This window comes from Pseudochaenichthys georgianus, chromosome 22 (genome assembly GCF_902827115.2).
Source record: "Pseudochaenichthys georgianus chromosome 22, fPseGeo1.2, whole genome shotgun sequence".
In the NCBI taxonomy this organism is placed as follows: domain Eukaryota; kingdom Metazoa; phylum Chordata; class Actinopteri; order Perciformes; family Channichthyidae; genus Pseudochaenichthys; species Pseudochaenichthys georgianus.
This window is the reverse complement of record NC_047524.1, coordinates 32208429-32352607: the sequence shown is the minus strand read 5'-3', so window position 1 is coordinate 32352607 and position 144179 is coordinate 32208429. Positions and strand designations below refer to the sequence as shown.

General features: G+C 42.8%; 4 protein-coding genes across 5 annotated transcripts; 3 read left to right on the top strand and 1 right to left on the bottom strand.

Moving 5' to 3' along the window:
• The first annotated feature begins 27666 nt into the window (after positions 1–27666).
• enpep (glutamyl aminopeptidase) lies at positions 27667–74558 on the top strand. The gene is made up of 21 exons (XM_034110784.2): positions 27667–27780; positions 32293–33028; positions 34986–35127; positions 35878–36012; positions 36111–36231; positions 36776–36930; positions 47382–47495; positions 47582–47716; positions 47813–47878; positions 48009–48074; positions 48257–48417; positions 48835–48917; positions 49089–49225; positions 54171–54226; positions 54305–54452; positions 55074–55147; positions 55339–55443; positions 61831–62004; positions 62186–62326; positions 63272–63353; positions 73337–74558. The coding sequence occupies exons 2-21, from the start codon at positions 32406–32408 to the stop codon at positions 73481–73483; spliced, it is 2865 nt and encodes a 954-aa protein (XP_033966675.1). The 5' UTR covers positions 27667–27780; positions 32293–32405; the 3' UTR covers positions 73484–74558.
• Positions 74559–75054: 496 nt separating this feature from the next.
• rrh (retinal pigment epithelium-derived rhodopsin homolog) lies at positions 75055–125928 on the bottom strand. The gene is made up of 7 exons (XM_034111873.2): positions 125817–125928; positions 123991–124181; positions 118789–118888; positions 99837–99990; positions 91923–92091; positions 90482–90660; positions 75055–75294 (listed from the first exon to the last, which is right to left on the bottom strand). The coding sequence occupies exons 1-7, from the start codon at positions 125926–125928 to the stop codon at positions 75189–75191; spliced, it is 1011 nt and encodes a 336-aa protein (XP_033967764.1). The 3' UTR covers positions 75055–75188.
• A 1377-nt stretch (positions 125929–127305) lies between these two features.
• Positions 127306–132575, top strand: cox8a (cytochrome c oxidase subunit 8A). Its single transcript, XM_034110773.2, has 2 exons — positions 127306–127532; positions 132264–132575. The coding sequence occupies exons 1-2, from the start codon at positions 127416–127418 to the stop codon at positions 132357–132359; spliced, it is 213 nt and encodes a 70-aa protein (XP_033966664.1). The 5' UTR covers positions 127306–127415; the 3' UTR covers positions 132360–132575.
• A 1311-nt stretch (positions 132576–133886) lies between these two features.
• LOC117467873 (glucosamine-6-phosphate isomerase 2) lies at positions 133887–141337 on the top strand. Of its 2 annotated transcripts, none has more exons than XM_034111767.1 (7): positions 133887–133992; positions 134666–134801; positions 134878–134979; positions 135370–135552; positions 136232–136416; positions 139414–139588; positions 140282–141337. In XM_034111767.1, the coding sequence occupies exons 2-7, from the start codon at positions 134678–134680 to the stop codon at positions 140338–140340; spliced, it is 828 nt and encodes a 275-aa protein (XP_033967658.1). In that variant the 5' UTR covers positions 133887–133992; positions 134666–134677; the 3' UTR covers positions 140341–141337. The 2 variants fall into 2 exon arrangements, with proteins under 2 accessions (XP_033967658.1, XP_033967659.1); XM_034111768.2 differs by having other exon boundaries at positions 133889–133992; positions 134670–134801.
• Positions 141338–144179: the final 2842 nt, after the last annotated feature.

Here is a 144179-nt window from a genome sequence, read left to right as displayed (position 1 = left end):
CAGATGTTTGTGTTTCCTTTTCTTTTGCTGCTTTTGGTTGTGAATGTCACCAACCTGTGCTTTTGCACCCTCTCTGTTTCTGGGTAATACACCAGATAAGCTGGGCTGTTTTTATCATAGCCAATGAAAAGCCCTTGCTCACATCTAGAGTCTAGCTTCCCTTTTTCTTGTTTGTGAGCAAAACATGTTGTACCAAATGTTTGCAGTTTGGATACATTTGGTTCTTTGCCTGTGAACAACTCGTATGGCGTTTTCTTTGTGCGCCTGCTGGAGCACCTGTTTCTTACAAAAGCTGCAGTCTGCATAGCGTAGTTCCAACCCAGTCTCACAAAAAAACGTGTAATAACTACGTTGGTCCACAACGTAGGACGTAGTATTTCTACAAAAACGCCTCTGAAATTGTAGGATCCCTACGTTTTTTTTCACCATTCATTCCAATGGCTGGCTTCTATGTCACGTGATCTTCACATTTCTTCGTTTTATTCTTGGTGTAAAATGCCTATTTAAAGTTACTTTGGCCATTAAAATGCATTTTGATGTCATTTGATGCGAGAAGTTGTTATTTCAGATTATGTGTGCAGTGGATGTACATGATCTTTAGTTTGCTAGTTATTACGAAGATTACTTCAGGAAATGGTGTCTATGCAACGTTTTCATTGTTACCAAGGTGGTTGTGTCACAAGTTAGACACTTTTATTATTGTTTGTTTGATTGCCTCATCTAAACTCTCCTGTCATTTCAGATCCCGCTTTCCTCCAGGCCCTTGTAATCAGCTCACTCCCCTCACCTGGTCTCCTCAGCCCTTCCCCTCACCTGTTACTCATTCCCTCATCACTCCACAGTATTTATACCACCTCATTATCAGTTGTCCTTTGCCAGATTGTCTTGTCGTTTCCACCAAGCTCTCCAGTGAGTGTTGTGCTCTAGTCCCGAGTTTTGTCCTGCCCAGTTTTTGATTCCTGCCTGTCTGACGGATTTACTGGTTTTGACCCTGCCTGTCCTTGACCTGGAATAAACTGAACATTACTATAGTGGTTGTATCTGAGTCGTGCTATTGGGTTCTGATCTGTACCTGTGATCGTGACAGTACAATCTGGCCAAACATGAATCCAGCCGACTCAGCGACAGAACCGCCTTCGCACGATATCGTGTTACAACGCCACGAGCAGCAGCTTACCTTCATGGCTGAAGCGATACAGGAGATGGCCGCTCGCTACGAACGGACCTTTGTGAATCTCCGTGATCATCTTCAGACCCGTCCTGCAACGGTCCATGGCCCGGAACTAACTCCAGCTTCCGCTGTTGGAATCCAGAGTCCTCCGGCATCGGATGCACGCCTGCCTCCTCCGGAACGCTACTCTGGAGCTCCAGGTTCGTGCAGACCATTCCTGGTCCAATGTTCCCTCGCCTTCGAGCTTCAGCCTTCCGCCTTCCCAACAGAAAGATCCCGGGTGGCGTATATTGTCTCTCTTCTCACGGGCAAAGCTAAAGACTGGGGTACCGCCGAATGGGAAAGACAATCCTCTGCCTGCTCGTCTGTAAGCGTATTCTCCGCTGAACTGCGTAAAGTTTTTGATCACGCTACACCCGGAAGAGAGGTAGCTCGGGGACTGTTTAACCTGGTGCAAGGAGGGAGATCTGTGTCCGATTACTCCATCGAGTTTCGTACCATAGCCGCCGAAAGTAACTGGAATGCTTCTTCACTTCTCGATGCCTTCTACAACGGTCTGTCGGATCGCCTTAAAGACGAGCTGGCAGCTAGGGACCTTCCTGCTAATTTAGATGAGCTGGTGGCTCTCTCCATCCGCATTGACTGCCGTCTGCGGGAGCGGAGGAGAGAGAGGGTTTTCTCCGTCGCCCCTCAGGCTCCGCCTCTCCCGTCAGCGCATGCTACTGAACAGGTGAGAGGAAGATTTTCTAACTCGTCTGAACCAATGCAGCTGGGGCGGACCCGGCTCTCCGAGGCAGAACGACAGTGCCGCCTGCGGGACAACTGCTGTCTTTACTGCGGCCAGCAGGGTCATCTTGCTTTCTCTTGTCCTGTAAAAGACAGGGCTCACCAGTCATCCAGAGGGCGCTGGTGAGCCGTATGATGAATTTAGAAATGCCCTCTCGACCCCTAACCCATGCCCAGCTGAGCTGCTTGGGGAAAATGCACACGGTGGCAGTTCTTATTGACTCTGGTGCTGATGCCAGTCTTTTGGACATAACATTGGCCTTTCAAATGGGACTTGGTCGGGAGGCTTTGGAGAAGCCCATCAATGCTACAGCTCTAGATGGTCGTCTTCTCTGCAGAGTGACATACCGTTCAACTCCAGTTCAAATGAGCATGTCAGGTAATCACAGCGAAACACTCTCTTTTCACCTTATCCATGCACCACATCAGCCTGTCATTTTGGGGTTTCCTTGGTTAAGGAGGCATAATCCTCATATAGGTTGGGCTTCAGGGACTATTAGAGAGTGGAGTGCTCATTGTCATGCTGTCTGCTTAAGATCTAGTTCCTCAATTGATTCCAGTCAGCCGAGGATCTCTGAGTGTGAAGACCTTTCCGGTGTTCCCAAGGATTACTGGGACCTTAAAGAGGCCTTTAACAAAGTTCGGGCCACCTCACTCCCGCCTCATCGCGCTAATGACTGTCCTATTGACCTGTTACCTGGTACTTCTCCTCCTAGAGGTCGACTTTTTTCTTTATCGGCTCCTGAAACTAAGTCAATGGAGAAGTATATCAATGACTCTTTGGATGCAGGGCTTATCCGGCCTTCATCATCTCCTGCTGGTGCAGGTTTTTTCTTCGTGGGTAAGAAGGATAAGACTCTGTGCCCATGCATTGACTACAGAGGACTCAATAACATCACTGTCAAGAACAGGTACCCCCTTCCACTTGTTTCCTCTGCATTTGAACTGTTACAAGGCGCTACTATTTTTACCAAGCTGGACCTACGTAATGCGTACCATTTGGTGAGAATCAGGGAGGGGGACGAGTGGAAGACGGGATTTAACACTCCTAGTGGACATTATGAGTATTTAGTCATGCCTTTTGGACTCACCAATGCACCTGCAGTTTTCCAGGGGTTGGTGAATGATGTTCTGCGGGATCTTCTCAATATCTGTGTTTTTGTATACCTGGATGACATTTTGATTTTTTCCAAGTCTAAACAGGAGCATGTGGTCCATGTTCGCCTAGTCCTCCAGAGGCTCTTGGAGAACCACCTCTTTGACAAGGCAGAGAAGTGTGTGTTCCACACCACAGAAGTCCCTTTCCTGGGATTTGTGGTCTCCACCGGAAACATCAAGATGGATCCTGAAAAGACCAAGGCGGTCACTGACTGGCCACGCCCTTCAACACGCAAGGAGCTCCAACGCTTTCTGGGTTTTGCCAACTTCTACCGGAGGTTTATTCGAAACTACAGTTTGGTGGCAACCCCTCTCACAGCTCTCACCTCTCAGAACATTCCCTTCCGGTGGTCCTCGGTGGCCGAAGGGGCTTTTGGTGAGTTAAAGTCACGCTTCACCTCTGCTCCCATTTAGATTTTTCCAGACTCTACTCGGCAGTTTACTGTAGAGGTAGATGCGTCGGACACTGGAGTTGGGGCAGTTCTTTCTCAACGGTCGGCCGAGGATCAGAAGATGCACCCGTGTGCCTTCTTCTCCCGGAAGCTGTCTCCAGCAGAAAGAAATTACGACATTGGAAATCGAGAACTGTTGGCAGTGAAACTTGCCCTGGAAGAATGGAGACACTGGTTGGAGGGAGCAGAGCAGCCTTTTGTGGTCTGGACGGATCACAAAAATTTGGAGTACATCCGTTCAGCTAAGCGGCTGAACTCTCGTCAAGCCAGGTGGGCTCTGTTTTTCACACGCTTTGATTTTTCTCTTTCATACAGACCTGGTTCTAAGAACATCAAACCTGACGCCCTGTCTCACCAGTTCCAGCCAGAGAGCTCTCCATCTCATTCTGAGAATATCATCGCTTCTACATGTGTCATTGGTCTGGTGACCTGGGAGGTGGAGGATAAGGTCAAGCGCTCTCATGCTGAACACCCAGCCCCAAGTGCCTGTCCTGTTAACCGTCTGTTTGTTCCTGCCACTCTCCGTACCCAGGTTCTCCAGTGGGGTCATAACTCCCGCCTGGCTTGTCACTCAGGAGTGAGACGGTCCCTAGCCCTGATTCGACAGCGATTTTGGTGGTCTTCCATGGAGAAGGATGCCAAGGAATTCATTGCTGCTTGCCTAGTCTGCTCCCAAAATAAGACCTCACGCCAAGCTTCCTCCGGTCTTCTTCATCCCTTGCCTATCCCTCATCGTCCCTGGTCCCACATCGCCTTGGATTTTGTCACCGGACTACCACCCTCAGACGGTAACACAGTCATACTCACAGTCATAGACCGGTTTTCCAAGTCTGCCCGGCTTATTCCATTAACCAAATTACCTACTGCCAAGGAAACGGCTGAAATCATGCTACAACATGTGTTCAAGCTGCATGGTCTCCCCAGTGACGTTGTGTCTGATCGGGGACCACAATTTACTTCTCGTTTTTGGTCCGAGTTTTGCAGGCTGCTGGGAGCCAGTGTCAGTCTCTCGTCCGGATTCCATCCCCAGTCCAATGGTCAAGCAGAGCGAATGAACCAGGAGATGGAGACTGCCTTACGCTGTCTAGCTTCCTCCACTCCCTCCTCCTGGTCGAGGCAGCTTCTATGGGTTGAGTATGCCCACAACACCCTTCCTAGTTCTGCTACTGGTCTTTCTCCATTCCAATGCTCCCGCGGATACCAGCCGCCCCTTTTCCCGGCACAGGAACGGGAGGCCAGCGTCCCATCTGCACAGGTGTTTGTAAGCCGATGTCGACGCATGAGGTTAAAGGCCCGCTCCGCGCTCCTGCGCTCTTCCGACCGTTATCAACGGACCGCCAATCGCCGTCGCAAGCCAGCTCCACAGTACTCCCCAGGGCACCGTGTCTGGCTCTCCACACGGGATCTCCCTCTCAGAGTTGAGTCAAAGAAGTTGTCTCCCCGTTTTGTAGGGCCATTTCCCATAGCTAGAATTATCAATCCTGCAGCTGTCCGCCTGCGTCTGCCCCCTTCTATGAGGATTCATCCTACCTTCCACGTGTCCAAGATCAAACCAGTTAATGTGAGCCCTCTTCAGCCCCCCTCTACACCCCCACCACCACCCCGGACTATCGACGGGGAGACTGTTTACACTGTCCGTCGCCTCATCAAGTCCCGGCGACGTGGTAGAGGGTTGCAGTACCTGGTACACTGGGAGGGTTATGGTCCTGAAGAGCGGTCATGGGTGCCCGCTCGCAGTATCTATGACCCATCTCTCATTACTGACTTTCACCAGGCCCATCCCGATCAACCTCGTAGGACGTCAGGAGCCGTCCATAGAGGGGGGGGTTCTGTCACAAGTTAGACACTTTTATTATTGTTTGTTTGATGCCTCATCTAAACTCTCCTGTCATTTCAGATCCCGCTTTCCTCCAGGCCCTTGTAATCAGCTCATTTCCCTCACCTGGTCTCCTCAGCCCTTCCCCTCACCTGTTACTCATTCCCTCATCACTCCACAGTATTTATACCACCTCATTATCAGTTGTCCTTTGCCAGATTGTCTTGTCGTTTCCGCCAAGCTCTCCAGTGAGTGTTGTGCTCTAGTCCCGAGTTTTGTCCTGCCCAGTTTTTGATTCCTGCCTGCCTGTCTGACGGATTTACTGGTTTTGACCCTGCCTGTCCTTGACCTGAAATAAACTGAACATTACTATATACTGGTTGTATCTGAGTCGTGCTATTGGGTTCTGATCTGTACCTGTGATCGTGACAGGTTGCTAGGGACGCTGCTATCGATATTAGTTATGCTATGTTGTGTAACTGTTTGATGGTGTAATCTTTATTGCTACCCCCTTCCCCGTCAAAGTATAGTATTGTTCCACAGCGAAAACGTATTAGTTTAACAAAATCCGCATCTAAAGATACGTTATTTTCCCCTGTGCAATTCCAGTCTCACATCTCACAGCACATCGTCATTAACAAATACCGGAAACAGACCGAAAACACTTTATTCCGAGTGTGCTTGCTTTTCTCTTTGAAAGTCATCACATAACGGCATTGTAATACACGGTTCGGCTGCATTAAATATTACATATCTGCCGTAGTTCTGTATTTATAGAGCCCTGATGAGAAGACTTCTAGACAAACATGAGGAACTGAAAACGTGACGTGGATCATAAATATATCAGCCATTAAACAACATCTTACATTTCTTTTCACACAATACGTCTCCTTGCAGTATCAACACTAATTCGGCTGACTTTTATATTTGATCCAATTGGTAGATAGGCTGTATTTACACGATAAAGGTGCACAGCTGATATAAAGGGACACCTGGTGGTTAAAGCATGTTATTGAATTTCATTATTTTTATTATTAGATATTAATAGAATCCATATAAAGTATGTTTATTACTCGTTATTCTCTACTAATAGTTCATTAAAGACTGTATATAATGACTATTTCGCACATCCCGTTCAAGATTTCAAGATTTTCTAAGGTTTATTGACATATCATTTTCACAAACGGTGAAGTTATGCAATGAATGTAAAACTTTGTGTATACCTCCATCAATGTTAACTATGTTGAAGCACTTATTTTAACTGATATTATACATATATATTATACTCTTATAAGATGTATGTAGATAGAATAAGAAATGTGCAGAATATGACAATTTAATGGTGGAGGTACACATATTGATAGATGTCTTGTAATGCACTGTTGAGGAACCTGTGACCAAAGTTTTTCATCTCCGGCCTTGTCAGGTATTGAACAATCAATAAATAAAGAACACAGAATTGTTGAATATAAAACACAGAATTTGTGTGATTATACTAAATGATTTACAAATAAACACCACTGCATATTTACAACTATACACATGCTGATGTAACGCAAATGTTTCCAACTTGGGATCAATAAAGTATATCTTATCTTAAGCTGATCGATGGCTACTGCCATATTTGCACAATGTGCCTCTGAACCTTGACAAGTGCATGTTTCAGGCTCATCAATGAACAACAGGAGGGGTCACAGACATAAGCCCAGCTGTTAAATAAAGCTCTTCTGACCTTAGCTGTCGTGTGTATATATATTAATGCTGCCCATTATGGGCACAAGCAATTTTCACCCATTTATTAATTATATGTTTTAAATGTGAGTGTTTCCTGTCCCCTAAACCTCCAGGGATGTACACAGTTTAATACTGGAAACTTCTTATTATGGGAAATATGAAAACGTCTTTTAAAACTACAACTCCCAGTAGAGACGTGCCATAGATAGAGAACATGTTGCAAAACACAATAGCCAGCATGTGTAGTTCTGGGGACAGGGTGGGGGAGGGGGGACGCGGTGGACCCGTTCAAATCCAGTTTTGGACAGTCTGCTGTGGTTCCATCCCATTTCAAGTGCTGTTCGACGCTCTGCACACTCTCCAATCACAGAGCTTGAGGACTATCACGGGGTTTGTCAAGCGAAGCGGAGAGAATACTTATTTCCGGGTGTAATATTCTGTAAAGCAAATGACGGACTCCAACTTGTGTTTATTAATCAAACAAATAAATAAACACAAGGATAATTATGTGTTATTGTTGAGTACATGGAGAATTGCACAGGGGAAAATAACGTATCTATTGTGGTGATTGACATTATTCACCCGCGGATCTATGGGTTAGGGTATTGTTCTGCGAGCCGGACTTCCTGTCTCCGCCGGTCTTCGCTTCCCGGGCATGAAGCTGTTTAGTGTTTACATGTGTTTTGAGATGCTAAATAAAAGTCTAGCTTGTACCTTTGATACCCCGCCTCCGACTCCCATCTCTCGGCACCACACTATGCCACAATTTTAGATGCGGATTTTGTTAAACTAATACGTTTGCGCTGTGGACCAACACTATACATTGACGGGGAAGGGGGTAGCAATAAAGATAACACCATTAAACAGTTACACAACATAACAGAAATAATATTGATAGCAGCGTCCCAAGCAACCACCTTGGTAACAATGAAAACGTTGTATAGACACAATTTCTTGAAGTAATCTTCGTAATAACTAGCAAACTAAAGATCATGTACATCCACTACACACATAATCTGAAATAACAACTCATATTTCTCACATCAAATGACATCAAAAGGCATTTTAATGGCCAAACTAACCTTAAAATAGGCATTTTACACCGAGAATAAAACGAATGTCGGCCAAGTTTTTTTTTTCTGCAGGGAGAAATGTGAAGATCACGTGACATCGACGCCAGCCATTGGAATAAATGGTGAAAAAAAATGTAGGTATCTTACAATTTCAGAGGCGTTTTTGTAGAAATACTACGTCCTACGTTGTGGACCAACGTAGTTATTACACGTTTTTTTATGAGACTGGGTTGGTAGTTCCATAGCTTGTCTGGTAACCCACTCTCTATCAGTAAGCATCTGCTCATATCATAGAGAGTTCGCCAGCTTCTCTCTGCTGTACCATTTTGGTGTGGTGAATAGGGTGCAGACGTTTCATGTCTAATCCTATTTTTAGTTAATAAACCCATTAGCCCCGTTATAACGCCTCATGTGGGCAGCACTGCACACACCTCCATCCATCCCCTGAGCGTTTACGCGCCTCATGATGAGAGTCGGTGTAGGTGCCATAACACTACTTAGCTCAAGTTCATTATTTGTATTATCATTATTATTTACGTCACCTTTATTTGCTTGTTGAGCACTTCCGGTAATTGTCACATGGGTGTGGTTTGGTTATATAAGTCACCTGTTTGATGTCGAGTGCACATGACAGAGGGTGAGCTTGTGCTTTCATTTTTTCTGTTGACCGTTTTTGTCCATAGTTACTATGTTTCGATTTTGTTTATTAAATATCCTTACAACTATATTGCTTCAACATGGACTTTCTTTTCGAAAACGCGTCACAGTTTAAAGCCAAGTTTAGCCTCTCGGCGACTCAAATGTAACTGGGTATTGAGCAGCCACATTAAGTCAACAGAAAAAACGCCGGTGATTCCCATCAGAGACCGAACTGGACGGACCGGCTGGTTTCCTAAGCTTACGGATCGCTTGGATGCTTCGGATAACGGACTTAACATTTTGTAGCCTACCTTTGGAACCTTCGGATAGTTTTCCCTGATCGATATGGATTGGAGTAGCCACGAGGACTCACTTATGGACACTCATTGACTGCAGCGCACAACAAGCTAAAAGCGGTAGGCACGATTATTTCCTTTCTTGTGTATTTTTGCTGGACACATTTTGGGAAGCGTGACCGTTTGTGTATTGGGGACTTTGGCTTTTGTTGTGTGTGCTTGTTATGCCGTGAGCGGCGGAAGTTTTGTTATGTGTTGTGCTGTGAGTGGCGGTTGTGCGTGCTTGTTATGCCATGAGCGGCGGAAGTTTTCGAATTGTTTGTTTTGCTGTGGCGGCCGGGCCCCGCTGGTTTAAGTTTCATACCAGTGAACACTGTCGTGTTACTTGAAATGCTAAGGCACCACACATATTGCATCAAATATGAGTGACACAAACGGTGAAATGGGAAAAAGGGCTGTCAAGCTTACTAGTAAAGCCTTGGCTTGCAAAATCGAACAACTACAAAAAGAATGTCAGTCAAACGTGCAGAAGATTAAAGGACGCACACAGGAAATCAAACATCTAATGAAAAATGATGAAAATGCAACGGATGTTAGACTCAAACTGGACAAATTAATTCATCAATATGAAAATGCAAAAACAGCACATGAATCAGTTATTATGTTGCTTTCCGAAGACGTCCTGGAAATACAAAATAACTGGTTTCAACAAATAACAAAACATAACAATGATTTTATGGAGGATGTACAACAATGGCTCTTGGAAACAGGGAGGAGGCCCTTTCTGCAAACGGGTCACGTGACTGTCAATGAACCAATCGCTCCTAACTCTGGTCTGTACTAACCAGAGTTAGGAAAAGGGACCACATTACTCCTGTTCTGGCTGCCTTACACTGGCTCCCTATAGAACACAGGATAGAATTTAAAATTCTTCTTCTCGCCTACAAAGCCCTTAATGGGCAGGCGCCATCTTACCTTAAAGAACTCATTATACCCTACTGTCCTACTAGGGCATTGCGTTCCAAGAATGCAGGGTTGTTGGTTGTTCCTCGAGTCTCTAAAAGTACAATGGGAGCCAGAGCCTTTTCTTATCAAGCTCCACATTTGTGGAATCAGCTTCCAGTTTGTGTTCGGGCGGCAGACACCCTATCCGTTTTTAAGAGTGCGCTTAAGACCTTCCTTTTTGATAAAGCTTATAGTTAGGGCTGATTAGATTCAGCCCCTAGTTTTGCTGATATAGGCTTAGTTTGTCGGGGGACATCTTACTTCTTCCTTCTCTCTGTCTATACCCGTGTACACTCATGTTCCGATTAACCCAGCTTCCCCAAATGTCTTTCTTTTTGGTGTCTATATACGCCGGGATCCGGAGTCATGGATGATCCTGCGGTCCTGTGTCCTGGATAGCGAGCCCTGGATCGCGAGTCGTGGCTGTGGTCCTGGATCATCGGTCCTGGATGGATATCCTCGTGGATTCATCTTCCTATTATACACACATGCATTTACAAACATTTGGACTACCTATGTTGCAAATGTATTGTCTTTTCAATTTACACACGGCATCTATTGCACGTCTGTCCGTCGTGGGAGAGGGATCCCTCCTCTGTTGCTCTGCCTGAGGTTTCTCCCATTTTTCCCTTTAATCTGTGGGTTTTCTTCGGAAGTTTTTCCTTGTACGATGTGAGGGTCTAAGGACAGAGGGTGTCGTATTGTCATACTGATATTCTGTACACACTGTGAAGACCACTGAGACAAATGTAACATTTGTGATATTGGGCTATATAAATAAACATTGATTGATTGATTGATCGCTGCAAACACAGATATTCCTCTCATTCTACCAGACAAGGCACCCGCCGATGTAAAGGAGCAATTCGAACACACTGAGGCTCAGCAGGACCTTCTCTTTCCCCCGTCAAACATGAAGGCTACAGCATGCACACAAGATGATATACAACCTGGTGACAGCATATCAAACATTGGTAGCAGAAAAAGCAGGCAAAGCTCAAGCTCAAAAGTTTCCAGCACCGCATCTGCACACATAAAAGCTGAGGCCGAAGTGGCAGCCATGAAAGTACTCCAAAAACTCCTAAAGGACAAACATGTCCTGGAAGCACAGGAGCAGGAGTTGAGGAGGAAAAAGGAGCAAATGAAATTAGAAGGAAACATTGCTGCCACCATTGCAAAAATGAAAGTGTTAGCAGCCCCCAGGGGATCAGCTAATTGTTCTATATCATCCAATGGCATGTCGTCATATTTTGAAACGGGACAAAGGGAAATACAGTTTGTACCATTAAAACAACCAATCATAACCACCACAGACAGAGCTGTCACTAACATTGATACAGCTCCCCTAACACCCAATGCAGGCATCAGGAATCTAGATGAACATTTACATGTAGCATCTCCAGATCCAGTAACTGCCACAAGCAACAGTGACAAGTGCAATATATTTTCAGTCATGGAAAAACAAAATGAAATAACCGCTTTATTAATCCAGCAACAATGTCTATCATCCATGCCCAAGAAAGACATTCCAGTGTTTATTGGTGACCCACTTCAGTACCAAACATTTGTGAGATCTTTCGAATTTAATATTGAAAACAAAAACAATAACCCCAGAGACTGCCTCTACTACCTGGAGCAATATACAACAGGACTGCCCAGAGACCTTGTTGTTGCCAACATATGGCATCAGACAGTGGATTCAGCAAGGCCAAACGGTTACTGCAACAGAACTTTGGCAATGAACATAAAATTGCTCCAGCATACATGGAAAGAGCTCTTTCATGGCCATTAATAAGGGCTGAGGACACAAGGGCTCTACAGGCATACACGGTCTACCTTAGAGGATGTTGCAATGCGATGGAAGATGTAAACTACATGTTTGAGCTCAACATTCCATCAAACATGCTAGCCATTTTAAAGAAACTTCCATATAGGCTGAGGGATTTATGGAGAACTGTAGCATGTGACATCCAGGAAAAACAACACCAAAGAGCTGCCTTCAAGGATATTGTGGAATTCCTTAAAAGGCAAGTAAAATTGCTACAGATCCCATATTTGGGGACATTAAAGACCCCCCTCCCGTAAGCAAAGACATAAGAAGGCCACAGCCTCATCCAAGAGGAAGCGTCTTTGCAACCAATGTGAAAGTTACAGAAAATAAATACGACAGAAGCACTGTAGAAAAAGGGATTTTGTCTGCTGTGAAAAACTGCTTGTATTGTAGATGTGAACATGCTCTGGAGATGTGTCCACAGTTAGGAAGGACGACACATCATGAAAAAAATCACATTTCTTAAAGAACATGGTCTTTGTTTTGGCTGCCTGTGTAAAGGACACATAAGTAGAGACTGCAAGAAACGAATGAGGTGCAACATATGCAATCTAAATCATCCCAGAATGCACATCTACCAACAAAGGAAGGAAATGGAAAATGAGCAGGAGGAAATGGAAGAAGCATCTGCAAACACTGCTGACGCCTCAATTCAGACAGGTGGCCTTACTGGGGCCGGTGAAGATGGGTGCAAACTCTGCATAGTACCAGTCCAAGTTAAAGCCAAAAATGGAAACACAACATAGCATACCTATGCATTTCTTGACCCAGGCAGCACTGCTTCGTTTTGCACATTAGGGCTTATGAACAAACTTAACCTCCAAGGAAGAAGGTCAAACATTCTGCTGAGAACTATGGGTCAAAGGAAGGTCATTGAAACCAGCATTGTGTCAGGCCTCGAGGTTGCTGGACTGGATAACAGCGACTTTTGTGATCTACCCGGCACATACACTCAGAAGACTATGCCCGTTCACAAAGGAAACATTCCACGTCAAAACGACATCAACCTTTGAGGGATGTTTGTCTACCTGAAATTGATGCTGAAATTGAGTTGCTGATTGGTTCAGATGTTCCAAAAGCCCTTGAACCAATTGAGGTAATCAGGAGTGTGGGGGATGGACCTTATGCCGTAAAAACCATGCTCGGATGGACAGTTAGTGGACCATTAGGAGGATGTCCTGATGATACTCAGGACAAAACTTCAATAAGTGTAAACAGAACATCAGTTGTGCAACTTGACAAGCTGTGGGAACAGCAATTTAAGACTGACTTTCCCGAATGTGGGAGATGTGAGGAAATATTTTGTTTATGTGTTTGTACCAAAAAGCATTTTGTGTTTCACATAGGTCTGCCATAACTTAGAGCAGGGGTTTAAAGGTTTAAAGGTTAAAGGGTTAAAGGTTCCGCTTTCCTGTTGGGGGACTGTGACTAACTGCCAGAGGACTTTAACAGACTGTCTTTGTCTCTGAATCCAGGTGTTTGTAATTATCGATCAGAAGACGCGCGAAATAGAGGCTCCTCCTTGATTATCTGTGTAGATTTGCGCTGTGTTTCTGTGTAATCTTCAGTGTTGGCTGGGGAATCACATGATGAAGTCGTGTGAGAACCCTGCCAATGCTCCCGGCCGTGGCTCTCAATAAACTCAGGTGTTTGATATAAAGCGGACTCCAGCCTCCATTTCTTCCATCAACATTGCTGAGCAGGAAGTTTCTCTCACAGGAGAGACAACCAGGAACCTTCCAGGGAAGACCAACAGTTCTTGGATCTGGTTTCAAAATCTGCCCACCTAGTCAATGGACATTATTCTATTGGATTACCATTTAGAGAAAAGGAAATATGCATGCCCGACAATAAAGGTGTTGCTGAGCAACGCACTCTGAACCTTAAAAGAAGATTTAAGAGAGATCCTTCCTTTCATTCTGATTATACCAACTTCATGTCTGAGATGATATCTAAAGGCCACGCAGAGAAAGTACCGGATCATGTCTTGGAACGTAGAGACGGCAAAAAATGGTATCTACCACATCACGGAGTTTTGCATCGACAAAAGAACAAACTTCGAGTAGTGTTTGACTGTGGAGCAACATTTCAGGGAGTTTCACTAAATGCTCAGCTCTTCCAGGGGCCGGATCTGACTAGTACCTTGCTGGGAGTTTTGTCAAGATTCCGTAAAGATCCTGTTGTCATCACTGCAGACATCGAAGCCATGTTTCACCAAGTGAAAGTTCCAAGTGAAGTCCGTGACTTGTTACGGTTCCTCTGGTGGCCTGATGGAGACTGCAGTCAGAACCTGGTGGAATATAGAATGACCGTGCATCTCTTCGGAGCAACCTCATCCCCAAGCTGTGCACATTTTGCCCTTAGGAAATGCGCTGAAGACAATCTAGAACAGTTCAGCCCTCAAGCCATAAATGCAATTATGAATAACTTTTACGTAGACGACTGCCTCACTTCAACAGCTTCAGAAGAAGAGGCAACAGCCCTTTATCATGAATTACGAGCCATTTGTTCCAAGGGAGGCTTTCTACTAACAAAATGGATAAGTAACAGTCGGCATGTGTTGGCTGCAATACCTGAAATGGAAAGAGCAAAGCAAATAAAAAATCTGGATTTGGACCATGACAATCTTCCAGTGGAGAGAGTGCTGGGTGTACAATGGTGCGTTCAGTCTGACGTCTTCAAGTTCAAAATCATCTTCACTCACAAGAAGGGGGACTCTCTCAAGCGTCAGTTCAGTGTATGATCCCCTTGGAATATTGGCACCAGTTGTCCTCACTGCAAAAAAGATCCTGCAAGATTTGTGTAGGAGAAAGCTTGGCTGGGATGACAAATTACCAGAATCTATCTCACAGGAGTGGATGAGTTGGACCCAAGACCTTCATAAGCTGGAAGACTTCAAGGTTGACAGAAGCTTCAAACCTACCGACTTTGGATCGGTGTCATCTGCTCAAATGCATCATTTCGCTGAAGCTTGCGAAGAGGGTTATGGAACTGTAAGTTACTTGTTTCTGCAGAACAACTCTGGCCATTCACATTGTGGATTCGTAATGGGAAAAGCAAGAGTGGCTCCGTTAAAACCAGCCACTATCCCTCGCATGGAGCTGACTGCTGCTACTATGGTAAGCCGAATAGACACCATGTTAAGAAGGGAGCTACAGATGGAACTATCAGATTCTGTATTTTGGACAGACAGCACTTCCGTACTCAAATACATCAACAACAACACCTCAAGGTTCAGAACTTTTGTGGCCAATAGAGTTTCGGAAATTGCCAAAGTATCAAATGCACTACAGTGGAGATATGTTAACACCATAGACAATCCAGCAGACATGGCTTCACGAGGTTCGACTGTAAAATATTTTCTGAAGAAAGAAAACTGGTTGTCCGGACCTCAGTTTTTATTTCGAACTCAAGATGAGTGGCCCCAAAACCCTGATGGATTGAAAGTAATCTCCCTAAAGGACTCTGAAGTCAGGAGCATAACCGTTAACACTACTCAGATCATGTTCGAGGAAATGGATCCTGTCAACCAATTAATCCACCACTTTTCCTCTTGGAATGGTTTGAAAAGGGCAGTAGCATGGATGCTCAGACTTAAAAGACTGCTTTTGAATCGCAGCAGAAAGAGAAACCAAACAAGTGTTGTTCTTCCTCAACTAATTCCAGATAACATACATCAAAGAGGTCTATCACAAAAGGAGAGAGGGAATCTCAACAGGCAAGAAAACAATGGTCTCACAGTTGAAGAACTGGCAAACGCTGAAATAGAGGTAATCTGTTTTTGCCAAAGAAAGAGGTATGCCGATGAAATCTCAAATCTGAGAAAAGGAATAAACGTCAAGAAAACCAGCCACCTTCATAAACTCAAACTGGAAAAGAATGTGTTACGGGTTGGTGGACGACTTAGCCGGGCAGCAATGCCGGAGGATATGAAACATCCTGTCATAGTGGCTAAAGACTTTCACATTGCCGATCTTATTCTGCGAAATGTTCATGAAGAAGTGGATCATGGTGGTCGCAACCATATGTTATCCCGACTACGCCAACAATATTGGATTCCTGGAGCTACCGTAGCAATAAGAAGAACGTTGTTGAAATGCGTAGTCTGCCGGCGTATAAATGCTACTCCTGGACAACAACAGATGGCGGATTTGCCCCTGGATAGAGTCTCTCCTGATGAACCTCCATTCACATATGTTGGAGTTGATTATTTCGGACCCTTTGGAGTGAAGCGTGGAAGGAGCATTGTGAAACGTTATGGCGTCATTTTCACATGCTTAGCAATAAGAGCAATTCACCTTGAAATGGCATCATCTCTTGACACTGATTCATTCATCAATGCGCTACGGTGCTTTATAGCTAGACGTGGTCAAGTCAAAGAACTCAGATCTGACAATGGCACTAATTTTGTAGGATCCGAACGCGAGTTGAAGGAGGCAATTGAAAGTTGGAATCAAGGTCAGATCCACAATACACTTCTCCAGAAAGGAATTCATTGGATCTTCCATCCCCCAGCTGGCTCACATCATGGAGGTGTTTGGGAAAGATTAATCAGATCAGTACGAAAGGTTCTCAACTCCACTCTGAATGTACAAAGTCTCGACGAAGAGGGACTTAACACAGTCTTATGTGAAGCAGAAGCTATTCTCAATAGCCGTCCAATCACCAAAGCTTCCACAGATCTGAACGACCTAGAAGCACTGACACCGAATCATCTTTTGCTCCTTAAGACAAGACCATCCCTGCCACCAGGACAGTTTCAAAAGGAAGACATTTACGCTCGCCGCAGGTGGAGACAAGTTCAGTATATGTCAGATTTATTCTGGAAAAGGTGGATTAAAGAAAATCTTCCCCTACTTCAAGAACGACAGAAATGGTCAAAAATCAGACGCAACTTCACCCCAGGAGACATCGTGATCCTTATGGATGACTCAGCGCCTCGGAACTCCTGGCTTACTGGAAAAGTTGCTGAGACCATGGTTGACAAAAAAGGACTCGTGCGTATGCTTCGGATCAGACTGGTTTCTTGAGCAGACCAATTAACAAAGTTAGCCTTCTTCAGGAGTCAGAGGACTTTTGTCATGTCTAAATGGACTATTTTTGCCTATTTTATTTTTTGTCTCCTACCCCCTGCACACACACAAACCTAATCATTTTTATTGATACTGATTAGTGAGAAGAGATGATCACTTTTCCAAAAAGACTGCAACATATAAACTCTGAAAAAATAATCCAAGAAAGAGATCTGAACGTATATTTTGTGTGTATTGTCATTTATTATAGTAATTATAATTTTGCGAAATGATAATTAGGGGCCGGAATTGTAGGTGCCATAACACTACTTAGCTCAAGTTCATTATTTGTATTATCATTATTATTTACGTCACCTTTATTTGCTTGTTGAACACTTCCGGTAATTGTCACATGGGTGTGGTTTGGTTTATAAGTCACCTGTTTGATGTTGAGTGCACATGACAGAGGGTGAGCTTGTGCTGTCATTTTTTCTGTTGACCGAGCTGTCCTCTTCCCTCTCAGACAAACGTTTATCTGGAGTGGAATTAAACTCAGCCAGCAGAGCGCGGCTCTCGCGGCAGCGAGTGGAGGAACTGACAGCTCTCCTCCAGCATGTCACAACCCACACAGCCCTCTCCGGGACGCAGGTGCTCGGCGTTGGCGTCAGCTGGTCACGTGATGATCCCCCGGGGTCTCTTCCAACAGGGGGACACACCAGAGGTGGTTCATTCGCTGCAGAAGCCTGCTGTGTTAACCTATTGGTTTATAAACTGCAGAGCTCACGGCATTCCTCTGTCCCAGATATGCCTCCTACACACGGTCATAATAAATCCAAGAGCACCGTTATAACGCCTCGTGTGGACAGCATACACACACCTCTCATCCTCTGGGCGTGTATGCGCCTCATGACGAGAGACAGAGTGAAATGCAGCGTGTGGAAACTCCCTCGCAGCCCTTTTGCCTCACGGGCAGCGGCGGCAATGGCGTGGCTCGTCATAATGACGACCATTACGGCACATCACAGAGAAGCCTCTCCCCCCAGCAGTTCCATGGGATACAAGAAACACTCCTGTCATCCCAGGAACAGTGTCTTGCGCGGTTTTTACCCCCGCTATTTTTCTAAATCTCCGAAAAGAACGGGGGAGTTGCACAGACAACAGGCCACGGCCTGCAAGGTGAATACAGAATAACTGGTTACAAAATAAATAAACTACCGAGTGTTTGAAAGCGTAACAGTTTTATCAGAGGCGGCGCTAGGGGGTGGCTACTTGGGCTCAAGCCCCGGATGTTTTCTGAAAAGCCCCGGATGTTTCACTTAAAAAAAAAAAAAAAATTGTTTTGAAAATGTCTCGGGAGTAATGTGCAGTACCGGAGTCCACCAGAGAGGCAGCCGCTGCGGGACATTAGCCTGCGTACTGCGTAGCCTTCCCTGCCCTGAAGAAAAAGTGATCCTTCCTAGTGCCTGACGAGTTTTAAGCTAATAGCCTATAAAGTTATGGATATTAGAAAGTTATTTTCATCGAAGCAGGCGCCACAAGCTGCAGCAGCAGCAGCAGCAGCAGCAGCAGCAGCAGCAGCAGCAGCAGTATCAGCAGCTGACAACAATGTCATCACCAGCAGTGAAGAAATGGATGATGTTTCAGGTTTGTGAATCTAATGGTGATATCTGCACTCTGGCTGACTGAGTAAGAAGTGAAAAAGAGTGATGTACTGTAACGTTAATCTTATAGCTAGTAAACATGGAGTAACCAAGGCAAGGCAAGTTTATTTATATAGTACCTTTCAACACAAGGCAATTCAAGGTGCTTTACAAAAATGAAAGACATTCAGACAAAGGCATTTTAAAAACAGTAAAAGATAATAAAAGAAACATTAAAAGAAAAAAGACATGAATAAAAAGTTACAGTGCAGTTTAAGATATGAATAGTTCACACAGAAGTTCCACTTTACTGATGAACACAACAGCTCAGTTTAAATTAAAAGCAGCGACAAAAAGATAAACCACACTAAGTCAATACCCTTATATGTTAGTATGTATACAGAACATGACTACAAATTATTCTAAGATGTAACGTTAACCCTTCATACCTCAGTCTACTTTTAAGACACTAAAATAACGTATTCCAATTTTTATTTTGTTTTCGCGCGTGGAATTATACCGGCTCTCGTTTCAGTACACATAACAACGGAACCATAGAAACGGAACTGACAGGCAACACTCTGAATCCGATTGGCTGTGACTGCATCCACTCAGAGTGCCCGATTCAGAAACGTGACTCTTACACTCTTTACGTCACAAACAAAGATGGTGGATGAGAATAGATCTATAAAACGATAAGCAATTTTGCGCAGTGGATCGGAAGAGGACGGTGTGTCGGCGTTGTTCGATAGCGGTGCGGTATGCTAATGGCAACACACGCCAAACATGCTAAATCACATCAGAAGGCATCACCCAGATTTGCCAATCACCGGAGCCCGGCAAAAGACAACAGCAGTTCAACAGCTGATCCCGGCTGTTTTTAAGAAGCCAAGAGACATGAGAGCCGAGAGACCAAAATAAATAACGGAAGCTTTTGGCATATTTTTTCAACGACTTGAAACACTTTCTTATTATTTATGATGTCATATTTTCAAGACATTCTTTTTAGTTTTACAGCTTAATGAAACCTTTTTGTTTGACATCAGCCATTATAGATAATATGGCCATCTGAGTGTGTGGTACTGTTTGTGGTTTGTTTTTAACTGTTTAATACAGTTAATTATTCAAAATGTCAGAGTTCCTTATTTTTAAACTGAAACTTGCACTACTGTTCCAAAGTAAATAACAACAAACCTGGAATTATGCATTTGGGACTTTTTTTTGCTTTTTCTTGTTGTACCGAACCGTACCGAACCGTGACCCCCAAACCGAGGTACGAACCGAACCGTGACTTCTGTGAACCGTTACACCCCTAGTCCCCGGTGTTCCAGGGAACTCACCAAGTGTCCGAAAACACAACCCTCTCTCTTTTCCTCCATACCCAAATCTCTAAAAACGGGGCTGCAACGGATCTGATACAGACTGATCTTGAATTATTTTCTACGTCACAGAAGTGGTGCTCCGCTTATTGGTCAATTCTCCACCTATCAGGGGAATGTGGGGTTGGGCCACGGCCGGCCATTGCGCTGGAGACGCTGTCGTACATATGCCAGGCCTGTAAGTGGCGCTGTAGTCTGCCACAAAAGCAGCGAAGAAGACTTCCCGCGCATGGTAGCCCTTCTGTTTATACTCTGCTCTGGCTCTTTCTCTCCCTCCCCGAGGCAAGAGTTTGCTCCCGCTGCTGTAATTCAATGCAATCCCTCCCTCGCTGTAATTCTCTCCGGTAGTCCACCAGCAGATGACAAACACCCTCCTCTCCGGCTCTTCCAAGGAACGAGGGGACCGTGCGGCAGTTTCAGTTGGATTTTTATTTCGCCGGTCAACATGTCCGTTAAAGTTTAAATCTTCCGGACAAAATTAGAAAAGTGCCGGTCAAAGGTCTTCTTTGTTATTTATTGAGCTTTAAAACAAATGAATAACGACTGTATATAATAATATAAGAATAAAACACGGAGGACGGAGATCTCTTTTTCTTCCCCTCTTCTCCCCGCTGCAGCCCAGCAGCTGATCTCAGAGCACGCGCCCCTCTCCTGCAGGGGGGCGTGGTGCAGCTCACAGAATCAGCCCTTGCAAAAACAGCGCTTGAAAGAGCAAATAGAGCGAAATGAGGCATGGCTAAAATGCAGGATCTGTTTGGCATTTTGAAAGAAAAACTATTTATATACTTTATATAGGTATGGCCCTACAATATATTGTTCAAATATAGCATGATATGTCCCCTTTAAGGTATTATTAAGGTAGGGTTAATGTTGCTCTCAAAGTGCACCCGATTGATGCTTTTAACTTCAATATTTAAAAAAAATTCCCCCCGGACCCCCCTAGAGGAGGCGACGATGGATGTTTGGTCCACCTCCCACTTGTAAAAAAAATAGCACTTTACCCCTGCACCCCCCCCCCCCCCCCCCCAACAACTCCTGGGCTAAGCCCCGGATCTCCTACAATCCTAAATCCGCCTCTGAGTTTTATGATATCACTGCCCCATCTAAGACACGAGTGGATCTGACTTTAATTACATTTGAGTTGAGTGTGTCGTCAACCTAATGTGTTGCTTAAAATAATGCTTCTGCATACAGTATGTGACACTGTGAGTGTTTCACATTTAAAACATATAATTAATAAATGGGTGAAAATTGCTTGTGCCCATTATGGGCAGTATTAATATATATACCCACATGCCAGCTAAGGTCAGAAGAGCTTTATTTAACAGCTGGTCTTATGTGTGTGACCCCTGTGATAACATTACATTACATTAATTGATAAGCCTGAAACATGCACTTGTCAAGGTTCAGAGGCACATTTTGCAAATATGGCAGTAGCCATCGATCAGCTTAAGATAAGATATACTTTATTGATCCCAAGTTGGAACATTTGCGTTACATCAGCATGTGTAATAGTTAAATATGCAGTTGTGTTTATTTGAAAATCATTTAGTATAATCACATAAATTCTGTGTTTTATATTCAACAATTCTGTGTTCTTTATTTATTGATTGTTCAATACCTGACAAGGCTGGAGATGAAATATCTACATACATCTTATAAGAGTATAATACATTATGTATAATATCAGTTAAAATAAGTGCTTCAACATAGTTAACATTGCTGGAGGTATGCACACATATTGATAGATGTCTTGTAATGCACTATTGAGGAACCTGCAACCCAAGTTTTTCATTCAGTGCAGAACTACACCACAGTTGTGTAGGCCTATATGATATATCAATAAACCTTAGAAAATCTTGAAATCTTGAAAGGGATGTGCAAAATAGTCATTACATACAGTCTTTAATTAACAATTAGTAGAGAATAACGAGTAATGAATATACTTTATAGGGATCGTATTAATATCTAATAATAAAAATATTGAAATTCAATAACATGCTTTAACCACCAGGTGTCCCTTTATATCAGCTGTGCACCTTTATGGTGTAAATACAGCCTATCTACCAATTGGATCAAATATAAAAGTGAGCCGAATTAGTGTTGATACTGCAAGGAGACGTATTGTGTGAAAAGAAATGTAAGATGTTGTTTAATGGCTGATATATTTATGATCCACTTCACGTTTTCAGTTCCTCATGTTTGTCTTCTCATCAGGGCTCTATAAATACAGAACTACGGCAGATATGTAATATGTAATGCAGCCGAACCGTGTATTACAATGCCGTTATGTGATGACTTTCAAAGAGAAAAGCAAGCACACTCGGAATAAGGTATTATTATTATTTTGGTCTGTTTCCGGTATTTGTTAATGACGATGTGCTCTGAGATGTGAGACTGGAATTGCACAGGGGGGAAATAACGTAGGCTATCTTTAGATGCGGATTTTGTTAAACTAATATGTTTAGGCTGTGGACCAACACTATACATTGACGGGGAAGGGGGTAGCAATAAAGATAACACCATTAAACAGTTACACAACATAACAGAAATAATATCGATAGCAGCGTCCCTAGCAACCACCTTGGTAACAATAAAAACGTCGCGATTTCCTGAAGTAATCTTCGTAATAACTAGCAAACTAAAGATCATGTACATCCACTGCACACATAATCTGAAATAACAACTCATATTTCTCGCATCAAATGACATCAAAACGCATTTTAATGGCCAAACTAACTTTAAAATAGGCATTTTCTACCGAGAATAAAACGAATTTCGGCCATGTTTTCTTTTTCTGCAGGGAGAAATTTGAAGATCACGTGACATAGATGCCAGCCATCGGAATGAATGGTGAAAAAAACGGGGTTTGTCAAACAGAGCACATGGTGTAGGCCAAACGATAGCTGGGGATTCTGGGTAGTGGAGTGTCTTCTGCCATCCTTTACTCAGAAAACATATTTGTTTCTCCGAATCGAAGGGGAAAAATACAAAAGCATTGCACACAATTTAAACCAATCAATGTTGTGTAATTAACAAGGATAATCTGGTGTTTTTTAGTCGATGAGTAGTGCAGATATCACTGTAAAATCAATCGACAGTAAGAGGAGTACTTACTTCCGGGTGTAAAATTCTCCGTTATCCAATGGGAATGGATGCTCACATTGCCTTTAAGGGCAGTCGGCATAAACGAATGCCGTGCTTCCATGAGCGTCAAATCCCGACGCAGATGGGAATACATTGCAATCAGTTGAAAGCTATTTGCGTCCCTTTATGACGCTGAAGGAGCCTAGGAGCGTCACAATTGGACGCCACGGACACTGACCAAACGTCGCTATTGGACGCTTAGGGAGTGAGAGTGTGTTGCTCTGCCTCACAGAGGGTGACTGGCTGTCTACATTATGTGGCCTGCCGACATGGCCACGATCATACACTAATGCCCTCGATTGGTCTCTGTCTGTGTCATTCAAGCTCGGGAGGGTGTGTATGTGTGGCGCGAGCGAGAGAGAAAGTGCGCGCACCGGTTACGTGTATTGTTGTTAGCATCTGGTGCTAGCTAGCTGCGCTAACGGATATAATGAGCTGTCAACAAGGTGGAGGAGAGTCCTCTCCAGTCAGACTGAGAGACTGATAACTACAGGTGAGGTAAAGGACTTTCTGAGTGTTTAGATAGTTAACTTAGTCTAAGTTATCTCAGTGGGTCTCAAACGGTTTGGTCACCATGTTATGTAAACACATATTTCCATTTGAAGGGGGAGTGATTAGTAAAATATGCATGAATAATAAAATATGCAAATAACTTGTTGAGAGCTAAAACTAGTCTTTGCTTCTGCCTCAAAGATGAGCAGGGGGAGAGGGGGGAGACAGGAGAGGCTGGTTCAGGAGCCCAGACACACTCACAACTATAAATGAACCAAAAACAAATAAATAAAGAAGTTTCAATGTTTTTTCATATTGGATATGGTATGTTATTCGTTATGGCCATGTTCTTATGATGTTATTATGATTATTTAAATGTATACAGTTCTCTTTCATATGGGTGTAGTCTCTTTATTTCCCCCTCAAAGTCCAACATTTAAAAAAAAAAAATCTTACCGGGGGAGCATGCCCCCGGACCCCCCTAGAGGATTTGAGGTCCACCTCCACTTAAAATATGTTAACATAGATAGGTTAGGTTCCTAAATAGATTTGCAATTTTTTTTTAAATAGTAACCCATGTCCATATGTTTATTCTGGGGTAGTAGATTTAAAGTTTAGGGCTATCACTAAAGCAACGCTGTAAATATTGACAAATAAATCCAGCAAAATGGCACAAAAGAAAACTGGTAGTGGCCTGGCTGGGTGTATAATTCCCGGCCTGACTTATTGTCCCAGTCCGGCCCTGATATAGGCTATGATATTATATGATCGATGATCTGATTGAATGTGATATGAATGATAAGTGCGACACGTCGGCGTCTTCTCTGCATACGGCAGTTTAAACTGTATTTCATTTATCCTGTAATATGACTTGATAGATTTAAACTCCGCACACTGAGCTCTGATTTTTCAGCAGGCGGTGCTTTCACTGAGTTGATCTCTTTTCTATAGACGCCGGAGGCGGGCAGCGTCAGGTAAAAAAAAGTGATTTAGCCTTCCCAAACCTGAGCCTCACGCGCCGCCTATGGGCCACGGCTATGGAAGCAGCCTGCCTCAATCGCCAGGGAGGAGTACGATCTGCGCAGCTTCTGAACGCAGCCAGGCGGCTGCTGTTCTGGGCGCGCACACACGTTGCTCTCCATCAGAGCAATGTATATTCCCGGCGAATTGAACCGAGGGGCTCGCAGAGCGCAGCAGCCGTTGTATGCGAGGAGTATGGAGACTCAGACCTGTGTCACGCACACTGGCGCCTCAGTGGGATTTGGCTTTGGTGTTACGCACACTAAAGCAAAGCCCCATTTGAACCTGATCAGGTTCCCCTTAAACTGTTATCAGCCAAAGTAGTACTGCTTTTGGCTCTATCAGAAAAAAGGGTGAGTGATTTGTCTGCTCTCTCTTGCGGCTTTCACACCAGCGCTTTTCAGTTTCTAGCTCCGAGCGGGAGCTTTTCTGGTTCAGCTCCGGTTTCCCTTTTCAGCTCCCGCTCTGTGCACACCGCCCACTGGCGCCCCAGAGCTGCCCTTGCTGCGTCATGACGTCACCGTTTACATCGCTGATATGCCCCACAACGGCAGCCATTACGGCAGATCACAACAACAACAACTGCGTCGGGTCGATGATCGTGTTGCTTTTAATCACGCGAAGCCAGAATAAATTGAATAACGACTTCTCCAACCTTATACTTTGCTCCAGAGTGCCGTGGTTCATTGTTTATTAATGTGTTTCTGCAGCATTTACCGACCGCTGCAGTGCTGGCTGCTCTTCTACGGGAGTTTATTCTCCCGTTAGCTCCCGGTTAGCTCACACTGCAGCGGCCGCTCTAAAGTATTCACTGTCCGACTCACACAAGCAGCTGATGCATATCCCCAGTTCCCTGTTTGGTATCACAACGCTGTTATGAAAGTTTCTCTGGTATAAAACGGGTGATGTTGGCATAGCAACCGAAGCTAAACTGACTACTTGCATCCGATAGCTGCAATAATACAAAACAACACGTCTGCCTCTCTCCACAATGATCGATAACAGTGAACGGATGGTCAAAGTAAGGCACAAATAAACAGAATCACACGAAGCCTGGTTAGTGTTGCCTGACTTTATAAAGTGTGTTTATAGGCACTACTGCTTGTAGGCAGGCATAACAGTCGACCCATGTTCAGGGGAGGTGGCTTTAGTTTCCTGCACGCCTCAACGTAAGAGAGACGTAAGCGACGTCACCTCTTAGCTCCAAAGCTCTTGCCTCTGGACCGACAATTTTTTGGAGCTGGAAATGAAGCGGATTCCGGAGCTAAGAGCCGGCGCAGCTCCGGTGTGAACTGGAAAACCCGGCGCTTTTCAGGCTCTAGCTCCTAGCCGGAGCTGAAAAGGCGCTGGTGTGAAAGGGGCATCTGTGGCTCCGTCAGGTCTTGGATCCAAGGAGATGCAGTTCAGCTGTTTTACGCCCTAACCCGGCTTCATGCCTAAGGTCATCACAACTCTTTTAGGTCAAGAGTGATCACCCTGGCTGGCTTATTCCCCCCTCCTCACAGGTCGGAGGAAGAAGCCACGTCTAATCTCCTCCGTCCTGTGCGCGCGCTGTCTTGCTATGTGGCGCGCACGGCGGCCTGGCGCCGTTCTCAGCGCCTGGTTGTGCACTATAGAGAGCGCTCGATCGGACAGCCTCTGTCTGCACAACGGCTGTCACACTGGCTGTGTGAGGCTGTGTCACAGGCAGGGCCGGCCCTGACCAATTTGCCGCCCTAGGCAAGATTTTAGCTGGCGCCCCCCCCCCCCCCCCAAATGCAGACGTGCACGGTTGTGGCATGACCACAAAAACAGAGATATGGACACAAGATGTGTGCAACTGTATTTAGTTTCCTGTCCATTTGAACATGATTTAAGTGGGGGGGGGGGGGGGTCCTCTAGGGGGGTCCGGGGGCATGCTCCCCGGGAAGACTTTTTTTTAAATATTGAAGTTAAAAGCATCAATCTGGTGCACTTTGAGAGCAGCATGAGGAGATCTATGGAAACATCTCTCAGCACCAGATGAAACAGAACTGGAAGCAGATTTTCTTTTTCTTTATGGATATTTTACAAATCACTCTCCTTTCAAACTGTATTCTTGTTCATTAATAACAACTTTTTTGTACCGTCAGTATTTTATACCTGTTTTTCACCTGTTCTCTTATTTTTTTATAACTATGATGATCATATAAAGGTGTGCCTTTGCCTCACTGAGCTGAGGCTATCAGAGCCGCTCAGTCTTTCAGGAGAGAGCTCTATAAAGCTCTCCCCCCCCCCGCGGCCGCTTACACAGTAAATTCCAATGTTAATAAAAGCACACAGAAGCTGTGCACGTTTTTTGGGAGTTTGATTTATTTTAAATGAATACAAATACCAAATTAAAACCTATAATTGCACACTAAAACCATTATTTCAAAAAAAGAACTATTTCACATAAACCTCTGGTTTTTACTGGGGCTGTTCAACTTGATTTGAGGGGGGGTGTGCCATAGTTTATGGGCGCTGTACGCAATATAGGCGTAGTTCTGTTAGTATAAGATAATAAGATGTACTTTGTTGATCCAACATCGGGAAATTGTGTTGTTATGAAATAAAAAAAAATATATATTTTTTTTATTTCTAACTTTTTTTTTTTTTTTTTTTCGGCGCCCCCTATGGGTTGATGCGCCCTTAGCATTCGCCTATACTGCCTATGCCGAGGGCTGGCCCTGGTCACAGGCATATGTCTCCTCTGGGGTGGAGCCCCCGGAGAACTTCAATGCGCACTCCACCAGAGGAATTTCCTCCTCCACGGCTTTGCACGCAGGAATGTCAGTGGAAAACATTTGCACTGCTGCATCTTGGCATTCCCCCTGTTCATTTATTCATTTTTATTTGAGAGATGTCTCCCTTTCCTCTCTGACACACCCTGTACTGGGTGTCCTGTCGGAGTGAGTGACGTCAGGGAGCCAGCTGTGCGCCTCTCTCCTGCCTCTCGGCATGCGGAGAGTGGCCCTTTTTCCCTCTTATAGGAGTGCCTGGTCAGAGTGAATGACATCAGGGATCCAGCTGGGCCCTCTCCTACCTGTCTGACACGCAGAGAGCTGCTGTTCCCCCTCTATGATCGCAGGATAAGGTGGGACCTTCGTCTCTACTTTCTCACAGCGGCTGGTATGTATTGTTCCCAGCCTTCACCCCGTCAGGGAAGATATATAGGCATGTTTTGCTATGTTCCAGGGACGGTGATGTGCCATTACGCATGGCACAACAGGCAGGGGGTGTTATTGAGCAGGTGTGTCTGTGCTTCTAGTGCCGGGCGGACCCAGTGGGGCGCAGACTACATCATGCTTCACCCTTAACCCAATAGTGATAGCCTTAGAGGGCGAAGCCATATACGAAATAGAACTGAGGTTACAGTAGGTAACCTCAGTTGTTGCTGTTGAGTTATTGTTATTGAGGTATTGCATTTGAATTTTAGTATCATTATAGAGCAAGCCAGGAAGAAAGATAGGTCGTTCTGGCTCGGGAAACACTTCGAAATGTGGAGAAGTTGTGAACAAAAAGACAATTCTAAGTAATATAAAAAAAGTTCAATATTTTAAGGAATAGATAGCCCAGTGGGTAGAGCCGGCGGCCCGAATGCGGCAATGTCCTCCGCGCAGCTGGTTCAAAGCCCGGAATGGATGTACTTGTAATCATTGCTTTTCAACTTTAATACTTTAATAACTGATAAAAGGCCCTCTCCTCCCAGCACTCTCTAGTCTCTTCTCAATAACCCAATACACACAATTATCAATCTGTAATTGCAAATAGAACATGATATTCAGTCTTAGTGTGTGTGTGCATCGAATATTTTGCAAGGCAAAGATACGTTAAACCCACTGCAGCCTTGCACTTCGCCAGGAGAGGTCGCTGAAACTGAAGCTTCGAGAAATGAACCTATTTCCGACACAATTGTCCAAGTGGTTCGAGGCTTCATTCAAAGCTTCATTTTGCCATCACTAGTATGAACAACAGAATTGTGCCAAAACTCCGCCAACTGGCTGCAGTGGGAGACTCCCCTGTGCACATTCTGTGCCCCGCGCACACACTGCAGAACTGCGCAGAATCAGCTGATCACAACGTTCACTCTCTGTGGTCAAGCTGCTGCAGTTTGATTTACAACAAAGTGGAGTGAAACACAGAGCTGCAAACTTCCTCAGGATGTTATGGAAGAGTTTGAAATCAGATCTTGTGTAGGAATACTCTGTTACAGTCAAAGTCCGGCATTCAAAATGTTACTCAAGTAAAATTAGAAAAGTATTATCAAAATATAGTTAAAGTACCAACATTAAAAGTTGTGCAGATTGGTCCATTTCAGAATAATATATATGATATGTTTTATCATATATATTATTTATATTTATCAAGTCTGATTTAAGACTTTATTAGATTTCACATAATTAATCCACATCTGTAAAGTAACTAAAGGTATTAAATACATTTAGTGGAGTGAAAATACACAATTTACCTCTGAACTGTAGTGGAGTAGAAGTACAAAGTAGCATCAAAGTCAAGTAAAGTACTGTTATCGGTGTCGGTTATTCTCGTGTCCCGGGTGAGAAGCTTAAAAGGAGACTAAATGGAGTCTCTGAAATTGTTTCAAATTGGTACTTTAATTAAAAATAATGGCACGGTTATGTTCACAAACAGGATGTTGTCCGACAGAAAAAACAGCTGTGTCTCTGGCTCTGGCAGTGAAGAAGAGAGCCCGTCCCCTCAGGTCGTGCTGTTTTATATATATATTCTGCTGGCTCCTCCCTGCAGGCCGACTCGCCACATTTCAATATCCGTTGCTACGCATGTCAGAGTATAAAAACATTGTACATTCAATATATATCTAAACACGCATTTTCTCTTTCTTAACTTTTTCATGACTTTTCATTTAAACACATTCTAAACGCTGTAATCAATACTCCTAAAAATACAGGAAATACTTCACAGCAGTTTGGTTTCCGGTTGGTCTGAATGTTGTCACATGCTAACCACATCTGTAAACAATAACGTAATCAAATAAACTGTACCTTATCCAACAATAATAATATCTCGACGTCTATAGTTGTAGTGTTGAAATCAGTAGGTTTCGCTGTGCAACATCATATCATATCGCTGCTAAATTCACCTCTATAGTCAATGGTATATTAGCCTCCTGCTAACCGGAGATGAAGGATTTTCAGAATAAAAGCTTAACAAGTTCTTTCAGTATAAAACAGCAATTAAACTGACTGTGTGTTTAAGGTGCACTATGCTCTCAATACATTGACTTTAATTTCTAACAGTACAAATATTTCAAAATTGCACTAAAGTACAGTACTTGAATAAGTGTACTTAGTAACTTCCCACATCTGAAATCAGATGTGACTTCAAGTCTTGTGATCATTTCTTAGTATTTGATCCTTCCACTTGGCCTCAGGAAATGCAAGGACTTCACAGTTTTGGCAACAAGTTTTGGAGAAAGCAAATGGGAGGCTTAAAAAGAGACAGGGAGGTGCTGCTTCTTCTTCTTCTTCTTCTTCTTCTTCTTCTTCTTCATCATCATCATCATCATCATCATCATCATCATCATCATCATCATCTAGCATGCAAGAAGTGTAAATAGAGGACAGTGAAGGAGACACTGAGGACGCTTCGTGTGGGTGAGTACCAAACGCTGTCTCTTGGTACTCATCTGAGTAACTCACTCAAAAGGTGACGTGCACCCCTGACCATCTCCTCTGCCTCTTATTCCATTCTTCTCATCAAATAGTCATAACAATACCCATCACATGAGGGTTTTGATTAAAGGACGGTAATTAATGATCTAATTATTAATAGACCAGTCAGCTAGAGATTGTGTGTTATGTATTGTTGATAGACACCTGAGTGACGTGCATGCTTTCAAGTCTGTGGGTCTTGGTAATGGGCTTGAGATGGGCTGGTGCAGCGTCGGTCTCAAGCTTCCTTCATAAAACTATACATTTGCTCTTTCCTAATAGCTTGCAGTGCTGATCTTGTTGGGAGAGACAGCCATGTAGTTGTCTATCTCATCTGGGAAATGTCCTCCTAGTCCAACATAGTATTCATGTTGGTAACTGCACTAGTAATTGGACTGCAGTGTGGAAACAAAACAGCATCACGCACTATTAGCACTCTAGCTAAGATTACACTCCCCGTTGTCACACATTTTGGCAGCACGGTCATGCGGATGTTCGGTGAAGGTCAAAGATGAAGGAGCCATAGCTTTTATGTCTTATCTCTGTGAAACTTGGGAAAACAATAAAGATACAATATGAGGAAGAAACTCAGGGTCAGAACGGTTATATAAGCTTTGACTGCTTTGACCCTTTGGCTTTTTTTAAACGTAAACTACACAGTATTTAAAGCCCTGGTAAAGTATGTAAGGCTTGGCCTGGCACTCAACAGATGATTATAGAAACGTTAAGCCAAACTTGATGATTGTTCATCACTGCCTTTCTTTTAGCTTATGTAAACTGATAAAGGACTGGAGCAACCTTATGAATGAAGATGCTTCCAAGCGGGTTACCAGAGGCACATAATCAATACATTTGGATGGGTATGACAAGTTTAAAGAAATTAATGATATGCCGTGACAACAATGTGTGTTGGCTTTGAATCCCATACATGAGATACAAGCAAGTGCATACTCATGGTAAATGGTTTAACTCTACTGTTTACCTTATGATTGTTGAGATGTAGAATAAAATGAGGTTGCTCACATCATTTTTGAAATAAATGTTGTTGTGACTATTACATCTGTTAAAGCTTGAACAGCCTTGGTGGACAGACTTGAAATATAGCAATACAAAGGGTGAAAAATAAAAGTGATCTGAAACAGATGTTTTACACGTGATTTAAACTCAAGCTGCCACCAGAGAGACCGGCAGAGTGGAAGATGAAAACCCGATCCCTATGAAAGCGATGAGTAGACTAACATTTCTCAAGTTAATACATCACACCAAAACAGACATGTGTTTCCATCATGTTTCTACACATGTACCATAGGGAGTCACCATATGTATTTGGGATCATCCACTGAAGATCACAAACATTCATTTTGCCAGTAGTTGTTTTAGTTTGAAAACGTGTTGGCCACATAACTAACTGCATGACCTCGTCCTCAGGCACTGTTGCTGCGGAAACAAGATTAAAAGTGAATATGTCGACATAGCTAATCCCTCTACTGCGGTGCATCCAACACAATACAGACATTGTTTTGTTTTTCTGTTCACGTGCCACTCTGTTGACCAGAGAGCAAAAGCCATTTCTAGTAAAGTCATGTCCAAACAAAAGACCCTTCCCCCCATCAGGTTGTGCTGTATCCAACTCACATTTAAATCAAATCCACTCAGATTAGAATAAACAAACACATTCGTTCACATATTTCAAAAGTTGGACGCAGGCACTGTCTTCATGTTCTTTTGACACAAAGAACAACACACAGCGCTTTCAGGACACACATACAGTTGGACTTTAGCAGTTGATTTAGAGGCAGATTGTAGATGTTTAAGAGGAGGAGGCGTTTTAACAGCACAGAGGAAGGAATAAATCTCTCGCTCAATGTGTGAGATTCTCTCCCCTGTCCGACAGATTTACTCTCCTCACTTATCTTCCTCTTTCTTCTCTCCACCCCTCGGCACTACACAGGGGCCAGCTTTAGATCAGCTCACACAGCTAATCTATAAGAGCCAAAAGCAGCAGCTCTGACTTCAGGTCAGCTGTGGAGCCCAGTTTGAGTCTCGGGAAGTTTGGAAGTCACCATGGTGGAGAGCATGGACATGGAGACGCAGCACAAGCGTTACTGCATCCGCGGTAAGCATGCAGCCATCATCTGTGCCACGGTGGCGGTGTGCTCTTTGGTGGTGGGCCTCGGGGTGGGTCTTACCAGGTCAGACCCCAACACTACTACTACTCCCGCCACACCAGCCCCCACAGCAGGGCCCACCAATCTACCTCCAGCTGGCAGAGGGCCCTGCTTGCCTTCGGCTGACTCCAATGGAGACTGGAAGAACTTCCGTCTACCAAGCTACGTGAACCCGGTCCACTATGACCTGCACCTGGAGCCAGACCTGGAGCAGGACACCTACACAGGCACTGTGGACATCCACCTGGAAGTCAGCAAGCCCACCCGCCACCTGTGGCTTCACATCAGGGAGACGTTTGTCAGCGCCATGCCCAGGCTGAGCATGCAGAGTAGGGAGGTGGCTGTGAAGGGCTGCTTCGAGTACGTCAGTCAGCAGTACGTGGTGGTGGAGGCCGCCGAGGAGCTGCCCGCCACCGGCCCAGGAGAGGTGTACGTGCTCACCTTGGACTTCCAGGGCTTTCTCAACGGATCTGTGGTGGGATTCTACCGGGTCATCTACATTGAGGGTGGGGTCACCAAGTAAGTTCTTTAATTTGATTCTGTCAGAAACATATCACAAATGTGTCAAACAACCAGAAAAAAAGATAATAAAGTGACGTATACACAGCAGACAACACAGCTTCAGTCTTTTAAGCAAACACATATTTTTCATCTCGACCAATTTCACATTTAAAAACATGAAACGATTTATATGCAACCATCTTGGGCACTATTATAATGGCCATTTAAGAGAAGCTCAGACATTGTTTAGTCGGTCCCAGCTCCTGGTCCACTCACTTTCTCTGGAGCTTTACCTGGATCACATGGCCTTCTTCAGCAGATCCAATTGGCTCACTTGCAATAGAGATTCCATGAATGTGCAGCCGCTGGGATCTTAAATGATCCGTCTCAATGAGCAGACTTCATCTAATTATAAAGACGTTGTGATACGGTGAAGACTAAGTCAAAGAGTACATTTAGCATAGCACCTTTCCGAGAACAGGATCGCTTTTCAAGTGTTTTTCAAGAACAAAAAAAAGGATAAGAAATCAAACTTAAGCAACATCAAACTTTCAAAATGCCATAATGAGAAACAAGACAGCATGAGGCAGGACAAAGGCCAGTTTCAATAAGTGTGTCTTTAGCTATCTTTAACGGCGTCAATGGGAACCACAGATGTGATGTGTAAAGGAACTCAGAACTATCACTGCAGAGGTCTCCTTGTGTTTCAGTCAGGCTCCAGAGACAACCAGCCCCTTGTTCAGAAAACCTGACTGGTAGCAATGTAGCATGTCAGTGATGTACTCAGGCTCTGTGTGTAAACACGAAGGATGGAAGCTAGTGTTAATCAGATGGAACGTTTGTGATGTGAGTCCTTCAGCAGTGTTCTAAACGTGTTGAGTTCAGGGACGACTAACTGAGTTAGGCTTTTTTCAAATCCTTTTTTTGCAGGATTTTATTGCAGTAGTCTCTCCGGGTTAATACAAAGGCACAAGGGATCATCTCTAACTCACAGTGTGATACAATAGACCGAAGTGTAGCGATGTTTCTTAAGGAAATGTGTAACTTTTGAGAAACAAACCTTCTTCAGCTCTTGGTAGACGAAAAAGGGTTTATTTTGCTAATCCATGGAGAGCAGCTGGGCTCAGCTTGGTTTCAGTTACACTAGATTCCAGTGGTGACACATGTTTACACTGCAGAACACAATGATCCCTCCTATCCTACAGAGATGTCATCTACTTCAGTCCTGACTGTTTAGTATGTACTGTACCAAACAGTCATTGTTTCATTGGCTACATATGATACCTCATGCATACTGACAATCCTGGGTGGGTACAAAAGTTTCATATGACTGAGAAGACATACTTTGGAAAGAGTGTCACTTTAAATTCAAGGTTTTGGTAAAAGTCTACAGTGTGTATATCTAATGACCAAGGCCATGACACAGCCGTGTTGGGCACTCAGTCAGCATCTGTCGCCTTAGTTTATGGAGTGCAATGGGCTGTACAGCTAAAGCTAATCAGTGCATGAGAAGATACATGTTATTGAGGGAAAAAAACACACACAGTCTCTTTTCATTTTTATTCTTTATCTTATTTTCATATTGACATGGCCATCCACCATTTTAGCACTCCCTGGTTCCCTCATTTCAAATCAATGTTTTGAGTTGTTTTAGTTTTAGTTAGGCGTCTGAAATAAGGTATGTTGTTAATACAAACATGTTCTACAACATAAGACATGTCTTAGTAGTCTTCTCAGTGTTTTCTAGTGCGACTTTTTGACAAGAAGCAGGCAAAGCCGTCAGTTATCTGAGGTCGATTTTGTGTGTCTGGTCCTAAAAAAATCACATATAGGGAGTTCCACAGGGATATGACTTGATGACTATGACTTGACCTCACCGATTATGTCTCCTAAAAATGATATTGGATGAAGAAAAGATGAAAAGCACCTGATCTTAGACAGATCTGCAATACTCTGTCCCTCATGTAATCACCAGAAAGATTGCTGCAACTGATCATGAACCAACAGATGCCCGCAAGTCTTTTCCCTGTTTCGATGAACCCAACAAGAAAGCCACCTACAACATCTCCATCACTCATGATGATAACTATGGAGCTCTGTCCAACATGCCGCGTCAGGTAGGACTGAAGTCAGAAACTCTTACATTCAAATGTTAAATGCATAGCTCTACACTGAAACTACTGGCAGTATTTCAAAGTCTCCATGATGGACAATATACTTGTGAGGCTGCTGACTTTATGAAATAAGGTTTGTGGTCAAGCTAAATATATTTTCAGGTTTTGTTCTATGACATAAAATACATCAGTTAATATGCCACTCTGTAGCCGCCTTTAGCTTAGTGGTGGTGAGGTGAAGTCATGTGACAGCGATGTAGTTTGTTTGTAGCTTAATGTTAACTTTTTACTTCTGGCATTTGCATTTATGCTTCAAAAATCATAAAAGTAGCCTTAATAATGTCCAGATGACCCTGGCATACAAATAACCTCGTAAGTGTCGGAAACGGGTATTGGCCACAGATCTTTTATATTTCATATGGAAAAATCCAATGGAAAAATCCCATTGCTTTTGGGCTTTGCCAGCAACTTAACATACATCCTCAAAATGTACAGCTCCACTAATAACTATGTATACTTCCAGCTATGAATGTAAAGTATGTACAGAGTAAGCTGTGTGAAGAATTGTAGGTGAAAGGGGCATAATTACTCAAACGTTCCCATGGTGGGTGAAACAAAGAAAGAGGAAGTCAGCCTTGGAGGGAACACTTTGAATACTAAAAGCAGACGAATGGGTGTTTGTTTTTGGGCCTGGGGATCTACAGTCTGAGTGACAAGGACATTACCCAATAGTGTTTTATGTTGCCTCCCCAGGGCGCCCCTGAACAACTACCTGGCAATAAACTGAAGACCTCCTTTGAGAAATCTGTTCCAATGAGTACTTATTTGGTATGTTTTGCTGTGCACCAGTTTGCTCATTTGGAAAGAACTTCTGCCCAAGGAATTCCTGTGAGTTTACCATTACATGTCTCCGTTAATATCACTGACTTTATTTCATGCAAAATTCTAGCACAATCATACTTCCTGTGTCTGTTCTGCCTTTATAGTTGAGAATCTACGCCCAGCCAAGTCAGTTAAAAACTGCAGAGTATGCAGCTAACACAACCAAGGTCATCTTTGACTACTTTGAAGAATATTTCAACATGAATTACTCCATCCCAAAGCTTGGTAGGTTTATATACTTTGTTAAACATCGCAGACAATACATTTCCTTTATTCCCTCTGTTCCACATACACATTCTTTGGATTTGGGGTCAATGCGTTTTTCAAATACAAATAAACATTGGAAAAGTCCTCAATTGGCCCTAGCTGTAGTTTTAATCTACCTACTTTGGACATGTTCTTAAACATTAGTATTTACAGTTGCACAATAAAACATGCAATAGAAACTACAATTGTACCATGACAACGTTTTGTTCAACACTAAGAGAGTGTAGGGTCTTTCTACCATTATTCACCATAAATTCACTTTTTATATGTATCTAGTAATATGTATCACAACGTGTGTGCGTCGTGATACTTGTTGTAGTTGTGAAATATGTGAAATATGTTCTGGTAGAGCTAGAGGAAATATCAGTGAATCCACTTTTTTGATCAAATTAAGAGATGAAAAACAAGCATTCCAATGTTGATGACACAAGTAAGCCAGTAATGCAATAACACACATGATAAGCGGTAACTTCAGTGGACTCTTTGTGCTGTTTTGATCCAGATAAGATAGCCATCCCTGACTTTGGCACTGGTGCCATGGAGAACTGGGGCCTGATCACCTACCGGGAGACCAACCTCCTGTACGATGCTAACCAGTCCTCGTCCTACAACAAGCAGCGAGTGGCCAGTGTCATCGCCCACGAGCTGGTCCACCAGGTACCCATATGATGTTAAATTGCTCTGCTTATTTTATTCTTTCCAGCAGAAAATAACCTTAAATATGAAAATGTTGCTCTACTGAATTATATACACAAAATATGTGAAAACAGAGTGGTGGACGCAGTTACCATTAACATAAAACATACCATAATCAGTAATGTTTATAACCATCACATTTCAGTTAACCAGGGGTTTTAATAATAAGGCAAACATAATGGTGAGTGTTGGTGAACTGTCGGGCACAGGAGAGTGAACAGTTACATAGCCATTGCAGTAGGATTGGAGTAAACACAAATAAATGTTCCCAAACCTGGTGTTTGGAGAGCATACTCAATTATGCAATTAACCCTGAATGTTGTCCAAGAGTCAAGAGTGTGGTTGATCTTGGAGGATAGAGAAGTTCATATTATAGCTTCAGCTGGTCTTTAAATGCTTCAGATATTGTGTTTGTGTTCACATTTAGAACTTTAGTTATTGTACTGGTTCATCTCAGTGTCATCATTCAACTATCAACAAAACGTTAGCTCACTTCTCTATGGGCTAATGATGGCTTTTATTTTCCCTCACAGATGGAGAGATCTGTATCAACAAGGACACAGACGAGTTCAGAGTTCTAGTTGTAAACGTTTAAAATAGCTGCATGTGCTATTGTTCAAGCTTTTTTATGATGTACATATCTTCCTAAGATATAGGCTATTACAGTAAGGTGAGATAAGAAACAAAGAGGAAGCCAAAAAGTGTTGTGAACTCTTCAAAGTCACGAGACTGAGGTTAATTCGTATATGACGATGTGCAAATAGTCCTCTTACTGGCAAGCTTTAATGAGCCCCATAATAACGTGCTGACGGATAAACCTGGACCCTGAGTGTAAAGCATTAACTAGCTAGCTTGCTATAGAACATTATAGCTGATAGCGACAGTCGTCTATTTTGTCAAATATCTGTCAAAATGTCTCCCATGTAAATGTAATGAATGAATGATAATAAATATAGTTATTTTTACAAAGCTTCTAAGTTTTCCTAAAAAGCAGAGGCGTTGCTTAGCATTTGCAAAGCTAGCACTGGTGTTAGCATTCCATTACTGAACTGAATAGCCTATGCTCTCGCAAACTTTAACGTTTATTTGGTTAATAATTACGGGGAATATAAACAATGATTTATTTAGTTTTCTTTAAAGCTGCATTAGTTATTTCAATTCAGTACAATGAAAACATTTCATTCATCCACAGCAGGGCATTACAACGTGCTTGTTTGTTTGCTAATATGCACAGTGATATCTGTATGAGTTATGTCTTGAAGAGACAACATCCGGTTCTTATTCCATTACTACTGATTCTTTGTAACACAATCCAATACAACTGAAAGTCATAATCAGTCATCATGATTATGACTTTCAGTAACGCTACTACCTCTTGCGGTAACTAATAGCGTTACTAGTTTCCTATTCCCATTCAGTAACGCCGTTATAGTTACTGTGATTTAAATGGGTGCGTTACTGCGTTACATTATGTGATGGAACTGAACCGAATCTCCCTGCGGATGTAGCTTACAGGCGAATACAGCGATGTCCTCTCACAGTACCATGGAAAAGGGAAAGTGACCAGCCAGAGAGGAGTGATGATTTGTTAACGTGGGGTAACATTTCAGGGTAAGCCAATCAGAGACAGAGTTGGGCGGGTCTTGCCTTATAGGGAAAATACACACACACACACACACACACACACACACACACACACACACACACACACACACACACACACACACACACACACACACACACACACACACACACACACACACACACACACACACACACACACACACACACACACACACACACACACACACACACACACACACACACACACACACACACACACACACACACACACACACACACACACACACACACACACACACACACACACACACACACACACACACACACACACACACACAATGGTAGATGCAAGTATCAGCGAGAGCAGCAGCGTATTTACAACTTGGAGATTACTTATACAGTAAGGCTAAAAGCACCTTTATCCACCATTACTGATTTTGTTTATGCTAAATGGCCAGATGTGAGGTAAATTATTTCACTGTTAGTTTGTTTTTGTGAGGCTGAAAATAGTTTGTTTGTCTTCAGTGTCAGTCTGACAGTTTATTATTTATTTAATTCTTACTGCCAAAAGAGTGTAGTTCTTGTTTAATTGTTACACTGCCAAAATAGTGTAGTTGTTTTTATTTCATATTGCACTACAAGTGCACTACTTAGAACTTGATTGTTGAGGCTACAATAAAGATGCCACTCAAAATGTCTAAACATATCTTTTGTGTTTTATTGTTCCACTACATTTCATAAGGATAATTGCTACAATGATGGGGAGTTGTCTTTTCTCTTACGGCCCGTCCACACTACAGCGTCGACAGCGTCGACAGCTTCAATCTGCCCATTCACTTTGAATGGGGTGACGTCACGTTGCCTCGCTTTTTCGCCGAACTGAATTGTGGGTAGCATAGCGGTCCGTCTTCGGCGTCAGAAGTTGCACATTGTTCAACTTCTGACGCCGGAGATGGACGCCGGAGACGCCGGAGTAGCCAGCGCCAGCCAATCAAATCCCGTTTCGGAAAATCTGACAGCTCAAGCCGTAGCCAATCAAACTGCGTCTAAGCTGGGAGAGATATCCCACCGTTCATTTCTATATTTCAAAAAAAGTTGGAGAAGAAACTAATTATCGCTGTAGCAAATCACCCGGTTTTGTATGACCAGACCCTCTTCACCTACCGGGATACAAACCGGAGGAACCAGGCATGGAGGGAGGTGGCAGAGACAGTGGGGGAAACAGTGGGGGAAACTGGTAGGTTGCCTGTTTGGGGAGTTTATATATATATTGCTCGCATAAAATCCCCGGGTGTTTTTGCTTTGTATGTCGGGGGCGGGAGATTCATGTGATTGGTTGTTGGTCGCGTTGCTTGAATAAAATCCCCAAGCTACAGACACGCCCAGCTCCAAGCTTTTTTTTAAGTTGTAGTGTGAACGCTCCGTTACTGTGACACAGAACAACACAAACACTTGTATTTTTATTGTTATTATTTTTAAAGTAAAGTAACTTGTTACTAGTTACTTTTATAATTTAGTAACTAATAAAGTAACTAGTTACTTTTTTGAGAGCAGTAACTATAACTATTACTAGTTACTTTTTAAAAGTAACTTGCCCAACACTGGTCATAATTGACGCCACATTCAACCCATCCTGGTATCTACTCTATTTCAATTGAACTCTATCCTTCCTGGATATGTTTTATATTATAAGCATCTTCAGGAGACTTACAGTGGGGCAAAAAAGTATTTAGTCAGCCACCAATTGTGCAAGTTATCCCACTTAAGAAGATGAGAGAGGTCTGTAATTTTCATCCTAGGTATACCTCAACTATGAGAGACAAAATGAGAAGAAAAAAAAAATCCAGAAAATCACATTGTCTGATTTTTAAAGAATTTATTTGCAAATTATGGTGGAAAATAAGTATTTGGTCAATAACAAAAGTTTATCTCAATACTTTGTTATATACCCTTTGTTGGCAATGAGGTCAAACGTTTTCTGTAAGTCTTCACAAGGTTTTCACACACTGTTGCTGGTACTTTGGCCCATTCCTCCATGCAAATCTCCTCTAGAGCAGTGATGTTTTGGGGCTGTCGCTGGGCAACACAGACTTTCAACTCCCTCCAAAGATTTTCTATGGGGTTGAGATCTGGAGACTGGCTAGGCCACTCCAGGAGTGGAGTGCACCAGCTGGGCATAAGCTGGGCGTAACTCTACGTCCGACGTAGAACCGAAGGTTAAGACCAAACTAAAGTTAAATTCGATCAATACGTCGGACGTAGCTAAGCCCAACGTTACAGTTAAGCCCTACTTTTTTATGCCCAGCTGGTGCACTCCACTCCTGGACCTTGAAATGCTTCTTACGAAGCCACTCCTTCGTTGCCCGGGCGGTGTGTTTGGGATCATTGTCATGCTGAAAGACCCAGCCACGTTTCATCTTCAATGCCCTTGCTGATGGAAGGAGGTTGCCACTCAAAATCTCACGATACATGGCCCCATTCATTCTTTCCTTTACACGGATCAGTCGTCCTGGTCCCTTTGCAGAAAAACAGCCCCAAAGCATGATGTTTCCACCCCCATGTTTCACAGTAGGTATGGTGTTCTTTGGATGCAACTCAGCATTCTTTCTCCTCCAAACACGTCTAGTTGAGTTTTTATCAAAAAGTTCTATTTTGGTTTCATCTGACCATATGACATTCTCCCAATCCTCTTCTGAATCATCTAAATCAGGGGTGGGGAACCTCCGGCCTCCGGGCCGTATACGGCCCGCGAGACAATTTGGTACGGCCCTCGAGGTAATTTATAAACACACGCAAAAAATAAAAAAATGAAAGAAATCTAGACCGCAAAAAAATTAAACATGCGAGTGCCTGTTTTTCCTGGCCAAGGTCAGGGTCCTTGAACACAACACGAGCCTAACGTGTCATCATGTGGTATATATGTCTCGACTGACAGGGGTGCAGTTCTGACGGAGAGCACCAGAACGCCACTTCAGAAATTGCAGTACCGATAAGTCCATACACATGCCGCAGTTTCTGCGTGTCTGTGTCTTTAGCTGAAAGCCCAGTGGCAATCTGCTCATCTGTCATACTGATCAGACAGTAACTGTGTTGTTATCATTAGCATCTGGTTAGCTAGCTATGCTAACGAATATAAGAAGCTTTGTCTACAACCAGTGAGGTAAAGGCACATCTTTATATGATCATTATAAAAAAAATAAGAGAATAAAGTAAACAGGTATACAATAATATATGACAGTTATTAATAAAGAAGAATACAGTTTGAAAGGGGAGTGATTGGTCAAATATCCATAAATTAAAAGAAAATCTGCTTACAGTTGTGTTTGGGTGTTGAGAGATGTGTCCATAGATCTCCTAATGTTGCTCTCAAAGTGCACCAGATTGATGCTTTTAACTTCAACATTTAAAAAAAAAATCTTCCCAGGGGAGCACGCCACACCCTGCACGTGCATGCATACGCGAGTCATGGTGAGATATCTGGATTAACAGGTTGCTTTTTCTTTGCACAGAATGAAATGAATGGGCTGTGATTTTAGTTTGTTTAAGCAGAGGTCAATAACTTGTACGGCCCTCGGAGGATATTGTAAAAATTGAAATGGCCCTTGAGAGGAAAAAGGTTCCCCACCCCTGATCTAAATGCTCTCTAGCAAACTTCAGACGGGCCTGGACATGTACTGGCTTAAGCAGGGGGACACGTCTGGCACTGCAGGATTTGAGTCCCTGGCGGCGTAGTGTGTTACTGATGGTAGCCTTTGTTACTTTGGTCCCAGCTCTCTGCAGGTCATGGACTCGGTCCCCCCGTGTGGTTCTGGGATCTTTGCTCACCGTCTCTTCTTGTGATCATTTTGACCCCACGGGGTGAGATCTTGCGTGGTGCCCCAGATCGAGGGAGATTATCAGTGGTCTTGTATGTCTTCCATTTTCTAATAATTGCTCCCACAGTTAATTTCTTCACACCAAGCTGCTTACCTATTGCAGATGCAGTCTTCCCAGCCTGGTGCAGGTCTACACTTTTGTTTCTGGTGTCCTTTGACAGCTCTTTGGTCTTGGCCATAGTGGAGTTTGGAGTGTGACTGTTTGAGGTTGTGGACAGGTGTCTTTTATACTGATAACGAGTTCAAACAGGTGCCATTAATACAGTTAGACGATGACTCCCACCCTCTGCACTCAGAATTCAAGCTTCTTCCTTCGGGCCGGAGGTTACTTGTCCCAAGGAGTAGAACGAAGCGGTATAAAAACAGTTTTATCCCAGCAGCTGTTGCACACATTAACACATCATAGGAGCGTCACACTGATGCCTATTTTTATTTATTTATTTAATTTTGAATTGTGAATTTTGAATGTCCATGTTTCTACTAGTGTTTTCCTTCTTAAAATGTTTTTTAAATATTTTTGAGATTTGGTTGAGCAGGGTATACTTGTACTTTTACTAGTCCTTTATTAGAGATGTGTCTGTTGTTTGTGTTTGTTTTTAGTGTCAGGATGGAACCCTTGTATTTTTCTCTGTAAACAGAATCTACCTACGGGTACAAATAAATAACCTGAAACCTGAACCTGAAACCTGTTAACAAGTGGAGGACAGAAGAGCCTCTTAAAGAAGAAGTTACAGGTCTGTGAGAGCCAGACATCTTGTTTGTTTGTAGGTGACCAAATACTTATTTTACCGAGGAATTTACCAATTAATTCATTAAAAATCCTACAACGTGATTTCCTGGATTATTTCCCCCCATTCTGTCTCTCATACACTGAACAAAAATATAAATGCAACACTTTTGTTTTTTGCAATTTTTCATGAGATGAACTCAAAGATCTAAAACATTTTCTATATACACAAAATAACCATTTCTCTCAAATATTGTTCACCAATCTGAAAAAATGTGTGATAGTGAGCACTTCTCCTTTGCCGAGATAATCCATCCCACCTCACAGGTGTGGCATATCAAGATGCTGATTAGACAGCATGATTATTGCACAGGTGTGCCTTAGGCTGGCCACAATAAAAGGCCACTCTGAAACATGCATTTTTGCTTTATTGGGGGGGTCTGGGGGCATGGGCGCGGGAAGGGGGTGCTGAGGGCGCTGCAGCACCCCCTAGCGGCAGGCAGAGGGTGCGGAGCTCCCCTGTCTGAATTATTATTTGACGGTTATTGCTGCTCGCGCTGTGCATAATCTGTGTAATATGTAGCCAATAAATTACACATTGTTGGAAAAATAATATTTTGGCCTGCCCCGAATGTTTTTTCTGTAGCACCGGACAATTCTACCTCAATAATATAATACATTAACCGTGCTTTACGTGAACCTCATCATGACACTCGAGAGGACGGCAGGACTGTAATTTCCCGTGTTCACTGAATGCAACAGAGGCAAGACACCAGACCAATCAGAGAGTTGCATGGCAATAAAAGTGTGCTTGTGTCATGCGTGCGTGCGCGCGTGCGCGCGCGTGTGTGTGTGTGCGGAAATAGCGCATGTGAAATAGTGTGTGTGAGAGAGGGAGAGAGAGAGAGGGACCGGTGCCAGCAGCAGGGACCCTGTTGTTAGCATCTGGTTAGCTCGCTGCACTAACGGACATACGGAGCTGTTGTTGGTTCCACAACAAGCTGGAGGAGAGCTCTCCTCTCAGACTGAGAGGCTCAGGTGAGCTAAAGGACTCTCTGAGTGTTTAGATAGTTAACTTTAGTCTAAGTTATCTCAGTGGGTCTCAAACGGTTTGGTCACAAATTATTCAAAAGATTATTTCTGCGGCACACCTTCATATGATCATTATAGTTATAAAAAAAATAAGAGAATAAAGGAAAAACAGTTATGAAATACTATATGGCAGAGATGGAGTACTCGAGTCCTGGACTCGGACTCGAGTCGGACTTGAGTGCCGATTTTCGGGACTCGTGACTTGACTCGGACTCGCGCACTGATTGACGCAACTCGGACTTGGACTCGTGAATTCTCGCACAGGATGACTTGGACTCGGACTCGGACTCGTGAATTCCCCCCCCCCCCCACGATGACTCGGACTAGACTCGTACATTGACGCTCCGACTTGGACTCGGACTCGAGCACATTTTCTCTGGAGTCTGATGTCCTCTATCCTGTATGGCGAGTTCACGTACTGGGCCCCGCTATTCCAGTCTAGAGATGTCTACAGACACCCCCCGCATGTGCTGTATGCTTTCACACATTCTGCTTCCACATTGGAAAAGAGCAGCGCAAAATGCTCGTTATGTGGAAACAATATAGAAGAGAAGGCTCCGTAACACATTACTCTAAGGATCGAGTTCAGACATATAGGCTGTCTTGAACACTATCATCAGAGTAACGTGATCTAATCATTAAATAAAGATTCAGCCATAACACGAAAGCACATGGCTACTTAACATGCATAATGACATCATTTTGCATGCTAAGTAGCCATGTGCTTTCTGGGGCTAAATCTTTATCAGTAAACTGATTTAACCCGTAAAAGTTCCTTCAAAATAAGAGTCCCAATCTTATTACTATCAAAATAAAAGTGCAAAACGAAAACTTTACCATAGGAAAATATTGGCATACAAATATAATCACTTCTCTAAAAGGTAACTCATTTTAAATATAGTTTATTTATATATAATAATAATATGAATATTAGAAATAAGCTTTATATTTGTATAGCACCTATTACAAGAATTGTAGCCAAACTCGCTTCACAGCAGTTCAATAGACAGGATAACAGCAATGTAATAATAATAATAATAATAGCTGGGATTTCTATAGCGCCTTTCAAGGGACCCAAGGTCGCTTTACAGGAATAGGGCAAGCACAAACAAAACAAAACAAAGGTCAGACAGACAAAACAACAGATAGATTTAAGGGCCGAAAGCCTTGATGAACAGATGGGACTTGAGGGCCCTTTTGAAGGCGTCCAGTGTGGGGATGTTGCGAATCTCCGCAGGGAGAGCGTTCCAGAGGGTGGGGGCTGCCACACTGAAGGCTCTGTCCCCGAAGGTTCTCAGTTTGGTGCGCGGGGTGGTGAGCAGGCCAGAGTCTGAAGACCGCAGGTTCCGGGGTGGGGCATGCGGGTGAAGGATGTCCGATAGGTACTGGGGGGCAAGGGCATGGAGGGACTTGTAGGTCAGGAGGAGGACTTTATAAGTTATGCGGAACTTGACCGGCAACCAGTGGAGGTGGATGAGGGTGGGAGTGATGTGCTGCCAGGGCTTTGTGTGTGTGAGGACCCGAGCTGCACAATTTTGTAGAGGAGCAGCTACATTTCAAAACATATATCCACGAAGATTAATACATGAAGACTTGTGACTCGGAATTGGACTCGGACTCGAACACAGGTAATGATGACTCGGACTCGGACTCGACTTGGACACTCCTTGGGTGACTCGAACTTGGACTCGGACTCGACTACGACTCTCCCTTGGTGACTCGGACTTGGACTCGGACTCGAAGAGTGGTGACTCGAGGGTGACTTGGACTCGTGAATTGGTGACTTGACTACAACACTGCTATATGGCAGTAAAACAAAAATACAGTTTGAAAGGGGAGTGATTTGTAAAATATCCATAAAGAAAAAGAACATCTGCTTACAGTTGTGTTTTATCTGAGTGTTGAGAGATGTATCCATAGATCTCGTAATGTTGCTCTCAAAGTGCACCAGATTGATGCTTTTAACTTCAATATTTAAAAAAAATCTTCCCGGGGGAGCATCCCCCCGGACCCCCCTAGAGAAGGTGAGGTCCGCTCCCCACTCGTAAAAAATAGCACTTTACCCCTGCCTATATGCCGTGAGCTGATTATCGAGCCTTCATTGTAACAGTCGCGGGTCTACTGTGTGTTTGCGTGTGGGGAGTGCTTTTGTGCGTGCTCTATAGTGCCCGTAATAGTGTTCACTGGAGTCCAGCACCTCAGCACCCCCACTCAAAATACCTTCCCGCGCCTCTGTCTGAGGGGGTCCGAAAACCAGTCAGTATCTGGTGTGACCACCATTTGCCTCACGCAGTGCAACACAACTCCTTCGCATAGAGTTGATCAGGTTGTTGATTGTGGCCTGTGGAATGTTGGTCCACTCCTCTTCAATGGCTGTGCGATGTTTTAGATCTTTGAGTTCATCTCATGAAAAATGGGAGCAAAAACAAAAGTATTGCATTTATATTTTTGTTCGGTGTAGTTGAAGTGTACCTAGGATGAAAATTACAGGCCTCTCTCATCTTTTTAAGAGGGAGAACTTGCACAATTGGTGGCTGACTAAATACTTTTTTGCCCCACTGTACTTCTTCACTCACATTTTAGGCTAAATTAGGTTTTTAAGTTTCAATATAGTTGGTCGTAATATTGTGCTTTTGTTCTTATTTAGTCTTGTGGGAAATGTCTGTATCCGTTAGAATTAGTTATGAAAAATATATTCATAATAATGGTAATATTGTCAACCTCCTCACTGTTAGCGCTTCTTAAAGTCACACATTGTCACGTTGGGAGCCTACCAGGTATGAAAGGAATTATACCTTTTTAAATTTATAAATATTAAATTGTAAATGTCTAAGCAGTAAGAACAGATCTGAATACGGGGAGGGTTCTTACTGAGATAGCATCAAATATATCTAATAAAGTGAGAGAACAGGCAGGGGCGGGCCAGAGGGGTCGCCTTAATAATGTTTTTTTAGAGAGTAGGGCTTTCATTTTTACAGTTTTACTTTTTAAAAGTGATTTAAATGTGCCACCCTGATCTGAGTCTATGACCCAGATTGGCCACCCCACCAACACATGTCTAGACCCGCCCCTGAGAACAGGGTAAATACAATATAACTTCCTTTATTGAAACTCATATCCGTTGTCTTCTCCAGTGGTTTGGGAACATTGTGACCATGGATTGGTGGGATGACCTCTGGCTGAATGAGGGCTTTGCCAGTTTCTTTGAGTACGTTGGTGTGGAGAAAGCTGAACCCAGCTGGGGCATGGTGAGTTTTATTGAAGGAACAACAATGAATCCTCGTCTTTTTGAGAACTCTCTGAAACGTGCTTTGTTTCCTCCTGTGGTTAACAGCGAGACATCATGATCATCAGTGATGTGCTTCCTGTCATGGTGGACGACGCCCTCCTGTCCTCTCACCCCATCATCGTGGACGTGTCCACCCCAGCAGAGATCACTTCTGTGTTTGACGGAATCTCATACAGCAAGGTCCGACTACACAGTAAACCTTGCTTCCCATGGGAACAATTAAATATTAGTTACTCACAATGTATCTTAATGCAACAACTATCTGAAATTATCCAGGGAGCGTCCATTCTCAGGATGTTGGAGGACTGGATGGGTAAAGACTTGTTCAGAGACGGATGTCGAGTAAGTCACAGACAGTTGTTGATATTTATCAATGGATTTAACTCTTTGGAGTAATGCTCATTCAAGTTCATTCAAGTGTTCCAGCAGCCAGTTAATGAAAAGTCTGTTTTTCCTTTTCTCCTTTCACCAGAAATATTTGAAAGACTACCACTTCCAGAACGCCAAAACAGCAAACTTCTGGGCATCCCTGGCCAACGTATGTTCCATTACATACATGAAAAGGGACATTCTGATATCAAATATGTATCAAAAAGGACATAACACTTACCACACCCTGACTCCAGCTCTCACATTATCTCATATACATGGGATTGATATTAATCTGAATTTCTCACTCTCAGAGTTTTTAGTAGTTACCAATGTCTGCTTTGTTCCCAGGTGAGTGGGTTGCCGGTTGCAGAGGTGATGGATACATGGACAAAACAAATGGGTTATCCTGTGCTGGATCTCACTGTCACAGAGGCAAACGCCAAACTGAGCCAGAAGAGATTCCTCCTGAATCCTCAAGCTGATCCCAGCCAACCCGCTTCACCTCTGGGGTCAGTGCTACAGAGAAGACCCTTTCATCCTTAGCAGTGTCCAATTTGCCACAAAAAGAGGCTATGCCAGATTCTGTGTCAATTAATAGACGTTCATATAAAAAACTGTTCAGTTCAGACTTCCTTTCTCATTATTGATCCTTTCTCCATGTTGAAAGACAATATGATGAACCGCAGAGTTTAAAAGTCAAAAGTATTAAGATATTCGTTGGTAGTATTTATTAATTGTTTTACAGTCCACAGCTGAAGAGAAAGTCAATAGTTGGTAGAGACCAAAGCAGAGCAAAAAGGAGAAATCACAAGTGTAGCACAAGGGAAATTCTAATGTATTATTCAAACATGACCTAAAAAGATTTAAATGTAGGTGTCACAGTCTTTTTTACGACATTATTGACCACTAATATGTTTTTTTCACAGGTACAAGTGGACAATTCCAGTCAAATGGCACTCTGTGAAAAGCGACAAAAATATGTTGGTAATATTTGACAAGAGCAGCACAGGTAGTGTGTATAATCATTTTCAGAACATTCAAATGATTACAAACAAATCATCAGCACTGTCTTTAAACCTGCCAGTGACCTATGTTATATGGTAACAAAAAAAATGTCTAGAGAAAATGTATCATATTTTGACGTATTTCGCAAATAAGTAGTCTGACTGTTGTTTTTCAGAGCTTCCCGTCATGAACTACTCTGCCTCAGTGGACGGGCTGCTGAAGGTGAACAATGATCACATTGGATTCTACCGAGTTAACCACGACAACCTCATGTGGAACGCTATCAGTGAACAGCTTCTAAACAACCACCTGGTAAAAAAAGCTTGGCTCGCACACACGGCACATGTACACACTCCCCAGCATGCTAGGGCGGTGGTGGCGAAGTCCCAGAAAGACCAAGTGCTACCGAGGTGTCCCTGAGCAAGGCACCGTTCCCTACACTGCTCCCCAGGCACCGTTCATAATGGCAGCCCACTTGGCTCCTAACACTAGGATGGGTCAAATGCAGAGAAACCATTTTGTTACATAGTACTATGTGATGACAATAAAAGTGAAAAAAATAAAACAAATGCTGTAGAGTTCAGATAAGATAAGGTCATTGTGAAGAAAAACTTCTGTTTAGCAATGCAGAATCAATGTTCAGTGAAAGGAAAGGAAGCTGGAATTCGCCTTAGTCAAACACTGAAGTTTATTGAGAGACAAAACGGCCGGAGCGTTCACAAGGTATTCACATAACTTTCATCATGAAATCCCAAGTCAACACTGGAGACAAAGGGGCACCGCGCGATCTATACATTAGAAAAAGGAGTGGACTATATTCCCTCCCTTCCATCTAATCAATACCAGACATTTAAGAACAAAGAATGGTTTGTTATTACCAACTTGCATGGTCCACACTTCCCCCACAGGAAAGGCAGAAGGCCTCTTGACCTTTGTCCTCCTCAAGTTACAGACAGGGCACATGCAGGAAGGACTGAGAGTCTCTAAAATACACAGATCGGATTAAAATATTCTTTGACAGTCATCAGATAGATCTTTATTGATCTGATAGGGAAATTCAGGTGTTTAAGCAGCAACAGGAATAGTCGTGTTCATGGTTGCAGTATTTCTAGTAGGTTATGTCTCAGTTTGACTGCTGCTAACTTGGGTGATTCCAACGTTAGTGAGCTTAGGTGTTGTGTGATGAAGAGCATGGACACAAACATTTCACATACACCTATGCTGCTTCACGACGGACAGAATATTTTTGCACAGCGCAATGACAAACAGTACTGTGGAGTTTTTGTTATCCACGTGAAGCTCTCTCATGAAAGCCAATAAGAATTGAGAGTTTCTATGTCTCGTCGCTGATGTCCTTATGTAGTTGAATCAGTAAAAGGAAAAATCAGTCTGGCTGTGGGCAAATTAATATGAGAGGCCGTCTAGGTCACAACTCATACTTGGTCTTACAAACAATATCAGAATCTCACATGTACACCACCAGACTCTTTCACACACAGTAACATACCGTCTTTAACGTACTGTCATTCCTTCCTTCATTTACTATCATTGGATGTAACGATACCAAAAACTCACGGTACGATAATATCGCGATAACAAGTCCACGGTACGGTATTTATCGCGATATTGAATAATAAAGGGGAAACGTTTTTTTTTTTCAATAAAACATTTTTTTACTCGGAAAATGTTTCTTTATTACATAATAAATCGGATTTGTACAGCATTTTAGTAGGATAGCAGTATTTTAAAGTGTCAAAAACAAAGTGACAGTAACAGACTGGAACAAGAAAACCAGTGTTTTTGTACCTATAGTACTACCAAATAAAGTAGGCATTTTCTTTGTGCCACTGCATCTCACAAATAAACATTTAATAATCAGACCCTGCAATAAAATGAATCAAGTTTCACTTTAGTTTTTCAAGTAACTCAACTCAAACTCACTAGTCACTCACTCAGCATCATCACACAGGTTTTTAGGAATATGAGAATGTCCACATTTCCAGGTATTTATAAGCTGGGATGTTTGGGCATTTACAATATCCCCTGCTCTGGAAAAAACTCTCGCTTGGTACTGATGTTGCTGGGACAGCAGTGGTCGCGTTAACCGAATATTTTTTTAAACAATGACGGAAAAATCTGAAAGCAGTCTGTCATTTTGACAGATTCGAACAAACTCGGAACAGCGCCAACGTTTCCCGGCAGCGAGGCTCTGGTGTTATGCCGTGTTATGCATGCCCTCCAAAAGAAAATGATATAGTTTCCAAACCGTACTTTGCCGTACAGATAAATACATGTCTGGGAGGTTTTGATTTACGCTGTGCACGCTCCCGCGAGGTGCATGCACACATGGCATAACACCGCCCCCCCCCGTTGACAGTTCACGAGCGTGCTCTCTCGTGAACTGTTCAGACCGGACGGGTAATAAGGGATTATGACGGATATTTTACGATCCTGTCTGTCAAAATGACGGACAGCGAAAAAGTCTAATGGGACGGAGAGATTTGCTTTGGCCATGGGTGACAGCAGTGTGTCAAACTGTGCATTGTCTCTCCACCACTTCAAAAACAATACAGTTTTTGCCAAGAAGGTGAGACTTATTGACAGGGCGAGATATAAATATACTGTTGGTACTTGTCAATGTCTCTAGGTGTGTAAATGTAGCCCTGGAAATACGATGTCCTTTTGTGTTCTGTTGTTTTATGTTCATGTTGTAATCTACTTGCTGCCATGTTGGACAGGTCTCTTTTGAAAAAGAGATCGATGATCTCAATGGACCACCTGGTTAAATAAAGGTGTAAAACAAAAAAAAGTGTTTTAAAAAAAAAATATTTAAAAAGAAAATTAATTTAAAACGAAAATCCGCGGTAGATGTTGTCAGTCTCACGACGGTATTGGGAGGTTTATTTACCGCGATATTCGGTATATCGTTACATCCCTACTATCATACTATCATACATAAATAACTATTCGCTCTAACACACAAAAACAAAATCTCTTAAACGCACCATCATACACACACCACTATCGTCTTTCACAAATAACTATAATCTAATAGAACATTACAATAGTGTATGTGAAAGAGGATAGTAGTTTGTGTGTAATCGGTAAACAATGTATGTAAGACAGAATAATAACCTATAGGGAATAGTATTTCATGTTAATAACAATAGTCATATATGTAAAACAGAATAGCAGTGAATGAAAGGCTGAATAATAGCTTATAAGAGGTAATAATAGTTCATGTGAATGTCTATTAGGTATGTGTATAAAACAGAATGCATAAGAATAGTTATGTGTGTTATGTGTGTTATTGAAAAGGAAGTGAGTTTGATTGAAAAGGAAGTTGGACTAAATTCTCAGTTCCTGATTGGCTCTACGTTTTTCGTTTGATGGCCACCGCCCAAGCAAGGCAGTAGACTGCTACTAATTTTCCCTATGCAACCTGAAGAGTAACGCAGCGTTGCCGGTGGGCGTGTCTGAAACTCGACCAACAACCAATCACATGAATCTCCCGCCCGGACACACAAGCACACGGTTTGATTGGCTAGAGCTTGTACTGGCATATGATTTGATTGGCTGACGCTTCCATCGAAGCTTCAAAAGTAGAACATTGCTCTACTTTTGAAGCGAGCAACGTGAGCAAAGCGAAGCGACGGAACCACAATGGAGTTCTGCAAAGCGTGACGTCACCCCATTGAAGCGTTGAAGCTTCAACGGGCGTGTCTGAAACTCGACCAACAACCAATCACATGAATCTCCCGCCCCGGACACATAAACACACGGTTTGTTTGCAGTGGCGAGCCGTGACTTTTATACCTAGGCCCTCTGACCCCCCCAATCTTGAAAATTACTCGGTTAATAATTTCGCAACGATTTCATCACTATCACTGACATGTGCCATCATGAACGAATTTATGAAGATGAAAATGAAATGAAATGAAATGAAATGAAATGAAAGTAGGGTAGACATGTGGATATTATCCGGCTGAACAAAACGTGCATTTATTTAACAGGTTCGTTTTCCACAGACCTTATTTCGAGCTATTTTCCAAAATCCTATGGAGAAATCCCATTGCTTTTGTGTCGAGGGAACCCGAGCGCAGCTTACTTCCGGGTTTTAGGACGCGTCACTGCACCACTTTATACACTTGTAAAACCTCACAGCGGGCGGAACGTGTCATAAAGTCCGCGAAAATAAAGCCCACCCATTTAGAGGGAAGATATGATTGGTCAATTGTACTGTCATTTGACATTACTCTCTCATTGAGTTACTATAGCGGGCCCTCTGTGAATGTAGAGAGGGACCAACAAGCTCTCTCGTCTTCACAGAACTCGCAGAGACGGCATTTAACCCTTCACATTCCAACAGAAACTGAACAGGCAGATTCGAAGGATTTACTTCTTTGGAAATGTTATTTTAAATACAATTAAATCAAGTTATGAAAAATATTTATACAAAAATGTTTTTTTTAATGTTTTCAAATATAATTTTTTAGAATATCTTAGGCCCTCAGAGAGAAAAATAAAAATAGGGAACATATTCTTCGATAGAAATACCTAATTTTGAGTTATTTAGATTTAATTAACACTTATAGTTTCATGTCTTGTTACATTACATTACATTACATTGCATTTAGCTGACGCTTTTATCCAAAGCGACTTACAATAAGTGCGTTCGACCAACAAAATCCAAACTTGAAGAAAACAGAATCATATAAGTATACCCTCATATATACTACAATTCCTCTCTCACATACCTATCATTCTCTTTCACACACAAAGTGTTCTATCTTGCATACACTACTAGAGTATTATATTATAGTATGATGTGGTCTGTAAGTGGGAATAATAGTGTTTCTAAGAAAGTACAGTTAGGTATGTAAGTAAGTTTGATTTATAGCCCAGACAAAAGTGTGTGAAAGAGAGTATGATTGTGCGTGATAAAGTGTTTAGCAATATGTATAAAAGAGTTGCATGATGTGTGAGATTCTGATATTGTTTGTAAGACCAAGTATGAGTTGTGAGCTAGATGGCCTCTCATCATTTAACCATGAGTGGCACATGCCCATTACAGCCCAAATTTCAAATTTGGGCTGTAATCAAAATCTGGAATTGAAATATTTTTCACAGACAACCTGAGCTAATTGTCCCTTTTATGACATAGTACTGCTATGTTTTATCCCACTATCCTGAGAGAGCTCACTGTGTTGTTGTAAATGATAATCTCTTATTTGACTCAGTTTTCTAACTTTAATAGGAGTTAGATGCAGCTGATCGCACGAGCTACATCGATGATGTTTTTGCTCTTGCAAGGTAAGATTTAAGCCCAAAGCACTGTATGAACATTACTGACATACAATTCTGAGATTTTAATTTCTGCTTCCTGTTCAGGGCGAATGTTATAGATTATGGTAATGCCTTGAACCTGACAAAGTACCTGAAAAATGAGACGGACTACATCGTGTGGGAGCGTGTGTCCTCCTCCATCGCATATGTCCGGGGCATGCTGTCAGACAAACCGTTCTACCCAAAGTTCCAGGTAAAGGAGCTGAGCATCCTCATGTTTTGAAGTGCAACATTTAAAACCTAGAATCTCATTAACCTTTAAGTTTATCTCAAGTTTCAATAAGCCACCTCAGCAGAATCAACACAGAAGTCATTTTCACACTATTTCGTGACATTAAACTTTAATCATAAATCAAGCCATTAATTGAATGCTGTGGTTGGTGTATAAAAGCTTCAGGGAATAATGGTTTGATTGTTATGAAAGAGACATCTATAATGTATAAAACCATGAAGACAATATATTAATAATTATTCTATATCTGTATGCACGTTTATTTGCTTGCCTTTATTTGATTCTGGTGCTGATTAGTTTTAGATTTCTGTTAATTTTTCAAAATGTACAACACTTGTTCAGATGCTGTTTTAAAAGTTTCTCTATATATATCCCATGAGTTTATCACCATTTATTTTGGTAATCTTATAATTTATATAACTATATAAATATAACTTTATATCAATATATACAATAAATTGATATCAATTGGATTTTATCAATAATAATCTGCTTATATTGATCAAGGAAAAGGTGCCCATTACGGTTGTGTATAGTTCCCTGGATTTTATTAAGATCAATTTGTCTGTATATTTCCTCTAGCAACTGTTCCGAGACCACGTTAAAGCCATCACAACACAACTGGGATGGGAGGATGTGGGAACACAGACTGAGAGGTACAGCAGGAAGTGACAGTGTGTGATGTACACACAGGACTGAGGGATCCTCCCTTTACTCCTTTACTTTGTACAATCATTACATCTGGTGACTGTAGCAACACCTTTGCTCATACAGAATGTGTCTTTGCTCTTCTGTGCTAACCGGGTTTACCACCCACTGTAAGTGTCATGTGACTGTTGTCCCACAGGTTGCTGAGGGAGACTGTGCTCGGCATCTCCTGTCGGATGGGGGATGAGGCGTCACTGAATGAAGCCTCTGGCATTTTTGACCAGTGGATTAGTGGCAATCTCAGGTATCACCTCGCTAGTGTCACATTTTCCTCAATACAAAGACAATAAGGTATTCTAAATGGGCAGCCCTATAGTTTCTTTGAATATAGTTGTTCTCATTCATTGCTAGTTCATATTAGCACAATAGACATCATCAGCACTAGTGCTGTGTCTCAATTTGCGTAGTCTGTAATAAAATGTGCAGATTTGAGTGCGTCCCAAAGTGAAGTATGTATAACAGTATAAGTAAAGGATGATTCACTAATAAAGGTCAATAACGACCAACAACCGCCATCTTGGCTACGTAACGGAAGTTGCAAAACAAGCCACAATTGAGGTTGCTCATGAAAACACAGCACTATATTAATAAAAGTTATAATTTGTTTTCACTTGTTATCTAACCTACCACTATGCTGGTGTCCAAAAGAAACCAGCCTTCATTTTGTTGGGTAATTGAGCAGTCTGCAAGTATTTCTAACCCCAAAGTTCCTCGCTAGGGAGCTAGCTAGCTAGCTAACAGTGGTGATCGCCAATTTTAGTGACAGGAATAGTAGCCGTGTGTGTTTCGAGACAACAATACACTGACACAAATGTTCATAGTATAAATGAAAGTGTTCCCAGCTAGAAATCTTTGGTTCTAAAAACATTCTGAGAATGTTACCATTCACGGTTCTAGGAATGTTTTCAGCAGGAGGTTTTCTTTTGGTTCCCAGAATGTTCTTCTGAAAGGTAGGATAACGTTTTTTAAAAATATTCTTAAAAAGTTTGGTGATAACCTTAAGATGTTTTTGATAACATCGTTAGAACATTATACCCTACGGTTCTTAAAACGTTTTCAGCGGGACGTTTTATTTTGGTTCCCAAAATGTTCTTCTGAAAGGTAGGATAACTTTCTCTAAAAACATTCTTAAAATGCTTGATAATAACCTTTTTTAAATGTTTTTGATAACATTGTTAGAACATTATGCCCTACTATCCTTAAAGGTGACATGTCATGCTTTTCCGGTTATTACCCGTCCCCTTGTGTGTAGTGTTAATTTCGTCAGCTATTTTTTAATTTAGTTTTAGTCGTAGTCCTGTATTAAATTTCCTTTTTAGTTTAAGTCATATTTAGTCATCTTCATCCTGTTTTTATTTAGTCAAGATTTAGTCGACTAAAAGTCTGAGCATTTTAGTCTTATTTTAGTCAAAGAAAACTAATTATTTTAGTCTACTTTTTGTCAATGAAAACTGTTGAGTCTTTTTTAGTCATCAGATTATATAGAACATATCAGTCAAACTAGTCTAGCCAAAACCAATAATTTGTCATTTTAGTATATAAATAAATAAGATTATATCTTGTCCTTATTTGATGAAAAACACAGGTTGAATGATTAAGAAAGCAGCTTTGCAGAGAGTATCTGGTCAGGTTTGTGGTGTTTTTACCAGCTGTTTTGCCACATTGCTTCCCTTCTGATGAAACAATGCATTCGCTTTTTTTCTCCGCCTCATTGTAGCGAAAATGGGCCAAAAATATCACATAGTTTCTTTCTCCCAAGCAGTGGTGGCTTTAGACTTTTTCGTTGCCAGTCATTTTGACGGACAGGATCGTAACATTTCCGTCATAATCCATTATTATCCGTCGAGTGCACAATGTATCACTCACTCGCGCTGACGGGGGGTATTCGGTTAACGCGACCACTGTTGCCCTGTTGTTGCCATTTTATTTTCTGTTAAATAAGGTTAGTTAGACCATGACCCGAGTCTTCCTGACAGTTCATATTGTGCCGCTGCCCGGTGTAATTCAAATGTACCGCCGCACGCAGCACAGAAACAGCTGCTGCTCTGCCGCAGCACCGGAAATGGAACTGCTGGGAGAAAAGCTGACTATCAGAGATGTAACGTTATCTTTGATAATATATCGTCTCCTCATTTTTCGTCAACGAAAGTAAAGAGAGATTTTGTCATAGTTTTTATTTAGTAAACTACATTTTCGTCTCGTCACTTTTCGTCAACGATATTGCATGATGATTTCGTTACAGTTATTGTTTACTGCCGTCGGTGCCGTCTCGTCATCGTCTCGTTTTCGTCATGGAAAAAAAGGTCGTTGACGAACATATTTCGTCATAGTTTTAGTCAACGAAATTAACACTACTTGTGTGTTATGAAGGTCTTTATCCATGTAAACGGTGTGCAGAGTCAAAACCCTCAAAGTACACCCTGTAGCGAGTAAAACTCTAACACAGAGAAGAACTCCCCAAAACGCCTCGTTGGTGAAACGTCATCATCCATTTGATTCTTCCGGGTACATCAGGACGTCATGTTGTAACCGGAACGACATGGACCAATCCGTGGAGCCGTTACGTTAAGTCCGCGGAGCCGTTACGTTAAGCCCCCGCTGATTGGTCCAAATTGACCAATCCACGGACTTCCTCACACACATGCAGCTCAGCTGATGTCTCCTCCGGGCTGCTGCTGATAACAGACAATTGGGATCGGGAGAAATTCTCTCTGCAGACCCATTCTCACAGCGTTTATCAACCTTTTTCTTACTCGATATCAAGCCACACTTATTGTTTTTACTTCGGCTGAGACTTTGGCCCTTTCTCATTTCTCGAACTCCCCTCCTCGACTCCTATCCTCGATACTTAGTCCCGCCCACAGGAGATGCGAGCGGAGGACTGAGGAGGGGAACCGAGGAGAGAGGAGGGGAAGCAGCAGGCGGTTAGAGAAATGAGAACTCCTCTCCTCTGAGCGGACATTTTAAAGAGACGACCATTAATGATGACAGGAGGCACAGCAGCCCTCTGTCTGATGGACAGATGTGTTCATGACGACTTATATATTTACTTTGATTCATTCACAGTGCGGTATAATGAGACAATAACAGGCTACAGATGCGGACACGCACACACACATATATATGTGTATATATTTATATAAATATATACAATTTCAGAATCAAACAGAGCACTCTCATAATAACGTAACACTATCAGAGACTGGATATATCCCCCCCCTCTGGTCGCTACAATGAGGAAAATAAATTACGGGCCAAAAGTTGTATTTGCAAGTATTAAAAGTAAGCAGAGGACACCAAACCAACTGAGACCTGTCTGTCCGCTGCATCTACGCACAGACTGTACCACACACACACACACACACCCACATACAGCTCCTAAAACAGGCTACAGCCGTTGTGTATTTTATTGTGAAGCACTAAATGGTTTTAGAAAAATATCGACTCTTTGTTTGTAGATATCTACTAAACTAAAACAAATAAAGAGAGTAGGCCTGTTATACTGAGCGATATATATTATACACACTGCTCTGCTTTCTGCACGGACCTCACAGCTGTTCTCTCTGTAAACATCGCGTCGCGATGAAAGCAGTTTCTAAAATAATATCCAGGGGATGCATGCAGAGCTGTCATTGGCTGAGATAAGTCCGGCCGTGCGTCACGACTCTTTGAAACATCTCTGTTCCCGGAAATGCATCCACGAAGGAGCTGTGGAGGACCGTGGAGGACCCATCAGTGTCTCCTCGGTTAGAGCTCCTCCAGAGAGGCTCCTCGATGCTCGGTCCTCGACGTGCATTTAGAGAAATGGGATGTCCTTCAACATGGCGCGCTAAAATTCATTTCCGGGTCACTACCGGAGGACAGAGGAGTCGAGGAGGGGGATTTGATGAAATGAGAAAGGGCCTTTGTGTGTGCTCAGGGTGAGTTTGGCTGTGTTTCGCTGTGTATCGCTAAACAAGGAAATCACACCTCCACGGAGCTCAGCGCGATTCACAACTTTAAACAATCGGACGTTGTGAATCACCCCGAGCACACACAAAGTCTCAGCCGAAGTAAAAACAATAAGTGTGGCTTGATATTGAGAAGAAAAAGGTTGATAAACGCTGTGAGAATGGGTCTGCAGAGAGAATTTCGCCGCGATCGCAACTGTCTGTTATCAGCAGCAGCCCGGAGGAGACATCAGCTGAGCTGCGTGTGTGTGTGAGGAAGTCTGTGGATTGGTCAATCGGAGCACACTGGGCTCACAGGGAGGGGGGCAAGAGCTCCAACGAGCAGTTTAGTGGAGAGTGAATACACGTAGTTTACAGAGATGCTGTATGCGAAACAATGTGAGTTTGGAAAATTGCACAGTATTTTTCTATTGTAATATCCCTCAACAATGGTATTATGATCAGTAGAAAGGACCATGACATGTGACCTTTAAAACGTTTTCAGCTGCAAGTTACATTTTTTTATGTTGCCAGAATGTTAGTATTTTAGAGTATGATAACGTGCTTTATCGTTCCGATTTATCAGAAGTCTTTTTTTTTTTTTAAATGTGACAAGCATTTTCGGTGTCACATGTACTGGAGGGGACCCAGAATCAGACTCGGAATCAGCTGGTGAAAGTAAAACAAAATTATTAGAAAAGGGGAGCTGGGAGTGGAGGTTGGTTATGGCGGCAGTGGGAAACAGTTGTTCCAGGGTGGGTAGAGAGGCCTGGCTGGTCTTGGGAGTGTGGAAGGCCTTGGATTCCTCCTGGGAGAGACATAAAAATGAGTGTGAGGTAAAGCAGGCAAAGTTGTCAAAGAATATGCTGGTAAAAAGCTAGAGCGGCACGCAACAATCTGGCAGGGAATGAGTGCAGGCTGCAGGCTTTCATAGTGTGGCTGATGAGCCGGTTGCAGGTGTGGTTGATTGGAGATTTCTCCCAGCCGTGTCGAGCAGACCAGCAGGCAGAGAGAGACACACAGTAGAAACAAACACATACAAACACTAACAGGGGTTTCAGGGACGGGCAGTGACAGTCGGTCCGTTCCTCTATATGTCTGTCGGTCTCAAATCTAAAGGGTGCAATAACGATTTTTCTCCAATATGCCTAAACTAGGGCCAAGAAAGGGTGGGTGGAGGGGGTCTGGAGGACGGGTCTCGGGCGGACGGCCCGGGGGCAAGGCAGAGACCAAGGAGGGGGTCTCGGGCGGAAGGCCCGGGGGCAAGGCAGAGTCCAAGGTGGGGAACTCGGGCGGACGGCCCGGGGGCAAGGCAGAGACCATGGAGGGGCGAAGGCCACAGCGGGCGAACTCAGGGGGCCGAGCATAAGGGTGAAGGCAGCGGCATGAAGAGTCAGGGGGCCGGGCCAGAGGGCGAAGACCACAGCACTCAGGGGGCCGGGCTCGAGGGCGAAGACCAGACAGCTCCGGAGGCCGGGCAGAACCTGGTGTCGGCCGAACAGGAACCGGAGCCAGTGGGATAGGCTTTGGCAGGATCCCCCACGGAAGAGGACCAGCAGTTGGCAGGACCCCCGGCGAGACAGGTGATGGTGGGACCTCCAACGGAACAGGACGAGGGGTTGGCAGGACCCCCGGCAGGAGAGTAGTCGGCGGGACCTCCAACGGAACAGGACATAGGGTTAGCAGGACCCCCGGCAGAAGAGTAGTCGGCGGGACCTCCAACGGGACAGGAGCTGGCGTCGGCCGGAGAGCCAGTACTGGAGCCGAAACTGGAGTCGGGACCATGGCTACTGGGGCCGGTACTGAAGCCGGAACCATGGCTGCTGGGGCCAGGACTGTGGCTGGAACCATGGCTGCTGGGGCCAGGACTGGGGCTGGAACCATGGCTGCTGGGGCCAGGACTGGAGCAGGGACCATGGCTGCATGGGCCGGTTCTGGAGCCGGAAACATGGCTGTGGGAACCGGAACTGGATCATGGCTGTGTGGGCCGGTTCTGGAGACGGAAACATAGCTGTAAGTTCTGGAGCAGGGACCATGGCTGCTGGGCAAGGAACCGGAACACGGAACCATGGCTGTGTGGGATGGTACTGGAGCACGGTACCATGATTGTGTGTACCGGCACTGGAGCACGGAAACATGGCTGTAAGGTCCGGTTCTGGAGCAAGGACCATGGCTGCTGGGGCCGGCACTGGAGCCGGAACCATAGCTGCTAGGACCGGTACCTGAGTACGAGCTGGCTTACTGACCTTGCGTCTTTTAGAGGTCTTTTGGAGGCTCCGTGGACCTCCAAACACCAGACGGGATCCCAAGAAAGGGTCAGAGAATGGAGACTGGCACTCAGGGCTACGAGAAAAAACTCTGAGAAACTCAGGCAATGAGCTTCTCAACCATGGCACGTTGTCCACCTCCATTTGTGCCTTTTTGAGGACCGCCTCGTTGTCCCTTTTAGCCGAGGTTCTACTCCATTCAGCATAATGACACTGAAGAGTGTACTCTAGGGAGAACAAGTCCAAATAAAAATAAAAATCTGCTGGGTCCATTGTTGGTCGGTCCATTCTGTCAACGAGCAGCACAAGGAACACAGACCATGGAAACATGGAGGGGAAACAATGGACCAACATGGAACACAGGGGAAGACTAGACTAGAATAATGTTTTCCATCCCTCTTCGATATTAAAATGTATTTCCCTTTTGCCCTGCAGCAGTGTAGCGGTGAACCTGAGGCTGTTGGTCTATAGATATGGCATGAAGAAATCTGGTGATGCAGCGAAGTGGAACACAATGTTCAATAAGTACAAAGAGACTTCTCTGGCTCAGGAGAAGGACAAGCTGCTGTATGGACTGGCCTCTGTGGAGAACGTGGAACTCCTCTACAAGTAATCATACACAGAGTTTACATGATACTATTAAAGAAGTGTTGTTGCATCGCCTGGGTTAGACTGGGTTTGTACAGCCATGTTGGAAATATTCAAATGTTGATGTACTATAACAAGGTGAACATTTCCAGTTACCGTAGAAAGAAACTGTTTATAGAGATAACCTTTGTCCTGTCCCCAGGCTGCTGGAGGCCACTAAAGATGAGAACGTGGTCAGGAGTCAGGATCTCTTCACTGTGGTGAGATACGTGTCCCTCAACCCACTGGGGCAGGACATGGCCTGGGAGTGGACCACGCTCAACTGGGACTACCTGGTCAACAGGTGAGGGCAACAAGGTCTATGACCTGACGAACAGAGAGAGACAGTAACACTATCAAGCAAGCAACATAAACTACATTTTAAGATGCAAGAAGTATTCTTTGGTTAATTGAATTGAATTGAAGAAGTCTGGGAGGATGAGTCTTGAGCTTGACAGATAATGGTGCAAATGTAGAAGCAATATGTCTTAGATGACGAGCGATCGGGAACTACCTAGGGGTGTCAAACTAAATTTCATCGCAGGCCACATTAGCATTATGGTTGCACTCAAGGGGCCAGTTGTAACTTTAAGACTATATAAATATATAATATATGTAAAATAATGTATTATATTACAGTATTGACTCTAACATTGGGTTATTATCAGTTCAGGTAATAACTTAAGTACGTATGAAAGCAGAAGTCTAGGGCAAATCATTTAAAGCAAATATTCAACAATTACACCACTTGTATTGAATATTATAGTCTTTGCAAGCTCTTGCGGGCCACACAACATGAGGTTGCGGGCTGGATTTGGCCCGCTGGCCTTGAGTTTGACGACCCTTGACCTATGCGGACATAATGGCTGGAATAGTGTTCTGAAGATATGTCCGAAATGCTTTCCTTTTAAATGCTCTTGATACCAGAATCAAGCGGCCGCACGAACCTGATGTAGTTTGTTTATAGCCACACGCTCACAATCTACTTCTGGTGATTACGCTTCAACCAGAGTGATGTTAATATTTGGAGATTATCATGCTGAACAAAACGTGCAAATATCATTGATGTTGGTTTGGAAATTGGTGGAGAGTCTCCGGGAAAGAAGGGAAAGTCTGAGGGCATCTGGTGGATGGTTAAAAAATGGCAATGAAGGGACCTGGGTAATATAAAAGGGAATATTGCTGGAGAGAAAACACTTGGTTTTTAATGTGATTTGCTGATCAGGGTCATGCATTTCTTTCTCTACAGGTACACCATCAATGACAGGAACCTTGGTCGGCTTCTGGGTCGAATCACCACCAGCTACAACACTGAGCTGCAGCTGTGGAAGGTTGGTACTGTCCTTTTGTGCAAATATCTACGACTTTGGTTAATTAAATACCGGTGTCTTTGTTAGACTGTTTTTTATATGTTTGGTTTCAGGTTTCCCTTTTTTTATTTTGCTGCTGTAGTGCAGGTCGTAAATGTGTCTTCCCAGTGTTATGACCGGCCCGTTGGCCAGAACAGAAAAACCAGGAGAGACGCTCAAAGTTTCCAATAATCTCGGCACTTTATTCGGCAACACCAAAAACAGCAGAGGGTGGACGAGGGGAAAGGATCACGGTGAGTCCCTCCGCAGCAGGCTTGGAGAGAGACATGGCGGGGCTGTGACTCCGGGCAGCTGGGCTTAAGTAGCACCTCCGGCCAGGTGTCCCCGATCACCGATGGCCTCTTCAGCTCCACCCCATCGCAGGACCTGCAACATTCACACACACTCACAGGCCCCTGGCTCTGGGGCCGTCACAGCCCCCCCCATAAAGTCAGGGTCCCCATCGGAACCCTGGCACCCCAGATCAAACACTCTTATGTCACCTACACAAAAGAGAAGAAAGACACTGAAAAACACTGGAAGGCATCGGCTATCTAAACACACTAATACGGCATTCAGCTAACTAGTGTGTTACGTTTTTGTTTTTTTTCTTCTCTTTTTCGCCATGTCACGGAACCTGGAATGTACCCCACCTTGGTAAAGAGGTTGACCAGGAAAATGCTCCCACTGAGGTATCCAGTATCCCATCCGAACATTCTCCCGAAGCGAACACCCGTGAGCACGACCCTTCACCCCCACACCAGGAAGAACACCCTCCATCCGACTCTTTAGAGACTCACCATGAGAACCAGACCAGGGAACATCAACACATGGCATACAATGCCACTGTGGGGTGTTACTGATTGTTCCCGTCTGCACGCGCTTCATTGCACGTGTCGCAGCGCACGCTGTAAACACATCAGGCTTACCACTGCTAACCCGGGACACTGGCCCCACGATAGCAGGAGGTGCCCCATCAGCCCACACCCGACTCCCCGCTATGTCATTACCCAGCATCATGGTAACCCCATCTACGGGCAGAGCCGGCCACACGCCAACCGCCACCTCACTCTTGAACAGATCTGAAACCAGCATCATTTTATGGAGAGGCACCTGAAGAACATTTAACCCCATACCAAGTGTCGGAATGAACAACCCCATGTATGTGTCCTCTGAGAACGGTAAGGCAGATGCTAAAATGAACGAATCAAATTATCCAGTGTCTCGTAATATTTGTACCCGCACCTTCTCAACGTTCCCCACCAGAGAAACAAAACCTTCAGTTATGAAAGGCAAATAAGACTGTAGTTCTGGGCTAGACCCCTGTGGTTTCAACTCACCGTCTAAACGCCCAGTCACCTGCTCAGCCACAGGTGCCACGAACATTGCTGGCCTGGGACTACCACTAGTCCCTTCCTGCTCAGCTTTAGCCCTAAATGCATTGCAGTCTTTTCTCCAGTGCCCTTGCTCATGACAGTAATGACACACATTGTCAGGCTCACGTGCACCACGTCCATACCCTCTCTCTTGCCCAGCAGATCTCAATGGAGGACCAGACCACGCTCCCTTACTGGAAGAATTTCCACTGTGACTGCCTTGTACGGCAGCACCTTCACCAACGTGTGTCAAAACATAGTCATCTGCTAACGCAGCAGCTTCAGCAGCTGTCCTGACTGCATGCTCACTGATATACACTGCAATGTGCTCCGGTACAGCATTTTTGAATTGCTCCAAAATAACGAGATCCCTCAACACCCCGTGAGAATCAACGTCAGTTGCCGCACACCAGCGATCGAAATGGGTGGAAATATCCCGAGCAAACTCAAGGTGAGAATTATCACCTCTCTTCCAATTCCTAAACCGCTGACGATAAGCTTCAGGCACCAGCTCGTAAGCCCTGAGAACGGCAGATTTAACTAAATCATAGCGCAAATAGTCACTGCCACTGAAAGATGAAGATGAATAAGCCTCCTGAGCCCTCCCGGTTAACACACACTGTAACAATAACACGCGAGTGGCCTCAGACCACCCCCTTACACCTGCGAGACGTTCAAACATTGAACAAATTTTTTCCGGATCCTTCTCATTAAACCTGGGAACCAACTTCAAATCATTTAAGTCATCCACTGACCTCCCTGGGGCCCCGCTTTGACTAGCTGGATAATCAGAAAACAGGACATCAGCCACTATTCTGCCCTCTCTAACCAATACCAGTTTCTCCCTCTGCAACTCCAACTTTGCCTGCTCAGTTTCCTGTCTCAATTTTTCCACAGACGCCGCTCTTTCCAGCTCAATGCCCTGTCGCATCTTCTCCACGGCCAACTCTTTTTCCGTCTCCAACTCTATGCGTAATTTGAGCAACTCCTTCTGCTGTTCAAAATTCAACACGGCACTCTGAGCCATTATTTCAGGCGGAGGTAAGTGCCCTGTGCGCACGGAGACAGGAGCATCCACTACAGTGGCAGACACATTATTTTTTAGCAAACAAGCCCTTAAGTTCGCCTTCACTGACTCTTTTGCTCTCTTATCGCCAACCTCATAATCATAAAACTCAGCTATTTTCACCAACTGTTCCTTGGTGCACTGATCCAAAAACCTTTCAGACGGTGCCGCAACAAATGCCCCCACAATATCCTCCATACTATATGACAACCGCTATTTTTTAGAGAGGAAATGCAATTTCTTAGCCCACCTGTGCACACAGTAGGAATGAGCAGCCCCACTTGCTGACTTCCTAACCACAAACTTACTAGGGAACTCTCCCCTAGTCTTCATGCGGCGTAGCTGTGGGTATTTATGCACTTACAGCCCGCTGGACCGAGAGAGGCTACCAGGTAACCGGCAACCCCCCTGACCCACGGAAGTGCTCCCGAGCAAGTTTAGGGAAAAGGGAAAGTGAGGCTCTAACCGCCGTATCCCAACACTATCAAGGCCCCCCCAGACGAAACCCAAAGGGGAAACGCCTCTTGAACCTACCAGGGGAAACACTCCTACAGGTATTGTACACACAGGCGGGACCACTACCTCCTATGTTTCAGCGAATATCTAAGAGAACAGATCACAGCTACCGGACAAAAGCAAACCTCAATACACCCAAACCCGGGACCATACACGTTCAAAATAGTGAATATGCAACACCATATAAAGCCACATACGTCACTGTCATCCGAGGGAATCCCCAACACGTGACGTAACAGTCATATGGGCGATACTGCTCCCAGCTTCTCCCCCAAAATAAACTCAGGCTACCAATTAGCCACGAACACAGGCTTACTCAGGTACAGCTAACGCCACACCAACCCAACTAACTCCCGGTTCCTACTCATGATAGACGAGCCCCCAGTTGTTATGACCGGCCCGTTGGCCACAACAGAAAACCCAGGAGAGACGCTCAAAGTTTCCAATAATCTCTGCACTTTATTCGGCAACACCAAAACCAGCAGAGGGTGGACGAGGGGAAAGGATCACGGTGAGTCCCTCCGCAGCAGGCTTGGAGAGAGACATGACGGGGCTGTGACTCCGGGCAGCTGGGCTTAAGTAGCACCTCCGGCCAGGTGTCCCCGATCACGCTGATTGGCCTCTTCAGCTCCACCCCATCGCAGGACCTGCAACATTCACACACACTCACAGGCCCCAGGCTCTGGGGCCGTCACACCAGTAACTTACTAAATCTCTTCTTTAAAAAATGCTCCCAGTAGGCCTGAAAAGGGCTATGCACATTGTTTTTGTGGTGTTATTGTATGTGTGTGTGTGTGTTAGCCAATAGGAGTGAAGCCTTACGGGCACGGTTGATTGACGTCATAGGCAGAGGACATGTTATGGTAACGGAGCATGTGAGCTAGGTGTGTTCTAGCATGTGGGCTACCAATAAAGAGACACGTAATTGTGACAGTTGAACTCACGTGTATTATTGAATAACACAACATGGTGTCAGAAGTCCTGTCGACAGTACATGGAGTGTGACCGGGAAAAAGTATTGTTTGGAGCAAATTGACGGTGAAAAGGGAAGAAAGAGGACATGGCAGAAGAGAATGCTAACGGAGATGCAGCGCGACCCGCGGCGGGACCGAGTACTACGTTTAGCATCCAGCCACCGGAGCCTTTCGACTTTTCAAGACCGCAGGAATGGGCCAAATGGATACAGCGGTTCGAGAGATTTCGCCTGGCAAGTAGTCTGAACAGTAGCTCAGAAGAGAATCAAGTCAACACATTGATATACTGCATGGGAGATGAAGCAGATGATATTTTACGTGGATTGACTCTCACAGCGGCTCAGAGAGACACTTACCAAGGTGTGCGGGATGGCTTTCAAGGCTTCTTCGTTGTCAAGAAAAATGTCATATATGAGCGGGCAAAGTTTAATATGCGCAGACAGGGAGAAGCTGAACCAGTGGACTCGTTCGTCACAGCTCTATATGCACTAGCGGAGCATTGTAGCTACGGAGTGCTACATGATGAACTCATTCGAGCTTGTTGTCGGATTGACGGATAAGCGGCTGTCTGAACGGATGCAACTGGACTCAGACCTTACCTTGGGAAAAGCTATTACCATGGCTCGGCAGAGTGAAGAGGTGAAACGGCAACAATCTTCTCTGCGAGGTGACGATAGAACTGAGGCATGTGACGCTAAATGAGTGGACAGAGTGTTTAAGAGCAGTAGCAAATATGCTAAAAACAAAGCTCAATCTGCTAATAGCTACCAAGCCAAGCCACAATACAACAAGGGTAATGATGCAAAGTGTTATAACTGTGGTTGTTCTCCTTCACATGTAAAGACTGAGTGTCCAGCCAAGGATGTAAAATGCCATGCATGTGAGAAAATTGGACATTATATGCGCGTGTGTAAAGCAGCTAAAAGCGTGCATGAGATTAATGAAGAAGAGGAAAGCTTGTTCTTAGGCAGCATTGAGGCCGACAATGATCCGTGGATGGCGACAACAAAAGCGTGCAGTTCAAAATTGACACTGGGGCTGATGTTACAGTCATTCCTCATTCCGTGTTTAAGGAGGTCTATAAGCACAAAGCTCCACCAGCTCTTCAAAAGCCAAGGAAGCCACTTTGGGGTCCAGGGAAAAATCCTTTAGACGTAGTAGGCTTTGCTAGTATGCTGCTGAAGAAAGGAGAGAGAGAACTTATGGAGGATGTGTATGTCATTCGACGCTTGCAAACAGCATTGCTCGGGAGGCCTGCCAGTGTAGCGTTGAGGCTAGTGGCACGACTAGACAACGTCACTATGGACACGCTAAAGACTAATTACCCAACAGTATGCAGCGGTATTGGAGAGGTGCGGCAGCCATATGCCATTAAGCTGAAACCAGGGGCCCAACCGTTTTCTCTGAAGACGCCTAGAAGGATTCCACTGCCACTGATGGACAAAGTCAAAGAGGAACTGTCCCGCATGGAAGACCTGGAGGTGATCAGCAGAGTTGAGGAGCTGGCATGGTGGTGGCGCCTAAAAAGACAGGGGCTGTTCGCATATGTGTGTATCTAACTAAACTGAACGAGTCTGTGTGTCGAGAAAAATACATTCTACCTTCAGTTGTAGAAACACTGGGAAAGCTGGCTGGAGCCAAAATATTCAGCAAGTTGGATGCAAACATGGGGTTTTGGCAAATACCTCTAACAAAAAGCTCAGCCAAGTACACAACGTTCATCACACCTTTTGGCCGATACCACTTCAATCAGCTACCTTTCGGCATAGCCTCAGCCCCCGAGCATTTCCAAAACAGGATGACAACTGAGGTAACTGAGGGACTAGAGGGGGTCGTCTGGCACATGGACGATGTACTGGTGTGGGGCCAAACACAGGAGGAGCACGACGCTCGTCTGTATGCTGTGCTTGAGAAGATCCAAAAGGCAGGAATCACCTTGAATGTGGAAAAGTGTGACATGTCCAAACAGGAGGCGACATACCTGGGCCATGTGATCACTGCTAGCGGCATTAGACCAGACCCTAGCAAGACAGAGGCGGTAAGGAAAATGGAAGAGCCGAAAAATGTGAGCGAGCTGAGGAGCTTTCTAGGCATGGTCAACCAGCTGGGGAAGTTCATACCACAGCTAGCAAAGCGAGACAAGCCACTTCGAGACCTGCTCTCCAAAGAGAACTGCTGGCCGTGGGGCATCGATCAGGCCAGAGACTTCCAAGATCTGAAAGACTCTCTGATATTTCCACCAGTGCTAGCCGTATGACACAAACAGAGAAACCAAGGTCTCAGCAGACGCATCATCATACGGCTTGGGGAGTGTGCTTCTGCAGAAATGGGAAGAGGATTGGAGGCTGGTAGCCTATATGTCACGTTCTCTCACACAGACGGAGCAGAGATACGCACAGGTAGAAAAGGAAGCTTTAGGCTTAACCTGGGCTTGTGAAAGGTTTTGCAACTTTCTCATCGGTAGACACTTTGAGCTGGAAACGGATCATAAACCTCTACTGAGTCTCCTGGGGTCTCAGGCATTGGATGCGCTTCCCCCACGGATTAAACGTTTCCGGATGCGCCTGATGCGTTATTCCTACTCAATCACACATGTGCCAGGGAAAAGCCTGTGGACGGCTGATACACTGTCACGTGCACCTGTGAAAAGAGACTCCACACCAGATGAAAAAGAGTTCCTCGAGAGCACGAGTATCTATGTGGACATGATTATCGATGGTTTGCCAGCAAGCATGGCTTACCTGGAAGAGCTAAAAGAGCAGTTGGCAAAGGACAGTGTGTGCGGAAGAGTGATGCAGCTGTGTGAAGAGAAATGGCCAGCACACAGCAACAGCGAACCAGCCATAAAGCTATACTGGGCGGAACAAGCGTTCATAACTGTAAAGGAAGGACTACTCTTAAAGGGGGACAGACTCGTCATCCCCGCAACAATGAGAAATGATGTGCTCGCCAGACTACATGAAGGTCACCAAGGAGTGGTGAAGTGTAGGGAGCGTGCCCGACAGTCTGTATGGTGGCCAGGGCTAAGTCAGCAGCTGAATGGGTTGGTTCTCAACTGCCGGACATGCAGCAAGGAGAGACAGAACCCCAGAGCCGCTGATGCCAACACAATACCCAGGCCGACCATGGCAGAAATTGGGTGCCGACTTGTTTATGCTGGAAAGCAAGTCATATCTGCTGGTAGTGGATTATGCATCAAGGTATGTGGAAATGGCTTTGCTGACACCCACAAAATCAACAGATGTAATCCACCATCTCAAATCCATCTTTGCACGACATGGTATCCCTGAGACGCTGGTCACAGACAGCGGGCCGCAGTTCTCGGGAAGGGCATTTGAAGAGTTTGCAGAGTTGTATGGATTTAAACACGTCACCAGCAGCCCAACATATCCACAGAGCAACGGTGAGGCAGAACGGGCTGTGAAGACTGTAAAGAGTCTCCTTAAGAAAGCAGCAGACCCATATCTGGCTCTGCTGGCTTACAGAACCACCTCACTACAAAACGGGTATAGCCCTGCGCAACTTCTCATAGGGAGGAGGCTTCGCACGACGGTGCCAACATCACCAGCGCTGCTGGATCCGGCTCTTCCCGACAGCGAGGCTGTAGTTCTGCGAGAAAGAGAGAGGAGAATAAAGGATGCACAGCGGTACAACCTGCGTCATCGAGTGAGAAGTCTCGAGAGGCTTGCACAGGGAAAAGAGGTTTGGGTCACGGATCAGAAGGCGAGTGGAACGGTTATGGGAAGTCACAACACGCCGCGCTCCTACATTCTTGAGGGACCTCATGGGACAGTCCGGCGTAATCGCCATCATCTCATCCCCATGTACTCCTCGTCAGAGAAGAGCGGCAGGGATGCAGCAGAGCAGCATTCAGGAGGTGGTCCAGAGCCGCATATTGCAGAACCTCCGGAGCCCGGTGCTCAAGATCTGCCACCTACCCCGAGAACCAGGTCTGGGAGAGCCGTGGTGAGACCGGCTAGGTTGGACTTGTAAACAAACCAGAAGCCTAAGAGATAGTGCTGCGTACTGGTACACCGAACCGGTACTGGACTTGTAAAAAGTTTCGGTTCAAGTCCGGTTAAAACCGGAACGTCGGGAACCGGTACTTGGACTCGCAAAAAAACTAGCACTTACCTATATTCTCCTTCTTGTTCTAAACCATCTAAAACCTCCCTGAAGGCAGGAGAGACTGAAAAGAGTCAAGGGAAGCTTATAAAAGTTAACAGCATTTAATTACACAAAAGATGCGGTGGTGTACAAATGAAATTTCAAAAGGAGGCGCACTCCTCATCTCCCGTCAGCCCAGGTCAGCAGGTAGAAGAGATCAATTATTGGCTTACTCTTCCTGTTGTCATCTGAGGTCTTCTCCTATTGGCCGGCGTCGTCGGGGGGCGGGTCCAATGCAATTCCTGCCTTTTTCTGTTGCTAAATTACATCATTCTGGTGTCTTGTGGTTATTTAAACATTCCCTGATAAACGTTATTCAACGTCAATAAATGAGTGCTAATCCCAGTGTGCTCAGTGTACAACATCCCATGTCATTTCACCTTCGATTCACGGTTTGAAAACGTAGCATTTCGCCACATGCTAATGCTAACCGGAAGTGAATAATTTTCAGAATAAAAGTATTAAGTTAATAGTGTGAACTTCCGGTTTTTTCAGAATAAAACTGATTTAAATTAAATAGTGTATTTAATTCAAATTACGCCATATCAACATTGATTTTAATTTCTAACAGTATGTATGTACATCACTATGTATGTAGTATGTACTGTATAATGTACACATGTAGAGTTGTAGAAAAGACATGGTGTACAGTACAGTACACTCTGACTGTACAGTCACTACAGTGTATACTGTATAGTAGGTGTGTAACAGTGTAATGCGTATAGTCTACTCTACACTCTACCTTTCAGCAACGTTTTAGGGATTTAGGCTCAGTCAGCTCAGGGACTGTTTGGTTACTTTAGTTTGGTAAATGAAATAAATGTTTGAACTTTGTAGTAGTTCACTGTAGTTGCTGTCATTTGTAGACTAAGTGGCAAAAAGTGTTTTTTTTACATTTGTACTTTGTAGAGAAATGTAGACACAAGTTGGAAGGGAGCACAATAAACCTGACGAGTTTGAATTTGAGTTGATTATGAGTTAATTTTCAATTGATAATTAGCTCACAATAAGTTCACTTTAGTTACTCACACAACTTGACACAAGCCATGGGTTCAGGTCCGGACTTATAAGTCCAGACCTGAACCTGAACCTCTGGACTTGAGTCTGGACCTGAACCTGAATGTGAGTCCAGGTACGCAGCACTACTAAGAGATATTATAGGGAGTTTTATAAGAGAGTAAAAAAACTGGTTATTAGTAATGTTGTGCATTAATGTTGTGTAATACACAAAATATCATAGGTTACATTTAGTTCATTAAGGTCTGGAGTTAACTGTTATTTTATATCTGGTTCAAATAGGAACAGACCTTCCACCCTACAGAGGCAGAATAATCCTCTAAGGTCTGTGGAGTCAATGGCAGTCTACCCATTGATTCATAAAAAGGGAGATGTGGTGTTATTGTGTGTGTGTGTGTGTGTGTGTGTGTGTGTGTGTGTGTGTGTGTGTGTGTGTGTGTGTGTGTGTGTGTGTGTGTGTGTGTGTGTGTGTGTGTGTGTGTGTGTGTGTGTGTGTGTGTGTGTGTTAGCCAATAGGAGTGAAGCCTTACAGGCACGGTTGATTGACGTCATAGGCAGAGGACATGTTATGGTAACGGAGCATGTGAGCTAGGTGTGTTCTAGCATGTGGGCTACCAATAAAGAGACACGTAATTGTGTATTATTGAATAACACGACAGTTGTGAGCCAGTTTTACTGCAGAAAAATGTATCACAAGATCAGTATATAATTTTACCCTGGTTACAACTTAGCTTAGAGTTTTATTTACTGATGCCTCTTAGCGGAAAAAGTGGATATTTTAGTGTTTGAGGCAAAGAAAGTTGAGTCGTTTTCAGACTTGAAACATATTTCTCTCTGCCGGTTCCATAGATGGAGCATTTCTTCCTCAAAACACCGGATGCTGGTGCCGGGGCGATGCCCAGGCAGCAGGCGCTGGAGACAGTGAGGAACAACATCGAGTGGATCAGTACCAATGAGGAAGAGATCAGCGCGTGGCTGCAGAATAACACCCTCTAAAGCTGCATCAGTGTGAAACCCTGCAGGGATTACTGTACATACATATGGCCTTTACCATTCACTGCACACAGGGCCAGGCTTGGTTAGGTTAGTGTTCTTTTGAAGGGCCAAAAACAGGGCTGCTGATCTGAATTAACATTGAAAAACTGAAATCCAAACAGATATTCACTTTCTAACACATTGGCGTCTGATTTCCAACGTTCCAAGTGTCCATTCCCAAGTACCATTTGGCTAATCTAAAACTTCCCCTTCACTGCTATCATCAATATTAAAGCATTCTCAGGTCAGTTAGGTTGGGTTCTAAACAAGTAGAGATCATGTCTGTCCAATGTTTACTGACTGAGTTTTAGATACTAACGCTGTGATGTAGTGATTTTTTTTCTAGTCCGACCCAGCAAGGTCTCCCTCAAGTTAAAGCCAAGAGGATTTTCCCATTGAATTTCTGAATATTGCGTACAATCTTTGTGGCAAACAAACTTTTATGATGCATATATGTTTTGTTCTGCAGGATAATCTCCACATATTAAAAACACTTTTATAAAAGTGCATATGCAAACGCTAGAGATAAAAATCTAACAGAATGCTAAAAACGAAATACATGACGGTCACATGACTTCACATCACCACTGCTTGAATAATTCTCCAGTGGGGTATCATAGAACAAAACGTGAAGGTCACGTACGTTTGTGTTCACCACAGATCTTATTCCAGGCATCTAATTAAAAACACATTTTTAAAAACTTGATTGTCAGGAGAGTGAGCCCTGAAGTGCTGACTCATTCCTGTAACACTTTATTACAGTTCAACATCACCATTGTTCTCCCATCATGTGGCCGCCCAGTTTTCCTTTATTGCAGCCTTTTTCCTCTGTAGTTCTACTAGCTTTGTCCTTTTTGATTTGTTCCTGATCTTGTGGTCATCACATAGAGGATAACAATACAGCCTTTTCTCTGCAGAGTGCAGCCATGATCTTCAGACCCACATATAAAATATGATGATGAATTCTGCCTTAGTACACACCACAATGTGTTTGTGTATTTGTGAGCAGAAATGGAGATGAAGAGTTGAATGAATAAATGTTTACTACAATGCTTCTTTCATTATTTAATGTTGGTGGGATGGAACATTTTCGTATAGTGAGTACAATTTTGAGTCTTTTATAGAATCTATGTATTTTTACATTAACTTTATGCATACAAAACCACACCAATAATGCATGAGAAAAGCATCATTCTGAGAGTGTGTAAGAGGCTTTAGATCAGGGTCAGCCCTTGGCATAGGCAGTAGAGGCAAATCGGGGGGGCCGAAAATTGGGGAGGAAAAAAAAAATTTCCCGATTATCTTGTGTCCATGTCTTTCTGTTTTGGTGGTCATGCCACAACCGTGCACGTGCATTCATGCGCGAGTCATAGTGAGTGTCTGCATTTTGGGGGATAGGTGGCGCCAGCTAAAATCTTGCCTAGGGCAGCAAATTGGTCAGGGCCGGCCCTGCCTTTCCAAGCACAGGATGTGATAATGTCCAGCAGTTGAATAATGCAATCCATACACAGAAAGCATTTTATTGTCAGTTAGTTATTGAAGTCATCCAAGAATCGGAATATACACAGTAAACACCACAGAGAAGATCATTAAGAGAGAAGAACTGACATTGAATCATGTCACTTCATCATTTAAGAATACAATAAGGTTCTGATGGAATTTCACCTCACTGGGTCAGAGTTTGTTGGGAGGTTGTCATGGGAACCTGAGTATTGATGGTGATTCGCTGCCTGGTTTGACATCGGACCATTCCTATGATGGCTCTTCTGAACCTGCAGGAAAAGATCATCCACTCACTATTACAGCCAAATACAGTACGACATTAAAGTAACCCCATAACTGCCCCTCAAAGTACATTCAAATACATGTACAATGTTCGTTTTGACTTAAAGGGGACCTATCATGCAAAATGCACTTTCTGATGTCTTTTATACATAAAGATGTGTCCCCGGTGTGTCAGGGAACTCACGCAGCATCAGCAAATAAAACCCTCTCTCTTTTCCTCCGTACCCGAACCTCTAAAAACGGTGGTACAACGGAGCTGATCCAGATTTGCGGCCGATATGACGTAATATTGGCGGCGGACCCACAGCACTATAGTAGTTATAAGACAGGGGTATGTGTCCAACAGAGATGGAGTACTCGAGTCCCGGACTCGGACTCGAGTGCCGATTTTCGGGACTCGAGTCGGACTCGAGTGCCGATTTTCGGGACTCGGACTCGCGCACTGATTGACGCGACTCGGACTTGGACTCGTGAATTCTCGTGTACGATGACTTGGACCCGGACTCGTGAATTTTCCCCCCCACAATGACTCGGACTCGACTTGTACATTGACGCTCCGACTTGGACTCGGACTCGAGCAAGTTTTCTCTATCCTGGCGTGTGCACCTGCAAGGCGAGTTCATGTACTGGGCCCGCTATTCCAGTCTAAAGATGTCTCGAGACACACCCCGCCTCGTGCTGTATGCTTTCACACATTCTGCTTCCACATTGGAAAAGAGCAGCGCAAAATGCTCGTTATGTGGAAACAATATTGAAGAGAAGGCTCCGTAACACATTACTCTAAGGATCGATTTCAGTAGGGCTGTCAAGTTTTGCGTTAACGCGTTAATAACGCGTTAATAACGCGTTAATAACGCGTTAACGCAAAACAATATTAACGCCACTAATTATTTTAATGCGATTAACGCATGTGTATTTTTTGTCCTCGGCCGCCCGGAAGTTTCAGAGCGCATCGAGTTTAAAATACCATCTACAAACTGATGCTGACAGCCCCGCTCCTGCCGCCCGCTTGTGGCAGACCACACTTCCACGCTCACCGGCAGGCACCGACTGGCCATCGGGAGGACCGGGAGGGTGTGTGTATGTGTGGCCCGAGCGAGCGAGAGAGACCTTACGTGCATTGTTGTTGTAAGCATCTGGTGCTAGCTAGCTGCGCTAACGGATATAAGGAGCTGTTTAAATGAAAACAGAGGAGCGACATTTCGCCACAACTGCGCCGAGCACTTGACTTTATGCAGGAAGCAGACAGTGGGACATTGTAGGAGAAGTCAGCACACTCAGCACGGATAGTGCAACATGATTGCAGCGTCCAGGCAGCTCCCGTTCGAGCATATGCCTTGAGTTGCACATAGCTCCAACGATCCATCACACACACACACACACACACACACACACACACACACACACACACACACACACACACACACACACACACACACACACACACACACACACACACACACCAGGGTTTCCGTTAGCCGGTAATTACCGGTTTTTAACAGGTAAATTCAAAACCTGACGGTCAAAATGTCTGGTAATAATTAGGGAGGCTCCGATCGATTGGCCGCCGGTCATTATCGGCCGATATTCACTCTTAATAATTCGATCGGTGCTCTCTATAAAGGCCGATCAGGAGAGCTGGATCTGATCGATATGGACATAAACGCGAGTGAAGTGTAACCGGACGCGAGAGAGAGATCAGATCAGCTGCTGAGTCTGACCGAGACACGCTGCTCTGCATAATCACCTGAAGCCCCGCCCTCTGTTTAGCGAGCTGCAGGAGCTGCAGGAGAAACTGACGTGCTGTCAGGAGAGAGAGGGAGGGAGAGGGGAAAAGAGAGGCTCCGTTTCTCCCGTGTTATTATTCAAAGTTGATGTAAACTTCTGAATAATGTACGTTATCTACTACAAGTAGTTTGTTTGAATGTAATAATTATGTTGTTTGTTGAATCATTTATTGAAAATTAATCCGAATTTTTTCGATCTGTTACGATTATAAACTGAAGCAATATAAAAATGACCCCGTGAACTGAGTTTTAAACATCAGCATATCTGCTCATAGTCCGGTGATTAACTGCTTACGGAAACTCTGCTACACAACTCTTATTATTATTATTGAAATATGACCGGTAAGTTTCAAATTAGTCCGGTAAAATAAATTCTGCCCGGACATTTGACCGGCGAGATAAAATCCTAGCGGAAACCCTGACACACACACACACACACACACACACACACACACACACACACACACACACACACACACACACACACACACACACACACACACACACACACACACACACACACACACACACACACACACACACACACACACACACACACACACACACACACACACACACACACACACACACACACACACACACACACACACACACACACAGGTTCCAGGTTGAATTGAGGCGAATATTTGTAATGTTCAGAGGTTGTTGTGTTTCATATTCCAACCCAGTCTCACGGCATTTCGTGTTCACCAACACGATTTTTAATCTATTGATTCGTGTTCACCATCACGATTTGCCCCTTTTTTTCGTGTTGCACAGCACGATTTTAAAAGCAATGTATTTCTACTGGTAACGTGTTGCGTGCCTGCAGGCTGCAGCACGTCTTTTTCTCCGGTCGGGTCATGGAAGACCGGAAGCTGTGTGGTTCATAAAAACATGTTCTTACTCAATATCAAGCCACAATTATTGCTTTTATTTTAAATCGTATAATTTCGGACTTTTGTTGCCGTCTGTGAGGAAAATAAATGGGGCTCAGAGCCTCAGGATACTGAAATCTGTATTTTTAAATATTTTTTTCCTTCTAATTTGTTATTCTTTTCAAAATAACACACTGTTATTTACTCACCAATAACACACAATTATCCTTGCTTTTATTTATTGGTTTAATTCGAGCATCATTGCGATTGTCAACATTTCTGAGTTTAGGATGGCCGAAGACACTACACTACCCATAATCCCCAGCTATTGTTTAGGACTACAGTTCCCGTAAGGTTACGCAGAGCGCCAAACAGCTGTGTGAAATGGAACGAAACCACGCCAGACTATCCAAAACTGGAATCGAACACCCCTCCAGAACTACACATGCTGTCTGTTGTGTTTCGCAAAATGTTCTATGGGACGTCTCTACTGAACGTTTTCGTTTTTCCCACAATTAGAAGTTGCCAGTATTAAACACATTGGTGTTATCAAATGTAAAACATATAATTAATAAATGGGTGAAAATCACTTGTGTCCATAATGCGCAGCATTATATTAATGCCGTATACCCACATGACAGCTCATTGCTACTTTGTAATTCTACTCCACTACAATTCAGAGGTTAACCTGGTATTTTTACTCCACTGCATTTATTTGAGTTACTTTGCAGATTCTGATTAATTATGTGAAATATAAACAACCCTTAAATCAGACTTTAGTTACACCTGAGTAAAATGCAGGTAAGGTGATTGTCAAGTGCCAACAATCAGGAGAGATATTTGATAGTTGGTGCTTGAGAAGACTAAACATGTATCTGCAATTGACATGAATGGAAACGAGTAATAAAGTATATTCATTACTCGTTATTCTCTACTAATAGTTAATTAAAGACTGTATATTATGGCTTTTGCACATCCCTTTCAAGATTTTCAAAGGTTTATTGACATATCATACACAACTACGGTGTAGTTATGCAATGAATGAAAAACTTGGGTCACAGGTTCCTCAACAGTGCATTACAAGACATCTATCAATATGTGTGTACCTCCACCATTAAACTGTCTACATACATAAGAGTATAATTAATGTGTATAATATCAGTTAAAATAAGTGCTTCAACATAGTTAACATTGCAGGAAAGCAATATATTAGACGTTAATTACTTTGTCAGGCTTAATATTTAATATTTAAAGTTTAAATAAAGGTTAATTCGTTTTTCTGTTTTGCACCTCCTCCTATTAATATCTTTGTACATCCTGCACTAAACTGTTTTATTGTAGAGATCACTTATAGTATCTTCTTGATTTTTACATTCTATATTTCTATATTTATACTTTCCCCCTATGAAAGTATGTACTCTTAATATTTCTTTAATCAAATATAACACATAAAAACAATAATTCAATAACGTGCTTTAACCACTAGGAGGTGCACACAAGGTGCACACAGCCATAATAACTTTGTATTATTAGTGTGTATGTACAACATCTGAAGATGTGTAGTTTTATTCATGTTTTCACATCATTTTACAGCATATTGCTATACTATTTCAGACTCAGTATTTACATTCTTACATTCAAAGAAAATCAGTAATATCTTTGAAAACTACAGTCCTTTTCTATCAGCTGTGCACCGTTATGGTGTAAATAAAACCTATCTATGAATTAGATCAAATGTAAAAGTCAGCCGAATTAGTGTTGATACTGCAAGGAGACGTATTGTGTGAAGAGAAATTGAAGATCCACATCAAGTATTCAGTTTCGGCGGCATTTCTTCCAGTTTTTCCAAAGGTCTTCTCATCAGAGCTCTATAAATAAAGAACTACGGCAGATCTGTAATATGTAATGCAGCCGAACCGTGTATTACAATGCCGTTATGTGATGACTTTCAAAGAGAAAAGCAAGAGCACTCGGAATTAAGTATTATTTTATACTTTTAAAATGTTTTCCGGATTTCATATAATATAAACACCAAATCCCAGCATGCATTGCGGCTAACACATCCAGTCAGCGAGCTTAAAACCATAGCTGAGGATCTTGGGTAATCGCTCGAAATGCCTGTCTGTTTCCGGTTATATTTATTTTGAAATTCAGTTCCTGACGGACGCCAAAAAAGCCCGAGATTATGGAATTAAACCAATAAATAAAATCAAGGATAATTGTGTGTTATTGGTGAGTAAATAACAGTGTGTTATTTTGAAAAGAATAACAAATTAGAAGGAAAAAAAGATTTAAAAAATACAGATTTCAGTATCCTGAGGCTCTGAGCCCCATTTATTTTCCTCACAGATGGCAACAAAAGTCCGAAATTATACGATTTAAAATAAAAGCAATAACTGTGGCTTGATATTGAGTAAGAACATGTTTTTATGAACCACACAGCTTCCGGTCTTCCACGACCCGACCGGAGAAAAAGACGTGCTGCAGCCTGCAGGCACAAAACACATTACCAGTAGAAATACATTGCTTTTAAAATCGTGCTGTGCAACACGAAAAAAAAAAGGGGCAAATCGTGTTGGTGAACACGAATCAATAGATTAAAAATCGTGTTGGTGAACACGAAATGCCGTGAGACTGGGTTGAATATTCATGAGAATATTTGTCATTGTTCAAATGATAATAAACATTAGCATAAAGCATATTTGTCCACTCATATGTTGATAAGAGTATTCAAAACTTGAAAAATATTCCTCTAAGGTACATTTAAAACAGATAAAAAATGTTTATTGCACACCCTTGCTTTTATACAATCATTACCAATTTAAGAGCTTGTGCCCTTATCAGCCAGGTGCTAAGAACCCAATGTAACTATTTATTATATGTTCATGTATTCGTCATCTATCTGTCATTATACGTATGTGTGTTTACACTGCTACGTTGTCCATTGACTTCCGGTAAAGGTTCCTTCAAAATAAGAGTCCAAATCTTATTACTATCAAAATAAAAGTGCAAAACAAAAGCTTTACCATAAGAACATATTGGCATTGTAGTGATCACTAATTAACATAATTCACTCATGGAACTACAGGTTGGAGGTATTGTTTCCACACGGACATATATGTTGTTGACTGTACTTATTGTGTGCCCTCCTTGCTTCTTCCTCTTGGCTTCCCGGGCTTCAGGCCGGAAACATGTGGTTTTCTGCTGCTTAATAAAGCCAACTTTGCACCTTCGATGCACCGCCTCTGACTCCCTTCTCTCGGCACTACATACAAATATAATCACTTCTCTAAAAGGTAACCTCATTTTAAATATAGTTAGACGTATTACATTAGTATAGTATTTATTATAGCTTTGTGAAGCACCTTGAGATGACGTTTGTCTTTAAAGTGTGCTATATAAATCAAATGTATTATTATTATTTTATATTACACTGAACAAAAATATAAATGCAACACTTTTGTTTTTGCTCCCATTTTTCATGAGATGAACTCAAAGATCTAAAACATTTTCTATATACACAAAATAACCATTTCTCTGAAATATTGTTCACCAATCTGAAAAAATGTGTGATAGTGAGCACTTCTCCTTTGCCGAGATAATCCATCCCACCTCACAGGTGTGGCATATCAAGATGCGGATTAGACAGCATGATTATTGCACAGGTGTGCCTTAGGCTGGCCACAATAAAAGGCCACTCTGAAACGTGCAGTTTTGCTTTATTGGGGGGGTCCGAAAACCAGTCAGTATCTGGTGTGACCACCATTTGCCTCACGCAGTGCAACGCATCTCCTTCGCATAGAGTTGTTGAGGTTGTTGATTGTGGCCTGTGGAATGTTGGTCCACTCCTCTTCAATGGCTGTGCGAAGTTTCTGGATATTGGCAGGAACTGGAACACGCTGTCGTATACGCGGATCCAGAGCATCCCAAACATGCTCAATGGGTGATATGTCCGGTGAGTATGCTGGCCATGCAAGAACTGGGATGTTTTCAGCCTCCAGGAATTGGGTACAGATCCTTGCAACATGGGGCCGTGCATTATCATGCTGCAACATGAGGTGATGGTCGTGGATGAATGGCACAACAATGGGCCTCAGGATATCGTCACGGTATCTCTGTGCATTCACAATGCCATCAATAAAATGCACCTGTGTTCGTCGTCCATAACATACGCCTGCCCATACCATAACCCCACCAAAACCATGGGCCACTCGATTCACAACATTGACATCAGAAAACCGCTCACCCACACGACGCCACACACGCTGTCTGCCATCTGCCCTGAACAGTGAAAACCGGGATTCATCCGTGAAGAGAACACCTCTCCAACGTGCCAGACGCCATCGATTGTGAGCATTTGCCCACTCAAGTCGGTTACGACGACGAACCGGAGTCAGGTCGAGACCCCGATGAGGACGACGAGCATGCAGATGAGCTTCCCTGAGGCGGTTTCTGACAGTTTGTGCAGACATTTTTTGGTTATGCAAACCCATTGTTGCAGCAGCTGTCCGAGTGGCTGGTCTCAGACGATCTTGGAGGTGAACATGTTGGATGTGGAGGTCCTGGGCTGGTGTGGTTACACGTGGTCTGCGGTTGTGAGGCCGGTTGGATGTACTGCCAAATTCTCTGAAACGCCTTTGGAGACGGCTTATGGTAGAAAAAGGAACATTCAATTCACGGGCAACAGCTCTGGTGGACATTCCTGCTGTCAGCATGCCAATTGCACGCTCCGTCAAAACTTGCGACATCTGTGGCATTGTGCTGTGTGATAAAACTGAACTTTTTAGAGTGGCCTTTTATTGTGGCCAGCCTAAGGCACACCTGTGCAATAATCATGCTGTCTAATCAGCATCTTGATATGCCACACCTGTGAGGCGGGATGGATTATCTCAGGAAAGGAGAAGTGCTCACTATCACAGATCTTTTCAGATTTGTGAACAATATTTGAGAGAAATGGTTATTTTGTGTATAAAGAAAATGTTTTAGATCTTTGAGTTCATCTCATGAAAAATGGGAGCAAAAACAAAAGTGTTGCATTTATATTTTTGTTCAGTGTATTAAAGGTCATTTACAATAATAATAATAATATTAATATTAGTAATAAGCTTTATATTTGTATAGCACCTATTACAAGAATTGTAGGTAAACTCGCTTCACAGCAGTGTCAGTAAATAAGTGTTAAAATCACAAACTTGCCTTTTACAGTCACAGTCTTTAAGAAAATAAATGTGTTACAAAGTGAATGACATTCTACCAGTTGTAAAGTTTTACAAACTGTATCTAAAAGTATCTTGGTAGCAAAAATCAGTAAAGTCATCAAAAACGACATTGTTTAACTGGATTGTCTTACTTAAATCAAAAACTGCCAATAACAGTCACATTCTTAAATAACATCTATTTAGACAAAGTATTTAATTGTTATATTGTTTGACCTTGTTGCATACATAAACATGTATCTTACATTTCCTTTGTGAGAGAATTACGCACAAATCTGTCATCTCAAAACATTCTATTGCAGTATGCTATCTGTTTTATGTCCTCTATATATATATATATATATATATGTTGCACTGTTGGAGGAGCCTGTGACCTATGTTTTTCATTGCGATATCTACAGTACACTGTAGGTAATGTGCAGATGACAATAAAAGCCTTGAAACTTGACATTTTCAAAACTGCATTGTCTCAATGAACCAGCCCTAAAAATCACAAAATGCCTATAAAAAACCCCAATTCCTTACAAAGTACTTAATATTCTACCAGTTGTAAAAGTGTTGCACACTTCAAAGTGTATCTAAAAGTATCTTAGTAACACAAATAAAGCAAAAAGCATTAATGTTAACAAAGCCTCAAATGGCTGACTCCTGAGCTCCGTAATGTCCCCCTAACATGACACTTAGACTATTTACATCATCCAAGGAAACACACCGGTAAATACACCTCTCTTTGTCCGCTCTTCAAGCCTCAAAGGGCGGACTCATGAGCTCTGTAATGTCCCCCTAACATGGCACTTAGACTATTTCCATCATCCAGGGAAACACAACTTCAAAGGGGCTTCTTTATAGTTAATAAAGTAATTAAACAATAAAATGTCATACAACCTTATATTACCACAAAATAGTCAATAAGTAATATTAACCCCCTATTGAGCAATATCCTTATGAGGGGCTATAAAACAGCTAAACAAGTCATACTATCATCATTAACTATATCTGGTTTTATCATTGACAAATAATGACCTACTAAGACACTCTAACAGGTTTCACATCAAAGGAGTAATAAAGTCTTATCACCCCCCTATTGTGCAATATCCTTTATGAGGGGGCCATAAAACAATAAAAAAAATACAAGTCATAAAAGATAAAAGGGTCAAAGGTCAGATGTGTAAAGTCTTATCAATCCCCATCTATTGTGCAACATCCTTTATGAGGTGGCAATAAAACAATAAACAAACAAGTCATAAAAGATAAGAGGGTTAACGGTCAGATGTCAGAGTGACAGGTGCCACTTCAAAGGGATTTGGAGGCGGGACTAAGGTTTATGAGGGTCATAAATAGGGATGGGTATCGAGAACCGGTACTAAGTCAATACCAGTACATGATTGGACGGTATCGGTATACCGTTAAGCCGCTGGACAAACGGTGCTGCTATCGGTATATGTGTTACGTCTACTTCCTTAGTTTAACTTTAAACCATTCTGGTTGGTTGGGAACCCTCATCCCGTGTGATGTATCCGGTTTGAGACCCCTCTGATTGGCCACTGTAAATGCCACTCGTCATCCCTCTCAACAGCGCTCTTATTATTGTTGTGAGACTCCCGCAGGCATGGCGGACAGAGCGAGGTGATCGAAGGTCTGGGTGCACTTTAAACAATGTAGTGGCGATAGTGCAAGGTGCAATCTATGTACTCAATTAGTTGCTTGTAAAGGGGGTAACACAAGCAACTTAAAGGGATAGTGGAAATTGAACCCCAAATAGTTTCGTTTTAACTTATATACAAGCATAATTACGTACCAAAACAATCACACCTGATTAAAAAAATATAATAATTGCCTTACGCATGTTAGAAGCACTTTATTGCAGCTTCCCCGAACATTTTTAGAAACGAAATGATCGATTCAGCCAAACCGGAAGTGAGGAAAACTCAGGAATGGAACTCTATGCAGAATGAACGTGGAAGGGCAAATATACCAGACAAAGAAGAAGGATTGTACGAGGTATCCAGTGATCATAGCGAGTCAGAAACATCCTCTCGGCTTCCTGCGAAAATGTAGTTTTAGGAACTGAATCTGAATCCGGTTCAGTAAGCGACGATGGTGAGAATATTGAGCCAGACGATGGACCATTACGTCCTTAGTTGTTCGAGCCCGAGCCCGAGGTGATGGAGTTAGTTCACGGCATGGGCAATGGCGAGGATGACCAGGACCAGGCGCCAGATGATGCACCCCTACGCACAAATAATCTTGACTGGTAGGTCCCCAAGCATAGCTCACGCTAGGCGCTATATTATATATTGCAAAAGTTGGCATGCATGTACTGTAGGCCTATGGCTATGCCCGAGGATGACTGCATGTAGGGTACATTTCATAACATACCAGGGTCAGGTTCACATAAATTATCTTGTCACATTTATTATTGTATATGTAACAGCCTTATGGGCATTAATTACATGAATACATTGAAATTAATTGTATACTAGCATGATATACAGCTAGAGCCAATCGGTCTTTTGACGTAGTAGGGTCCTAATCCTAGGCTAGCCAGGCTGCCTGTCAAGTGTAGGCTGTACTCACAGTACTGTTAGTCTATCATGTCTATATGATGACTGTAGTGTACACATTCGACACTGTGTACCGGATTATCGGATGACGAGGCCTCCGGTCGCCTAATCGACAGGCAATAAATGGCGTTGTACACAATGGTACAGGCTAATGATGCATTAAATCAGCCAGAAAACATAATAAAATACTCGTTTCTTATGTATTCCACTTTCAATTTGAGCTAGAGACAGAGGAATCTCGAAACAATCGTCAGTAAAATGACGGGAGCACACGACTGCCGAAGTACTCGTCAGCTTCGGCTCCGTGAAGTTTGCCCGTGTTATCTGAACAAATTTCACCCACTGACGACGAATGGCTGGGTTTCTTGGAAACGCATGGTTCGAAACGCCATTCTCTGCATTTGCTGTCGCACTACAGCCATACAAAACACATCTATTCACCATAATAAAGGTCGGCTATTCACATGAAAATTGTATTGAATGTCCGCCAATGTTTGTGCCCGTCTTCCTTTGTTTTCGTCATCACCCGAAGATTCCCGAAGTATTTTGTTTCATTGAGAGGACATGGTCGGGAGCAGTAAAATTGAAAATAAAATGAAACTAGGCGCATGAAATTAAAAAAAATGGTTTATTATGCTTATTTTTAATAAAGATACATAAGTTAAACCCAAAATTCGCGGATTTCCACTATCCCTTTAATGAAGCATTTGCAAACGAGACATTCATTGAATCTAAAACGGTGCAGCGTATTTGACACTGACAGCCTAAACAATGTGGCTGCTAGCGATACTGCCAGTGCTAATAGTGCTAGCGGGCTTCAGCCGCGCCGTGTGTAAATGTGACCTGGGCGAAGGCTCGCAGGCAGGTTAGCTGCTGCGCACGGGTAATATGTTTGGTTTACCTGAGTGAAGTCTTGCAGGCACATCGCCTGTCTTTTTTAGTTTATTAACACTGACAGTGTATTAATGTAAGCTCCTACACCTATAATAATTTGGCCTTTCATTGAATGCTTTATAGACCAGTTAAACTTACAGATGTCATTGTGAATTGGAAAACTGCATTTAAATGTTAAAGGTCAACGTTTCAATATATGGTTCAGCAATTGTTGACACATTTTGACGTGTTTCAGTTCAGCACATCATTTATTTTGTGATGATTTAAAAGTACAATCCAGAATAATATACGTATTCGCCTTTATATTTTTGCCATCTTAGCCTTTGTACCAATTTCTTCATATCACAGTTTTGCATGATGTCACTGTAGGACAATGTTTTAAGGATCTCTTGTCGAGCTAGTTTGTCATTTTGAAATGTCTGGATGAAGATGTAACTGATTTATAAATGTTAAAAAATTACTCTTTTCATCCTCTGTCTGAGGGAAACCCCAAAAAGAATGATAGGGCAAGCAGGCCCCTTTAAGATATTTTATTTATTTTTGTCTGCTTCTGAGAAGCTGATGTATAAGTTATACAGTTATTTCTGCAAGAAAATTACAATAAAATGACTGTTTAATCTTCACATCTTGTATTCATGTCTATAATTTTGAGCACTAAATTATTGAAAAGTATCCATAAGAGTATCGAAAAATACCGATACTGATAAGCAGTAGCCTACCGGTATCGGTATCGATAAAATCCTAACGATACCCATCCCTAGTCATAAATCACTCTTATCAGGTACTTAATCTCATTTGGACACATACCCCTGACTTATAACTACTCACTATTAGAAACGTTGCTGTCAGAAACAATGCCGACTGTTTTGGACGTAATATGGTCGGTGTTTACATTAGCATCGCTAACACTCAGAGCTAACCTGTACTGGAGAGAGCATGTGTGCAGGGGCGGATCTACCCCAGCTGCCACCCCAGTTGGCATCTTTGTTTTGAAAGAAAAGTTGTGGCTCATCGGACATTTATGAGAGAAAATCTCTAATGTCCGAGTGCAAGTGAATGCAGCACAAGACGCGAGCCTTGTAACCCCTCCCCCGGCCCTGACGCCAGCTTGTGAATATGATTGGCGGCGATTTCATTTGAACGGGGGGAAGGTGCAAAACGAGAAGCATTCAGACTCAAGTAGACGGAAGGAATGAGGTACTGGCGGTCTACACGGACAGAGAAGAGAATATCAAGTTTGGCTGTACTCAGCATTGAATCAAAACGCTCTAAAGCTGTTGATCTTAATAAGTTTGTGAGGCGTTTTGCTGAACAAGATGGTAATAGGCGCATTCAGCTGTAATAGGCGTGCCAACTTGATGCTCTGCTCACGGATGACTCGATGAGCATAAAAAACTGTTAAGATGAGTATGTGTGTATATATTATTTTTCTTTGTGGGGGTCTGCCCCCAAAAAACAGTTTTAAGTCCTGAGAAAGTCAAATAAGACGTAAAACTACACTGCCCAGCCAAAAAAAAGTAACCACTTTGATTTAACTAGGCCAGTAGGTAAGGAATTTCCACTGGATAATAACTTATCTTGCAGTTAGTCACTTCTTTAATGTATGTTCTTTCTGATGTAAAGTCAAGGTTGTAACTGTTTGCAGTAAAGTCGTGGGGCGCTGAACTGTTCGTTTTAATCACAACGCGGCCCAGCCCTTTCCGACTAGCCATCCCACTTCTGACACCATATGTGACAGGGTTCTATTCGCCCATTCGATACATAGGCTTAGTCGGTTGTTTAAGCTCCAAAAAAAACTTTATTTATAATCAGCCACAAAAACATATATACGGTTCGACAAAAAGGTAAACAGTAAATAAACAAAATCACAGTTTACCAAATTATGTTGTCTGTCCCTCTAACCACATCCTAGCTGCTGCCTTCACTGCAACACCCTGCCAAATGACTCTTCCAGGGCCAACACCGTCCCTTTTGTACCCATAGCCCCTCCCCACAGGTTTACCGTCAACCGGTTACACAATTATCTCCAAACCACATTGTCAACATAAATGTAATTTCCTCAAACATGAGGAAACTATCCGACCCAAACATACACCGGTTAACTACCTCTTAACACAATCATTCCCCATAATTAATAAACGCAAAAGAAAAGGTGGACGTTTTAGTGATGATTTAACCTTATTTATTGACGAACGGAAGAGAGCAGCAAATGTTTGGTGTGTGTGTGTCGCCGCTGCGGCTGTCAGTGGCAGAGTCAGTCACTCTGTGATCCGCTCCGTCACAACTTGTCTTTCAAATTTGAAGGAGGGGGAACATTCATCATTAACTCATCATTATTCAATAATAAATGAATATGTGAATCATAACAGTGATTGACAGCTGATGATTGTTAATCGTATCATATTCAGTTTAGACAAACATCGATGAGACAGTTAATTAATGTACTTATTGCAGCAGTCTGCATAGATTTGGTACCCCTGCTGGTCTAAGAGTGAAACAAACTCATTCAGTTATTGTTCAGTTAAAATTCATTACATTATGTCTGCCACCTTATATATTTATATTTAAGGCTTTACTGATGTGCCACAATAATATCACCTATGTTATTGAGTTAAAATATTAATATTGTGGCTTTCCAAGTTAACATTGATTGATATGACTGCGACTAAATCAGCATATACTTCTGCCAGGGGATGCCACCCCTCAAAATCTTATGCCACCCTCTTGCCACCCCATGAATATTTGTCTAGATCCGCCCCTGCATGTGTGATGAAGCAGGAAATAAAAAGGAACTCACCTCGTGGTATAACCGGCAAGAGAGAAAGCCTTTGAGCTCCATACTGTTTCAGAAATAATCCTTGATCTAATAATCCTTGCGTTTCATCACCGCAGCATTTTAGACAGTATCTGCCAGGTCCCGCATGAGCCGGCATAAGATCCGCCCCCTCTTAATTTTTTTATTTAGCCTTTATTTATAAAGGTGAAAATCTCATTGAGACACAAGGTCTCATTTTCAAGAGAGACCTGTTTATACCCAGAATCAGCACTTTTGAAACAGGAAGTGAAATAGATGGATATGAGGCATGGCTAGAATGGGTGATCTGTTTGGTTTTTTGACCAAAACACTTCATAAACATGTTTTTTATATGTTTGTATATATCTGAAACCTATGCTATTGCCTAAAAACAGCATGTTAAACCTTTAAAGGATTGGGAATGATCTTACTGTTTACTGCTAGAACTCACTGCTGAGAATATTTTAGTTTTATAGGCTTCTCTGTTGTGGGCTTTTTATGTTTTGTTTAATTTGGTTCAAATGATGTTTAAATCTTTTTGAATGTTAGGGTTAGGTTTTGGGGCACATCTATAAGACTACTCACTTTTTATTGGATACAGTGTAGATTGCGGCAGTTTGTATTGCTCCTCATCAGCAACAGTTCAGATTAGTCATACTACTCAGTCAGTGTTAGTTGACTCTTTGGAGCCAGAATAGACTCTTTGCTATCCTGGCTCCAAAATGGTAGAATGAGCTCCGCATCGATATTAGGACAGAAGAAAGTCTAAAATCCCACTTGTTTCCTATGCATCTTGGCCAATAAAAAAAAGAACGTAGCATTTTGGAAAGTTGTGCTAATTCGAAGCCAATGCAGAAGCACTTACAAACCTGGTTTGGCTTGTTGGAGTCTAATGTACTTGCAAGATCTTGCTGCTTTTAGTTTGTATCTTCATGGTTGATTGTACTTGTAATCAACCATATCATCTTGGATAAAAGTGTCAGCTGAATTAGATGTAATGTAACTATTATCAAAGTGTATTGATGAGGAAAACACACTTACTTTTTGTTGGCAATCACATAAATGCAGGGGTTGTAAAAGGTGGAGGACTTGGCGAAGAGTGGAGCGATGATGGCCATGGCGGCAGGGATTCTCTTTGGGTCGCCAAATGAAGCCCATAGACACACGATGCTGTACGGAGACCAGGCCACCAGGAACATGACGATCATTACTATCGACATCTGTCAAACACAAACACACCAACATAGTCTCAATATGAGAGTCAGGACAGTGTATATAATACATTATTCCAATACTAAAGTCCAATAGAGTGCTGCAGTGATGACATCTTTTTATAGGTTGACCCGATGGTTAGCATTGCAAGCGCTCCCACGATAACAATCAAAGGGGTTTTTCAATTCGATTTAAGAATATTGCTGAAATTTGCTCTGTGGTAGATTTTTATGATAATTACACAGTTACTTTTGTTCAGCAGGATAATCTCCACATATTAACACCACTTCTATAATATTTGAAGCATAAATACAGTTGCCAGAAATTAGCTTCAAACTAATCGTTTTGGCTTCGCATCACCACTGCTAAGCTAAAGGGGGCTAATGTTCGGTGGACTGTCAGTACTCTTATACTCTTATATAGGAGGCGTGTGGTGCAGTGCGTTCGTGTTCGGATCAGGGGGTCAAAGGTTCAAACCCCACTACAGTCAGCATGTCGTTGTGTCCCTGAGACACTTCACCCCAAATTGCTCCTGTGGGGATTTCCCACAGTATTGAGTATGTAAGTCGCTTTGGATAAAAGCGTCTAACAAGTGACATGTAATGTAATGTAATATAGTAATGGTTGAAAAACCAACGTTGTTAAGACTCAGAAAATGTTCAGACATTCACCAGTGTTACTGAAAGATTTTTGGTTGTGGGACAAAACTAAATAATATTTTAAGCTTGTGTTAACCACAGACCTTATTTCACGCATCTAACAATAAACACATTAAACAAATTGTTGACTTCGAAACATGGGACAGGCAGTACATAAAGGCTAATGTAAACACCGACCATATTACGTCAAAAACAGTCGAGCATCATTTCTGGGTTTTAGGACACTTTCTTGCACCACTCTATGTTTAATAATTGTAATAACATGTATAGGATGGAACTAGTGTATGTAAAATCAGTTTCTAAAAATAAATGTTTGGATAAAGTTACACTTATAAAGTGAGTCGATTCTCTGCTAGTCAAGATTAAAATGTAATACAGATGCAAGGGTGAAATAAGCTTGAATCCAGGGGACACATTCTCGATGCAATATCATGCTGTTGAAAACTGTACAAAGGAAGCTTTTTACAAGTAGTATATGCAGGGGAACAAATTAACTGACTTTTAACCACTTTTTAAAACACAAAAGTTAAACTGATGGCCTATGCTATGCTAACCTAGCAGAGTGAAGAAAGAAGAGTGAGTCAGATGGCTCAGTGGGGCGCAGTGTTCACCTTGGTGACGTCCATCTGATCGGTCCAGTCCATGTTGACGCTGTCCAGTCCGTTGCTGGCTTTGTATCTCTTCATAGTGACGGACACGTTGTAGTAGCAGTACAACATGATGGACAGAGGCAGTATGAAGTTCACAGCAATCACAGCCATGGTGTAAGAGATAAAGGAGCTGTGGAGGAAAAGCTAAGTTTTATCATCTGACCGAATTTGACTTGTAATAGAGTATCTTTAGACAATGATATTAATACCTTTACTTAAAAAGGGACCTATCATGCAAAAAGCACTTTTTGATGTCTTTTATACATAAATATGTGTCCCCGGTGCGTCGGGGAACTCACGCAGCGTCAGAAAAGAAAACCCTTTCTCTTTTCCTCCGTACCCAAATCTTTTAAAAACGGGGGTACAACGAGCGGATAAAGATTTGCTTTCAAATCGGTGGCGGACCCACAGAGAGTTGCTATCAGAAACAATGCCTGTGTAGGTATCATATCTGCACAGCCTGTGGTTGCGGTCGGATAGTTTAAAAATCAGCTCCTAAGTTCTAACCATGGTTCTAACCCTATCTCCTATTCCTTGACCTCTGAGTGAAACGTCACGGGGTTAAGAGATAGTGGATAGGAGAATTCAAAAGCAGGAGAAGAGACTGCGGTACTTTAGAGAATCCGAATGCACTTTCACTATCTGACGTGTTTATGATGCGCCAGCGGACGTCATTTTGTGCGTCTGCTGCTGTGGGGAAACTATGGAAACTACTGTTTTCTATACAGCGGACTACAACATGGATACTGTAAACTCATCGAGAGACTCTGCACCGTGCTCTGGTGCTGCTGCTTTGCTTTATGAACGTGGACAACAGAGAAACATATTCTTCAGGACCAAAGTTGGAATTGAAATAAAAAATGAAAGTGAAACTTATGCTCATCACCCTCTCCCTCCGGTCCACATTAATACAAATGATCCATACGTATGATTGTATGAACTATGAAAAGATCTTAAAATCAATATAAATGTATTCATTATAAACGTTAGTCCTTAACACCTATCACTGTGTACATGACCATTCAAACATCTTTTAAAAGTTGAACAAACCCCACACAGCTCAGTGAAATGTTGACTTTATTTGATCATTTCAGTAAAAACTAACGTTCATATTTCTCTCTTTGATTATAATACTGATGAACGTTCAAACAAAGCACTTTGGAACACATCATAGCACAGAGACAGCTCTGGTTAAAGCCACAAATGACATTCTAATAGCCTCAGACAAGGCACTTGTCTCTATTCTTGTTTTGCTCGATCTCAGTGCTGCATTTGATACTATCGACCATGATATCCTATTGCAAAGACTAGAGCACTTAGTTGGCATACAGGGAACTGCTTTAGGCTGGTTTAGGTCCTATCTATCTGAACGCTCTCAGTTTGTACGTGTCAACAATGAATCTTCCACGCAAACCAAAGTTAGCCATGGAGTGCCACAGGGCTCAGTGCTCGGACCTATTTTGGTCACACTATATATGCTTCCGCTAGGCAATATTATAAGGAATCATTCTGTACATTTTCATTGTTATGCGGATGATACTCAACTATATTTATCCATCAAGCCTGATGAAACCAATCACCTAAATAAAATTCAAGACTGCCTCAAGGACTTAAAAACGTGGATGACCTTACATTTTTGTATGTTAAACACGACCAAAATTGAAGTTATTGTAATCAGCCCAAAGAATCTACGAAACAAACTATCTAAAGATATACTAGTTATGGATGGCATTAATTTGGCCTCCAGTGAGACTGTAAGGAATCTTGGTGTTATATTTGATCAGGATTTATCCTTTAACGCCCACATAAAATCAATCTCAAGGACCGCCTTCTTCCATCTACGCAACATTGAAAAAATTAGGCATATCTTGCCTCAAAACGATGCAGAGAAACTAGTCCATGCATTTGTTACTTCAAGGCTGGATTATTGTAACTCTTTATTATCAGGGAGTACCAAGAAGTCAGTCAAGTCGCTTCAGCTGATTCAAAATGCTGCAGCTCGTGTACTAACCAGAGTTAGGAAAAGGGACCACATTACTCCTGTTCTGGCTGCCTTACACTGGCTCCCTATAGAACACAGGATAGAATTTAAAATTCTTCTTTTCGCCTACAAATCCCTTAATGGGCAGGCGCCATCTTACCTCAAATAACTCAGTATACCCTACTGTCCTATTAGGGCATTGCGTTCCAAGAATGCAGGGTTGTTGGTTGTTCTGAGAGTCTCTAAAAGTACAATGGGAGCCAGAGCCTTTTCTTATCAAGCTCCACATTTGTGGAATCAGCTTCCAGTTTGTGTTCGGGCGGTAGACAGCCTATCCGTTTTTAAGAGTACGCTGAAGACCTTCCTTTTTGATAAAGCTTATAGTGATAAAATAAAATAATCTAATAAGAGTGCATTGACGTAGATACGTTGTGCCTCTTCACCTATACATTTTAGTTCTTACTCTTTCACTTAAATCCTAAAAACTTAGATCTTATATTTAAAACTTTATCCAAACCTTTCCCCTCTATGACCTCTCGAGGTTTATTAGAGGGTAACAGGTTGCAGAGAACGCCTAGCCCGGAGTGTGGAACGTAGTCACTGACCCACTCCTACCTCTGACAAATTCAGGTTCCAATGGGGACGTTTTTCCCTGTGTGTGCCTCTCCACCTCTGTTTCCTACTTCTTACTTGCTACTGTAGTGGACATTTTTAGTTATTATCATCCTTTTTCTATTTCTTTCATATGCTTAAACCAAATGCTTCTTATTTCCTGATATATTCTTACTATTATTATATATCTCTTCTTCCTCTCCTTCAAGGCCAAAGAGCTGCTTTGGCTACTGAGAGACTCACACAGACACACACGAACTTCCCTGCTCTGAGAACCGTTATGCTATCTCCCGCTCAAGGCCAGGTGTCTAATAACAATATGTGACTGTGTGAACCCAGATTTCTCACGTTCCCACTCATTTGCTATATAACCTTTGCTTTTCCATTGTTCTGCGCACTCTCGTGCAGACTATCTTATACTCTGTGCGACTTGTGACATATTATATTATTGTATCGTGTATTTGAAGCTTCAAATAAATAACCAAAAGACAGCTTTTCTCGATTCACCATTTATTTGTTTTGATCATTTGACTTGTACTCTCCAGCCGTGTTTGGGCCCTAGATTTCCATAACACTACCCTTTTCCCTCAACCTATCCTAAGGGAGTGCATGTATGTAGACACGTTAGTTTAGCTGCTATAGGCTTGGACTGTTGAGGGGGGCACCTTACTCCGTCTTTCTGGCTGTTTGTACCTGTGTACTCTCATGTTCCGATTAACCCAGCTTCCCCCAAATCTCTTTTTTGTGTCTATATCTACGCCGGGATCCTGAGTCGAGGCTAATCCTGTTGCTGTGGTCGTGTGTCCTGGATCCTCTATCCTGAGTACTGGATCTGAGTCTTGGACTTCGAGTCGTGGCTGAACCTGTCTCTGCGGTCCTGCCTGACTCTCATCATACTACTTCCCTGATGGCTCCCACAGGATTGCTGACATCCTCGTGGATTCATCTTCTTATTATAGACACATGCATTTCCAAATATTTGGACTACCTATGTTGTAAATGTATTATCTTTTCGATTTACATACGGCATCTATTGCACGTCTGTCCATCCTGGGAGAGGGATCCCTCCTCTGTTGCTCTCCCTGAGGTTTCTCCCATGTTCCCCTTTAAACCGTGGGTTTTCTCTGGAAGTTTTTCCTTGTACGATGTGAGGGTCTAAGGACAGAGGGTCTCAGGACAGAGGGTGTCGTATTGTCATACTGATATTCTGTACACACTGTGAAGACCACTGACACAAATGTAACATTTGTGATATTGGGCTATATAAATAAACATTGATTGATTAATTGATTTGGCAACTTACCACATATGTTTTAAAATGCTTAATAAGCACCGTAACTTTCATGATATAATTTCTCCATCATAATCGCTTGTTTCCGTGAACGGCCGACTGTTGTGTGACGCAAATGCTGCGGCTGCAAGGCATTGTGGGGCAGCATTTTCTCCTCTCCTTTCGGTTAGGGAGGTCCAGTGGTTCCTAAGCTAAAGGAGGTTATAAAGGATGTTTGAAACCTCCTTTCCTTTCATTTAGAGAATTCGAACGGCACTTATCATGGCTGCCACTGAGGGACTTCCGGGTCATTTCACTCAGTTAGGAAGGTTCTTAAGCTAAATGGACTATTCCACTTCAGCCTGTTACTACCCGATATGCAGCTCTGCCCGACCTGCAGTGCGCATGTGCGAGATGGTCCGCCATATTGGACAACTCCGTACGGCAACCCAAGAAGGACACTTGACACAGTGGCTTTTGGCAAAGCTCAAAAAGAAAACTCGAGAGGGATGAGTTATTGTTATTACAACGTGACTTCACTATTATTTAACAACTCCTTTTATTGGGTCCTTTTATTTGGGGTTAAGTACATTGTCAGAATAAGTGAGAAATGGATTTAACTTCATCCTCTGAACGTGTAGTACTGTCTGTTCAAAAAACTACAGGAACCCAGAACACAGACAAAAAAACATAACCCCCTTCACATCTCAACTATTGTAAATGTTACGGGTCCCCGATGTGACCACAGTAGCAGTGATGATAACTGTATTAAGCAGGTGAAACAGGAGCTGTTGACAGGAAGTTGTTGTTGCTATGGAAACAACATGACGGTATCTGATATCATAAAGACAGAGAAAGTAAAGAATAAAGTTTATGTTTAAATGTTAGCACCCCACGAAGAGGCACAAGCTCTTACGTTGAGTCTGGAGTTTCAATAAATTCTAAATCATCAGTAAAGTCTACGAACATATTTCGGAGGGATATGCAACATATTAACTTTTAATTTTATGCATTTCAGTTCTTCAATAATATTACTTAATTAACACTTAACTTTCCGGACACAGTTCCACTAACATTCACTGTCGATTGTTATTTTTTAATATTCTTTGCGGAATTTGGCCGTGTAAAATGTCCTCTTGGGTTGCCGTACAGCCAATGCTTGACGTCATTAGTAAGCGTAACGGACCCGTGCTGATCTGGTAGGCCGTGCAGATATGGTACCTACACCAGAGTTCCCGTTAGCCGGTAATTACCGGACTACGACCGGTAAAATATGCTGAAGACCGGCAAATCTAAATCTCTCCGGTCAAAGTGTCCGTTCAAAATCATTTCCGTTTAGCGCAATACCACATCAGTTGCGCAACTTGCGCAACTTATGTGACCGACAAGAAGAGTGTGTGACAGACAAGAATAGTCAACTCTAATGTCTAACACTTAATGTGGAGAAAGAGATGTCCTGTATGGGTTGATTGTGGGTTGATCTGTTGGTAATGCCTCGGGGTTCCGGTGGGCATGTAAACTAATGCATAATGCTGCGCTATACTTTGTGGCCTCACCCAGTTGCATAGCGACGCTTATTGTTTAGGTGTCTTTTAATAAGCAGGTAGTCATATAATTAGCTAGAACTAGCTGGATCTGATCGATATGGACATAAACGCGAGTCTAATCTGACGGGAGAGAGAGATCAGCTGCTGCTGACGAGACACGCAGCTCTGCATAATCACAGAACAAAACACACACCAGGTTAGAATAGCACACGTAGCTATTTTAATGACCTCTCAAACTACCGTAACTAGTTATAGATATGTTTAGTTTCACTGTCGGGACACATTACTGGATCCGCGAGCTGCATGATACTGACGGTCAGGAGAGAGAGCGCTCCGTTTATTATTCCCGTGTTATTGTAAGTTACTGTACACTTTTGAATAATGTAGTTAATCTACTATAATTAGTTTGTTTAATATCGAATCATCAATTAGTTTTAAAGCTCAATAAATAACAAAGAAGACATTGCAGGTCACCCTTGAAAAAGAGATCTTTTGATCTCAAGGGGCTTTCACCTGGTTAAATAAAGGTTTAAAAAACAAAAAAACAAAAAAAATTGACCAGCACTTTTCTCATTTTGTCCGGAAGATTTAAACTTTAACGGACATGTTGACTGGCGAAAAAATATTCTAACAGGAACTCTGACCTACACCTGACGTGTTTTGGACGTAATCTCGTCTTTGTTTACATTAGCAAGCCTCGCTAACACTCGGAGCTAACCTGTACTGGAGAGCACATGTGTTTAAAAAGCAGGAAATAAAAAGGAACTCACCTTGTGATAAACCCGTAAGAGAAAAAGCATTTGAGCTCCATACTGTTTCAGAGATAATCTTTGATGTGGTTTAGAACAGGATGGCGTTTTATCACAGCATAATTTAACTTTATCTCCGGTAGAATTCTGATCAGGCATTAGCTCCGCCTCCTCTTTTTTTTTTTAAGCTAAGGACCCACAATCCGCGTTTCTCTAACAGGGCTGCAAAAGAGGGGTATGAGCAGTATGAGGCATGGCTACAATGGGTGATCTGTTTGGTATTTGAAGCAAAAAACTTCACAGATATTGTTAGAGCCATTTTCCTTTTGTTATTATTGTCTGAATGTTACGCTTAATAATAATATAAATTACATTAAACTCTTGATTATCAGGTATTTTTGTGAGTCACACTATGGTTTAAAATGTATTAATTTAAGGCTCACTTCTTTGTTATGATATGTGCGTCAGTATCACGGGCATGGGTATATGCATATATAAGGTAGGTTGTTAGGACACAGCTGATGGTGATGAGACGGGAAAGCGGAAAAGTCTTTTGACCGTGTTCTTTATGTTCTTTTTGAGACTGATAACTTTATTTTACCATGAAGCGAAGAAATGTGTCCTCCTGTTTGTATGTCGTCTGGACCATTGAATAAAGCTCATCTAATTCAACAACGATCTCTGCTGAATTGTTTAGAAACAAAGAGAGGCGCGTCAAAACCCACAACCACCACAGAGGTGGCTATTACATGTAGACTATGATTAAAGCGCCACCACAGACATGTTTTGTATAGGTATGGCCCAACAATTTATTTTTCCAATATAGCATAATAGGTCCACTTTAAGTAAGAGTACTTATTTCAACGCTGGTTGCCTATCATAGCCTTGCATCCACCTGACCTCCTGTACATACACTTTATTCCCTCATTTTTCTTTCTGTTACGCTCCATTCCATTCTGGTTTGTTTTGTTTTGCCTTGCCTGGATTAAACCTTATACACTTGTATCTTTTATTAACAGTGTTCATTTGGGTCAACCTTCCCCAAATTCCATATTATACATATACATTTGTTTACTTCATTATAAACAACTATTTGCCTTGTTGCATTGGCTAAAGTGACATAGACTATTGCCAAGTTTGAAGATTTAGAAAGTAAAAAACAAAGAAAAAAAGAACAATATAGTCAACAATACAAAATTCACTTTACTGCAATAAACAACATCACACACTATAATACTAGAGTAATTCTGAAACAAATATGTGCCTGTTATAACAGAAGAGTGTATGCCTGTTCATGGTGTTGTGTGACTGAGGCCCCTAATCAGATGATAATTAAAAGGGCTTACATTTAGACATTCTTTACATTTCAGCAGCCTAACCGTTAAATATATATTTAGACCTTGTTTAAACCTTGTCTGGATGGAACCATTTTAACAGATTTATTATGAAATATAGTTTTTCTCTTAAAAAGTGTAGTTATATGTTTATTTTGTGTGTATTAATGTACTGCCTTTTGGTCATCAGATTAAGTAGCCACAATTTGTATGGGTGAGATGCAATAATTTCATAACCCTAACGTTAAACCCTAAACCTAGCCCACAGTAGCAGCAGGAGTATTTGTGTCGTCATTGTTGGTGAGTAATTCTCCTGGTAGTATTACAAGAAGAATGTCATGGGTAAAGTACTCAATACATTGTGCAGTGTAGTGAAACTCACGCATCATTGTTCCTCCAGTTGATGGTGCATGTGGCTCCGGTGGGGTCAGGGGCATAAGAAGCCCACCCCACCACCGGCATGGAGGACCAGAACACAGCATTGAGCCACGCTGCCAGAATAATTAGGTTGTATGATTGCATCGTCATTTTCTGCCCTGGAGAGAGAAAGGACATTGATATCAACTCCAGGAATTATTAAAGAGCTGTTGAATAACTCCATAACTGAGTATGTGGAATTTGTTACAAAATGATATATGTGTTTGAGAGGTATTGCTGCTTGTAGCCTGCTTGATAACAGCGGATCCAAACAACGTTCTGCTCCTTCTGGTCTTGAGCATCACTCCCACCATGAGTTGCCTCCCTTAGCCCTGCTCATACAGAACCCAGCAGCCCAACTGGTCTTCACCCTCCCTAAGTTCTCCCACACTACACAGTGTCTTCTCTCCCTTCACTGGATACCAGCAGCTGCCCTAAACCGCTAAAGACACTTCAAGGTACTGGTCCACTGCACTGTGAATGGAACAGGCCCCTCCTACATTCAGGACATGGTTGAACCACAAACAAGGTTTGGTTTATTGAAAGCTAATGTACTTGCATGATTCTTTGAGTTTGTATCATCATGGTTGATTGCACTTGTTGAAAGTTGCTTTGGAAGAAAGCATGTGCTAAATGCAATGTAATAACATCATTTTGATTCATAAGCCCACACAAACATTGAGGGAGAGAAAGCTGTACAAGTTTAACAGTCCAACACTCAATAATGATCCCATATCAATACACTACATATTGTGACCTAACACAATACTAATGAAATCCTTGATTCCTTGATTTTATGTTATTTATTATTTATTTTAGATTTTATTGATCTGTGTGAATCTTTGCTGTACTGTTTTTTTCACGCTTACCCTGTTGCTGCTTTGTACAACTGAATTTCCCTCGGGGATTAATAAAGGTTCATCTTATCTTATCTTATCTTAAATGTCCTCCGCAATACATTGCTGGGTGGGACGTGTTTTGAAGGACTACCGTTCCAGAAAATCTAAGGACAAAATGACAGACAGACATAGATTCCAATTTGACATTACTGCCAAACTATTGGATTGTTTTAGTTAGGTTTGCCTGATAAACACATGGATGTGTAAAGAGAACGGGATACAGCGTTGGAGGCAGGGACCCAGTTCATTCGCTGCTCAGTGGTGCATGAAGCCAAAATGGCCTGACTCTCAAGAGCAAAAGTACCCGGATCCTTCAAACCCCGACTCCCGCCTATTTCATGTCTATTTGGACATGAAATAGCGGTCATCAGATGAATGGAGTGAGAAATAACTCTGTAGTCGGTTATTAGCACATTTTATTTAAGATCTAATCATTTTAATTAGGGTTTTTCAAATGTTCAGACAGTGTACTTTATTTAAAAAATGCCCCACGGACCCGAGCTCGGGTCCGAAAATGCTATATATGTATCAACAGTGCTATATCTGAAGTGTCATTCATGAAACTATTAATATTCCATACCCATCTGACCGGAGGAAACTTGGCTAACTGACGATACGGGAAAAAAAAAAAAAAGAAGTCTCACAAGAAGCCTCTGGCAAAACGGCAATTTTGCCCCGCGCCTCTGGAACTCCCTCCCAGATCAGCTGAGATCTGCCCCTTCCACCGAGGTCTTCAAAACCGGCCTTAAGACCCTCTTCTTTCGGCAGGCCTTCGAATAAACTTTGAGCACGGTACACCTGGAGTACTGCCATTTTTATCGCTATCTCCGACTTTTATTTTTGTACTCTATTTTATATTTTATTTTTTGATTTCTTATTATTATTACAATTATTTGTCTTTTATTATCTCAAAGCGTATCAGTATCCCTTGTTGTGAAGCACTTCGAGATTTGTCTTGGCAGATGAGAAGCGCTATATAAATTAAATATATTATTATTATTATTAATTGCTATTTCTGCTCATAACTCACAAAAACGATCATTTATAAGTCATAATTTCTGCACAAACAACACATTCTCCAGTCCCCTCTCGAGTTCCCTCCTCTAGTCCCTCCTTTAGTCCCTGCTCTAGTCCCTGCTCTAGTCCCTCCTCTCGTCCCTCCTCTAGGTCCCCTCGCGAGTCCCCTCGCAAGTCCCCTCTCGAGTTCCCTCCTCTAGTCCCTCCTCTAGTCCCTCCTCTAGTCCCTCCTTTAGTCCCTCCTCTCGTCCCTCTTCTCGTCCCTCCTCTAGTTCCCCTCGCGAGTCCCCTCTCGAGTTCCCTTCTCTAGTTACTCCTCTAGTCCCTCCTCTAGTCCCTCCTCTAGTCCCCTCTCTAGTTCCCCTCTCGAGTCTCCTCTCGAGTCTCCTCTCGAGTCCCCTCTCGAGTTCCCCCTTGGTTCCCCTCTCGAGTCTCCTCTCGAGTCTCCTCTCGAGTCCCCTCTCGAGTCCCCTCTCGAGTTCCCCCTTGGTTCCCCTCTCGAGTCTCCTCTCGGGTCCCTACTCCGGGTCCTGTCCCGTTGGAGGTCCCGCCGTCTACTCTCCTGCCGGGGGGCCTGCCAGCTCCTTCTCCTTTCTCGTTGGAGGTCCCGCCGTCCACTCCCCTGCCGGGGGTCCTGCCAACCCTAGGTCCGGTCTCGTTGGAGGTCCCGCCGTCTACTCCCCTGCCGGGGGTCCTGCCAACCCTATGTCCTGTCCCGTTGGAGGTCCCGCAGACTACTCTTCTGCCGGGGGTCCTGCCAACCCTTTCTCCTTTCTCGTTGGAGGTCCCGCCGTCCACTCCCCTGCCGGGGGTCCTGCCAACCCTAGGTCCGGTCTCGTTGGAGCTCCCGCCGTCTGCTCCCCTGCCGGGGGTCCTGCCAACCCTTTCTCCTGTCTCGTTGGAGGTCCCGCCGTCTACTCCCCTGCCGGGGGTCCTGCCAACCCTGTGTCCTGTGTCGTTGGAGGTCCCGCCGTCTACTCCCCTGCCGGGGGTCCTGCCAACCCTATATCCCGTGCCATTGGAGGTTCTACCGGGGGCCCTGCCAGCCCCATGTCCATCACCTGTCTCGCCGGGGTTCCTGCCAACTCCTGGTCCACTTCCGTGGGGGATCCTGCCGAAGCCTGTCCGACCGGCTCCGGTTTCTGTCCGGCCGACACCGGGTCCTGCCCGGTCTCCGGAGCTGTCCCATCAGCGCTTTCCTGCCCGGCCTCCGGATCCGGTCCGGTCGACACCGGTTCCTGCCCGGCCTCCGGAGCTGTCCGGTCTTCGCCCTCGAGCCCGGCCCTCTGAGAGCCGGAGCCTTCACCCTCAATCCGGTCCCCTGAGAGCCACGGCCTTCACCCTCGATCCCGGGCCCCTGAGAGTCACGGCCTTCGCCCTCGAGCCCGGCCCCCTGACTTTCCCGGCCGCGGTGGCCTTCGCCCCTCCATAACCCCCACCTTGGACTCTGTCTTGCCCCCGGGCCGTCCGCCCGAGTCCCCCTTCTCGGCTTCTACCTTACCCCCGCGCCGTCCGCCCGAGACCCGTTCCTGGTCCTCTGCCTTGCCCCCGGGCCGTCCGCCCGAATCCCCCTTTTTGGACTCTTCCTTACTCCCGGGCCGTCCGCCCGAGACCCCTTCCTGGTCCTCTGCCTTGCTCCCGGGCCGTCCGCCCGAGACCCCTTCCTGGTCCTCTGCCGTGCCCCTGGGCGGTCAGTTCAGTCCCGTCCTCCAGACCCCCTCCACCCACCCTGCTTGAGGTTTTGGACTTTTGAGTTTTGTTTTTTTTAGGGACGTCTGGAATCCGTCCCTTGAGGGGAGGGTTCTGTCAGGATTCTCATGTTTTGTCACGTTTGTAGTTTTGTATGTCTGGTTATGGGTATTTTCCTCCTGGTCTTTTTCCCTGTGTTTTTCCTCCCGTCGTTAGTTTCCCTGGTGTGTCTAGTTGTCTGATTGTTTTCACCTGTCACTCCTTGTGTGTCTCCTGTGCTCATCAGTGTTGGCCCCGCTCCTGATTGTTCCCACCTGTGTCTAGTTACCCTGTGTTTAAATCCCCCTGTCTCCCAGTGTCGGTTCTATATATAGCCTTGAAATAAAGGAATTATTTTTACTTTAATCTGCATTTGGGTCCTACCTGCTTCACACACCGTAACAGCAGGACAACATTCATCCATACCAGGGGCAGAGCTTCCTACAGGCGATATAGGCCGTTGCCTAGAGCGCCAACCAGAGGGGGCAATGTTAGTTTTGGTGTAGCGAGCTAGCCAGTGTGATGGAATGTTAGTTAGTTGGTAACGTTAGCTAACGTTAAGTTTACCTCAAAAAGCACATTGACTATCCGAGTCAAACATTTGCCAAATTCAACCCTGTCATAATGTGCGCTAACATTAGCTACCTAGCTCAGTGGTTCTCAACTCCAGTCCTGTTGAATGTTTTCATTCCAACCCAGAACTAACACACCTGATTCAACTGTTCTAATAAGATAGGCATAGCTCTTGATTAGTTGAATCAGACCTGTCAGGCTGTCCAAATGCCTACTAACTAAAGAATAGCTACATTTAACAAATGGAAATTATTCAATGTTGATAATACACATTTTGTTATATAATTTTAGATTCACTTTTTAAATATCTGGGACCACCTGCTGCATCAGTTGACAAGGAACAGCCATGCACCTCAGCTGTGCCGGCTTCCTCAGGTGAGTGCAATGTGTCAATAGATGTTCCTGATGATAAATAATTTAATGTGAAATCCAGTCAATATATTTTCTCTTGTGTGTTCTTTCTATATTTATAGACCTAGAACCACATGAAGGAACGTCAGAACAGCAAGCTGCTCATCCTGATGAGATGACCACTGATTCCACCCTGCCACTGACCACTGTGCCTGTTTGTTCTGGTGAGTACAATATATCAATAGATGTTCCTGATGTGATGATAAATAATTGAATGTAAAAATGACTGTCGTGCCATTTCTAATCCAGCCAATATAGTCTAGATGGAAATAGGGGTCCACGCACACCCCTTGGAATTTGTTATGCCACCTGATTTTTCTTAATCCTTAAAGTGCCTACTTTCAGAATCTGCCAGGTGCTAAACTGAAATAATGTCCGAAAGGCTCCATTTTTAACCCTTTATTGCACCTAACCCAAAACCGAAATATTAAAATGTGATGTAGCAAGAGGCATAACCTTTGAAGTAAACAACATACAGAGACAAATGAATAAAAATGAACTTGTACAGGAAGACACTGGAAGGTGAAGGTTTTCCTAATCCTGAATACCGCAGTGAGAAATTGGCAAGACGTTTACAAGGAGACAAAGACATATCTCGTGAACTCACATTCTCAAAGGTACCACACCATGGTTGTCTTGAGTTGAACCTTATATACAGCTCAAGCATTACTGGAGATGAAGCAGTTAAATGTGCGTACACACTTGGATCATCTACAAGAAGCAGCACTCACCCTCAATTCTCACATTAAAAAGGCATTCAAAGAGTCAAAGGAGCTACCATGGCCCCCAACTGCACAGGAGCTGGATGCTGTGAAAATGGATGAACTGCTCCCAGAGCATCTTGTACAATTTCTGAGCTCAGTGGTGACTGGGACACTTGATGAAGAAAAGTGTGAGAAGACGCAGAGGCTGGTCTATTCGATTACACAAGATGTGTGTCGAGCAGCAACTAACAGCAAGTGGAAACTCCCAAAGTACATCCTCCTGTGTGCCACACTTCGGCACCTCTATCGAAGCAAACAGGTCAGTGATCAGATAACTTATTGCTTATGAGCTCCTACATTGTCATTGCTCAACTATGCTTCATACAGGTATTTGATATTGATAAAAAAAACATTTGTTTATCTTTACAGCTCACAACCATCCTTTCACGACTAGGACACTCAGAGACATATGACTTCAGTATGGAACTTGAGACAGCCATGGCCAAGGCTTTTGATGAAATGTCCACCAACCTGACCCCTCAAATCATCACTGGCGAGGGAAACACTGTTTTTCACAGCGAGTGGGACAACCTGAACAGAATCACCACCAACGTTCATGGTTCAGATGTGGTAAACAGCGCCGGGGGAATCATGATTCAAGAAGTGAAGGAGAGCCATGTGAGCACCAAGAAAAAGGACCCTTCCTCTCTATGACAGGTCATCCAAGATGAGAAGCCTTAAGATCACGCCTCCCGAGACGCTGCCAGAGCTGGTATTCAAAAGAGTTGGCCCCAAATTCCCCAAGAATGCCAACTTTACCCCTCCTGCTGAGAACCAAGTGTCATATGATGCCTCACTGTTGCAGTACAACACCCACCTCCTCAGCAGATGGTTGAGCAGCCAGGGCAAGCAGCAAGTGCCTGGATTTGGTGGTTTTATTTCAAGCACAGGGTAAGTGCCTCCTAGGAAATCTACCATCGACTTTTACACCCCCATCAACCAGCCCATTACAGACAACGCAGTAGTGTATGAGCTACTCAAGAGATCCGAGGCAGCAACTGAGGAGGTTGGACAGCCATACACCATCAACACGTTTGACCTGGGAGTCGTCATGAAAGCCTGTCCTATAGTATGGAAGTACGAGGAGGAATTCAGTAAGCATGTGAACCTAATTGGCAAGTTCCACACAGCCATGAATTATATGGGCAGACTCACTAGGCGCAAGTGTCTTGGAGCTGGCTACGCCGAGATCCTCATAGAAGCTGGCCTCGCAAACAATGGTTGCCTGAAAAATATCCTGAGCGGGAAGTCATATGCCAAGGCTCTCTTCAGTCTGAAGGCGGTCACAGAGGCACTCGAACGGTTGCTGTTCAATGTTTTTCTAGAGGAGGAGAAACCAGACATCCCATATGAGATCCTCTTCAACCTCATCTACTCTTGCACTTCTGAGAGCCTCAACTCCACTCTGAAGGATCCCACACTGCTCAAGCTGATTGGTGACTACTTCCAATACCAAGACAAGGTACGCAGGGGCCACCTGGGCAAAGCGGGCATGTTCTTGCTCTCCATGATGGATCATGCAAGGCTGGTCTTTATGATGGATTTTGCCGTGAAAACCAACAATTTCGAGCTGTTCCATCACTGCAACGGCGCCATGGCAGATCTCTTCTTTCCGTATGATGGCCACAACTACGCCAGGTAATCTATGCACTCATTCCCTGAATACTCAATATAAAAATAAGTGGGAGCTTATTGTAGTTGTTGTAATAAACTTTAATTATCATTAATTTCCTACAGGTACCTTACCTGGTTTGAGGCCTTTCTCACAAACATCGACCTCTCCCATCCTGGTGCTCTTGATTACATCAAGCTTGGAGCTATAGCTGTTGCACGATCATTGATCCCAGGGGCTCTCGCAGCAGTGGACAAGACCATGGAGGAGCCATTCATGAGGTTTGCTAAGACTTCAGGTATGTCAGTTTGTGGACACAAACATAGTCACCTATATTTAATTTCCATGTTGGTTGTGATGCTAAAATTCAGACTTCTCCTTCTCTACATTGCAGGTGGTCTACTAGGTCTCTTCAACAACTGTGGCGCATACCAGAAATGGTGCCGCACAACCTCTGCCCGCGCTCAGCTCTATGAGCTTACTCTTGAGATGTGTGGCATGATTACCTCGGTTTAACAGAAACTTGGCTTACGGACAACTCTCCATCAGCTGCCGTACAACTTCCGGGTTACAATAGCTACAGGAGGGACCGAATGCACACTAAAGGGGGCGGTGTTCTAATTTTCGTGAGAGACACCATCCGTTGCGATGAGATTTTATGGCAAGACCCAATCGAACTAGAATGTGTAGGCTTAAACATGATCTGTCGCCTCAGATGTCCTTTATTTTAATAGTAATTTATCGACCACCTTCCTCAAATGTTAGCTTCTATGATCAATTCAAGAAGGTTTTATGTCAATGTGATTTTAAGAAAGAGGTAATTGTAATGGGTGACTTAAATTTGAATTGGGAAGATAAGTCATCAAGGAAGAAGCTTAAGCAAATTACTGATAGTTTTAATTTGACTCAAATCGTTAAAGGCCCAACGCGAATAACAAACAGCACCAGTACCCAGCTTGACCTAATTTTAACAAATAGACCTGAAAGGATTACAAAATCATACAATATGGTAACTGGGCTGTCAGACCACAATATGGTGCTGGTATCTAGAAAACTAACTGGAAAACGGTTCACTGCGTATGCAGGTAATAAAGAATCCTTTGGCATCCCAAAAACCAAGCAAGAAGACTTCAGATCTACTATACAAAACTTAGATTGGGTAGATCTAGTACTTGAAAATGATTTAGAAGTAACCAGTCAAAACTTTACAGGAAAACTACAGGCCACAATCAATGAATTTTCAATCATGATAAAACATAAAAATAAGAAACAGACTCTCCCCTGGATGAACGGACATGTCAGAAATGTAATGAAGCAACGGGACAGTGCCTTAAAAACTGCCATAAAATCAAAGATGTCCCATGATAGACATATATTTGCATGGCTAAGAAACAAGGCAACAAGGGAACTGAGAAAAGCAAAAGCGGACTTCTTTATCACAATTATTGAAAATGCTCAGGGCAACTCAAAAGCTATATGGAGCCAAATAAAACATTTAACTGGTCAAAACACTACGACAGCCAAGCCAATTGAATTGAGGGTTGAGGGCACAACTCTGCAATGCCCAGCTGATGTGGCAACTACACAATTATTATTTTGTTAAGTCAGTGGCTACCATAGCCAGTAGCTTCATAGCTCAGGAAGTTAATGCACTCCCGACTGTCAACACTAGCGAACCAGCAGCTGTTCTAAAGTCAGTGTCTGAGACAGAGGTTGCGGAAGTAATTGCCAATCTGAAATCCTCAAGGGCTAAGGATATCTACGGTATGGACACATTCATGCTGAAAGACATTAACTCCTCAATTGTTAAGCCACTAACGCATATAATTAATATTGGAATCAATCAAGGGAGTTTTCCCAATCAATGGAAGCCTGCTGTTGTGGTCCCGTTATTCAAAGGTGGGGACCCTCTCATGACATCCAACTATAGGCCCATCAGTATCTTACCCATAGTATCCAAGGTATTTGAGAAATTGATTGCCAAACAAATCATCAATCATCTTAACAACAGCTCCTTTCCACTGCATCCAATGCAATTTGGATTCAGGGCTAATCACTCAACAGAAACAGCAACATGCTTCTTCATGGAGAAAGTTAAGGCATCAATGGACAGGCGTGGGGTTGTGGGGGCCGTGTTCCTTGACTTACGGAAAGCTTTTGACACTGTTAACCACAACATCTTATTGCAAAAAATACTCAACTTAAATTTTTCTATAGAATTCACCAACCTCTTTCATTCGTATCTTTCATCCCGCTCCCAATGTGTTCAAATTGAGAACCATAAGTCTAGTGCACTATGTTTGTCAACTGGAGTACCGCAGGGCTCTATATTGGGCCCAATCCTGTTTAGTATGTACATAAATGATCTGCCTTCTGTGTGTGGAGATTGTGATGTATTGATGTATGCTGATGATACAGTTGTTTTTACTCATGGCAAAACCGCAGAAGAGGCTGCTACCAAGGTCACTGATGTGTTGAAGAATATTACATCCTGGCTTAACAATAATTGTTTGCAACCAAATGTCTCAAAGACAGTGTGTATGTTCTTCTCCAAGGGCCACAGCATTATAACAGAACAAGATGTTTTCTTTTCTGGGAGGAGACTTCAGGTTGTCTCGGAGTACAAGTACTTAGGAGTACATATTGACACAAACCTCAATTTCAAAACCCATATCAAAAAGGTCTGCAATAAAGTAAAGTTCAATCTGTCAAATTACAGATACATTAGAAACTTCCTATCATCTGCAGCAGCTAAGCTCTACTTTCACTCAATGGTCCTCTCCCACATCAACTACTGTCTGATCAGCTGGTCTAATGCACACTCTACAGCTCTAAAACCACTGGAATCGCTGTATAAACAAGCACTCAAAACACTAGACAAAAAGCCATTCCGGTATCATCATTGTCACATAGTTAAAAAGTATAATCTGTTCAGCTGGGAAAATCTCATAGTTTACAAAAACATCTGCTTAGTTTACAAGATCACTCGTGGGTTGGCGCCTCCTCCTCTGGCTGGCTTTATCAGCCTAAAGTCCACCTCAACCAGGGTTACTAGAGGTGCGGCTAGGGGAGACTGCACCATCCCATTTAGGAAAAGCGCATTCAACCAGGCTGTCTTTTCATTCCACGTATCCCATCAATGGAATTCAATACCACAACCAATAAGAGAATCCTCATCCTACTACACATTCAAGCACAGTGTTAAAAAATGGCTCATTAATAATCAACAGTGTCAGCACTGATGTGTGGGTGTAGGTGTGTGTATGAGTGTGTATTGTAAATGTTTTATTTATTTATTATCGTAACTTGCTTCTATCTGTATTCAGTGATGTAATCTATTGTAAATGTGTACAATGGTATAACAATGTTGTGGTATTTTTATTATTGCTTTTAGGATGTCTATCACCATCTGGCAAAGGGACTATCGATTAAAACTAGCCTTTTGGCTAATTCGAGTACTTTTACATGTTTTTAATATGTTGATTAATGTACACTGTCCCTTGTTTTAAATAAATCAATTCAATTCAATTCAATTGACGACCCTGAGATGCAGGCAAGCACCGTGAGCTGGAGCCTGCCCAAATCAAAAAGTCTAAATTAGCGGTGCAGAGCGTCATCTCTGCCATCAATGGCTTCACAAACCCCTGGAGAATCCCAGACAAAAGTCGACTGTACTCCCTCGCATCTGGAGCTCCCATCGATCCAGAGGTTGAGGCTGATGTGCTGCGGGCCGAGGCTGCAGGCAGGGCTGCCAAGGAGCAGTTCATCCAAGAGCGCTTCATTTCCAAGAGGAAAGACTTCTTTGATCGCCTCAAGAAACTTACGCTCAAGACAATGGATTACTGCAGCAAGAGGGTCAAACTTACATCTGCACAGGGGAAGGTGGATATTGATTTTACTTATACCATTTGCATATTTCATTACACAAAAACATTATTCAGAAAGGAATGAAACCGTAAAACTCTGTTGTATTTATGCCTTCCTCATTTCCTTATTTTCCATTCCAGCTCTTTGTGTACAAGGAGCAGAGCAACCTCGCCTTTCAGCTGCTCGTGAAGTCGCCGATTAAGGAGATGCCCATCAACCTTGAGGAACTCATGCGGTATCCCCTCTCACCGGTTCCTCATGCCCTTGGCTCTCCGGATGGCTATTTTGCTAAAACCAACAAGGCCACTATCCTTCACCATCTGCTGCAGGACAGGGACGAAGACGTACCTTACCCCAATGATGCCCTCTTCATACAAGATGGCAACGCTCTCTTCCACATGATGTCCAACCTCCCACCGACCTTCGGAGGGATTTGCATGCAGCTCCTGGACCAAATGGTTGCCAAGCACCATTTTGTGTTCTCTACAGATTACTACCAGTCAGATTCCATCAAAGCCCAGGAGAGGCTCAGACGTGGCTCTTCTGAGAAGTGCATAATTGATGGTCCAAACACCCGGAGGCCCTATGACTTTAAAGAGCCTGTGACACGGTTTTCCCCCATCATCCAAACTCATCAATTTGAGTACATATTGTCCCCTTGAAAACCGTTACTGAACTGATTTTGGATATTTGTACTTTGATAACCATTAATCTGCCTTCAATGTTGACAATTTTCTGGATCTTCTCGCGGATTCTTCAAGTCCCGCCAAATGATGGGTGACGTCATTGCGGGCACAGCGCTCCAGCTGCACCGTCCAGGATCCCAGCTTCTGCATGTAAACCTTTATATATATACAGTCAGATGTAAACGCACGACGGCGCACACAGCAGCACGCTCAGACAGCGATGACAGGTTCATGTTGAACTCGTCTGAGAGCTCATATGAGGCTGAAGGATCGGTTTATGTTGTATCTGTTAGAAGTTTAGGAATGAGGTGCGTCAATATGGGCGATCATATGGTCATGTAGCCAGTGGTGGAATGGGACTACAAATCATCCCGGGACTCTCGACCGGCCCACTTCGGTACCGCTAGTAAATTGTCAACGGGGGGAGTGGGGGATGTCAGGGGCGGCGGATGCTGTATATAGTAAATGTAAATATGTAAATATTTGTGTCACTGCATCCTGGTAAAATACAAATATAATGTATAATGTCTGTGTCTTTGACATTAGCGCTGCTAGCCACCTGTGCCCTGTACTACGAAGCCAGTTCAACAGACCCTGGATATGTTTGAGTAGCAAACAAACTAACAACAACAAACTAACAAACGAGATCTCGCTAAGCGGTCCTACGACGCTGGTTATCAACTCGGTAAATCAAGCCAGGGTTTCTCTCTCCAGCTGAGAGCGCGTTCACGTCTAAGACACGCGTGGATCTGACTTTAATTACATTTGTCTCGAGTGTTTCATCAACATAATGTGTTAAATAATACTTCTGCATACAGTCTGTGACACTGTGAGTGTTGCACGGCCAGATGAGGCTGGAGAAGCTGACTCAGATAAGGAAATATATGATATATTATGATATTATATGATCGATGATCTGATTGATGATGTAATATGAATGATAAGTGCGACACGTCGGCGTCTTCTCTGCATGCGGCAGTTTAAACTGTATTTCCTTTATCCTGTAATATGACTTGAGAGATTTAAACTCCGCACACTGAGTGGATCTCTTTTCTATAGACGCCGGAGGCGGGCAGCGTCAGGTAAAAGAAGTTATTTAGCCTTCTCAAACCTGAGCCTCACGCGCCGCCTATGGGGGATGTGCTAGTGACTTATCCGACCGGCCCACTTCGGTACCGGCCCATCGGGATTCGTCCCGGTGAAACGGTGGACCTCGTGTCCCCATCGGAGTGGGAATAATAATAATAATCCGTGCATTTTATCCATTAATTTCCCCAACATTGTGGTAAAAAAAACACACGTTTAATCCATGTTGTTGGTGTGCTACAACTACAAAAAGCATCGGTTTGTTTTCTCATCAGGAAATGCAGACCGGCTCAAACAAACGATTTTTAATCATCATCCTCACGATCATAAATGTATCATATGTTCGCCGCATTGACATGAAAGCACTAATAAATGTAGTTTCATCCACTTGAGTTTACAACCACAAAAATAATCGATTTGTTTTTATATCACATCCGACGGGAGGAAATTCAGCAGCTCTCACTCCCGATTTTTAATCCTAATGTAATCATCATCTTCACCACGATCATTTATGTTTATGTCGCCGAATTGACATGAAAGCACTGACAAATATGAATATACTGTAGTCAACTTCATTAAAACGTTATTAACGTGCCTAAACTCAGTAATTCACCATTTCTACGCATAACAACACACTTTGTCCGTGTTTGGCTCTCTCGCCGCACAGTGAAGCGTTCCCGCATTGACGTCACTTCCGGCTTCCCCCAAAACTTCAAAATGAGTCGAAGGAATTTCCCCACGATGTTCGAAATTATTGATATTTAACGGAACGGTATCGCTTTTTCTTTTTTAAACTGACGGTTCGAGATGACTAGTAGCCCAATATTTCATTGCACAACAGTTGTTGGGATGCTGTCACAGGCTCTTTAAGTCATTCCTTGGCAATGAGCTTAACAAGAAGCAGCTCTGTGACCTGCTTCTCAGGGTCTGGGGGAGCAATGAGGCAGCATCCCGGATTGAGAAGAGCATGAAAGCAGTGGTGTGTGTTGACGGAAGATCTTATGACCTAACATCAACAAATGGAAAAGTACGTCGACAGAAAAAGCGTGACGCACTGTAATTGCAGACCATAATTGGGCTCTTTTTACATACGACAAAAACTGCATAACTTAAAATGTTAATTTGTTAAAATATGTAGTAGTATTCATTTACTTTGTTTGATTGTTACAGGTCCAGACTTCTGAGATCTATGAGCTGCGATCCAACCAGGAGGAGACAGACAGCCGGATTGTCCTGTACCTCCACCAGGCTGTCAAATGGGGGTACAAGTCCAGTGTGGTGAGGACACCTGACACAGACATCCTGATGATCCTCCTCTACCATGTCAGCAGGATCAACCTCTCCATCTACCTTGACCACGGCTCTGGCAAACATCGCACACTGATAGATGTGACAGAACTGTCGGAATCACTGGGCCCTGACTACTGTAGCACACTGCTGGGATTCTACGTCTTTGCTGGGGAGGACTGTACCAGCGCTTTTAAAGGCAAAGGCAAGGTGAATCCCCTGAAGAAGCTGGAGAAGACTCCAAAACTCCACAAAGCTTTCAGGCAGCTTGGTGCAGACTGGATGGTCACTGATGAGCTTCAAGAGGAGATGGAGAGCTTCACATGCATTATGTATGGCCAAGCACGGATGACATCAGTTTACACAGTGCGGGAGAAAATGATGAGAAAGATGGTCGGCGCTGACAAAGTCCTGGACTCTAAGTCAAAAGTAGACCTGGAACGCCTGCCTCCCCCAAAGGTCTGTCTCATTCCACATGTCCAGCGAGCCAACTACAGAGTCGCCTTCTACAAGAGAGCAGACAAGGCAATAATGGAGAGCCCAAAACCACATGATCCAGGCATGGGCTGGGAGAAGACAGGAGAAGAGGAGGTGTTGGAACCGGTCTGGGCAATTGGACCCATCCTCCCTCCTTCTCTTGTTGAGGTACTGGCTCAGAGAGCAGAGTCAGAAGAGCACGCAGCTCTTGACAAGGTGACCGATTACGCCAACAATAACTTGTCTGTGGGTGAAGTGGATGGAGAGTACGAGCATGAGGATGAAGAGCTGGAGATGGAAGAAATTGAATTAGAAGATCTCTTCAGTGACGATGAGGATGATGAGTAGTTTAGGTCAGCAAGTTGGTAGTGACATGAAAAGGTAAATGTTTTCATTGTTCAAGTTGTAATTATATCACACTTTACATAATCTTTCATGTTTGATTTTGGTGCAATAAAGAGTTAAAAATAAACCCAACAAGATTTTATTTAATCATTTCATTTCATTTAAAGGATTAGAGAAAAACTGATTGTGAACATATATTAACCCTGTGTGTTGAAAAGGTAGTCATACACACATGTTTGGTCATTTCTTGCTGTTTTTGTCCAGAAATGCAGTCAAAATGTTGTCAAATGTCAACAATAACCATCCCATTGAATTCCTAGGATCGAAATTGTGTGGGAACATTTATTAATTTCGCTCTGTAAGTTGTCTACTTCAAAAGTTATGCCTCTTCTACATTATATTTTCATTTTTCGATTTTTGGGTTAGGTGCTATAAAGGGTTAAAACTAGCCTTTGGGACATTATTTCAGCTTGGTACCCAATATAATCTTAAAATAAACACTTGGAGGATTGAAAAAAAACTGATTGTCAACAAATATTCACTTTATGCGTTTGAACAATTTAAAAGTAGTTGGTCAGACACACATTTTTTGCATTTTTTTGCTGTTTTTGTCCATAAATACAGTCAAAATGTTGTCAAATGTCAAAAATAACCATTCCATTGAATTCCTAGGGTCAGAATTGTATGGAAAAATGTATTCATTTGTCTCTGTATGTTGTTTACTTCAAAGGTTATGCCTCTTGCTACATCAAATTGTAATGTTTCGGTTTTGGGTTAGGTGCAATAAAGGGTTAAAAATGGAGCCTTTCGGACATTATTTCAGCTTGGCACCTGGCAGATTCTGAAAGTAGACACTTTAAGGATTAAGAAAAATCAGGTGGCATAAAAAATTCCGAGGGGTGCGCGTGGACCCCTATTTCCATCTAGATAATATATTTGCTCTTGTGTGTTCTCTATATATGTATAGGCCCAGAACCACTGCAAGGGACGTCAGAACAGCCTGCTGCATCTCATCCTGATTGCACCACAGATTCCACCCATACACTCTTCTCAGGTGTGTGCCTGATGAATGTAAAGATGTTTAGCTATAAACCTAATTGTCCTCATGCTTTCAAATAATTGCTTTCTGTTTTTATTTACATTTTACACACTGTCCCAACTTTATTGGAATTGGGGTTGTGTGAAGATATTGGGAATATGAGGTGAGCAAATGTGCTTCACATGCCCTCCAGATGCAGCAAATACAGACGATCCACTACCAACCGATCCTGCTGACTGCCCTTCACATCTCACAGACACAATGAGGACAGACTTTGTTCGGAGAGGACCATATCAGATAACACCTGATTTCATTTTCCCAAGGAGAGATGATGGGAGAAGTTGCCACCACCAGTACTTCAGCAGGACCTTAGTAAATGGAGAAAGGATCAAAAGAAGTTGGGTGACATATTCAAAAAAGAAGAACAGTCTTTTTTGTTTTTGTTGTCAACTTTTCTCTCCAAAACAAATTCATTTAACAAATGCAGGACTGTCGGATTGGAAAAGTGCAAGTGCTGCTTTGACCAGCCATGAGAATAGTCCGGAACACCTGAACAATTTGGCATCATGGAAAGAATTGGCAGTTCGATTAAAACAAGGTACAACAATAGACAAACGAGCAGGCCCTCCTTGAGGCGGAGAAGAGTCGGTGGAGAGCAGTGCTGACACGACTGTTTGCTATTGGACCGTCTCTGGAGGGCGAAACATGGCATTGAGAGGAAAGACTCCACTCCCCTTCAAATGGAAACTTTTTGAAAGAGGTTGAGCTTTTGGCGCAGTTTGACCCAGTGATGAAAGACCGCATCCACAAGATTAGAAGTCAAACATCCCACACAGCTACTTGGGCAAAACCATTCAGAATGAGTTGATTGAATGCATCAGTGGAAAGATTCTATCAACAATAGTGCAAGAAATAAAGAAATGCAAGTACTTTCCCCTCATTTTAGATTGCACCCCGGATGTTAGCCACACTGAACAGCTGTCAGTAGTCATCAGAATGGTGACACTGGAAGAAGACCCCCAGATTAAAGAGCACTTCATGGGATTCCTAGTAGCAGAGGAGTCCACTGGTGAAAGTTTGTCCGCCCTGATTTTGAACAGGCTGGAGGAGTTGCAGATTGCCTTTGATGACTGCAGAGGGAGAGAACAAGGGAGTACAGGCCAGGCTACTGCAGTTGAACCCAAGAGCTTTGTTTGAGCCTTGTACATACACTCAATTTGGTCGTTGCTGATGCTGCCAAAAGCTCCAAAGATGCCATATCATGTGTTGGCATTGTGCAGAAGCTATACTGCCTGTTCTCTGCCTCTACACAGAGATGGGCCATCCTCAAGAAACACGTCAACCTTTCACTCAAAATGTGGTCAGAAACCAGATGGGAGAGCAGAGTGAAAGCTGTGGAGCCTCTGCGATATGAAGCCGCAGCTGTGAGAGAGGCACTGCTTGAGGTGAGAAACCAGGCCAAAGACCCAGTCATCAGGATTGAAGCCCAGTCTCCGGCAGAAGAAGTGGGGTCATTCCGCTTTTCACTGTGCACAGTGGTCTGGTATGACATGTTAAGTCAAATTCAGCAGGTGAGCAAACTCCTGCAGTCCCAAACAATGCAAGTGAGTGTAGCAGTAAGTCTACTGAAAAAGACTGAAAAAGCTCTCGAATCCTACAGAGCCACAGGCTTTGTGGCTGCACAAACATCAGCCAAGGACATGTGTGAAGACATGAATGTGGACGCAGTTCTTGTGCAAAAGCGGCTGAAGTCAACAAAGAGGCACTTCTCATATGAGTCTCCTGATGAGCCATTGAGGGATGCCTTGCTAAATCTGGAGGTAACCTTCTTTAACGTGGTGGTGGATGCTGCAGTGTCAGCACAAAAGGAGAGGGTTACCACTCTTAAACATGTGCAAGACAAGTTTGGCATTCTGTACAACGTCCCAGACCTGCCACACCAAGAGCTGATGAAGCAAGCAGAGGCACTTGCACACACCTTAAGCCATGGAGGGCAATCTGATTTGGATGGGAAGGAGCTGGCTCAGGAGTTGGAAAATGTACCTGACTTGCCATCAAAGAGCATGACAACTCTTGAGTTGTTGAAATTCATACACACAAAGCAGCTCACCGAAATATATCCCAACTTGTGTATTGCTCTGCGGATCAGTGCAACGCTACCAGTAACAGCAGCTTCAGCCGAGAGGAGTTTTTCCAAATTAAAACTCTTGAAAACATACCTGAGGTCAACCATGGCTCAAGAACGCCTCAGTGGTCTGGCTGTAATCAGTATTAACCATGAGGTTGGTGGTCAGATTTCATATGATGATGTGATTGATGACTTTGCAATGAGGAAGGCCAGAAGGATTGCACCGTAAATGGAAACCAGTAGGAGCTAATATGTAGGCTAACCTTGTGTGATGATAGGGAGTGGAATGTAAATAGTTATTGAGACAAAGTGAATTTGTAATTTTTATTTATTTGTTTGTTTATTTAGCATATTATATTTTGATTATTTGACATGTGCAACATATTTTACAATACATCATTTTCTTTTAAAGCAAATTTGCACATTATTTTATTGTTTGTTATTGTTATTATTATTATTATTATTATTGTTTGTTAGCTAAGTTGTTTATTTTAATTATTTAGTGTGCACTTTACATTTCTTCTTAATTTTCTTTGAAAGCAAATGGTCACATTCTTTTATTGTTTGTTATTGTTATTATTATTGTTTGTTAGCTAAGTTGTTTATTTGTTTTAATTCTTTAGTGTGCACTTTACATTTATTCTTAGCTCTTGTTCTTGCTTGCAATAAATAAAGGTGCAATACTTTACTGTATAACTGTTAAGATGTTTTGATATTTTTTTGGGGGGGGGGGGGCGCAGTGGTGAAGCTCGCCTAGGGCACCAAATGTGCTAGGTCCGCCCCTGATCCACACACACATTTATAGTGATCCCATACAATTTGCCAAACTGATTCTCATTGACAGACATTCATCCAGGTGAATGTTGTGGTTCAGTATCTCATCCAAAACATTTCGACATGAGGACTACGGCTTGACCTCCTGATTCATGGCCGCCCAAACAAGCATATCAGTAGGAATATAAATAAGTTTATATCCACCAACTGCAGTGATTGAATACCTATATCAGGTCTGCAGATGGTGAGGTATCGATCGATGGCCACCACCGTCAGCAGGCCAATACTTGCCATGCCAAAGAAGATGTTGAGAGCTGCATAGATCTAGGGACAAAAACACAGAAAAAGTTAATTAACAGACCGTTATTGATAGTGGGCCTGTCATGTAATTATAATTAACCATGTTTATTAAGGTGTCTTGGTTAAAGCAACTTTAATCACACTTTAATAGTCGTGTTTCAATGGGTTTAAAGGCAGTTAAAGGTAGTATCTATGCAAGGAGGTACATCAGGTAATTGACTGATGTGTAGTTAAAGGACATGCTAGGACTTTGATATCATGTTTATTATCTCACTAAAACAAAGCCTTTGGTTTATAACCGATTTAATGAAAAACAATTATATTCCTGATTGATAAATCTGCAGATTGTTTTGCATTAACTGTGTACACACTTGGTACACAACTGTTTGAAATCTCAAATATCCTTCACAATTGTCCAGAGCTAAAGGCGACATTTTGAAGTGGGTTGTTTTGTCCAAGACACAGAGATATTACATTTATTATAATTAATACAAAAATAAAGAGAAATAAAGAAAAATATAAGGAATACAGACTTTTATTGATCCACGAGGTTCTCAGATCTGAGAAGCCAGAATCAGCTGAACACATTTACAATTTCAGACCATTAATTCATGATCTTAATAGCATACTGCCCAGAAAGCATTTACTTTTGAAGAAAATCTCAACATAACATTTGTTCTTATTTGTTTAGCTGCTAAAGGAAAAAGACCATTGCTTAGGACATTAGTATTCCTCCTTCATAAAACACCATAAAAAGCCTTTATATTTTTGAGAGCACAAAACTTGTCTAAACTGTCCCTAGTAAATAAAAGAAAAAGAGAACAAGAACAAAGAAACAGAACAACAGGAGGAAAGAGTTAAAAGACACAGAAAGAAGAATAAATACAGGAAGTAAACATTAAAGGGAACAGCAGAGGAAGAGAGGCCCCGTCTCAGGTCGGTTAAATGGATTCCTTGCGTCCCTCACTTGCGTCGTTTCCCTGCGTCTAGTCCCTCCCACAAGGGAAGCATGGAGAGACGCAAGGAAACCACGAGAAGCAGGGAAATGAGTTTTAAGAGCAATGGGACGTCCTTTCCTCCGGAGCGTCACGTGAAGCGACGTCCGGTTGTGATGACACCGCACAGCTGATGTCTGACAGCAGCTCTGTCCCTGTTGTGTTCACACACACCCCCGCCTCTGTTAATACACATTTACTGACACAAACATTTGTATCATCTGTTGTAGACCCAAATACATTAAATAAAATAAGAACTCATTCTCAAAAAAGATAAACGCCATTCTTAAAATGTATAAACGAACAATAGTTTGATTAATATTGATTGGAGTGCACAATAGAAATAAAATAATTGAGAGAAGAAAAAGAGATATGTTATCTAAAACCCAGTTGGATTAACATTCATTGAAACAAAACACGGTATAAACTGAGGAGTGAGTCCCGTGAGTTTCATGTGTTTTCTTCACTCCGCTGGGAAACTGCTCTCATGTCAAGAAGCATCAGATCAGTGCATGCACTGCATCGTGAGCGATATATGTTAAATATATTAAAAATTTCATATTACATAAACACATATCCCGATGTGCATTGCGGCGTGATTGTAGCCTATGTAAGATCTTTAGTTCATACAATCATACGTATTGGGATCATTTGTATTAACGTGGACCGGAGGGAGAGGGAGACGAGCATAAATTTCACTTTCCTTTTTTATTTCAATTCCAACTTTGGTCATGAAGAATATGTTTCTCTGTTGTCCTCGTTCATAAAGCAAAGCAGCAGCATCAGAGCACGGAGCAGAGTCTCTAGATGAGTTCACAGTAGTCCCTCGTTCTTATTGAACATCCATGTTGTAGTCCGCTGTATAGAAAACTGTAGTTTCCATAGTTCCCCCACAGCAGCAGACGCACATTCATGACGTCCGCTGGCGCATCATAAACACGTCGGATAGTGAAAGTGCATTCGGATTCTCTAAAGTACTGCAGTCTCTTCTCCTAAGTCCTTTTGAATTCTCCTATCCACTATCCCTTAACCCCGTGACGTTTCACTCAGAGTTCAAGGAATAGACGATAGGGTTAGAACTTAGGAGCTGATCTTTGGACTATTCGACTGCAGCCAGGGGCCGTTTCTCAATCGCGAGGATGCTTGCTTGGTAGCACATGTCCTCCGAGTCACTTCCTTCAGAAGCTAGGCAAGAATCCTTCCTGGCATTCGGAAAACGAAGAGTGGAACAGGCTAGCAAGTGTGCAGGTGTGCGTCATATGAGAGGCCCGCCTTACATTTTCCGCCACAGATTTAGGGAAATTGGTCCGTGCGCAAAGCATTGTGGGGATTTGAAGGAAGCGAAGTCTACCCATGTGCAGCCTCGAAATTACCCCCAAACCAAGGACGCGGCCTCGGTGGAATTCCAAGTATGCTGGAGATTGGAACAGTCCTTCGGCGGCACCCGATGACGTAGTATCCTTGAAATATTGGCTTTTGAGAAACGGCTTGCGATTGGCGATTGAGAAACGGCCAGGAAGTAAACATTTTAGGGAACAAGAGAAGAAGACAAGCAGGCAAAAAACACAAAAGAAAACGGCATTAGAAGACAGACAGGAAGTAAACACTAAAGGGAACATCAGAAGAAGACAGACAGGAAGTAAACCTCCATCAGTGCTGCCATCATATTGAGAGATGTTCCTGTCACCGCAGATAAGCCGTTGGTACACAATGGAACAGATTATGATTTTCTTCTTGTTTTCATCAAAACAATTATTTTAAGAACATTTTGTGAGTCAAGTTGTTGGTTTATACAGTACATAGCCATGTTATAATGGGAGGGAGGCTGTGGCTCAGTGGGTAGTGTGCTGGACTTCAAATCAAGTTTGAGTCCCACTGCAGTCCCACTGCAGTCAGCATGTTGTTGTGTCCCTGAGACACTTCACCACAAATTGCTCCTGTGGGGATTGTCCACAGTACTGAATGTATGTAAGTCGCTTTGGATAAAAGTGTCTAACAAATGACATGTAATGTTATAATGTCGTTTTGGGTTGTCCCCATGGGCGCGGGAAGGGGGGTGCTGAGGGCGCTGCAGCACCCCCTAGCGGCAGGCAGGGGGTGCGGAGCTCCCCTGTCTGAATTATTATTTATTCCACATTGTTGGTAAAATAATATTTTGGTCTGCCCCGAATGTTTTTTCTGTAGCCACGGACAATTCTACCTCAATAATATAATACATTAACCGTGCTTTACGTGAACCTCATCATGACACTAGAGAGGACGACAGGACTGTAATTTCCCGTGTTCGGTGAATGCAACAGAGGCAAGACACCAGACCAATCAGAGAGTTGCATGGAAATAAAATTGTGCTTGTGCCATTCAAGAGCTCGGCTCTGTGTGTGTGTGTGTGTGTGTGTGTGTGTGTGTGTGTGTGTGTGTGTGTGTGTGTGTGTGTGTGTGTGTGTGTGTGTGCGCGTGTGTGTGTGCGCAGAAATAGCGCATTTAGTATGTGTGTGTGTGCGTGTGAGAGAGGGAGAGAGAGGGAGAGAGAGAGAGAGGGACCGCTGCCAGCAGCAGGGACCGTGTTGTTAGCATCTGGTTAGCTCGCTGCACTAACGGACATACGGAGCTGTTTGTTCCACAACAAGCTGGAGGAGAGCTCTCCTCTCAGACTGAGAGGCTCAGGTGAGCTAAAGGACTCTCTGAGTGTTTAGATAGTTAACTTTAGTCTAAGTTATCTCAGTGGGTCTCAAACGGTTTGGTCACAAATTATTCAAAAGATTATTTTCGCGGCACACCTTCATATGATCATTATCGTTATAAAAAAAATAAGAGAATAAAGGAAAAACAGTTATGAAATACTATATGGCAGTAAAACAAGAATACAGTTTGAAAGGGGAGTGATTTGTAAAATATCCATAAAGAAAAAGAACATTTGCTTACAGTTGTGTTTCATCTGGGTGTTGAGAGATGTATCCATAGATCTCTTACTGTTGCTCTCAAAGTGCACCAGATTGATGCTTTCAACTTCAATATTTAAAAAAAAATCTTCCCGGGGGGATGCTAGGAGGTGAGGTCCGCTCCCCACTCGTAAAAAAATAGCACTTTACCCCTGCCTATATGCCGTGAGCTGATTATCGAGCCTTCATTGTAACAGTCGCGGGTGTACTGTGTGTTTGCGTGTGGGGATTGCTTTTGTGCGTGCTATAGTGCCCGTAACGGCCCGTCCACACTACAGCGTCGACAGCGTCGGAAGCGTCGACAACTCCAATCTGCCCATTCACTTTCAATGGGGTGACGTCACGTTGCCTCGCTTTTTCGCCGAACTGAATTGTGGGTAGCATAGCGGTCCGTCTCCGGCGTCAGAAGTTGAACAATGTTCAACTTCTGACGCCGGAGTAGCCAGCGCCAGCCAATCAAATCCCGTTTCTGAAAATCTGACAGCTCAAGCCGTAGCCAATCAAACCGCGTCTAAGCTGGGAGAGATATCCCGCCGTTCATTTCTATATTTCAAAAAAAGTTGGAGGAGAAACTAATTATCGCCGTAGCAAATCACCCGGTTTTGTATGACCAGACCCTCTTCACCTCCCGGGACACAAACCGGAGGAACCAGCATGGAGGGAGGTGCAGAGACAGTGGGGGAAACTGGTAGGTTTTCGCCTGTTTGGGGAGTTTATATATATATATATATATATATATATATATATATATATATATATATATTGCTCCCATAAAATCCCCGGGGTTTTTTGCTTTGTATGTCGGGGGCGGGAGATTCATTTGATTGGTTGTTGGTCGTGTTGCTTGAATAAAATCCCCAAGCTCCAGACACGCCCAGCTCCAAGCTATTTTTGAAGCTGTAGTGTGGACGCTCCGTGACGCCGGAGAAAAAGCGAGGCAACGTGACGTCACCCCATTGAAAGTGAATGGGCAGATTGGAGTTGTCGACGCTTCCGACGCTGTAGTGTGGACGGGCCGTAACAGTCGCGGGTGTACTGTGTGTTTGCGTGTGGGGATTGCTTTTGTGCGTGCTCTATAGTGCCCGTAATAGTGTTCACTGGAGTCCAGCACCTCAGCACCCCCACTCAAAATACCTTCCCGTGCCTCTGGTTGTCCCCCTCAGTTAAATGATGTTCAGAAGAGGGCACTCACCTGACAACCAGTGTATCCAAACTTCCAGCTGCCGTGGATATCAGAGGCTGCTGACATGGGATATCCGATACCAGCCACTCCGATGTCAGTAAGAGCCAGGTTGATGATGATGATGTTGGTGGCAGTGCGCAGCTCCTTAAACTTCACAAACATCAACAGAACCACAATGTTGCTGGCTAAACTCACGATACCTAAGAGGAGGAAAGAAGACTTGAAGTAAAGTGTCACATCGTGGGAGGCAAAAGTCAAACCTTTAATCCTATTCAATCAAAGTGACTGAGAAGAAAATATAACAACTAAGTTATCCACAATAAGTGATTTCCAAAAAGAGAATACACTTTTCAAGTTTAAAGATTAAAGAAGAAGAAGAGAGACACACAGGAGGAAACAGTTTAACTTTATTTCTACAGTTGATTTATAGTAATTTAGCAATAAAGAAAGCTGATTTGGAATAGAATAGTGCAGAAATGAGTTCTCAAACCATGAAATTAGTTAGCATTTTACCACTTCCGATGCTCTCTTCTTGAAGTCAACAATTTTTGAACATGTTTTTGGTTAGATGCCTTAAATAAGATCTTAACTGAAGCTGAAGAGCTTTTAACATTTTGTTTTACAACATAAAATACGTCAGTAAATACCCCACTGGTGAAAGTCTGACACTTATATATTTTATAACATTAATAATAATTAATAATAATTCATTCTATTTAGAGGCGCCTTTAAAAGCACCCAAGGACACCTTACAATTAAAAAAAATATTCTAAGTAAAGGTTTAAGACACATTAGCCGCCTTTAGCTTAGCGATGTTGATGCGATATAGTCAGTTGATAGGCTAACGTTAGTTTCACTTATGGCAATTGCATTAACGCCTCGAACATCACAAAATACTGTTCATCTAGAGCAGGGGGGTCAAACTCAATTTCATGGCGGGCCACATCAGCATCATGGTTGCACTCAAAGGGCCGGTTGTAGCTATATAAATATACATATATAAAATGATGTATTATATTACATTATTGCCGCTGTATTTGATTATTATCGGAGAGGGTATAATGACTTCATAATTAACTACGTCTGAAAGCAGAAGTCTGGGGAAAATAATTGCAACCGATTGCAAGTCCCTTCAGTGCGTATGTCACAAAATGAGATGCATTGTGGGACATGTAGTATATGGGCAATGTGCTTCTGTAAAGTGGCATGTAACCGTATAATAAACGTATTCTATTTTTTGCAAGCTCTTGAGGGCCGCATAAAATGAAGTCGCGGGCCGTATTTGGCCCCCGGGCCTTGAGTTTGACACCCCTGATCTAGAGATTATCCTGTTTTCCTGCAATATTCAAAAATCCAATAGAAAGATTACAATTGCCCTTTTGTCAAGGGAGCCCTAGCGATGCTAACTTTAGGGTTGGCCTGCACACATATCATCACTGCAAGACTCTACACAGTGCCTACACTTTGCTGTGTGTGTTTGGAATCTTTAGCAAATATAGTAATAGGAGTTGGCTCGACAGGAATATGGTATTCAGGAAAGCTTGCAGCATAATACACTTTTGAATGTGTCATTTCATTATTCTTTATGAGGAATTACATAACACTGCCAATAGTAAGCCACATTCCCATATCTCCTTCCAGCTTACTGCGACTGGTTGGAAACTTCACTGTTAGATGTTTTGAGAGTAGTTCAAACAAGGTCTGAATGCAGAGTTACATCAAAGGATTACAAGGTTCTAGAGAAGAACACCAAGCAGATACATCACATTGCATACAACATACTTTTCAGATGACTCTATCAACTCATCCATTCATAAAGCCATTCTCTTTGTTACCTGCCGTTATCAGATATCCAGCCACTATGTTGTGCTCCATTTGGGTAAAAGCACTTTTTCCTCCGTAAAGTGAAACTTCATCGGACATATTGACAGCGAGTTCTATTCCCATTTTTTTTTGCGGTTTGCAAAAGAAAAATGATCCTAAATTTAAATGAATTGAAGTACACAAACGAGTAGTGAGTAGAGGGGCGGGAAACAAATCCACAATGCGAGCCAAAGAGATGTAGAGAGTCAGGATTGCAAAATGCTTCTTCCAACTAAAGTCTGTGGGGTATTGTTGTGGAGAGGTGGGGTGAATGTTGGTGGGGGGGGGGGGGATTATTACATACCATGGCCCCCTTGTCCCCAGTTATCAGGAGGCAGTCTGAGCGTGAGCTGCAGAGGATTAGCTCTCACGTGGAGTTCAGTAAGCTTTGTTATTAGAAAACTGAATGCCAGAGCCTTCTACTTCAGAGGTTACATACTGAAGGGACAACCAAGGGTTAGCCAACGGTAAAGGGGGAACCTGCTCAGAGCCTTACTCCTCAGGGTCCCCCAAGGCCCCACGTTCACTTTGAGGCCCTGATACCCCTTCTCCACTGAAATCAGTTCTGTTGTAGTTCCATGCTGGTGCTACTTTGGTTGGTAACAGTTTGCTTTTCCACCAACCAGAGCCCTGTTGGAGCTGAGTCATGACGGCACCGTTTGTGTCGCTGCAAAGCCAGGCTGAATATCCATCACAACAACAGTGTAATGTCGGTGCAAAAGGCAATCTTTCCAACGGGTAAAAGCCTTTGATTGTTCAACAGAATTAAAGCAGTGCATTGGAATCATTGATTAGATCGAAACTCTTTATCTAATGCCTAAAACTTCTAAATTCTAAATGGATAAATAGTGAGCAATACCAAGTCAAGATCCATATAAAACATTATTTAGAAAAGTGATATATTCAGTATCAAGTATATATTTCATAAAGATCTGGCCATCAATTAGCATTGGTGATCTGCTCTTGTTTTCAAATCTTACACAGAGCAGAATATGAGCAAGAGAGAGGATCGTTCTATTTGTTTTAATATAACACACAGGGGGCTAACACTTAGCAAGACTTTAGTTAGACCTGGAGTAAGCTGCCCTGCAGTATAACAAGTCATTAAAATGTGTTCCACCTTCACCAGCTTTGAGAACCCTTTAATGATCAATACTTATAAAACATATCATATATATTATTCTGAAAAGGACCAATCTGCACAATGACTACTTTTGGTACTTTAAGTATATTTAGATGCTAATACTTTTGTACTTTTACTTGACTTACATTCTAAATACAGGACTCAGTTGAGTATTCCTACACTTCCTACACTTTGTTATTACTGAAGTAAAGATCTGAGTAGTTCCCCCACCCTGTAAAGTGTACACCACTGCAGAGTAAAGCGTCATCATCCATCCATCATGTACAGTACACTAACATCCGGGTCAGTAGGGGGCGCTATGTGGCTCACGGTAATGTCCTAGGGAAAAGAAGACGAAACGACCTCTCTCTTTATTGATCCACTTGTTCTTCACTTCATCTGCCTCTTCAGCCGAGAACGCAGCAACACTTTACCGCAGCAAACAAACATGTCAGGGCTCCTGAGGACCGTCGCCCGGCGCGCAGCTCCTGTCCTGCGGGGACACACCATCACCCAGAAGGCTAATGTCTACGGCGCCCCGGCCAAGGAGAAGATCGGCCCTCTAGTAAGTATTGTGTTAGCTACATGGCTAGCTAGCTTTCATTATCTTGGCTGCTCGCCGTCCTTGGCTGCCGAGGTCAAAAGCATGTGTGTTATGTCAGCGGACAGTATTTAACGTGGGTATTTCTTTATGAAATACATCGTTTATTATTAACATAAGTAAGTGGAATACAATTGCTAAATTTCTGTGACAATTGCAAATCAAATGCTACTTATATTGAGATAATTCATCCACCCAGTTAATGTCAGGCCCAGGCTAACACAGGTAGGTTACTTTGTGCTGTACTTATGGAAGCCAATTTTCGCCAACATTTTTGATACAGTCTATTTAATTAGCTTAGTCGTTATTTTGAATTACTAAGGCGAAATATTGAGATACTAAGTCATAGGCCTAATAATGAGACACTAAGTCATAATAATAAGATATAAAGTCAATTAGTCATAATGAGCTACTTTGTCATAATAATGAGATTATAAAATCATAATAATTAAGTACTAAGTCATAATGATGAGATCCTTGGTCGTTTTTGTGAGAAACTAAGTGATAATAATTAGATACTAAGTCAGTCAACAATAAGCTATTGAATCATAATAATAATTAGACTCAAGTCAAAATGAACACCAAGTCAAACTAATGGCATTCTTAGCTCATAACTATTAGATCCAAAGTCATTTACTGAGATTCTAAGTCAAAATAACTAACTGTGAAGTAAAACATAATGAGATACTAGTCAACGTAATGATGGAGGATTCAAATCTTTTGAGAAACTAATGCTGTGTTCACACCGGACGCAATAGACGCTTCTCAATACTCAAATGTCCCCTCCTCGACTCCTCGGTCCTCCGGTAGTGACCCGGAAATGAATTTCAGCGCGCCATGTTGAAGGACGTCTAATTTCTCTAAATGCACTTCGAGGACCGAGCGTCGAGGAGGCTCTCTGGAGGAGCTCTAACCGAGGAGACACTGATGGTTCCTCCACGGCTCCTCCGCAGATGCATTTCCGGGAACGGTGGAGGCGTGACGCACGGCCGGACTTATCTCAGCCAATGACAGCTCTGCATGCATCCCCTGGATATTATTTTAGAACCTGCTCTCATCGCAACGCGATGTTTCCAGAGAGAACAGCTGTGAGGCCCGTGCAGAAAGCAGAGCAGTGTGTACAATATATATATCACTCAGTATAACAGACCTACTCTCTTTATTTGCTTTAGTTTAGTAGATATCTACAAACAAAGAGTCGATATTTTTCTAAGACCATTTAGTGCTTCACATAATAAAATACACAACGGCTGTAGCCTGATTATGCTTTAGGAGCTGTAGGTGTGTGTGGTACAGTGTGTAGGTGTGTGTGTGGTACAGTGTGTAGGTGTGTGTGTGTGTGTGTGTGTGGTGTAGGTGTGTGTGGTACAGTGTGTGCGTAGATGCGGCGGACAGACGGGTCTCAGTTGGTTTGGTGTCCTTACTTTTAATACTTGTAAATACAACTTTTGGGAGAGGGGGGAATATATCCAGTCTCTGATTGTGTTACGTTATTATGAGAGTGCTCTCATACTTTAAATTGCATATATTTATATACATATATTTGTGTGTGTGTGTGTCCGCATCTGTAGCCTGTTATTGTCTCATTATACCGCACTCTCAATGAATTCAAGGTAAATATGTGGGGGAACAATGTTCAGCTGATCTAACAGAGATTATAACATATGACAAAACACTCGACAGCTGATGCAGCTGTTGCCACGTAATAATGAACGGACGTCGCTTTCATATGACCGCTCAGAGGAGAGGAGTTCTCATTTCTTTAAACGTCTGCTGCTTCCCCTCCTCTTTCCCCGGTTCCCCTCCTCGGTCCTCCGCTCGCATCTCCTGTGGGCGGGACTAAGTCTCGAGGAGGGGAGTCGAGGAGGGGAAATGTAAGAATTGAGAAGCCTCTAATGCGAATATTCGCTTCGCTCTAATCGCTCGAGTTTCAGCAAGGCTGCCAGCTGTGTTTACTCGCATCTTTCAAACAAGATGCGCTGGCTCGGGAGCTACAACAAAAAGCTAAACATATTTTACCGTGATTAAATTGTAATACACGTTTCTAAATTATGCAGAAGTAACAACACACTGATACGGTTAGTAAAAACCATGAATGAATGCTTGACAAGTCTGCAGACAAGACGGCAGGCGAAAAATCTTTTTTAAAATGCTTGTTTTCTGAATGGAGATTGGGTCGACCAGGCTAAGCTAACGTTGTATATGCTCACTCCACACTCACAACAACGTCATACAGACATAAATAAACCAGCAACTGTATTCGCCATGACACAGGCAGTCTGTGGTTTGTACTTGTTTATCTTTTGTCTAGTTTCTGAACAGATATGAGGAGCTGTGATCTCTGTGTGCTAACTGCTAACGGCTGATGTTTTCTGGTTGAACGTCAGTGACGGCAGGCTGAGATCCTCACCGCTGATTGGCTTCCGCGAGAACGCGTCACGTGAATTTGACACTCGAGTTGAAAAAATTGATCTCTCGCGTTTGACGCGGCACCGTTCAATCGCGTGATTCGCTCCGCGTCCACCGCTTCATGCTCGCCGTCGGAGCGAATTCGCGTCTGTCCGTCTCTCTGCATTGACTTTACATGTAATCGCGCCACCCCCAAACATCGCATCGCGTCCGGTGTGAATGCAGCATAAGTAAAAAAAGAAAAGGACATACTGTACTTCTGAAAATAATAAGAAATGTTTGCAATATTTTGACTAAATAATTATTTTTGAGTTTATCTTTATGATAGTTTTCTCCCTCGGTTGGGAAATCGCCACTTATTTTTATTTAAGTAGAGCCATGCCAAAACGGGTTCAGTAAACTTTTAGCTAATGACGACAGACATGTGTCCTCCAGGGACATTTTAGGAGGACACATGCTATAAATATTAAAAAACATTTAATGTTCCCATGAAACGAAATGCATGCTAAGTTTATTTTTTCTGTCCCGTATGTTGCCGTGTCTCAAGTCTATTTTGAGTCTCTCCCTACCTTACTCTTTTTTTTCAGACTTCGCTAGCTGCCATAACAAGTCCCGGAAGTTACCATTGTACTTATTTTGTCGACTAAAAGACAATGGGATTTTTCTTTTGGATTTTGGAATACTGCTGAAAATAAGCTCTGTGGCAAACGCATGTTTATGATGCTTACAGTCACAATAATTCACCACCGCTAAGCTAAATGAGGCTAATGTTTGTTGTGATGACTTTCAGCAGTCTCATTTAGCGGCTTTTTAGCAGCTACTGTTTTTCAGAAGCCTCGGACTTTTCATCAGTGGGGTATTTATAGACATATTTTGTTGTAGAACAGAACTTGAACATCTCTCAAGCCTGTGTTAACCATATACCTTATTCAGGCATCTAATCAGAAACTCCATAAAGTTACTTTGAGATTAGCATACTGGAAGTGTTACAATGCTAATGTAATTCTGGAGTTTAAGGTATCATTACTGTACCAATCTATTCACATGAAATCCAAAACTATAAAAACAAAATCTGCCTGCCTGCCTCGCACAGATTCATACCAAAAGTTTAGGTTTCTTTTTTTTCTTTGCAGCTTCAAACCAGTAATGTTTATGTCGTCGTTTCTCTGAGTTGCTTCATAGCATTTCATAAATCACTCCTTAGCAAGGTTTCCTTGCTAAACACTTTTTAGCCAAAGTTAAAACTTCAGAGTATTCTCAGAATGTCTGTGGATACGGCTCCTGAAAGTATATTTCACATTTGTTTTGGTTTTTAATATAGAGACGTACAGCGGCCGACGGTTGCAACCGAGATGCAACATTCCAAAAACACTTCTATTGCGAGAAACGCGCTGCCGTTTCAAAAACAATGCTAATATACAAAAACACCAATGTAGCAAAAATGCAAATGAAGGAACATCTTCACCAACTTGACGAAATATGCGCAGCGTTTACGAAAGAACAACATTCTGAAAATTACAAAAACACTGTAAGAAGCTCAAAACACAAAGGAAATGGCGCACAAAGCTGGTACCGGAGCGCTTGGTGGCGTTCAGGGATTATAAAGTTGCTAAACTTTCACTGTTGGCATATTTAGCCTGTTTTCGTAATTGTATTTGGTCAGTATATTGTAAATGACTACGTTAGCTAGGTAGCTTACAGCAGATCTGCAATAACATTGGAAGGAATCATGTGATCCTATTGTTCAAATAAGCGGATAAAACATTTTACATAAATTCTAAGTGTCAGTTTGCCAACTTTATAATCCCTGAACGTCAACAAGGGCTCCGGTCCCAGCTGTGTTACTTTTTAGTATCTCCTGCTTTAATTTATTTTTCAATTTAGTGTATTTGCACCTGTCGGCCACCGCACAATGCATTACACAAGACGTAAGCTTGGCGATTTACATTTTACCAACACTATAGGGAGGCGTGTGGCGCAGTGGGGTAGTGCGCTGATCTTCAAATCAGAGGATAGCAAGTTCGAGTCCCACTGCAGTCAGCATGTCGTTGTGTCCCTGAGACACTTCACCCCCCCAAAGAAATGCTCAATATTAGTTACATTGCATGGTTTCCAGTCTTTTGATTATTTAAGTACATGTAATAATGCACACATGTTGCTCCTCTGCTATGAAAGGACAGATTTATGGGACCCATGTCTAACTCAGACATTGCACTTTACAAGGAGTGAACATTGGATTCTGTTTAATGTTGCTGTGATGATGCTGATTGGTCGTCTGTGTTCCAGGAAACTGTTGTTGCCCTCACCATGTTCTCCGTGGCCATCCTGGGACCATCTGGCTGGATCCTGTGCCACCTGGAGGATTACAAGAAGAAAGCGTAGAATGGACATTTGAACAGTATCATACCTCGTGTCAACCTGGGACCATCACCAGAACATGGAACACGTTTTACATTCAGCCTCGACCTCTCACAATTCCACTCCACATCCCATACAGAAAGCAACTGTTTTACAACATTGACTGATACATGAACACATGTATTGTAGTTCTTTCCTCTTAAACAGTAATGTTACAACAATAAATGTTTTACAAAACAATAGCGCTTATTGTTTATATTGCATGTGTGTACTAATTTTGGATAAGGCTTGAAGTAATATTCATGATGAATATACTCTTTAACAGTACAATACATTAATGTATGGTTTAAACCAGGGACAAGCCGTCATTTTTAATGTTTGTGCCAAAACATTATCTTGAATTTGACTTGGAAGTTATATATTTTATTACAATGAAATAAAAACTGAGTTGCAGTGGCTTATTGTACTCAATTAAAATCGAACTTAAAAATAAAACGACTAATGATTTATCCCAGGGAAGCAATATGTACCAATGAGTGTTCAAATGTCTGAACATTGTCTACTTATTTATTGTAAGCAACCAAAAAAGGTCATCGCTCTTGCTACACAGTCATTGCATGCAATCCAAAATACAATATTTCCAGATATACATGTCATAAGGAAAATGCAGTCCCTTCGGAGAACACTGAGGAAACATAACCCCCTCCCCCAAAACAATTCTTTTTCAGTAAAATATTTGTATACAACCATCGATTTCAAATAAAGAATAGACATTTAAGTAATAAAAAACTTGCTTGGACTTTGTTCAACTGAGTGTATTTGAAAAAGAACAACAGCTTTATGAAGCTCACATTTTATTGTTTGTACATAATACAAATACAATATTCAAGATAGATACAGTGATACAAATGAAACGTAACATTCAAAGTTAAATATTTATCAAATACACATTTGGTTTTGATTGCCTTCTTCTTTGTAATAGATATATAGTCTATATTTAAATAAAAATACATCTTAAATGTAGTCGTTACAAATATGCGTTTTAGATTATGTTGTCCCTCCTGGACTTCCATACGTTCTACAGTGAAGTCACCTGACCGGGAGATTTTGACGTAACAAAACAAGCGTCTGGGCGGGGCCTCGTTCATTCCTATGAGAGTTGCTCATTGGCGCATGAAGACAAAATGGCCCAATTTTTGAGAGACGTCACGAAAGTATTCATATAATCATATAATCCGTTCTTATTGTGCATCCATGGTTAAAGATACAACTCATGTAGTACTGAACACGTCACATGAACGTGCCGGGCGGCGCGGTCCCGTGGGTTAGATCCGCGTTCATAATGCCGAGGAAAATAACTCAGAATAACGTTATTAGCACATTTTACAACTTGAGGACCGAATGTTTTTAATAAGGGCTATACAAATGTTCATACTGGGTAGTTTATTTAGTTTTAAAAAAAATTATCCAACGATTTACAGACGTCTCTTTCCCAATGTAAGTCAATGGGAAAAAGCATTTCCGGGCCCAGCGACTGATACGGAAGTGTAGTACCGCCATTTGGCCACAACGAATATTTTCCTCAGAGTCCGGCGCACTTCCCTGGTGCTTGCTTCCAACAGCTGAATTCTCTCCTGACAAACAGCGGATTTAGCAGGTAAAACCGGGTTAATGTCGAATTCTGTAGTTTGTGCTAATAACTTTTTAACGAGTATTTTGAAATGAGCTGAGTGACATTGCTGTGCATTAAACTCTTAAAAATCGCTCCTGTTGTTTCCTCCCTTGCTAGCATTAGCTCTTAGCCTCAAGTAGAAAACATTTCAGCAGAGTTACTCACAGTCTCTCACCAAGAGATAACGGCAAACTCTTATAAAGGCAGGCCTATTTGGAGAGGGGAGGAGTTTTTTTCTAATATCTGCTCCCTAAAATATTCCTTAATGTCATGTGGATTCTGTGAGGGGGTACCAAAGGTGGAAGAAGTACTCAGATAGTCTACTTGAGTAAAAATAGAAGTACCAGAGTGTCCTGCAATCAACATGTTACTAAAGTAAAAGTACAAAAGTATTGGCATCAAAATATACTTAAAATACCAAAAGTGAAAGTACTTATTGTGCAGATTGGTCCATTTCAGAATAATATATATGTTATGTTTTATAATTATTGATGCATTAAAGTGTTGCAAAGCTGGTAAAGGTCTGGAGGTTACTTTGGGGTGTATCCTTTGCAGAACATTTACAGGAGATCACAGTACAGGAAAGGGGAAACCTCAAAAAGCATGACAGGGCCTCTGTAACTGTTTTGTAAGCTTTGTCTTAACTTGCTTCATTAAGTAAGCCACGACAATGAGGCTGGTGATTCTGGAGGACTATGACCTGGCCAGTGAGTGGGCGGCCAAATACATCCGCAACAGAATCATCCAGTTCAAACCCTCGGCAGAGAGGTACTTCACCCTGGGCCTACCTACAGGTGAGAGCTGGTAAACGGTTTCTGAGTTTATATCAGCGTTAAGCGAAGCCTGTACTGATCTTCTCATTTCTTCCAGGGGGCACTCCCTATGGCTGTTACCAGAAGTTGATAGAATACTACAAAAGTGGAGATATTTCATTCAAATATGTGAAGACCTTCAACATGGATGAATATGTAGGTGAGTTAAAGGCTGATTATACACATTTCTTTCAATTTTAGACTTGGTTTATTCAACAACGTGTAATGTGTTTTAACGCTTTAAATTGGCTTTCAACTGTATTATATCGTGTTTTCAGTCTTGTTTTTTGCTGTACATTCCACTAATGCTAATGTTATGTAGGCAGATTTGTCTCAAGTTGCCTCGAGACGACCAGTTTTCATTAGTTAGCTAAGCACTATATTTATTTCAGCCTTACCCCGGATGTGATAGCTTCCACAGCCGGAGAGCCCCTCACGTCTACATCAGTTACTTTTGTTCTTAAGTTGGAACAGAAGATCTGCAGGAATCATTGCACATGTTGCACCAAATTGCTCTTTGGTTAAAATGGGCGTCCATCTTGTTCTCCAGGCCTGCCTCGGGCTCATCCAGAGAGCTATCACTCTTATATGTGGAACAACTTCTTCAAGCACATCGACATCGATCCCGCCCACGCTCACGTCCTGGACGGGAACGCGGAGGACCTGGAGGCTGAGTGCCAGGCGTACGAGCAGAAGATCAGCGAGGCGGGGGGCATCGAGCTGTTCGTAGGAGGTCAGACTCGTTTATACGCCTTGATTAGGGTCCCCATTAGCATGGGCATTAGCTATTATTCCTGGGGTCCACACAATAGCAATATAAAACAATCCAAACTAAATATCTCATATAAAAAACAATCAAGTATGGAAGTGAAACTAAAATGATCTTCTGTTTAACCATCATTAAGCCAAACAGGAAATCAACAATTAAAAACAATTCCATGAGAATTAATAACACACTACTTACTACTAATACAAAAATAAATAATCGATGGCCGATTTAAAAGAATTAGGGTCACGTGAACTTTTTTTTGACATAGACCAAAGTATTACTATTTTTTGGGGAAAGAAAGTCCGATTTTAACCTCGGAATTATAGCTTTATTTTCAGAAAAAAGTCAGAATTATGATTTAATTCAGATTTTCTTTTTCGCAAAACTTTTGACTTTAATCTCAGAACTAAGAAAAAACGACGTTTTGGTCAGATCTAAAAATAAATTCACATGTGACCCTAATTTATTTTTGTAGATAAGTACTCGTCAACAAATACCTTAAATTGTATATTTATCTATCCTGCACTTACATATGTTAAATTAAAAGAAAGATAGTGTTTAAAAAAAAATATGAACGTATATACAATTGTGTCACTTTATGAGTGGTCTCTCAGCTGAATCTCCAGATGTTATCTCCCTGCAGGTATCGGCCCTGACGGCCACATAGCGTTCAACGAGCCGGGCTCCAGCCTGGTTTCTAAGACCAGAGTGAAAACGCTGGCCAAGGACACCATTGTAGCTAATGCCCGTTTCTTTGGCAACGACCTCTCCAAGGTCCCCACCATGGCTCTGACGGTCGGCGTTGGAACTGTCATGGGCGCCAAGGAGGTCAGTCACACACTTCATCTGGTCCTACAATGTCCTGCAATAATTAACCCCATGTAACCAGGTTAGGATATTACTCTGTACGGAAGAAGTACTCCATTTATATATTAAGTAATATTGCTACAAGTAGAATTCCTTTGAAATCTTACTTAAAAAATATTAGCATTAAAATAAACTTTTTTGATGCCAACTATCTCAACGAGTTATTTGACTTTTCGTACGTTAGAGGTGTGTATATATAGTTGGAGTACCAAAAGTAAAATAACTCATTGAGATAGTGGCCCATTTTATCACTCGAATATAATTAGTGATACATTATTGTGTATAGTAATTAAATGTTGTTATAATTATCATATTGCAATTATCTTTCTATTCAATCATAAATGTGTCAGCATTCATTAGTGCGTTTAATCATTTGTATTAATAATATGAATATGCAAAGTAACTCCTAATGTAAATTCAGTAGAGTAAAGAGTACAATATTTCAAATGTTCATTATGATCATAATTGTTGTTTTAAAGGTCTCCTATTATACTGTTTTTCATCAATATATATATATTAGGGCTGTCAAACGATTACAAAATGTAATCAGATTAATCACAGCTTAAAAATGTATTAATCAGATTAATCACCATTCGAACTATGTCCAAAATATGCCATTTCTTTATGTATATTGTTGTGGGAATTGAAAGATAAATGAAAGAAGGCGGATATATCCACATATGTTTATTATAACATTGTTCTGTGTGTCAAAATGAAAGACAGCCCACACACCTATCACTCATCAAACCGTGGGGTCTTATTTCATTACGTGTTGAATTCTATCAACACGTAATGTTGTATCGATGTATATAGAGATGTACTACAGCAAAAGTATTCTCCGTCGGGACTTCCTGCACCACGCCGTTATCTTGATTCAGATTGGTCAGAAGACATTATCAAAGATGTTCTATTGAGAAGACGATCACTACGTCACAAACGTTTTCAAAACCGTTTCTAGTCTTCGGTATTTCCAGACAAGTGGCTGCTGAAATCAATCTTACTAACTGCTGTCTGTGCAATTTACTCCGCGAGTTGACGGACTTTGTTTTGCTTACTTTAACATCAGTTTTCATGGTGGGGCTAAGCCATTTCTTGGTATGGCTGCCTGTAGCCTACCCCAGCCATACCCTGGCACTGCCATGTATGGGGCGTGCCATTCTGCGCATGCGTTAAATGCGTTAAATATTTTAGCGCAATTAATTCAAAAAATTAATTACCGCCGTTAACGCGATAATTTTTACAGCATTAATATATATATATATATATATATATATATATATATATATATATATATATATATATGTCTCAATGTCTCAGATATATATACAAAACATGTCTTTTGAAGTGTTTGGTTCCAAACACCAAACAGATCATTGCAGCATCCCATAATCCCCTCTGTTTTAGCCCTGTTTCAAAAGTGCTGATTCTCTGGGTGTTTCTCAATCGCGAGTACGCTTGCTTGGTAGCACATGTCTTCCGAGCGTCTTGCTTCAGAAGCGAGGCAAGAATACTTCCTGGCATTTGAAAAACTTTTGAAAAAAAAGAGTGTAACAGGCTAGCAAGTGTGCTTCATATGAGAGGCCCGCCTTACATTTTCCGCCACAGATTTGGGGAAATTGGTCCGTGCGCAAAGCATTGTGGGGATTTTAAGACCGCGGAGTCTACACATGGGCAGCCTCGAAATTTCTCCAGACGAAGTACGTGGGATCGGTAGATTTCCAAGTATGCTGGACATTGGAACAGTCCTTCGGCGGCTCTCGATGACGTTGTATGCTTGAAATAGTGGCTCTGGAGCAGCTTTACTCGTGATTGAGAAACACCCCTCTGTCTGTTACTTTAGAGGAAAATAAGGAGCCACTCCCCTCACCCCTCTGAGAGATATTTGGTTGAAAAGAACACAATAGCCGCTTTCACACCAAGTACTTTGCCGTGCTTAGATCCCAGCACTTAGTGCCAGCACTTAGTTCCCCCATGGAACTAAAGGGCAGATCGCGTTCACACCAGAAAAAGTCCCTGGGGGAGGATTATGCAAATGAAGCCGCTGACGTCACTTCTTCTTCTTCTGCTTTGGGTTTACTGGCAGGCCGCAAACCACTTCACGGCGTATACTGCCGCCCAAAGTCCCCGGCCGGAAGTCCCCGGAGTTGGGGACTGGCTTCAGTAGAAGCTGCTGGGAGTCCCAGCAGCTTCTACTGAAGCCTTCCGAGTAAATCGCCAGAACGCAGACACCTCCTCATCTCCACCGCTCCCATGTTTTATTTTGTGTTGCCATAAGTTAGTCTCTCTGCGTTGGTGCGCGGAGCTAATGCCAGCAAATAAAATGGCGGCTTCACATAACTTTTCAGAGTTTTACGGGGCGTGGTTTGCAATTCGCCCAGCCAATCAGAAATTGGAACTTTTTTCTCCCCAGGAAAGTACCTGCTCTCTAGCAGGGACGGAAAAGGAGGAAAAAGTTCTCATGAACTAAGTTCTCTTTTTGGTGTGAACGCAAAATCCCAGGAACTATCGGAACTAAAAGGGAAAAGTACCCCGGTGTGAAAGCGCCTAATGGGGCTCTAGGAGGAGATTCAGGTGATACGGTGGTGGTGGGGGGGGGGGGGGGGGGGGGGGTTACCTTGGTTGCTGATTGGCTAATGGTTACACTAGCCAAAAAAACATTGTGACATCACAAAGTGACCAACATCTGATCAGCTCATTGTCAGACAGGTTTTTATAAATGGATCAGGACAACGAGAGGGGATCTTTAATGCACAAGTGGATTTTGCATATTAGGTGACCTTTAATGCGTCACAAGGTGAAGCTGATTTGTATTACTTTATGTACTGCTAGATATTTTGACCTACAATTATGTCACTCTTTTTTAATTGATTGATTTATTAGCCAATCATCTGAATCTGTAAAGTAACTAAAGCTGTCAGATAAATGTAGTGATGTCGTTGCCCCCCCCGCTCTGCTCAGGTGATGATTCTGATCACAGGAGCACACAAAGCCTTCGCTCTGTACAAAGCCATAGAGGAGGGGGTGAACCACATGTGGACCGTGTCAGCGTTCCAGCAGCACCCCCGCACCAACTTCGTCTGTGACGAGGACGCCACCCTGGAGCTGCGAGTGAAAACCGTGAAGTACTTCAAAGGTACCAACAGCTCATCTCACTAAGCCTGCTCTGTGAAGACGAGAGGTGGTTCATAAAAGCTCGGGTTAGAGACTCCAGTGTGTTGTAACACTAAGGGTGCATCACACACAGCAGCATCTGTGGAGTCGGGATTGACTTCAGCACTCTTTGATTGGACTGTCTAACTTCAGTCAGACTGCCTATTGGTTAGCGCTCCAACACACTGTACGGCTATTCCAACTCGCTCTAAAATCAGACTCAAAGTTTGCACGTGGCATACATCGTTAGTAATGTATGCCACGTGCACACTTTGAGGTGACAACAGAGTGATTAGTCTGGGTGTTTACACACACATATTCACAGAAATAATACAATGAATCAATACATTCCATTTCACTTTGATTTGACCAAAAATGAAAGTGATATGTTACCTATCCTTTTATTATGGGACAGTGTCAGACCTAGGTGCAATTCATTTCATCTATTTTAACATCTAAGAGCAGCAGGCTGTGCGGCTCTCACGTTAGAAATGGACAGGCGTTCCTTATAACTGATATGTGCAGATCGATAGAGACTCATCGTGTCACTTCACGCTGTGGTCCCGTCTATAGGAAGATTTGATGTTGCTCACTATTACAGAGATTTCAATCATTGTCTGCAGGTATTTATGTGTGTTTGTAATATGATGTTATTCCCCCTTTCTTTTGATTTGAGGTTTGATGCACGTCCACAATAAGCTGGTGGACCCAGTGCTCAGCATAAAGGACCAGTGAAGGACAGACGGTGGAATCGGCTCGTTCCTCTGCTGCTGTTCAGTTCCTGAGGAGGTGTTGAGCAGTGTCTCAGTGTCCTCCTGTTTGCACACGCTCACACCTGAACTGCTCCTGGAAGACGTCTCAGAGTGAATGACGGCTACAGGATGGAAGGAGACATTCTTCATTCAGAACGTTCCATTTAAAGGGACAGCACCCTGCTGGTGGTCTTCAACTTCGCTCAGTGTGAGAACTTTAAAATAATGACAGATAACCTTCATCTTGTTAAATGTTTGAAATGAACCCACACCATCTCTGTTCTCCAGGAAAAGGGTTATTTTGTATTATTATTAAATATAGACTTTTGTTTACTTTCTTTGTTACACACCCAATCCATGATTGGACAGAGGAAGCAAATACTCTGTGAATATCGGTAATATCTAATCAGCAAGTATGGCACTTACAAAGTGACCTTAGTCTCTGAATGTCTGGATCCACGGGGTGTGAAGTGTGCTCTCCTTTGTCTCGAGCCCACCCCGGTTGAGTGTTACAGAAGAACACAAACATGAGGATTCTTTTTTCTTTTTGCACGTAGGCTGAGCAGCTCCACTGAAGCAGTGTACTGTCGTTTTGGAGAAGTACAATATATCGTTTTACAGTGCTTTTCTTCCCCCAGCTGACTTCCAAGTGACTGTTACAGCTCCTTCAAAGGCGTCTGGATTGCATGTTTTGAACACTATGCTCGTGCAGTCGGTATCCTGCAGACTTTACTTTAAGTGTGAAGGGGAGAGAAGTTTCTATCTTTAGTGTTTACTTTCTGTTCTTGGTGTCACTCCATCAGGCTTCTTCTTCTTTGTGTTTGTGCACAATCTCTATAGTTTTTAACACTTTATTTTGTAAAGACAAAACATTGAGTGTCTTGCTTTGTACTTTGAGTTGAAATAAAGTTCAAGTGGAAAATTATGTCCACTTTAATTCTAACATGTAGTGAAGCATTCTCTCCACAGGGGGGCAGTCACTCCTAAGAGTCAAAACCAATGGAAGCTGTACTGATGAGATGCAGTGTGATGGTTCAGCATTTCAGCATGTTGCATGACTTTTGAATTCTACCAGAAAAATAAATAAATAATTATTGATACAATGCCGAGCCCTCAAACAGCCCAAACTCCCTACAGGAGCCATTTAGGGTTACGCCCAATGACACTTCCCTATAACGACTGCAGGGGCTGGGAATCGAACCGCTGACCCTCTGTTTGGTATACACCCGTTTCACCCCTGAGGTGTTCACTTTCCGTGCAGTTACAGCCACCAGATGGTGCCGTAGTATAAAACACCACCAATGAAGTTATGCATGTAAAGGAAATTGGTAGTCACTAGTTACAAAACAATGTCATTAAATCCAAAAGTGTTACATGGACAGTGTCGTGAGTATTCTGAGTGCAGCAGTTTGAAACACGTCACCCTGAGCTGCCTGCCTGAATCAGGTTCAGTCTGACTCAGGAAACCGTGCTGCCTTAGCATTTCTGCCCTTCTAAAAGTCATGTTGCTGATTAAATATGACATGTATAAATACTGAGTAATTACTGTATTATGATGCAGTGAGGCTTGGCAGCAGGGAGACAGCAGCTCCGAGTTTCATTTTCTTCTCACGCTTGCTTTTTGCTTCTTTCATTTATGGTAAAGCAAACATAATGGTGTTAATCTGAAGGAAAATACACAGAACCAAAACTCGATCCAATTGACTCGATCTTTATTTGTCGAGCCAGGGATAGGTATGAACACCACATGAATGTTCAGCATGCACATACAGACAGTGGACCAGGAGGAAAACTGATGTTCTTATTGTTAGTCAAACACTCTCATATCATCATCATGTATAGGTATTAATGGGGTAAACGTGTTTGAAAACCTTTATTGCTCCACCAGCAAGGACATATTGTTACAGCAAAGTGGACAGTGCACATAAAAGGTCAAATTTAAATAAAGGGGCAACCGTCAATACAACATAATAATTGAAAATCAAATAGTACACATCCAACTAGCAGCAATATCAAAGAAAGTAAACATATAACAGTCCTGTAGTTACAGCCAATAATAACATTAAAGGTGGGGTAGGTAAGTTTGAGAAACCGGCTCGAGATACACTTTTTGTTATATTCCATGGAGTGCTCTTAACATCCCGATAGCAATGAATATTTGTGCTGTGGAAGCCGTAGTACTGTAAAAAGCACGACCAATCGCCTGCTAAAATAACTGGACGGCCTACCTGCCTGTCAGCCTTCCATCTGTGCACAAACTTATCTCGTGCCCTCATTGGTCATGTGCGCGTTCGTGTGTGTTGGAGGAGGGGCTCTGTAAGGAAGTTGCAGATTTTTTCCGGTTGTGTATTTTGAAATTCTAGCGCACTCGAGCTGGTTTCTCCAAAATTACCTTCCCCCACCTTTAATATATGTTAAATGTATAAATATATATATATATATATATATATTGCAGTTTTTATTTTGACAGTCTTAGGTAGTAGTGAGTTAGCAGAAGTGATAATAATAGTAATAATATTAAATGTTAAAAGAGATATATTGCACCTAAGTGGGGTTAGTGGACGTGTGTGTTCGTGTTCATAACTTTGGAATGGAGGGTCCAATAATCGACACTGAACAAAAATATAAACGCAACACTTTTGTTTTTGCTCCCATTTTTCATGAGATGAACTCAAAGATCTAAAACATTTTCTATATACACAAAATAACCATTTCTCTCAAATATTGTTCACAAATCTGAAAAAAATGTGTGATAGTGAGCACTTCTCCTTTGCCGAGATAAACCATCCCACCTCACAGGTGTGGCATATCAAGATGCTGATTAGACAGCATGATTATTGCACAGGTGTGCCTTAGCTGGCCACAATAAAAGGCCACTCTGAAACGTGCATTTCTGCTTTTATTGGGGGGGGTCCGAAAACCAGGCAGTATCTGGTGTGAGGGGTAGGGTAGGGGTAGGGGTAGGGTAATGTTGTGAATCGAGTGGCCCATGGTGGTGCTGGGGTTATGGTATGGGCAGGCGTATGTTATGGACGACGAACACAGGCCACTCGATTCACAACATTACCCTACCCCTACCCCTCACACCAGATACTGACTGGTTTCAGACCCCCCCCAATAAAGCAAAAATGCACGTTTCAGAGTGGCCTTTTAATTGTGGCCAGCCTAAGGCACACTTGTGCAATAATCATGCTGTCTAATCAGCATCTTGATATGCCACACCTGTGAGGTGGGATGGATTATCTCGGCAAAGGAGAAGTGCTCACTATCACACATTTGTTCAGATTTGTGAACAATATTTGAGAGAATTGGTTATTTTGTGTATATAGAAAATGTTTTAGATCTTTGAGTTCATCTCATGAAAAATGGGAGCAAAAACCATAGTGTTGCATTTATATTTTTGTTCAGTGTATCAACCATGGTCCACAGAGAGTTGCTATGGCCTTCTGTTTCCAAATATCGTGACACATTTTACAATGGAGGGTCAATGGCAGTTATATGAAAGAACGCAGCTAGAAACGCCCAACTAGGTGCACTTAAGCAGTGTGATAAGACAATCATGCACACCAAATATGGTGACTGTACCACGTACTCTTCTGGAGTTATAGGATGATCATCTCTTTTTCGCTATAATGGGTGTCAATGACAGCTATAGCAAAAGGGAAGAGGCTTAGAGGTGCCAAACATGGTACACTTGAGAGGAAGGAGGAAACCATCACAGATGCCAAATGTCATGACTGTAGCATCCACAGTTAACCATAACCCTAAACCAATGCCATGGCCACCCTTAACACCTCACTCAGTTCTAGCTTTCTTCTCTCG

Coding starts and splice junctions, on each gene's coding strand:
- cox8a (XM_034110773.2), top strand. CDS start 127,416: ATGTCAGGGCTCCTGAGGACCGTCGCCCGGCGCGCAGCTCCTGTCCTG. Junction 127,533..132,263: donor AGGAGAAGATCGGCCCTCTA/GTAAGTATTGTG, acceptor TCTGTGTTCCAG/GAAACTGTTGTTGCCCTCAC.
- enpep (XM_034110784.2), top strand. CDS start 32,406: ATGGTGGAGAGCATGGACATGGAGACGCAGCACAAGCGTTACTGCATC. Junction 36,232..36,775: donor TTACTCCATCCCAAAGCTTG/GTAGGTTTATAT, acceptor GTTTTGATCCAG/ATAAGATAGCCATCCCTGAC. Junction 48,418..48,834: donor CAACCCGCTTCACCTCTGGG/GTCAGTGCTACA, acceptor TTTTTTTCACAG/GTACAAGTGGACAATTCCAG.
- LOC117467873 (XM_034111767.1), top strand. CDS start 134,678: ATGAGGCTGGTGATTCTGGAGGACTATGACCTGGCCAGTGAGTGGGCG. Junction 134,802..134,877: donor CACCCTGGGCCTACCTACAG/GTGAGAGCTGGT, acceptor CATTTCTTCCAG/GGGGCACTCCCTATGGCTGT. Junction 139,589..140,281: donor AACCGTGAAGTACTTCAAAG/GTACCAACAGCT, acceptor TTTTGATTTGAG/GTTTGATGCACGTCCACAAT.
- rrh (XM_034111873.2), bottom strand. CDS start 125,928: ATGGGAATAGAACTCGCTGTCAATATGTCCGATGAAGTTTCACTTTAC. Junction 118,889..123,990: donor TTGGATACACTGGTTGTCAG/GTGAGTGCCCTC, acceptor TTTTGTCCCTAG/ATCTATGCAGCTCTCAACAT. Junction 92,092..99,836: donor AACTGGAGGAACAATGATGC/GTGAGTTTCACT, acceptor TTTCCTCCACAG/CTCCTTTATCTCTTACACCA.